The sequence below is a fragment of the Conger conger genome, chromosome 6 (assembly GCF_963514075.1).
Source record: "Conger conger chromosome 6, fConCon1.1, whole genome shotgun sequence".
In the NCBI taxonomy this organism is placed as follows: domain Eukaryota; kingdom Metazoa; phylum Chordata; class Actinopteri; order Anguilliformes; family Congridae; genus Conger; species Conger conger.
The window spans coordinates 35,551,995-35,688,683 of NC_083765.1; the positions used below are offsets into that span (position 1 = coordinate 35,551,995).

At 45.8% G+C, this 136,689-nt stretch overlaps 8 protein-coding genes, 1 long non-coding RNA gene and 1 other non-coding gene across 13 annotated transcripts; 6 read left to right on the top strand and 4 right to left on the bottom strand.

Annotated features, from left to right (window-relative positions):
• Nucleotides 1-8,153: 8,153 nt before the first annotated feature.
• On the top strand, nt 8,154-30,635 carry rspry1 (ring finger and SPRY domain containing 1). Of its 2 annotated transcripts, none has more exons than XM_061244399.1 (15): nt 8,154-8,516; nt 9,393-9,918; nt 12,552-12,604; nt 16,532-16,644; nt 19,190-19,316; nt 21,191-21,249; nt 21,579-21,645; nt 22,713-22,844; nt 23,589-23,704; nt 25,278-25,421; nt 25,822-25,933; nt 26,402-26,504; nt 27,537-27,689; nt 28,737-28,841; nt 29,311-30,635. In XM_061244399.1, the coding sequence occupies exons 2-15, from the start codon at nt 9,557-9,559 to the stop codon at nt 29,405-29,407; spliced, it is 1,743 nt and encodes a 580-aa protein (XP_061100383.1). In that variant the 5' UTR covers nt 8,154-8,516; nt 9,393-9,556; the 3' UTR covers nt 29,408-30,635. The 2 variants fall into 2 exon arrangements, with proteins under 2 accessions (XP_061100383.1, XP_061100382.1); XM_061244398.1 differs by having other exon boundaries at nt 9,405-9,918.
• Nucleotides 30,636-36,635: 6,000 nt separating this feature from the next.
• arl2bp (ADP-ribosylation factor-like 2 binding protein) lies at nt 36,636-43,462 on the top strand. The gene is made up of 7 exons (XM_061244401.1): nt 36,636-36,771; nt 38,472-38,544; nt 38,818-38,879; nt 39,590-39,696; nt 40,464-40,549; nt 41,056-41,152; nt 42,333-43,462. The coding sequence occupies exons 1-7, from the start codon at nt 36,753-36,755 to the stop codon at nt 42,441-42,443; spliced, it is 555 nt and encodes a 184-aa protein (XP_061100385.1). The 5' UTR covers nt 36,636-36,752; the 3' UTR covers nt 42,444-43,462.
• A 2-nt stretch (nt 43,463-43,464) lies between these two features.
• Nucleotides 43,465-52,296, bottom strand: pllp (plasmolipin). Of its 2 annotated transcripts, XM_061244403.1 has the most exons (5): nt 51,514-52,296; nt 47,539-47,712; nt 46,916-47,011; nt 44,679-44,820; nt 43,465-44,454 (listed from the first exon to the last, which is right to left on the bottom strand). In XM_061244403.1, exons 1-4 carry the CDS (start codon nt 51,664-51,666, stop codon nt 44,713-44,715), a joined length of 531 nt encoding a protein of 176 aa, XP_061100387.1. In that variant the 5' UTR covers nt 51,667-52,296; the 3' UTR covers nt 43,465-44,454; nt 44,679-44,712. The 2 variants fall into 2 exon arrangements, with proteins under 2 accessions (XP_061100387.1, XP_061100386.1); XM_061244402.1 differs by having other exon boundaries at nt 43,465-44,820; nt 51,514-52,294.
• Nucleotides 47,214-51,280, top strand: LOC133130121 (uncharacterized). The gene is made up of 2 exons (XR_009708909.1): nt 47,214-47,806; nt 51,073-51,280. It is a non-coding gene; the product is annotated as an uncharacterized LOC133130121 (long non-coding RNA).
• Nucleotides 52,297-55,438: 3,142 nt separating the features above from the next.
• trnal-cag (transfer RNA leucine (anticodon CAG)) lies at nt 55,439-55,521 on the bottom strand. The gene has a single exon. It is a non-coding gene; the product is annotated as a tRNA-Leu (tRNA).
• Nucleotides 55,522-55,760: 239 nt separating this feature from the next.
• tmppe (transmembrane protein with metallophosphoesterase domain) lies at nt 55,761-62,856 on the top strand. The gene is made up of 5 exons (XM_061245990.1): nt 55,761-56,668; nt 56,965-57,075; nt 57,689-57,854; nt 58,044-58,183; nt 60,150-62,856. Exons 1-5 carry the CDS (start codon nt 55,861-55,863, stop codon nt 60,335-60,337), a joined length of 1,413 nt encoding a protein of 470 aa, XP_061101974.1. The 5' UTR covers nt 55,761-55,860; the 3' UTR covers nt 60,338-62,856.
• A 750-nt stretch (nt 62,857-63,606) lies between these two features.
• On the top strand, nt 63,607-75,841 carry tgm2l (transglutaminase 2, like). The gene is made up of 14 exons (XM_061244685.1): nt 63,607-63,726; nt 64,956-65,132; nt 65,656-65,664; nt 66,338-66,562; nt 67,138-67,256; nt 68,720-68,848; nt 70,117-70,294; nt 70,775-70,913; nt 71,527-71,630; nt 72,096-72,338; nt 72,694-72,960; nt 73,303-73,463; nt 73,574-73,710; nt 75,112-75,841. The coding sequence occupies exons 1-14, from the start codon at nt 63,711-63,713 to the stop codon at nt 75,257-75,259; spliced, it is 2,052 nt and encodes a 683-aa protein (XP_061100669.1). The 5' UTR covers nt 63,607-63,710; the 3' UTR covers nt 75,260-75,841.
• Nucleotides 75,842-75,893: 52 nt separating this feature from the next.
• Nucleotides 75,894-76,937, bottom strand: exosc6 (exosome component 6). Its single transcript, XM_061244687.1, has one exon. The coding sequence runs from the start codon at nt 76,830-76,832 to the stop codon at nt 76,008-76,010; it is 825 nt and encodes a 274-aa protein (XP_061100671.1). The 5' UTR covers nt 76,833-76,937; the 3' UTR covers nt 75,894-76,007.
• LOC133130256 (alanine--tRNA ligase, cytoplasmic-like) lies at nt 76,113-102,688 on the top strand. Of its 2 annotated transcripts, none has more exons than XM_061244684.1 (21): nt 76,113-76,262; nt 82,201-82,359; nt 82,944-83,132; nt 83,219-83,364; nt 83,816-84,007; nt 84,761-84,905; nt 85,833-85,978; nt 88,744-88,852; nt 88,938-89,088; nt 89,661-89,785; nt 94,979-95,123; nt 95,952-96,130; nt 96,728-96,841; nt 97,054-97,260; nt 98,038-98,222; nt 98,426-98,534; nt 100,447-100,560; nt 100,761-100,880; nt 100,964-101,050; nt 101,160-101,273; nt 101,571-102,688. In XM_061244684.1, exons 2-21 carry the CDS (start codon nt 82,216-82,218, stop codon nt 101,754-101,756), a joined length of 2,907 nt encoding a protein of 968 aa, XP_061100668.1. In that variant the 5' UTR covers nt 76,113-76,262; nt 82,201-82,215; the 3' UTR covers nt 101,757-102,688. The 2 variants fall into 2 exon arrangements, with proteins under 2 accessions (XP_061100668.1, XP_061100667.1); XM_061244683.1 differs by lacking the exon at nt 76,113-76,262 and adding an exon at nt 78,619-78,770.
• A 1,740-nt stretch (nt 102,689-104,428) lies between these two features.
• Nucleotides 104,429-121,004, bottom strand: st3gal2 (ST3 beta-galactoside alpha-2,3-sialyltransferase 2). Its single transcript, XM_061246356.1, has 6 exons — nt 120,659-121,004; nt 117,222-117,415; nt 111,831-112,010; nt 110,978-111,023; nt 110,424-110,543; nt 104,429-108,944 (listed from the first exon to the last, which is right to left on the bottom strand). Exons 1-6 carry the CDS (start codon nt 120,998-121,000, stop codon nt 108,771-108,773), a joined length of 1,056 nt encoding a protein of 351 aa, XP_061102340.1. The 5' UTR covers nt 121,001-121,004; the 3' UTR covers nt 104,429-108,770.
• Between the last annotated feature and the right edge of the window lie 15,685 nt (nt 121,005-136,689).

The window sequence follows — 136,689 nt, forward strand, 5'->3', positions numbered from 1 at the left end:
TCCAGAGCGCTCTTGACCTCAGACTGGGGCGACGGTTCATCTTTCAGCAGGACAACAACCCTAAAGCACACAGCCAAGATATCAAAGGAGTGGCTTCAGGACAACTCTGTGAATGTCCTTGAGTGGCCCAGCCAGAGCCCAGACTTGAATCCGATTGAACATCTCTGGAGAGATCTGAAAATGGCTGTGCACCGACGTTCCTCATCCAACCTGATGGAGCTTGAGAGGTGCTGCAAAGAGGAATGGGTGAAACTGCCCAAAGATAGGTTGTAGGGGGAAAATTCACAGAATGAAAGATCTCCCTCCTAAAAGCATGATAACCAATCACAAGTCAAAATCAGACTCCGCCTTAGTGAGCAGGCTGGTTCCTCCAAAACTCTCGACGATGTGTGCTAAAAGTTTATCAATATATCTGTATTAAAGTATGATATGTACCCTGTATAGTTTCAAACTGATTAACTGCTAAATTGTGCTAGGATTACACAGTGAGCCCAGCCAGCTGGCAGGGGGGGGGCCCGTCTTGAACTGTGTAGACCAAACTGTCAAGGACACGGGCAGAGCAAGATATGACTATACAGCTGATTTCTCCGGGACTCTCGATGTTTTATGCCAGGAGTGTATCTATTTGACCTAGAACATTAATTATAGCTGAGCTTATGAAAACGCAAGAAACCACAGTGAAAACTGTTGAAATGAGAGCAAATAATGCTACGTACATTTACTCCCTTAGAAGAGAATAATTAATCAAATGTTTAGTATGTCTGTAGATTAGAAAAGTATATTAGAAGTGAATATTAATGAAATGTTTAGTTTGTCTGTATATTTTCAATGATTACTGCTGCTTAGTTCGTCTTATAAAAGCGAAAGATACAGAGTGACGTGTATGGATGACGTGTTAGAGGGAGGGCATCCAGAACTTTCTGAGGTCTGGTAGTTTGCCAAGAGCAGGTGCGGGGTGAAGTGAGGACACGTAGTTGGCAGAATGCCCTGAACTTTGTACAGAGTTGGCAGAGCATAAGGACCGTTGGCAATTTGCCACAATGACGTTGTGGGAGGAGCGTTGGGAGGAGTTACGATAAGAAAAGTGTGGGTGATTTGCCAGAATGAGGTTTGAGGAGGAGTTGTAGGTGGAGTAACTGTGTATAAAATGGGTGTACAAATGCCAGTCGGGGTTCAGTTCTGGAGAGCTGATCCGGCTTTATGCACGTGTGCTAATAAAGTCTGATTTTCCTGAAGATCTTGCTGCCTGGTGTCGTCTTTTCCCTCGCGAAGATGTTTTTCGACAAATTGAAGATTTGGACTCTGTCGTTTCCTAGACACGACATTTGGGGGCTCGTCCGGGATACGAAAGAGAAAGAGAAGCTCCCGGCGACTGGAGACCAGGGCGGAGAGTACTTTTTGATAGGCTGCAGCTGCAGCTTATCAGGGAATGAAAGTATTCAAGGACTCTGATCTCCCCTCCCGGACGCCGGAGGCAACATTCTCTCGTATAACTAACCCGGCAACTAAATTAAGGGGAAAAACGTAGCAAACTTTTCAGGAAAAGTGCGCGAGGTGAACTGTGAGTAAACGGTGTGGGAATTTATTAATTGTGTTGGAAAATGTTTTTTTAGCAGAACTTGTATTAAGTCTAAAAAGTATATTGATACTGCGGACTGAAGTTATATTGTTGCTGCTAACGATTTTAAGTTATGTGATAAGAGGTGCCAGAGACTTGGAAGGAAAGAAACCCAAAAAGGGGATCCTGCAAGCTATATCTAGGTAGTTACCTCAAGGTGTGATGTAAGAGAAAAATTGCTGTGATGTAAGAGAAAATACTGTTACGCTGTGCTGATGCTTCGAAGGCTTGTGCGGATATAACGTTGTATTGAGACAACGGAGGTAAAAATCGTTATTTATGTATGTGTAAGATAAGAAACGCAAAGAGTGAATAAAAGTATTAACGGGAGAAAATACAGGCTCTGGCGGAAAAATAAAGATAAAATATATAATAATATAGATAATAATAGGGAAAATAAAGGTTAAAGACATAATAATATAGATAATAATAGGCGGAAAACAATATAAATAAATAGATAATAATATAAAAGTATTATGGGCAGTATATGAAAATGAAAAAGGGAAAGAAAACGGCAATTGAGATAATAGCGGGGGTGTATCTTAAATGTATACAGGAGATAGAAACTATCTCCGATAAGTGGAAACAAAAAAAGAACTAAGAAAATGGTGGCAAAATGGCCGTTTGATAAGAAAAATATGCGGAGGAGAAGGAGAGCGTAATGGCGGCGGGTAGAAACTGAAGCGAAGAGGCGACTCCGCCTCCGTATGACGTGTGGCCTTGGGAAGGAGGAGTGTGGAGAAGGGGGGTCAAAACAGGTGCAGAGGGACTTAGCTGGGTGATACAGAACTATAATTTTTTTAAAATAAAACAAGAACAGCACAGAAACCCATACGGTTTCGCGATAAGGAGGAGCTCCCCAAAATAGTAGGGCCATTATTAATTAGGGTTGCTGTACCTCGATACATTCCCTGGTCCACTCAGGGCATGCAACATGTAATAACAAATCTCCCTGAGTTACAGAATGGAGTGAGCCACTGGTTCAGGGTGCTGGAGAAGGAGATGAGCGGCCGAATCTTGGCTGTCGGGGGCCTGAAGGCTCTCCTGGGGAAGGTTGTGGGGATGGAAACAATGCTGGATATATTCGAGCAGGCTGGCGTTGTCAGAGCCCAGATGCAAACCTACAGCAGTGGACAGTGGGCCATTTGACAATGTACGTGCTGCGCAGGTGGAGGCTGATAACCGAAAGGGACGCACAAACAGATCCCATAATGCCGTAAAGCCATACGGGAGGGGATGTCACCAGGAGTGGGGTGCCGCCTCGATGAGGTGGTGGGACTGAACACCATGACACACAGGGAGTTTGTGGATCATGTGGCGCATGCTGAAGAGAGACAGCGAAAAGATGGAAAAAAGCTGGAAGATCAAGCAAAAGACATTCAAAGAAAACTACTGTGCAGCTGAAGGAGCTGGAAGCCAAAGAACCAAAGCACCCCCCACACCCGAACCATGGAGCAGCCCGATGGCGCCCCGCCAGCGGTGGTCTACAACTTCTCCGGCATCCCTCACCCAGTGGCCATGCAAGGTAATATACAAGGGGGGGAACTACAAATGGGTGGGAACCAAATGAAGGGAGGGCCAGGGAATGGTGGGCAAACCAATCAGTGGACAGGGCAGCAGAATCAGCGCACTTTTGATGATGCTGGTAGTGGTAGTATTTATGATAGCTGGTATTTATCTGATTCTAATTGGAGTAGATAATCAAAGTAAAAATAAAAGTAAACTTGGTGAACTTAGAGTAGTAACACATAGAACCAGACGCCTTCCTAAAGGTTCTTTGTCTCTTTTTATTTTCTTGCTCATGTGAGCTTGTGGGTGAGGGACGTTGTCCCCGGTATTTGTATTTTGGTTTGTGTTTTTTCCTGAGCTGCGTCTCATGGTTCTTTATTTCCGTGCCTAGTGTTTTTTCTGGGTTGTATGTTGTTATTTTGGTTTTGGTTTTTTAGGGTCACTTTATTCCAGCTTACAGCTGGGAGTGCCAGAAGCACCAACAGTGCCCCAGCGGACCCAGTACGAGAATTGCAAGCCGGCTCACCAGTGGAGGGACGTGCAGACCACATCCACTGGTTGGAAGATCAAGCCAGCTCACCAGTGGAGGGACGTGCAGACCACATCCACTGGTTGGATCCAGGAGCCCACCTGTTACATGGACTATGGCAATTCCTTGTGCTACGAATCAACATGTTAACAAAATTAAAAGAAGTGTGTGATAATTTTAATAGTTGAGTCACTTAGGATAATACATACAGCTGTGATACGGCTATGGCCAATCAAATTACGCGGGATGCACTTGTGCAGAGAGTGTTGGAGGAACCATGGAAACGCCGTTATATTGAGGAGTCTGAGGCAATTGGATGCTGCTATAGCAGCAGGGGATGTGCAGGAACCCAACTTAGTATGGTGCATTGGCCAAGGGAGATATTCGGGGCCATAGGTTTTGACCCCGAAAGGGGGGAATGTAGGGGGAAAATTCACAGAATGAAAGATCTCCCTCCTAAAAGCATGATAACCAATCACAAGTCAAAATCAGACTAGGATTACACAGTGAGCCCAGCCAGCTGGCAGGGGGGGGGCCCGTCTTGAACTGTGTAGACCAAACTGTCAAGGACACGGGCAGAGCAAGATATGACTATACAGCTGATTTCTCCGGGACTCTCGATGTTTTATGCCAGGAGTGTATCTATTTGACCTAGAACATTAATTATAGCTGAGCTTATGAAAACGCAAGAAACCACAGTGAAAACTGTTGAAATGAGAGCAAATAATGCTACGTACATTTACTCCCTTAGAAGAGAATAATTAATCAAATGTTTAGTATGTCTGTAGATTAGAAAAGTATATTAGAAGTGAATATTAATGAAATGTTTAGTTTGTCTGTATATTTTCAATGATTACTGCTGCTTAGTTCGTCTTATAAAAGCGAAAGATACAGAGTGACGTGTATGGATGACGTGTTAGAGGGAGGGCATCCAGAACTTTCTGAGGTCTGGTAGTTTGCCAAGAGCAGGTGCGGGGTGAAGTGAGGACACGTAGTTGGCAGAATGCCCTGAACTTTGTACAGAGTTGGCAGAGCATAAGGACCGTTGGCAATTTGCCACAATGACGTTGTGGGAGGAGCGTTGGGAGGAGTTACGATAAGAAAAGTGTGGGTGATTTGCCAGAATGAGGTTTGAGGAGGAGTTGTAGGTGGAGTAACTGTGTATAAAATGGGTGTACAAATGCCAGTCGGGGTTCAGTTCTGGAGAGCTGATCCGGCTTTATGCACGTGTGCTAATAAAGTCTGATTTTCCTGAAGATCTTGCTGCCTGGTGTCGTCTTTTCCCTCGCGAAGATGTTTTTCGACAAATTGAAGATTTGGACTCTGTCGTTTCCTAGACACGACAAGGTGTGCCAAGCTTGTGGCATCATATTCAAAAAGACTTGAGGCTGTAATTGCTGCCAAAGGTGCATCAACAAAGTATTGAGCAAAGGCTGTGAATACTTATGTACATGTGATTTCTTCCTTTTTTATTTTTAATAAATTAGCAAAAATTAAAAAACTTCTTTCATGTTGTCATTATGGGGTGTTGTGTGTAGAATTTTGAGGGAAAAAAATGAATTTATTCCATTTTGGAATAAGGCTGTAACATAACAAAATGTGGGAAAAGTGAAGCGCTGTGATGCACTGTATATATGGGGTTAAAGGAATCATCAAGATACCTTGGTGCTAGCCCATGATATGCCTTAAAATTTGAATTTTTAAATCAATCCTAAAATGAACAGGAAACCAAGGGAGGGCAGGAAATATCGGCTGTAAGCTGTAACCTATGAAGATTCAGACAGGTGTAAAGGGATTTATAGTAGTCCAATTACAAGGAGATACATATGTGGATTCGTTTTGAGATTCTTTTGAGATTAACTGATTTTAGATATACGCCCAAGATGGAGAAAAGAGACTGTACGGCTGCCTTAACCTGCTTATCCAAGCTGAAATTGTTGTCAAGTAAACACCAAGATGTTTGCAACACAGTGTAACATAAGGTCACAATGTACCAAGTTGCTTTGAAATTTGGGCACTGGCAGTATCCAATAATCAAGATCTCAGATTTGTTAACATTCTGTTGTAACAATTATTTAAATCAAGGAAGCAGGCATGAAGTGCATTTATGTTTATCATTTTGATTATGTGTATCATTTAGATTAAAAAAGAGCTATACTTGCGATCATTTAGATTAAAAGAGAGCTATACTTTTCCCAGCATTAGCAGCTAAAAGCAGATCATTCACCACACTAAGAAGAGCTGTCTATATAATAATTTGTTATATATTATATTTTCTTATCAATCCCTTTCTCTTTTGGATAGGCTACTTCTGAGAAAAATACTCCGTTTACTGGCCAAATCAGAGGTTAAAACTCCAGGTAAGCATACTGCAATTGACCCAAATGTATGTTTCCATTTTAGACAATTGAGGCTTGTATTTTATTTCTCTGTAAATTTCTCTGCTCGCATTATACAGCCAAAGCAAGATTGACAGCAGCAGGGTGCTGTTTTTTCCATTCCCATTGTACTGTCCTATTTATGTGCTACAGGTACTGTAGGGGGGTCCCGATACCTTATGAGTCGGGGCCTTGCATGGCAGCCAATCGCTGTCGGTGTGTGAGTGTGTGTATGAATGGGTGAATGGAGAAGCATCAATTGTACAGCACTTTGGATAAAGGCACTATATAAAGGCACTATATAAATGCCTGCCATTTACCATTTATGATGGAAGATGCTGTTCACAGCTGGCTGTACTTCAACAAGTTTGAAATGGATTGCATCTCTATTATCTCCGCGATTGTAAAATGTTTCTTAATATGCGTACTTTTAACTCAATTCAGACCGACCATTAAAAATGATCTGCTTTATGAATATCACTGTGCTACATAGACTATAGCAGACGATATGCAAAGCATGCATCTTAATATTGTTATGAATGGTTCATATGAGACAAACTACTCTAAATGGACCTCTTTAAGCATATATTGTGCTTTATACTTAAAGAGTCTTGTTGCTATATAGTTGTAGATGAAATCCAGCCAGTGGAGGCATGAAGTCAAGTTTCAACATTTTTCTTTATGGCTTCAAGCTGTCCAATGTCAAAGCATAGAGGGGAGCTTCTGCTCCAACCACTGCAAAATATCAAAGTGTATATTTGAAAGTATAGCACCTAACTCATTCGCATGACTTCCCAGAGCAACTAAAGCTGTCATTACAAGCCTTGGCATTAATTTCATACTTTGTTGATTCTGGCCAAACTTTAGGCTAATTGAGCCATTAGCAAGAGGAGAGGGGCAGGTGGGCTGTAGCTATTGTACTATGAATAAATGACATACACCATCATCCTCATCGAAAATGTGTGACAGCGACAGGAATGCTGCAAGCTGTAGGTGGATATAAAACCAACAATACAACTGATCAAATGCGTATGGTTTTGGAACTGAAGGTTTGGAAAAGTAGCATACCAACCGTATACCCAATATAATTGTAATTTATTAAATACGTCTAAATCTTTTGATCGATAGAACTTATGAATATGAGGTTTTTAGTTGGGTCATTCCCGGGGCAAAGTGACCCTTTTTAACCTTGACCGCTCAGATTTTCCTAATATTTGACACCCATTATGTAACACTGGAAACATGATGACTGGTATACTTTTGAGGGGGAAAACAAACCACCTGTAATAAAATTAGGGGCAAACTGCCCATTTCACTACACTTCTGCTTTCCCAGCAGCCACACCTCCATGCAACCCGTTCCTGTCAAATGGCTGAAGCTAAGCAGGTATGGGCTTGGCTGGTTAGTACTTAAATACGAGACCTCTTGGAAAACTATGTTGCTGCTGGAAGTGGTGTTGGTGGGCCAGTAGGACGGTGATCTTCCCTCAGGTCAAATAAACCCCAGTGTCATTAAACCAAGGTCCTGGCTCACTATGGTCATTAAAGATCCCATGACACTCATTGCAGAATAAGGGATTCCCTGGTGTCCTCCTTCACCACCTTCACTGACCCACCAGTTGGGTGCCACATATTGGTGTGTGAGAGAACCACTATATAAATGCAATTATCTGATCTATCAGCTTTCCAGACCTACATTTTGGCAACCAAAATGGTAAAACAACAGCTTACTGTAATTACAAGGACATGTATGACCCATGCTGTAGAGTCATGTTTTAATACTTTGACTTTCAATCACCCATTGTAATAGTAGGCTATAAGCTGTCCTGTAAAGCAAAAATAATTCAATGTATACACATAAATGTGTATACGTCAGACTGTACATAACAACATTTTGATTTTAAGAAGTAGTTTAAATTAGGCAATTCGCAGTATTTCCTAATTAAGGCAAGGAACCGCGGTCCTGGGTATGGTTGCCAGAAAATGGTGTTCCAAGTAAGAATAATATGACTCATATCATAGTCAGAATACTTAAATATGCGGTTAACAGCGGAATATTATTGTGCATGTAAACGTACTAATTACTGGCAATCGTGCATTAGTTCTTAGGAGGAGCCTAGGAGGAGGTCGCGTAGAACAGCAGTTCCTACTGACGACATCAGCACTCACCGCCTGACTCGGGCCAGGAACAATATCAGTAGGAGCGGTAGTTAGCTTGCTAGAAACCGCTCATGTTGAGTCGGGCTGCGGTTGACGTGCTGGACTTACAGTTGCTATCCATCAAGGATATTGGAGCAAAAGCACAACTTTAACCTGACCACGTCACAAAACTGGAAGGTCGGTTCGAAAACACAAACTAGCTAGCTGTCGTAGCTATCTAGCGTGCTACTTCCCTTTTACGTCCTGCTGGAGAGGCCTGCCTCCTTCGTTCATCACCGCCCTAGAGTAGGAAGCTTTTACCGTGATTCTCAACTGTTTGCTCGGTAAGTGAATGTGGAGACCAGATGGTTATATATCGTAGTGTTTGAGTGAAATCTATTTTGCCAAGAACTAATAGTTTTGAAATGTACATGTATTTTAATCACAAGTTCAACATATTTCAAGGTAGCTAGGCAGCTAACTTGGCTAAATTAATGGGTTGTCTGCTTTAGTTAATCAGCGATAGTCTCGCTAACGAGACAACTAAATGGGTAGCTTGGTATGTGGGTAGCTAACCTACCAAATTAGTTTTCTTGATTTGCTGTATTTACACTAGCATAGTTTCATACGAATTAACTTGCTAGCTAGCTAGTTAAAATAGATGTCTAGTTAACATGAATATGTACCGATAACTAACGTTAACGTTACCTTGTTAATTGACTAATAACTAATGGCCTAATAACGTTAGCTACATTAGTTAACAGTAGCTCCTGAGTTTTGACAACTTGTCAAGTTGCTAGCTAAGTAGCTAACTAACGTTGGTGAGTTAACTTGTTTTTTCTGCAGCTTCATTATTGACTAACGACTTGTTGGCTAATTAGGCTGGAAGTTTATAATAACAGTTCTAACAATTGTTTGCATTTGGAATACGAATATTTTTTATTTTTATGACATCCAAGTAGCTAAGTTAACTAGCGAGTATGAGTGGAGTTGCTAGTTACGAAGTTACCCCTTGAGATTTAAAAAAGCTCATGTTGGCTCATCTAGCTACCTAACTTAACTTATGATTTTGACTTCCCTAATCTAATGTTAACGTTTGTGAACGAGCAAGCTGGGATTTTGAAATTGTGCCATAGAACCAGTGCTCTGCGGTTGAATAGGTGCATCCGATCATGATGCAAATGCTTGCGTTATAATTCAATTTTCTTATACTGACGCAGCCTCTTTTTTAGGTCCTCCTGATGTGTAGCCCAGCAGACGATGCTTGTTGACTCTGCAGCGCCCGCGGTCTGGTCCACTGCTCAGCTGCCGACAGTTAGCAGTTGCACCATGCCCGACTCCGCCTGGATCGTTACGAGACGGTTCCTCAAGTCCTCCAAATGATATGATCGTAGCCGCCTGGATTGCATTCTGTGCCACCAGAAGCCTTGCGCGTGGTCTGCTGCTCACCTTAGAGCAGCTGCACTTGCTACGGTTTTGGGAGCGTGCCACCGCAGCCGGGACCATGGGCAACAGCTGTGTGTGCAGGGAGGACAGCGATGTGGAGGACGGATCGGCGCATCGCGGGCAACTGAGACGCGTTGATCATACGGCCGCGGAGCCACCGGAAACACGCAGTAGCCGACCTCGGGACCCAGTCAGACCGCCGAGGCGCGGCCGTGGACCACACGAACCTCGGAGGAAGAAACAGAACGTAGATGGACTGGTACTGGATACCTTAGCCGTCATTAGGACACTAGTTGACAAGTAAGTGCACATCGAAAAGTCAGGCAAGTCGACCGCCTACTTAATTCACTGAAGTCCCACTCCACAATGAAACGGTAGCATTCATTTGAGTCACACATGACATTAGATATCGGTTTGCAACACGTTAAAAGAAACAAAATGTCACATCGTGAGTGTTTTGGAGTGGAGGTCGCGGAGATGGAAGGCATTTGTATGAACAATGGGAACTGTCAGTTAATTTGTCATTATGAAAAGTTGAGCATTTGGACGCCACTCTGTCACCCTACCAAACACCCAAATTTATAAATGTTCACCACCTGTCACCGTGTATAACAAACCAACATGGTTGCCTATGACATTACGTGGCGTTTTGTAACAGTGTGACTGTCAGCTAGGTTATGTTTTAAGTAATTCAGCACTTTTGTGTCTCAATGGTCCATTGATTAGGTGTAGTATAAGTACATCTGCCGGGTTTGGCTGCAGGTAATTGCATTCTTCGCATTCACACTGGGCCGTTTGTTGCCTGTGGGGTGCTGTTTCGCTGACCATTTCCCTTTGGTGCCGACCAACAAGTTTCCAGCCTAGCTGAAGTCTTTCTTTGCAGTGTGGTGAGCAGAGAGCCACTTCTGCCTTTCCCACTTGCAGCAGTCTATGGGAACTGTAGTTTTGAGGCTTTGTGCTGTGAACCACAGCCAGCCCAGCCAGGTGCACCCAGACAGCACATTTCAGGACTAGGCGTTTCCCTACCAGGGCAGCGACTGTGTGTCAGAGAATGTACTTTTCAGAGGCTCCAGTTATGGTAAAGCCCCTGCTTTGGGGTTATACAGAATGTGATTATTCCTGATTAATCGGGAAATACTTTACCCGATATACTCTACCCCTCCCTGACCCTAGATGTAGAGGGGTTGTACACAGTACAAGGTCACTGATTTAAACCTGTCTGTGCCCGCTCTCCGTGCGCTCCTGAGAGCTGGAATCGGGGTTGCGGAATCGGACCGCAAGGAGAGACTCCCCCGCGTAGCTGACCCTCTGCATTTTTTAACCGGGAGGCCTTTTAGTTATTCATATATTCATCCTTTACTTATTCATCCCTCCCGCGCTGTGCTGTGCTGTAGGCACTGGGCTGGCGCAGTCTAGCAGCCTTCATGTTTTTTTTAAAGGCCCTGAGCTGGACTCTGCCAGGTGTTGCTTCTATCCCTCCTCGTACGTGCACAACACACACCCGTGCTATAGTTTCTCACACACACACATACACGCATACGCTGTAGTCAACTCACTCAATTATTGGAGACACACACACACACACACACACACTAGTGTATTTATCACTCACACCCATACCTTTCCTCCTTCTCTCACAAATTCATCAGGCTTGTTTTCTCATACACACACACGCACGCACGCACGCACACACGCATACATTTGCAAGCTGCTTTATGGGCCCACAAGTGCCCTCGTGGCTCATAAAACGGGTTGCAAATTGCCTCCACTGTGTCAAACCGAGTATGGGCACACAAGCACATTCAGTAGCTCATTCCTGTTGCTTGTACCCTCGTGGACGGTCACATTCTGGAAGCTTCAGCCCGGGGCCTCCTGCGTCAAGACTGAGCGTATCACTAACAATGACGCAACAATGTCTCTCTCTCACATGCGCACGCACACACACACACACACACACACACACACACACACACACGCACACGCATACATGCACACGCACATACACACACACACACACACACACACACACAGGATGGATCATGTCTGTTTACAGAGCCAGCGTGCATTGTCCAGTTCACCCTGTTCTTATGTGGTGTGGTTTGGAGTGAAGCGTTAGGCCAGGTAAAAGCTGCTCTTCCCATGGCATCACTCATCGCAGCTGTGCAGGGGGGCCAGGAAATGGGGCCCCGCACCCCCCATCCCCCCCCTCGCCGCTGTCCTTGTCTAAGCGCTGAAAAATCAATCCCCTGTCCAAGCCCTGCATCACAGCACCTCTGCAATCATTCTCAATGTGAAGCCTCCGATTCGCCCCTGCCCCGCTGTCCACAGCAGAGACTGCGGTCTGCTTTGGCCTCCGGTGAAATGCAGGTCTGATTTACTGTGGATAAGGGGGCAATGACGGGTGGGGGCGGTGGTTAGGGGGCTTTCAGAATAATTAAAAATATACCCGACTCAGTTGGAGTGCAACAGGGTTCCTGTTGTGTTTCTCCCTGATGGGCCGTTGCCCTAAAATGGCGCCCCTTCCCCAGGGAGGCATACGGGCTGTCACCAGGGTCTCGTCAGAACGACTGATGACTGGGCATGACAGGGCTGAGCCATTTTCCATCAATCCCGCAGCGTTTTTCCTGTCTGCGGCTGTCGGACAGCGTTTGAGGGCACCGTGCTGCTTGGAGCCCAAGGCTCAGACGCACGCTCAAGTCCGGTAGCACCAGCTGGGAAACGGCTTCCATAGGCGTGCGACTATCGCATTCTCGTCCATTTTATCATATCATGATGTGTGGGTGTGCTAATAGGGTAGGGCTTTTTCTGTGGAGGGCAGGATATTGTCATTGGTAGCTCCACCAATAGAGAGGCTTGTGAACTTACTAACTCTTACTGGGAAATTATTTAAAATTCAGGTTCTCTCTTTTTTTCTTCTCTCTCTTCCCCCCCAGTGACCAGGAACCACCGTACTCTATGATCACTCTGCACGAGATGGCTGAGACAGGTAATTGGTGCGTCTGTCCTCTGATGTCATTACCGTGTCATCACCGTGTCACGGTGGTAAACTGCCAAAGCAATGTTTTCAGAAAATGTAAGTGAAAGAGACCCTTCAGCTGTCGATGCTCAAACCTGAAGCCTGTGATTTGGACACATTCTGCTTCTGCAACCGAGCAGTTTAGTCAGGAACTAGCAGGATTAAAACATATTTGTTTTGCAGTGAACTGGGAGGTCAGTGTAAGCAAGAGCCTCAAGTGAATGATGTCTTTTAAAGCTAAAACTACTTAATACTTCTGACAAGTTTGGTAAAAATCTGTTTAAAACCACACACACAAATTGGTAGTCTTTGTAAAGACTTGAGATCATTTTGCGCATAATATTATGCGTAGTAATTATGTCTAGATATCACGTCTTTAGATCTGATGAGCAGGTCCTCATAATTTACCCATTTGCACATTGTCATTTGACACATTACGGAACTCTTCCTCTCGCAAAAGAAAATGGGCTGAAATGAAGCGAGCATTGAAACCAGGTGGCCAATTCTGCGGTAACCGACCTAACAACTGCCGTTTGTTTCAGTGGTGAAGTCCAACGCAGCTACATAACAGACTAGCATATGCTTTATAACCCTCAGGAGGAAGTAACTCTCATCGGTGTCTGTTATGTGGCTGTATTGGGCTTCACCGACCCAAACATCCAGCAGTTGTGGAGTCAGTTACCGTGGAATTGTTCAGGCGCTTAATTGAGCGTCCATAAGCCAACCAGCCTCCACTCCGCTCCGCGAGCCAGCATCCGCATCCAGCGAGACCGTTTCATCACAGGAAACAGGCGGACGCAAAGTCCTGCCAGAAAAAAGAGCTTTTTTCCTGTGGACAGCTCCCTGGCCAATTAAAGCATTGTAAAATTCATGTAGGAAAAACACCATGCTAGGCGGGCATGCCATGCCGCGCGTGATATCATTTAAGGTCTACAGGAGGCGGGTTGGAATGCCCTAGTCGCCGAGCCAGTCTGTGATGATCCCAGTCGTACGGATTGGGGTGAAGGAATGCTGTTCATTTTCCTTTTTAATCTTCGCTCTCTGCGAGTCAGCAAATAGATTGTCTTTTAATGTTGTAGTGGAGCCAAAGGCAAATCTTCTATCGATGGCAAATTGAATGTCTGTGGCTGGGCTTGAGTTTTAACCCATTAAGCTGGTGTAAGATCGCAAATATGTGATTAGGATGTTCTCCACTGAACAGTCTGATGCTGACGCTACTGGTAATTGAAAGCGACAGAGTTGTCGAACCCCGGCTTGGACATTCCGGTGGGCTCTTCCCTTGTCTCTTTTGAGCCTGATGAATTCATTACTGTGGGCGGCCGGAGATCAGTGCGCTGCCTGTGGATCAGTTACTGGCGGCAGCTTGATGCGGTCGCGTTGGCTCGCTCAAGGTTGCCACGCCCAGGCTCTCGTTGCCACGCAGTCGTATTCCGTCTGCTGCCCCCCCCCCCCCCAGGGGGGTCAAGTCCTGGCTCCGGAATGTTCCACTCGGCGTCTCCCTCCGGTTGGCTGCGGCAGAGAAGCTGAAAGCCGGTTCTAAATCGGGTGTTCGTGTCTGTGTGTGTGTGTGTGTCTGTGTGTCTGTGTGTCTGCAGAATGAACTTTAATTTCATTTCATTTTAATTAAACATTTTAACACATTATTTTTAAATCCTGAGAAAGAAAGCCTGTGTGAATGTAGGAGGACGTGATTTGACAGGAAGTTACTGGGTACTTCTGCAGCCTGCACGCCTCTCCTTTTCCATCTGTCTCTTTCTCTCTTTTGTCCTTATCTCTCCCTCTCCCTCTCCCTCTCCCTCATTACTGGGTGGAAAGGATCTAGGTAGAGTTGCTTTAGAATAGCGTGTCCTTTATTCTGTATTAGATGCAGCCCATATGTTTGTTGACTCGATTTTCACATTTGCAATTTAAATGGCAGACCTAAACGATGTGCACACAAATGTGAACAAACGCGCACACACACGCATCCTTGCGCGCACATACGAACCACCTCACACATGGTACTGTTGCCAGTTGTCTAGATATTGCAATTGGCTATGGTGAACAATGTTGGTCTTTTACATACTGTAAGTGGCCAGTTTGGGTATTGGGTGGAGGATGTTTCCACTATGTTTCCACTACTGGCGGAATGTAATATTAAGGGCAGTGGGTGATTTGTTAGTGTTATAAGTGTAACTTATAACTCTCATCGGCATTGGGGTTGAAGGGGGTGTTGGGAAGGCCCTGTTGCATGTTGTGTGTGCGATCGCTTGTTCTTTGTGGGGTGTCACAAGGATTCAGTCATTCCCTATCAATATGGCCTTTGTGTCAGGAGTGTGTTTTTCTCAGAATTGCGATTCGCGTGCGCTTCTGACACGGCTGTCACAGGCCAGGCTTTTTAAACGGCACGCAGAATAACGCTCGTGAAAGTTAATCTTTTACAAGATAATGCTAGTTCTCACAGGGCTTCTACTGGTGCGTGCGGCGTTTAGCTTTGTGGCAGAGGGGAGCAGTATTAACGAGCGCGGGCGCGGGGCGCAGACTCTACCCGGCTCGGGCAGCGAAACGTCACTGCTGCGGCCCGATCCACACACAGATAAGGTGCAGACATGGTGGGCCTATCGAATGCAGAACCCGACCTTCTGTGTAATTGGAACATGGGGGGGTAGCCTGAACGGCCGAAAGGAGTCGAGTCAGATTTCCGCAAAATGATGATATTTCGGCAGGTTTGAAGACTGAAGTCTGGGCTTCTACTCCGGGGTTTTAAAAGTCCAGTGTCTGCAAATGACATGACATTACATTATTGGCATCTGGCAGTCGCTCTTATCCAGAGCGATGTACAGTTGATTAGACTAAGCTGGAGACAATCCTCCCCTGGAGCAATGCAGGGTTAAGGGCCTTGCTCAAGGGCCCAACGGCTGTGCTATTCTTACTGTGGCTACACTGAGGATCGAACCACCGACCCTGCCTGTCCCAGTCATTCACCTTAACCACTACGCTACTGGCCACCCTGTAGATTAGTTTTCCTTTTGTGGATTCCCTTCAGTCGACGGCCAATTTAGGAAACCAGGTGCACAGACTTCAGCCACTGGGGGGCTGGAATTAAGCGGTGGAGCTCTGAAACGCGGAGGAGAGGTAGGGGACTGCGCTGCCGTCCGGTCCCTGCTGTGCAGACAGGCTTGGGGATTAATCCTCCCTCTCCACTGTGAGGTCACTTTACCCCTCCCCGCTTTTCTTTTTTCACCCACACTCGGGGTCACCGGGTGGGAGCAGGTGACAGACTTCGCAGGGACACGACTGATCAAAGCAAGGCTTGATCCCGAGATTAGCGCTGGAACTTGTCGGTCTCTTTCCCCTACCAGGTGCACCCCAAATTCAGGAGTACAGCCAGCGCCCGAACACAGCCCCCCCCCCCCCCCCCCCCCCCCCTTACGCCTGCCATTTCTCTCCCTCTCTCGCACTCTCATTCCATCTGTCTTTCTCTCTCAATCTCTCAAATTCTGTCTGTCACAATCTTTCCAACTACCTCTCTGTCTCTGTATTGCTCCCGTTTGAATGTTTTATTGGCAGGAAATAACTTGCATTTGCAAATATTGCCAGTGCATGCAGCAATACATTTGGATGAAAACACAGATGAATAATTGACAAATGCTATAGATAACTGACAGCGACAGCATAATAATATTTTTACATTCGTTACAAACTATGTGAAGACCCACTTCTTCTGAATGCGTCTTGACCAGCCAATCCCCACCCCTTAGCACTGGCTGTTTAATAAATTCAGCTATTGTCATGATACTGTTTGAATCTCTGTGTCATTGTATCGTTTTACCAGTATGTTATGCTTCTTGTTATCCATATTATTCCGTTATCTTCCCCGTAACCTTCTTTCCCCCTCTCTGGCTTTGTCCCCCCCAGACGACGGCTGGTTGGAGGTGGTCCAGTCTCTGATTCGGGTGATCCCGCTGGACGATCCCCTGGGCCCGGCCGTCATCACCCTTCTCCTGGATGAGTGCCCACTGCCCACCAAAGTGAGCTCCCCCAACTACGCTACACAACCACCACCACCGCCGCAAACATTGTTATTACAACAGACACGGGTATTAAACGTGGTATTCCATCAACGTGTATTAGGATAAACTAGGATTGGACAAGAATTTTGGAATCTGTCAGAGAGGCGAGGGAGTTCGAGTTTAGCGATAAAATTTGCCAATAGTTTTTTGCCACTTAACCGGCTACATTAACTGCTTCAAGGGAGTTCATCACAGTTCCGCGCTCGACCGTTTGAGAATGCGACCAGTGTCCAAGCTGGCGCTTGCCTGGTATCGCTGCTGCGATCTGAAGACCACGCCCAGCTGCTTCTGAGATGGACTGGGTCAGGTTTCAGCAGCGATTGTCATCGGGTTTGGCAACATTTGGCCGCCATCATCACTGCTGGCTTAGAGTTAGTCCTGCCCCCATCCTCAGCGGGCGAGCCAGTGAGTCTGAGTCACGCAGACTTCTCCCTGGCTGCAGGCGCAGATCCCCGTTTCCCTTTGCTGTTCCCAGTTATTACAGTGCCTTCATTATCTCCTCTCTCTTAGAGACAAACTCCTGCATGCAGTGCGTCCTGTGGCTTATATAGCTCTTAACAAATCGACCCCTGAAAGTGGTTTTATTTTATTTTTTTGACTCTGACTGCAATCTTTGGGGAGTTTTCTTCCGTATGTTCTTATTCACTCGTTCTTTCATGAGTCGTTCATAAAATGTTTGAACGTCAGTGCCAGTTGGATGTGCGTCACCTCCAGGGTCTCGTTGTCTTTTACACATTCGGTTATTTGGCAGCGACGGTTCATCTGTAAAAATCATTCTAGAAAAATTCATCCTTAAGAGTACCGAGTACCGAAATCCTGATGAAAACGACCACGACCAAAGTCTGTCAAATTTCGGTACCAACTTTCAGTCCTCAGAGTATTAAAAAAAAGAATACATTGAAAATATATGGGTAAATACTTCACTTTCTCCATCTACATCTGCTTGTGCACACAGCGAATTAAATGAGCTAATGCATTCAGTCAGCCCACACGGTACCATCAGAATATAATACCGCAAGTAAAAGGTCTGTCTCCTCTCTTCTGAAGTGGCTGGTGTTAATGCAAAATGTAATGCCTGCAACACAACGGCATCACACTAGTCTGGCTTCACAAATGTTTCTGGCTTGATTATGTGCATAATAATTCATGTAGTCAAATTTTGTGAGGCAGCAGAATTACTTGGTATTCGACAACTGGAAAAACCCTTCTCCACTATCAGTGGCACCCCCAGCTCCGTCTCCAAAAAGCGCATTACCCCCTCTGAAAACAGGTGCTTGTGAGGGCACGTTCATAAACTACTTGATTGTCACGTCACCTTTGCTGCCACAATTGTGATTCTTAGAAACCAATTTTTTTAGAATACAGTTCCTTAGGTAGCCATTTTGTTTTTATGCTTGCATCGTAAATACGCTATAGTCGCCTAGCTATCAGTGGCTAGCTATCTAGCTTAGTGTAGATGCAGGCTTACCCTTTCAGTAGAACTTGTTTAGCAAGAAACAACTTCAAGATCATTTAATACATAATTCCATAGGATTCACATTGTATTTTTATATTATCGAATTTATATTTTTTTAACTGAAAAATTATGAATGATACCCTGCAGAGACTGCTGTTGGTCAGTGGAGTGGAAAAGGAGTTGATTAACTATGCTCTGTGTGGTATCTGTGACTGATGTAGCTCTTATGTGGGGTGTAGCTCTGTTGTGCAGGGTGTATCTCTGACTGTAGCTCTGTTGTACGGGGTGTAGTTCTGACTGATGGAGCTCTGTTGTGTAGGGTGTAGCTCTGACTGTAGCTATGTTGTGCAGGGTGTAGCTCTGACTGATGGAGCTCTGTTGTGTAGGGTGTAGCTCTGACTGTAGCTATGTTGTGCAGGGTGTAGCTCTGACTGATGGAGCTCTGTTGTGTAGGGTGTAGCTCTGACTGTAGCTCTGTTGTGTAAGGTGTATCTCTGACTGTAGCTCTGTTTTGTAGGGTGTAGCTCTGTCTGATGGAGCTCTGTTGTGTAGGGTGTAGCTCTGACTGTAGCTATGTTGTGCAGGGTGTAGCTCTGACTGATGGAGCTCTGTTGTGTAGGGTGTAGCTCTGACTGTAGCTCTTGTTTAGGGTGTAGCTCTGACTAATGGAGCTCTGTTGTGTAGGGTGTAGCTCTGTCTGATGGAGCTCTTGTGTAGGGTGTAGCTCTGACTGATGTAGCTCTGTTGTGCAGGGTGTAGCTCTGACTAGCTCTTGTGTAGGGTGTAGCTCTGACTGTAGCTATGTTGTGCAGGGTGTAGCTCTGACTGATGGAGCTCTGTTGAGTAGGGTGTAGCTCTGACTGTAGCTCTGTTGTGTATGGTGTAGCTCTGACTGTAGCTCTTGTTTAGGGTGTAGCTCTGACTGATGGAGCTCTGTTGTGTAGGGTGTAGCTCTGACTGATGGAGCTCTGTTGTGTAGGGTGTAGCTCTGACTGATGGAGCTCTGTTGTGCAGGGTATATCTCTGACTGTAGCTCTTCCTCCTCAGGACGCTCTGCAGAAGCTGTCGGACATGTTGAGTCTCAGTGCCGTTGTGGCGCGGCAGGACGCCGTCATTCCAGCCAAACACCGCAACACCACGGCCGTGCTGGGCTGCCTGGCCGAGAAGCTGGCTGGTGAGTCCTGTAAACACACACACACGCATTTTCACCTGAAAATACATCCAGCTACAAGCATTCACACAAACACGCACACACCAAACGTCTTGTTCCCATTTGCATGGCAGAACAGTGAAAAATCTTTTTTTTGGTTTGTACTGGTACTGGTGTGTGAGTGTGAGTGTGTGAGAAATATTTTTATTTTATAAATATATTTTTAATATATTTTTTGCCTTGGCACATCATGTACTCTAGCAGGTTCCTGAGGCGTTCGGGTCAAACACTGCATGTTGCCCCAGTTTGGTTTCGCAGTGCCCCTCCCACAGAGGGAGACACGCGCAAAGTCCTTTCTCAAAGACACCACCAGCACTCCTCCATTATGCTGATAGCTGTGCTGAAATGTGCTGAGCTCAGCACCCCAAAGTCCCCATACACTCTGCTCAGAGCTGGCTGGAGGTCAGGGAGGGCATGAGCGTATGAGGTTCAAATAGGACAGTAAAGTCTGCCAGTGCAGATGCAAACAAAAACAAAAAAAAGTGGGTTTCTTTGCATTGCAGCACAGCCACAATGAGCAGTAGGCAAAACAAATACGGTTTGTTATTCAGAAGGGCAGGGAGGAGGACCGGTTTAGAAGGACAGAGATGGAAGTTGGAGGCGCTGTTTGTTTATTTATTTTTCCTAAGCGTCTGTCTTCTCAAACCCGCCCCGCCGCTTTCCAGAGTACTGACATTTAAAACCGAGTCGGGGGCATCGGCTGTCTGATTCTTGGGCTGACTCACCACCTCCCCCGTCCCTTCATTCCGTCACTCTGCCGAAGTCCTGGGTAACCTGCCCTCGGTCTTCAGCTGTCCACAGAAATTCCTCTGAGCTTTTAAACCCTCATTCAGGGCTCTGAGTCTCCCTGGGAGAAGTGATCAGTGTTTTCCCCAGGAGAGACTGTGTTTCAGAGCCAAGACCAGAATTCTTACATTTCTGATTTTGGGCATTTCTCCAGAGCGACTTGGAAAGCTTACAGTGTTACATGCAGTTCATTTATACAACTGGGTAAGATAGCAGTTCAGATTGAGTACCTTTTTATACCCTTCCTCAGGGGTGCAACAGCAGTGCTCTATCTGGGGAATCTATCCTACAGTATCTCAGTTTTCAAGGCCAGTTGTAACTCTGAGGTGAAAGTCCGTAAAATTAATGTTGGTGTTGAAATATGCTTCACCGTTGACCTTGTTAAAGGCGCAGTATACTGAAAAATGACATGAAGCTATGCTTCCACTTACTCGGTGCGATCTATTCGTCCAGAGTTTCATTGAGATTTTCACCAGTTTTCCATTGCTGAAGATCGCTCTGATGCAGTGGACCTCAGGGGGAAGTTTTGTGGCACGCAAATTTACATTAAAAAAACTTCAACAGCAACGACTCCTTCCAGATTTATTGACTGAGTTAGTCACAAATATCCACCTTACCTTGGATGGTTTCATTGGAAACTATGGACATACAACGAAGTACGTTGAATGTGTATATCTATGCAAAAAAATTGCAGTTTATTCAGGTATATCATTATAAGATGTAAGAACATTGTTCAGTATTTTAACAGTTAACATAGGTACTGTTTTGTTACTTGTGTCACGGGTTATACCCATTACCAGTCAACTGCACTTCATATAAAGAACTCACCATTGGCACGGCATGCCCCCTGAAGAATCTCGTTTTCTTTTGCAAAAAATAAATTGGGAGCATAATAGTGACAATTTATTATTATTATTTTTAATGATTGCTCTTCGTTAGTCTGAACCTTGCTAGAGTTTGCCTCCTCCCTCCCTGACCATGGAGCAATGTTTCAAAACAAAAATCTCTGGCCCCGTGTTTGTGACCAGAAGCACCGCTCTCTGCCTCGACAGGTCCAGCGAGCATCGGCCTGCTCAGCCCCGGCACCCTGGAGTACCTGCTGGAGAGCCTGGTGAGTGAGTGCTCAGCAGCAGCTCTGCCCCTGGGTCTGTGGGACACCCTGGAGGCCCCCCCCTTTCACCCCCTGCTCTCACTGACTCTCAAATTCAGTACTGAGTAGTGATAACAATTTGTTACTTAGCTGACGCTTTTACCCAAAGCGACTTTCGGTTGAAAAAAGCAGGGGACAGTCCCCTGCACAAGGGCCTTGCTGAGCTGTGCAGATCTTTTCCGTGGCTTCACCGGGGCTTGAACCAACTACCTTCCGCGTCCCGGTCATGTACCTTAGCCACTAGGCTACAGGCTGCCCCCACAGACTGACCCTTCTCTCTCTGTTCCCAGAGTTCCGAGGCCCACCCCACCGTCATGCTGTTTGCTCTCATCGCTCTGGAGAAGTTCTCGCAGACGAGTAAGTGCACCCGCGCGAGGCCTAGGACAACATTAATCTGTGCATTACTCTTCTGTTCTCCCTCCTCTGTTTCTCTTTCTCTGTGTTTCTCTGCCTCTCCATCTGCAAGGCAAGGGTGTGCGTGAGTGCCCCCTTTGGCTTCATTGTTTGGAGTAGCTGACACTTTCATGGTCTGTCAGAGGAACCCTTGTGGGAAGTGTTGTGCTTGGAAAATGATCCCCGCTTTTGCGGCTTGGGCAGTATGAAAGGGAGCTTGGCTTGTGATGCTTAATGAGGGGTTGCATTGTAGCCCCAATACTTTGCTGAAATTGCATTTTTATTTGTCAAGCTTTTCTCTAACAAGTGTGTGCATTTGTTTTGGCTGTTTTCTTGCTCGCAACACATATACATCGACCAACTTAAATGTAAAATCTACAGTACAGTCGGCGCTCCATCTATTTTCAACCAAGTCTGCCTTAAGTGCTGAAAGGGGAATGTGAAAACGGTGATGGGAGGAGAGAATGGGAACGGAACTGCCGCACAGGAGAACAAACGAGGCTTTGATTCTTGAGTGCTCAGTGTCGGTCAGTGCCGGTTCTGTGTGAGAATATGAATAGAAGTATCCATTAAACTGGAGCTAATATTCAGTGAGTCATTTGTATGGTCTGCGTTGATTACAGTGGAGCGCTCTGTGCTGCGCTAGTGGCTCTGCTGAGAGCTCTGGGCGTGACTGAGCTGGGCTTAATGGAGCCGTAATGCGCTGTGCCGCAAACATTGCATTCAGCTCTGTGAGGTTGGCCTCGCTGCCTTCATAACGAGAGCTCAGATACCTTGAGTGCTTAGAATTACAGGGTTCGGTGCAAAGTGTTGTTATTCAAAAGGTCCATCTTGTCATTTATTGACACAATTTGAAGGCCAGGACTGTGTAAATTCTTAAGCGTCGGTTGAATCACAGAATATATTTTAAATGCGATTTCAAATGTCTGTTCATTTACACAAGAGTGACATTGTAGAAAGCAGTCTCGCACCCAGTCTCGCAACATTTAGGAATGCAGATGAGTAATTCAGGTGTTCTGTGTTCATCTCAGGTGAGAACAAGCTGACGGTGTCACATTCCTGCATCAGTGATCGGCTAGCTGTCCTGGAGTCCTGGGCCAGCCACTCCCAGTACCTTAAACGTCAGGTTGGGTTCTGTTCCCAATGGAGCCTGGACAACCTCTGTGAGTCTTTCACTCTCTGTGTGTGTGTGTGTGTGTGTGTGTGTGTGTGTGTGTGTGTGTGTGTGTGTGTGTGTGTGTGTGTGTGTGTGTGTGTGTGTGTGTGTGTGTGTGTGTGTGTGTGTGTGTGTGTGTGTGTGTGTGTGTGTGTATGTACACGCGCCTGCGTGTGTGTATCTGCGTGTGCGTGTGTGTGTATGTGCCTTTGTGTGTGTGCGCGTGTTTATTTTGGGGATGATGAAATCTCATACCCGAATGATGTCTGCAGGCAGGTGATTGGGGTTTGAGGGGTGTTGAGAGAGTTGTAGAGTAGTGAGGCGATTAAGGGATTTGACACCCCAGTGAGGATGCAGGGAATGAGAAGCATAGAATATGCCCCCCGACACACACACCCTTCACAAAGTCAGACACAAATGACACGCAACTCTACAACAGCAACAGGAATTTAAGCCAAGTATTTATTTTTAAAAAACAGTTGGGTGCTTGTGTGAACTGTACAATCCTCAAACAATGGTTCTCATCTCCCTCACAACATCGTGTAGCACATGAAGCTTAACCCTTAACACCCCATCTTGTGTGCTTTTGTTACATTTTGTGACATTGTAATGTTTTTGGGAGTTCTTCTTAATCTTGTAACAGCAGTTTTAGCCGATCTTTGACCATCCCAGGCGGTGTTTTTTTGTAATAAATGTTTTTTTTTTTTTGTTTTTTTTTTTTACTGTTGTGGTCTCCTCTCTGTCTCTGCAGTCTTAAAGGAGGGGCGGCAGTTCACCTATGAGAAGGTGAACCTGAGCAACATCAACGCCATGCTGAACAGCAACGACGTGAGCGAGTACCTGAAGATCTCTCCCAGCGGGCTGGAAGTGAGTGCGCCCGCCACCCGGGCAGGACCTCTTCTGGAATCCTCCGGAGTAGTCGGATTAACAAGAAAATAAGGAAAACCTCAAATAAATACATGGGGGAGAACCTAAAGTACATAAGCCGCAAAAGGCAAATAAATAGCCGTAGCAAAAAGGCTTAACTGCACTGCTGTATGCGTGCTTACACCCCGACACGCTTCGAGACCGCATTATCTTTTTCGTAAGAATTGGCCACTGGCCATTGCCTTTTGTTTCTGAACATTCACTCCTGCTAATGATATGGCAAATAGTGCCAGCAATAGTTGAATTGCATGATTATATGGGGAACCCTAGTCTTCCGACTGGAGACATTTATGGTCTGAAAATCAGGATTTCCGGGAACAGTCACATCCTCGCTCCTCCTCTCTCTTCCTCCTCTTCTCTTCCCACCTCCACCTCTCTACCACCTCCACCCCACTGTCTGACTCAGCGGCCCTGCCCCCACTCTGATGATACAGACCGTCTGACTCAGTGTGGATTCATTCCTCTGTGTGATCAGCATAGCATGGGAAGCAGCTATGCTTTGTTTGGAGGCTTTATGGCTCTCCATTTTCAGGCTACTTCAAGCAGATATGATTTTACCAGAGGCGGGTCCTGAACCGGAACCAACCCTCTTGTGCAGGTCGGGTTAAAGTTTGGGGTCTCGGTTCCAGGACTCGACCTGACTCCGTTGTGTAAATGGAACTTCATGCAAACATTTAGGGGGTTTTGGGTTTGGAAATGATGTAATAGTCTGGGATGAATCAGTGGATGGTGGAAGGCTTGTACAGTAGCCGATACCATGGTAACATTGGTGTTTCTGTTTCATCACACTGGTTATGTGGTAGTCAGTCTTGGTTAAGCAATCACTTTTCAGAATCAGATTTATTCAAGTGTATGCCTGCCCTGAACAAACAGTATTTCTTCAGCATTCATCTGAAGCTAATGGCGTATTCACTTTATTTACGCCAGTGATTTATGCAAGTATTTCTTTAATACAACATTTGTTAGAATTCACATACTTTAGCATGGTAATATTTTCAAAGAATGCACAAGAGAACCGCCGTATTGACGCAAGGAAGAGTTCGGTTTTGGAGCCTTTTTAACCGTTCCCTGCTTGTGCATTCTGTGTTCTGTCATCGTGAACAGACCTGTTGATTGCCCTCTTGGGTTTGTAATTACCACTTACTAATAGTTACCATGTAATTTACTTATTATATATTAGGTAATCACACAAAGTGGCCCTTGAAATAAAGTGTGTCCGCTGTGGTAATGTGTTTGCGTACAGTTCTGTGCTTGCTGTTGGAACTGGATGAAAAGGGCAATTGAAATATTTTCACTTTTTTGAGAGGACAATTAAATTAGCAAACACTGCTGCGCATCCTACAATACACATTTCTAACTGAAATGTGCATATCAATGCAGAAGAATGTTTTGGAAAATGTGGCAAATGGTACAATTATTAAATGGACGATTGTACGCAAACTGCACCGCAAACTTAACCGGTACCGAAGGTGTTGAAATGTCCTGGGGATAACCCGTACCTGTAACCCACCAGGCGCGCTGCGATGCCTCCTCTTTCGAGAGCGTGCGCTGCACCTTCTGTGTGGACTCGGGAGTGTGGTACTACGAGGTCACCGTCATCACCTCTGGGGTCATGCAGATCGGCTGGGCCACCAGGGACAGCAAGTTCCTCAACCACGTACGTCCCCCGTGTGTGTGTCTGTGTCCTTGTAAGCTTGCGTGTGTCCGTTTGTGTCTGTTTGGGTGTCTCCGCCTTTGTGTGACACATTCTCAGAGTGATGCATGCTCTTGCGTTTTTGTGTGTGAGTTGGAGTTGTGAGAGACGTACAATATTTATGTGCGTGATTGAGAGGCAGGATGTGTAATATCCGTTGTTGTGTGAGACGGAGAGATTTTGAGATATTTCTGATGATATGCTTTTGAGTGACAGAGAGAAAGTGTACTGGCTGTGTGATTGTGAGGTAGAGATATGATGATGCGTTATCTGCTTCAGGAGGGTTACGGTATTGGGGATGATGAATTCTCCTGCGTGTATGTGATTGTGAGGTAGAGATATGATGATGCGTTATCTGCTTCAGGAGGGTTACGGTATTGGGGATGATGAATTCTCCTGCGCGTACGACGGCTGCAGGCAGCTGATCTGGTACAACGCACGCAGTAAACCACACTCCCACCCCTGCTGGAAGGAGGGTGAGTGCAACCCCAAACTACATCCCCCTTGCATATCACACCCAGGATAAGTGGTTCCATCTCACAGTCATGTAAGGTCCTTTGCAAGCATTTGACTTGGAGGTCTGGCCAAGCAGGTTTTTTTGAACATTACACTGCCTTAATTTCCCTGTCACAGACTATGACATGTGTGTTCATGTTGGATTGAATCATTTTGCGCCAGAGTCCTCCAACCCTGTTCCTGCAGATCTACCATCCTGTAGATTTTCAAGTCGACCCTAATTTGCCACAGATTCTACTAAGTAGCAAGTCAACAAGATCTCTAGCTGTTGAATGAGGTGTGCTTTGTTAAAGTTGGAGTGAAAACCTACAGGATCGTAGATCTCCAGGAACAGGGTTGAGCAGCCCCATTTTATAAACGGTTCTGGTGGAGTTTCCCTTGAAGTGGGTCCGTTAGCTGTGTGATGTGAGCTGTTCCCCCTTGTGCAGGTGATGCCATTGGCTTCCTGCTGGACCTGAGTAAGAAACAGATGATCTTCTACCTAAACGGGCATCAGCTGCCTCCTGAAAAGCAGGTCTTCTCCTCCACCACGTGAGTGCACCCTGCTCACACACTACAGACATCTTTTATTTATTTTCCCCCCTCTCTAGCGTTGTCACTCTTAACTCCTCTTTCCCTGTCAATGTTGGTTGGCCAGTAGGTGTCTGAATTCTCTCTGGACCTAATAGAAAATCCAGTGCCGGGGGCACTGCTGTAGAGCAGGGATACTCTTATTGAGAAAGGGCTGGTGTGGGTGCAGCCTTTTGTTCCAACCCAGCACCGGATTCTATTGATAAACCATTAAGTCTTTGCTTCAGACCTTGATTAGTAGAATCTAAATTAGTAGGCCCTTTCTGGATAAGATTGAGGAACCCTGCTATAGAGGATGCTGTCCTTCAGGCAAGACATTAAGCTGGGCTCACTGTGGTCATTAACCCATAACCCCAAGCACTTGGAAACACCATTTCTCCCTGGTTTGCACTACTCTTAAATTAAACCTTATAGATATGTGATGACATGCAACTTATACCTTGGTTATGCCATTATTTGGGGTACAAGGGTACATGTATACCACCAAGATCCAAGTATCAAACCTTAGGGAATTATTCATGGTATATACCCAATGGGCATAAAACTGGAGTAGTGATGCTAACCTTGGTGTCCTGGTCAAATTCCCACAACATCTGGAAACCTAATTTCCCTGTACATTTGATTGGCTAAATACTTCCTTGCACTGCAGGAGAAGCAAGTTAAATAAGGGTTAGATGCACTGAAAATCCCATCCTCTCTGTTCCAGTCTCTCTTCCTGTTTCTTTGTTCGTTCCCTTTCTCTCCCACACTTTCTTTTGTTCCGTCTCCTCCTTTGTGTTTCCAGCCTCTGTCTCTTCCCACCCTCTCCTTCTGCAGAACACTTTAAGGAAAATTGGTCCTAAATATGTGGGCAGACATTGCTGTAGATTTATAACCATAAATCTATGAGAACGCCTGTTCTCATACATTATTTAGGACCGATTATCGTACACTTGTAAACATCCATCCTGCACTGATTCATGAACAGGTTTATTTCCCCTGTCTCGCGCCCAGGTCTGGCTTCTTTGCAGCAGCAAGCTTCATGTCCTATCAGCAGTGCGAGTTTAACTTCGGGGCAACCCCCTTCCGACATCCGCCCCCCGTCAAGTTCAGCACCTTCAACGACTTCGCCTCGCTGGCGCCCGACGAGAAGATCATCCTGCCCAGGTGAAGCATTGCCCCTCCCCTTCCCTGGGCCCTGACCAATCGGCCGTTGCCTGGGATCAAAGCGCTCGACGAATATACAGATTGCATCGCTCCACTTCTGAAATGGTTTGAGAGTTTTTAGTCGCGTTAAAAGGTGTGCAGTCGCTCTCGCACTCTCCGTTGTTAACTGAAATACAGAAACCCCACAGGCCCATCTTTCACCAAACTGACATCACAACAAAAGGGTGACTGGCTGGGTTCTTCTCACAGTGGGGAAATTTCTCTGGGTTACAAAGCACTGTCCCGGGCCAGATAGCCATATATTACAGGCGTTTAGCATGCTCTTATCCAGAGCGATGTACGACGAAGTGCATATCCATAACCAGGGACAATGCACTGAAAACCCTTGAGGGAAGTACAGTTACAAGTGCTAGGAGTGACCACATGGAGGAAAAACTTGAACCCTTTAGAATAACATGATGAGAAAAAACCCACCAAGTAGCAGGAATAAAACCGTTTTGGCAAATACGACACTAGCAATAATAAAACAAGTGTACATAAGTGAGATAATTACAATAGACAGCATACATACAGGGAGGTAGGGAGAGGGGATTATGTGCTCCACTCAAAGAATAGCTGGCATAGAATAGTTCCCACAATAGAACCGGGTCTATAGCATTTCTTTCGAAGGTTATAAATATAGCTGATGAGTCATGAAGATGATTGCACCAATGAAGTCATTAAGAGCAGATGTTGGCCCTTGAAGAACTGGAGTTCACCACCCCTGGGGTAAACCATCAAAGGCTTTAATTGGGGTCCTCCCCTTAAGTTGTGATTTTCATATCGTAATAACTGCTAACTAATGACACATTCAAACGCATGCATAAAATGGAGCCTCTATGTAAATGATGGGTTGAATGGCCTGTTCATTATGTGTTCTTTTGTTTAGACTTAAGTCCAGCATTATTGCAGTGCTGGGTGCTCTATGCTCAGTGGATAATGGGTGGGCATGGTCTTGCTCTATCGATGTGCTGCTGTCTGAAGCTCTGCCCCTCTGGTGTGTCTTAGGCACCGGCGCCTGGCTCTGCTGAAGCAGGTCAGCATCAGAGACAATTGCTGCACCCTCTGCTGCGACCAGATGGCCGACACGGAGCTGCGACCCTGCGGACACGGGTACGAGCTGGGGGAGCGCTCACTGGGCTGGGCCTCTCTGGGGCCCTGCCGGTGTACAGGGGGATAGGTTTGCCCTTTCTTGTTGAGATTTTGGTTTGCTCGTTTTCTGATGCTGTAGCATGAAAAGACCCTGGTGTTCAGGTTCCTGTGTGTGTGTGTGTGTGTGTGTGTGTCTGTCCGTCTCTTTCTTCTCTCTTTCCTTCTTTCCTTCCTCCTCTGCTTCCTTTTCCTGTGTATCACACTGACTGTGCTGAACTGTCGCCCATGTGTGCGTCTCTCATATAGTCTTAGGGGTTTGACTGGGGCCTGGAAGGTTGGTGGTTCAAGCCCTGGTGTAGCCACAGCAAGACCAGTGCAGCTGGGATTGACTGGATTGGCCCCTGCGTAGTCTGATCGACTGTAATTCGCTTTGGATAAAAGAATCCGCTAAATGACTAATCTAATCTCTGTCCCCCTTGTTCTCCGGCAGTGGGATGTGCATGCAGTGTGCCTTACAGCTGGAGACCTGCCCGCTGTGTCGTCAGGACATCCAGAGTCGCATCAGACTCATCTCGCACGTGTCCTGACACCCGCGTCGCCCAGCCAATCAGGGGGCGAGGATAAGGACAAGGACAAGCCCCCCCCCCCCACTGCAACTGTCACTGCTTGGACCCTGGACCCAGACGCATACCACCGAGAGTACAGCTGAGAGATGGAAGGAAGGACCGATTTTATTTCTCCCTCTGAACACCCTTGCGACACGCCTCCCTAAGCACAGGTTTGGGAAGAAGAGCACCCGTCCGGTTGGCAAAGGCCAGAAGTATTCCAAAGAGTGAAGGGTTTGAGAACCTTCTCCTAGTGAAGAGTTGGAGAAACTTCTCCAAGTGAAGGGGAGGAGAAACTTCCTTCTACACAGTCACATACCCTGCCCCTTTCCCCAACCGCTACTCTCTCCAAATTGTTCTGCACACCCTCTGGTTCAGTCTGTGGGTTTTTGTTTTTTTTAATCAAATATTTTATTCCAGCAGTTGAAAGTGGAACAGTAACAAAGACCGTTCTCTTGCATCAGTCAAAGATCCTGCAAGGTAGTGCTAGTGCTAGTCTTTAAATCTAAGGGACACGCCGCCCCCAAATCTGTTGCCTTCTTTCTCTCATTCCCCTCCTGCAGTCTGTGGTTTTGGAGTCATTCCTCGACTTTCTGCTAAACGCTTTGGGTAAAGGACAAGTGTGTACAGATCAACATGAGATTGCCTAATTGTGTGGAAGGAATGATTGAAACCGATGTTTAGTAAAAAAAGAAAATAAAAAATAAGCTTGAATTTAATTAGAAAAAAAGAAGAAATAAATTCAATGTTGCACAGCAGAGATTGTGGGAATATTTTGATACCAAGAGTGATGGAAATGACATCATCCCTTGGACAACATTCCATGGATATCCCCCAGAAGAAATTCCTGAGCCCTCCACTCCTGCCCTCCCTAATGCAGCACTGTCCACAATGGGGACTGTACTTGAAGCAGCAGTCAGGTCATCAACTGGCCTTATTTTGGGATCCCGAACCTCCAAGATCACTCCCAATCACTGCAAACCAATTACTGCATAAAATCACTAATCTCGGCAGACCAAACCATTGAGATCTTCTGAAACGGGTGTCTGTGTTCAGTCAAGTTTAGTCTCTTTATTTTATTTTATTTTTTCCCTTCATGAGAATATGCTGGTCTGTTATTTTTTTAATTAGCTGTAATTCACCCCTGTTGTAGTTTTCTGTCAAGACGGTCGTTTTATTTACAGACAATAAATATGGGTTCCCAAAGTTAGGTTGTGTGGTCACATTCATCTTCATTTATTTTCTTTTAATATATTTTATTTTTATAACCATCTTGGGTTGACAACAGGACCACATTTCCCCTCAGGCTGAGTTTGTGCACAGGTCATGCATTGAGAAATCTGATTGGGTAACTGAACTGATATAATGTACAGTTTTTATTGTGTCCAGAGTTCCAAAGATCATTGAATATTATTTTAAGAATGAGCTTGAACCTATTATTTCTGGACTGTGATATTTGTAAGAAGTGGTGTGATAAAGGGTACTTTGGGAATTGCAAGATTATTTATTGGTGGAATCAAGTGTAGTTTGTGGAATGTTGTCCAAGTCCTTCTCTGGCACAGTTACTTGGAGACTGGATTCTAACTATTAGGTTTTTTTAATTCTTTTATTTCTTGAATCGCCATTATAATAACTTTTGATTAAAGCTGTTTTATTGTGCAAATTTCCTGATTTTTTGTTCTGAGTACTGGACCTGAAAAAACAAAATCAATGTCTGGTTCTTCGGTGTGAATTGCAAACCATTATGCCCAAAATATTGGTGCTGTTCTAGGGTCAGTGTTTGGGTACAGGTTCTACCTGCCCCTTCCCTTATATTCTAAACAATTATTTCTATGACATTAAGCCTATTTTATTCTATTGGCATTTAAATGGGGGGTATTGTTTTATTCTAAAATCAATTCCTTTTCAGCTCTCCACAGGAAGATTTTGTTTAGGTATTTTGGATACTGTGTTTTCTACCTGATTAACACGGTACTTAAATTTTTAACCAATCAGTGGTGTGAACATTTAGACCAGGGCTGTCCAACCCTGTTCCTGGCAATCAACCCTCCTGTCTGTTTTCACTCCAACCCTAATAAAGTACACCTCATTCAACAGCCAGAGATCTCATTGAGCTACTACTTACTAGAAACAGGCATGCCAAATTAGGGTTGGAGTGAAAACCTTCAGGGTGGTAGATCTCCAGGAACAGGGTTAGACAGCCCTGATTTAGACTGTCCAGTGTCAGCACGCTGAAATGTGCCAGCAGCTTGTCAGATTGATGAAATATCTGCTGCCTAGAAGTTGGCAGTGGATGTTGCTAGGCGTGTAACTGTAATTGCTGACCACTGTTTTTGACTGACGGCGTTGTCTGACCTTGCAGTTATGGAATGCTTCCAGGCCTCTTCTGCTTGTTTTGCTTTGAAGGCTGCCTTAATGGAGGGAGGATATCTGTAGTGCTGATTTAAGATGAGGTTTCCCCTGTCCCGTATCCTATTCTGTCCATAATGAGCTTTAGGGTGACACTGATCCTAGATTAGCACTCATACTTTGATGGTTTGTGAATATAGGCCCTGTGCAGACGGTGAAGGCTGGGTCACCCCCACAGACTCCTGAGTTGGTACCTCGAGAGTGCCATTAACCTAAATGTGTTGAATGTGTTGAATATAGACAATGATTTATCCCCAATTTGTATTCAATATTTCTTTGTGTTATTAGCTACTACTGGTTGCTCTTCTAAACGTGACATAATTTATGTTGTTGGACGAGCAACATACACTTTCACTACTTTGTTTGTGCTTCATGGTTATTCAAGGTTCAGCCATGTTTTGAGGATGCAACATTTTTAGCACTGGAGTGAGGTCATGTGGAAAGTGGTGCTCTCATTTGAGCGTGATGGTATGTCTTGGGATCCTGGGCGATTGCGTGTCTTTGTCACGAGTCGAAACTGAAACGCTGCTGATGCAGGCGAGTGTGTTGAGGGGGTGTTTGGTGTGACGGGGATTGTTCCTTCCTGCTCCTGACTCTGGTCTGTATCATTTCATTCCTTGTGAGTTGTCGTATGCCAGTGGTTTAGTGAGGCCAGGAATCGCCTGCAGGTTGGACATTTCAGGTTCTGTTGTGGATGGGGTGCATCTCTGGCAAAACCTTTCCTTTGTGTATCTGCTTGAAGTAGATGGTGGTTATTAAAAGTACAAAGTAAAGCTAAAATTTATTTTGGACAGACAATATAATCTGAAAGTAACTAAGTTGAAAAAATATTCCAAAAAATAAATGTATTCTATAGTTCCCAAATGGTTAGTGCAGAGTGCAATTATTACATGATGTTTGAGGAGCAGAAATGTTCAAAGGAAGAGTTTTCAGGGATGTCATTTCAGGGTAAAAAGCAGCTGCATATTAACCTCCTTACAACTACTATTTAAATATTTGTATAACTTCCAATCAAGTTTTAGTTACTTTCTGGAATTGGTTTTCAAATATTGCTGAAGTAAACTGTGAGCACTTTATTAGGTAGACCTGTACACCAGCTTGTTAATGCAAATATTTAATCAACCAATCTTGTGGAAGCAACTAAATGTCAGAATGGGGAAGAAATGTGATCTAAGTGACTGACTGAAATGGAATGATTGTTGGTGCCAGACAGGTTGGTTTGAGTATCTCAGAAACTGCTGATCTCCTGGGATTTTCACACACTACAGTTTGTAGAGAATGCTATGAAAATTCAAAAATACATCCAGTGTGCAGAAGTTCTGTGGGCAAAAAGGTGTTCATGCGAGAGGTCCGAGGAAAAGGGCCAGACTGGTTGAAGGTGACAGAAACAAACTTCCAAGTGGATAGGCTACAGCAGCAGAAGACCAATAAGTCTAAATAAGTAAAAGTGCTCCGTGAGTGTATACCACTTGTAAATTATTTTTGATTCGGTTAAATAATTTTATCCCTGTTCTGATGAAGGGAAGCAACACAATGACAATAAGCTGTTCAGCTTCACAACAAAGGATTTGTGTGGCTATTGATTTTGCCACCATTAGCGTTCTTTGATTTTATTACCTAAGCACGATTACACATAATTGTTTCTGGAAAGCTCTCTATAAACACTGTCATTTCATTCTTTCTGGTCCAAGGGGTGTGCCTAAACTCTAGGAGCAATTCTCTCTTCAATAGCTATCGAAAAAAGATAGCAATACGGTCTCATGGATTTGTGAAATGAAATTGGCCAATACCCACACGATTTTACCATTATCTCAAGCTGTACTGTCATTGAACAGAGGTGCACAGTACACTTGTCTGAATTTTAAGGCTGGAAGTTTAGGTGAAAACCACTTTTTGGCATTCAGAAGATGCTATTATCCAGAGATACTGACATAGCTTACGTTGATTATACATCCATTTAGTTTGTCTATTGCCTCCACTTGTTTATCAAAACTGAGAACTTGATTTCATACTCAATTCATACCTCCAATGCGCATTACTTGCCAAAAATGAACAAATAATTATATCCAATTAAAGCTGTTTATCTGGCAAAGATAATTTCTGTGCCAGTTCTATTCATGTCTCTCATGATGTAGAAGCTTGAGTGCTGCTGAACTATATACATTTTCCAGTGATTTTCTTTAGCACCTCATTGGGTGTTTCTTGCAACATGGAAGTTTCCTCATCTGAACTTGGAATTAAACAAAACCTTCACTTTTCCCATTCCTTAATCAAAGAATCCCCCAGAAAACAAGAGGAAACAAATTATGTTTGGACCAACAATCTATTAAAATTAACATTATTGGGAATGTCAAAATGTAAGCTAATAACTTGGCTATAGACACAGATTATCCTGGTCTCTTCCAAGTTTCTTTAAAACTACAGTTTGAAGTATTGCTGTGCCCGGCTAACTGGTAGACTAGAGATTAAAGACCTACTGTGTGTTGTAGCCTGTCCAGAGGCCTCCTCAGTCATTTTATTCTGTCCATTCGTTTCATCCTTCTGTCCGATTCTCCCCTCTTCCTCTTTTTTCTCTTCTTTTGTTCTCACTATCATTGACCAAAACCTATTTTTTGGCTTTAGTTTTCCTAGTGCCGTCTTCTCTAACTCTACTCTCAAGGATTTTGTATCTTCCTCTAAGGCCTCCATTGACACCGATGATGGGAGGGTCCTTGCTTTCACCGTTTCCCCCTCCAGATCGATGTCTTCCCATTTCACCTGCTTCTTCGTCATCTCCAACTCCTCCCTGAGTCCCAGAATCTCCGCCTCCAGGTTCAGCCTCTCTTTCTCAGAATGCTTAAGCTCATTCTCCAAATGTATCCTTTCTGCCTTCCACTGTTCTCGTTCTCTCTGCCCCTCCTCGTCCCTGTCCACTTTCTCCTTCTCCCATAACTTTCTCTCTATAAACATTTCATCCTTCATGCTCTTTGTCTCTCTCTTCTGCATTTCCCTGAGTTCGCTTATTTCTTCCTCCACAAGCTCTCTCTCCTTCTCCCATTCCTTCCTCTCCATATCCCTCCGATTCTCCTGGTGCTCCCTCTCCCTCTCAAAGTACTCCCTCTCCGCCCCGCACTTGTCCCTGCACCTCCTCACCTCCCCCTGCATGCTTTCTCTCTCCACCGACATCTTCCTCTGCAGCTTCCTCCTCTCCTCCTTAAGCCCCTGCTCTTTCTCCACAAACTCCTGCTCCCTCCTCATCTCTCGCTCTGCACACGCTCTGTCCAGGGCCACAGCTCTTTCCATTTTCTTGCACTGCCTCTCAAACTCTTTCTGCGTCTCTCCTTCCAGAGTCTTCCCCACTTTCTCCAGCAGGCCCTTCACGCTGTTCCAAGCCTCGCTCAGTTCTTCCTTCTCCTTCATCCTCTCCTTTTTTGTCCTCAGCCACTTCTCCGCAGTCACTCTCACCTGCTCACATTGCTCTCGCTCTGTTTTAATTTTGTCCTCACTCGTCACTTTGTTAACTTTTCTCTGCCTCTCTCTAGAAAAGATATACAGAGCTGAACACTGGAAAGCATTTGCTGTTTATATAATAGTCTGTTGCTGATGAATACCCCATTGGTACTCATGATGCAGATTATTGTGATGAACTGAGGTTTCAAGGTATCATTGGCAACAGCACATACAAATTCATCATTAATCTAAGGATATTACTTTCGAGAAAATGTATTTGTATTTCAACTATGAACGCTGTAGCTGTGTGCCGAAAGAAAATGACGGGCCAATTTGTATTGTACACAAAACCCGGATTGAATATAACCGCATAATACAGCGGTTGGCAGCAGGGCTGAGAGGTCCTGCTCAGGATTCCCTCTGGGCGCGCCACATTACTTGAAAAACGCATCCTTTTTTACTCCATTCACCCCCTCCCCACATACTGCCAGTAGGAGAAGGAGACGAGTAAAGTAAAGGAGACGAGTAAAGTAGAGGATGCATTTTTTCGGATATTGGGATGCACTCGTCGTCTCTCTCTGTCACACACTGCATTATACACTATACATACATGTAACCAAAGTGGATTATTTTTCTGATGGAGTCCATTCGTGTTGAGGCCTACTTATTGGCCCTGTCTTGTCTGAAGAAAGTTCCCACGCTTTCGACAGTACGCCGGTCGTAGTAACACCTTGTTTTATGTTTCACCTTCATTGTGACGCCATTATAAATGACTGCTGTTTCGTCGCACTTTGAATCGTAGACCGCAGTCAAAAGATAAACATTCCATAAATATCGATGTTCCCACCAGCAAATTAATCCCCGTTCATGACAGCAAGCCAATCTGTGTAATGAACAACTAATGTCATTAAGCGAGGCCGTATTTAACCAAGATGGAAAAACTCCCATATGTTTATTAAATATTACGCAAATCTGTAGGGGAAAATTCACAGAACAAAAGATCTCCCTCCTAAAAGCATGATAAACAATCACAAGTCAAAATCACACTCCACCTTAGTGAGCAGGCTGGTTCCTCCAAAGCTCTCGACGATGTGTGCTTATTGGGCCGGAGATGTTAACAGACCCCGTGTTTGCGTAATATTTAATAAACATATGGGAGTTTTTCATCTTGGTTAAATAATTAGGGGGAGGATTTTACTGGTATATGTTTTTTTTTTTTTTTACTTAAAATGTGTCAACAAAAGTCGACATTCAAAGAAATACAGGAAATTATTCATATATATATATGAATGACCAGTAATTGTTTATAAACCAGAATAATCATAATAATAAATCTTCATAAATTAGCAATCCTGACGAGAGCGGAACTAAAGTCATTTCGAAAGAGTATTCATGACGGACTGTATTATGATTGGGGCGCGTGTTGCTGTTGCTGTGGAACCGATTGTATGAAGAGAGATAGCCTAACGTAAAAGACAACTAAACGAGGATGGCTATGAGACAAGGGAGTAAGAAAATTTTTTTCTGATTTAGTAACCTATATTCAAAAATAGTGATATGTATTATCATGAAAAATATTTTCTCTTTTTCTGTTATAATTAAACCGGGTTGCGTTTTTAAAAACAGCCTGTTAGCTAGCTTGAGTATTTGACTAGCAAGCACGCTAGCTTTATATGTTTGGCATTGATACATTTCGTATGCTTTGATATTTGCCGTTAGGTCTTGTAAAACAGAATTACAGAAACGCAACGTTAGCTAGTTGGGCTTGGCTGATGGCATGACGTTAAATTAGGCACATATTGACTGGCCAATATCAATCGTTGATGCGATTCATTCCGTTGATGCCACTGTCATGTCAAATGCGCTAACGACGTACAATTTCAGTCGGTCAACGTTACTTTTAATGAAATAAACTGTGAGTTAACATTAACTACGTGTCTTTAACGCGAGTTAACATTGTATGCTAGCACTAAAGTTAGCTGACCGCAAACAGTGTGAGCTAACTCACAGTTTACTTTGTTAAGAGTAACGGTAATCTACTAAAATTGTAGCTACGTTAGCGCAGTTGATATAATCGTGGGCTATACGCGTCAACGATTCATTTGCAGTCGGTATGCTGATCAATAAGACCATAGTGACGGCTGTTGTCGCGTGCTTTCCCATGCCCAGAGAGTATCACCGTGGGCTAAGCGGCTAATACTAACACTCTAACTACCAGAATTCTATAACTAGTAGAATGCCCATAGCGGTCATTTTGACCGTTCATACATTATTTCCGTATAATTTCAATAGTGAATATAAAATCTAAGAATAAATGGATCTGTAATGTTAAGGATGGGTAATAACAAACACCAGGACACGACATTTAAATTCTAATGAATTTTAAATTGTATTCGTTAATCGCCAACCACAGAACATGCTATTGCAAATACAGACAAATTACTTTCTTCCTTGGCTCTTAGGATAGAATAACTTCACCAGTATGCATTTCAGTACATAGTAAAAACCTGAAACACTAGCAAACACTGAAATGATACACTGTCTATGATGCTTGCGGTCAATATTACCTTTATGGCCATTCAAGGTAGAAATACTCTTGTGTTTTGTAATTTGAATAAGATAATGTTAGAATAAAATATATACACTTAGGGAACATCAGGGCCCTATAGTTACATGGGTTTCATTTCGGGTTTACATTGCAAAATTCAAAAACGGCCAAAATGACCGCCTTAGTAGTTCTAGTGTAACACTAGCGTTGCTCGGCCAAACCTGGGCTCCGTTTCTGAAGCTCATTTCCAGGTCTTGTTGAGAGACGTTGCTCACTAGCGCCAATGCGGTTAGCTCCAGTATAGGTGTCAGTATTTTTTTCCAACAGGAAAATGTATTCGCAATAAGAATTTTCTTCATTTAATATCTCGCCATGTGCGGATTTGTTAAGTTATTCTGCTATTAGGACAATATATTACAATAATTACATAATGTCGGAGAAGGACTTCCGGTTCACCTACTGCTCTGTTTCTGGCTCCAATTTACAGCATGGGTCTGAACTGCAATGTCAAAACGCTTTTCACGACCATGGAAAGTCAGTGGGTGACTTGGTGACACTTGGTCTTATGGTCGCTGCTAGCTTGTCTGTTACCTGGAAACAGTATGTGCTGGGGTGTGTTTTTGTGAAGCAGTGTTCATTTTCCCCCCGTCTTTCTGTCAGATGTGTTGTTAGATGCCGGAGAGAACGCAGTTGAGATGGAAGACTTGGACGAGGAAGACTTTGCTGTGTCGAAGTGAGTGTGTTTTTTCATATTCCCCGTCATTAGAATCTATTCCAATCTATTTGTGTGATTCACAAGCAATACAATTTACTCAAAGCACCTCTTATGTGAAGCACATATACTCATTCACTGTATTTGAGTGATGTCATTGCTTTAAAGGTTTGAACTGGCCTTGAGCCTTTGTTCTCTGAGGTTTGTTGGTGCTGAACGCGTACCTGTATTACGATCATTGCCATCATTATAATAATGCCCTTTGTCACAGATCAGCGTCTTTCCTCTTTCTAGCTCATCGGACGCAGACGCAGCCTTTGACACAGTCATTGGAAATATCGAGGACATCATCATGGGTGAGAGAACGTCTGCATCAGTATACATGGACGGCCACTGAAAAACATGCAGGATACTGCCAGTGGGATTGTGGGTACAGGAAGTGCGGGCAGTGGGAGCGGGAGCCCTGTGCTGTGCAGTATGCAAGAGCTGTGCGCTGTACAGGAAATGAGTACTGTGGGCATAGGAGGTGTATTAACCTTTTCACTAAATGTGAAGTATCTAAACAAGGGATAATAATAAGATCATGATGTCTTTGAGCTTCACCAATCACAAAGTGTTGTGGCAGAAACCAGTAGGACACGTACAACAGTGGTTGGATACTTTCTTGCTATACCTCCAGTATCACTGATAGTATGTATGGGATCTAGCCAAAAAGTGCCCATCAGTCACTGCCATTCTCAGCATTGTTTCTTAACAACAAATAACAGGAGAAGCTTGTGTCTTGATTTCTACGAGTAAGGTGATATCTCAACTGCTTACTCCCTATTGTTACCCCATGGTAGATGTGGTAAAATAGGGATGGGACATTGGTGTCATCGCCATAGATTTCTCAATGGTTACCACTTAGAAATTAAGTGCTGAGTAACAACAAAAGCCAGCACACCCTGCAGCTCTCCAGGACCAGGAGTGAGGATGACTGATCCAGGGTTAGGGCTGTACAGGAGATGGGATACTGTGAGGGGGCTTCAGTGAGGAGCACACTGACATTCTCGCCTGTGCTCCTCAGAGGAACGGTTTCAGCACCTGCAGCAAGGCTTCATGGAAAAATACTACCTGGAGTTTGAGGACTCGGAGGAGAACAAGCTCAGCTACATGTCCATCTTCCAGGAATATGTGAGTGACGCACACAGACATGGACACGCATGGATTAAATTTATGTACCCACAGAGCAAATTCAAACTTGCATCGCTTACACCCACAGGGCGGTCAGTAAGAGCTGTATTTTCTATGGGGTTCCCCGATATCGATACAAATCCCCCCAAATTAAAGCAGACAGTCTGCACAGTAACCTTATTCATTGTTTCATTTCAAATCCAATGTGCTGGACTACAGAGCCAATAAACACTGTCTACATACTCGCAGACTGCACTGTGTTTTGAGTGTATTTCACAAAGTACACATACATGTACCAAAAAAAAAACTCTAGAGACTGTTGTGCATGGGATTCCCAGGAAATCAGCAATTTCTGAGATACTCAAACTACCCTGTCTGAATAACATGTTAATAACATGGTCACTGAGTGTATACAGTGAGCACCATAATTCATTGTTATTTTGTTATTTTGGTTCTCTACTATAGCACTTCGAGTTATTTTCATCCATATCGGATGAGCCTTTAGTAATTCTAGAATCTTATGTACATAGCCCCCCCCCTCCATTTTCAGGTTCTAAGCAGTTCATCCAACATGGATGAAAATACCCTCAAATTAAAGCTGACAAGACTACACTTCAACCTCATTATCATTGTTTCCTTTCAAACTCAAAGTGCTAGAGTACAGAATCAAAACTACAGAATATGTCACTGGCCAATTAATTATGGTGCTCACTGTATGTAACTTACAGTATATGTACATCACACTCACACAGAATTCCTCTCTTCAGATTGAACTGCTGGAGAAAGACATTGAGCAGCAGCTGACAGATAGAATCCCTGGATTTAGCATGAACTCCTTCATTCATTCTCTCCAGTGAGTATAACGACAAACCATCATCTAACGCCACACGGCTGTTTCGACCACTGCTCCACACTGCTGTTGCTCTGACCACTGCTCCACACTGCTGTTGCTCTGACCGCTGCTCCACACTGCTGTTGCTCTGACCGCTGCTCCACACTGCTGCTCTGACCACTGCTCCACACTGCTGCTCTGACCACTGCTCCACACTGCTGCTCTGACCACTGCTCCACACTGCTGCTCTGACCACTGCTCCCCACTGCTGCTCTGACCACTGCTCCACTCTGCTGCTCTGATCACCGCTCCACAATGCTGCTCTGTCGCACTGCTTCTGTGAATACCGTTACACACTCCTACCCATTTTCACATTTTGCTTATGTCACTCCCAGCTGTTTGTTTTAATGGCACTAGGTGGCAGCACATAGCTTCCGGAACAGTTTGCGCTTGTGTGTGAACCTGAAGAGACTGTGATATGCGAGGAACGATTTTTCTCACTGCCTGTCTCTTTCTGTCTGTTCCAGGCAGCACAAAGACGAAGTCTCTGGAGACATCTTCGACATGTTGCTCACTTTTACTGACTTCCTGGCCTTTAAAGAAATGTTTCTGGATTACAGAGCCGTGAGTCAGGCTTTCTATCTTTGTCTGATTGGTGCCACACTGTGGTGTTGTGCTCCGTGATACAATCATCAATAACTTAGAATACACTTTGTAGTCTCTTAACTTAAGTCAGAGCTCTATGCTAACATTTTTTCCCCAAGTACTTCCAAGTTGAAAAATTGAGGAGCACAGTTATACATCCCAATTGAGTAATTATTTTATGCTCCTTAATTATTTTAGCACGCATCAGTTTTCAGGAGAAAATGCTCCTAAAATGAGAGCACTGTAGAGCCTTGTAGGAGCCCACCTTTAAGCATACACCCCAGTGTTCTTTATTTTTTAAATTCTAGAGCCATTACGATAGTTTACATTATTGTCCGTGTGTGGAGCTATTTTCTGAAAAGCTTGTACTGTAAGGTCCTGTGGTGGTACTTGGAGAGTTGTAGGAGGCACTCGACCTGGCGGTCCTCAGTGTAGGTGAAACAAGAGGATCCTAAACCAAAGCGTGGGTGCTGCTAGCATTCGTTATCAATGGCTTTCTGATTTGAGCCGGTCTCATGAGTTTGAAGTGTCTCTCAGCTGCAGTATGAGTTTGAAGTGTCTCTCTGCTGCAGTATGAGTTTGAAGTGTCTCTCAGCTGCAGTATAAGTTTGAAGTGTCTCTCCGCTGCAGTATGAGTTTGAAGTGTCTCTCAGCTGCAGTATGAGTTTGAAGTGACTCTCCGCTGCAGTATGAGTTTGAAGTGACTCTCCGCTGCAGTATGAGTTTGAAGTGTCTCTCCGCTGCAGTATGAGTTTGAAGTGTCTCTCAGCTGCAGTATGAGTTTGAAGTGACTCTGCGCTGCAGTATGAGTTTGAAGTGTCTCTCCGCTGCAGTATGAGTTTGAAGTGTCTCTCAGCTGCAGTATGAGTTTGAAGTGTCTCTCCGCTGCAGTATGAGTTTGAAGTGTCTCAGCTGCAGTATGAGTTTGAAGTGTCTCTCAGCTGCAGTATGAGTTTGAAGTGACTCTCAGCTGCAGTATGAGTTTGAAGTGACTCTCCGCTGCAGTATGAGTTTGAAGTGACTCTCAGCTGCAGTATGAGTTTGAAGTGTCTCTCAGCTGCAATATGAGTTTGAAGTGTCTCTCCGCTGCAGTATGAGTTTGAAGTGACTCTCCGCTGTCTCTGTCTCATTGTTTCCCTTTCTGCTCTTCTGTCTGCAGGAACGGGAAGGAAGGGGGCTGGACCTCAGCGCCGGATTGGTTGTTAAGTCTTTGAACTCCTCCCCTTCTCCGCCCTTCACCAACACGTGCACAGCGTCCCAGCTTCAGTGACCCCTCGAAGACAACATACAGGGGACAGACACTCAACACACACATGCAAACAAGCATGCATTAATTCACACACACACACACACACACACACACACACACACACACACACACACACACACACACACACACACACACACACAGGCATGCATACATTCACTCACACACACACTCACTCACACACACGCACACACGCAGGCATGCTCACCCACCCACACAAAGGACTAACAATGAACACTAACTACTTTCCCTGTATTTAAATTGTATTCACCAGATTACCTTGTTTTAGCTGCAGCCACTCTCGCTGCAGAACCTTCATTTGTATATATTGGACGTTCTTGATCCGTTGAAGGCAGATGTGGTTACCCCACATGAGATTACACTGTTCTTAAACGTGTTAACTTGAGCCCCAGTGTTGGCCTGTGTTTGGCCTGGGTGAATGTTTCAGTATCGTATGGGAAGTGTAGTCTCATTTAAAACACACTGAAGGAAGAACTCACATTGTCAGTGTTTTGTACCAATTTTTAACTGGGATGTATTTCATGCTTAAATCATTTTTTGCGTCCATTTATGCTGCAAGCCCTCGTTACATAGAGGAGGTTCAGGGATCCCTAACTGGAAGTTCCTGTGAAGGAGCTGGAGGGAACGGATACCCGTCGTCTTTTCAAGAGAGCCTGAAGTCTGCCTTGCTCTCTTGAAATTTATACAGTTGTGTCATGACTGGGGGGGATAGCATCACTTTTGCACAGTTGTTCTTTCAGTGGTGGAAGATATTTATTTTTTTAATTCACATCCGCTTCTGCATTGTCCCATCCTTAGGCGCTGTACTGTATACGATGGGACTCTTAACGCCTGGGTTTTGTAGGCCAGGCACTTTCACTGGAATCTACATCATTTGTGGTTTTTCCAATTTTATAAATATTGCTGTATTTAATTTTCAGGGCGTTTGACATAGGCTTGCTTTGTTTTCTGCCAGTGTCTTCTGTAAATATGGATTCATTTGGAATAAAGAGTCAAACGAGTCTTCATCACACTGTCATTTATAAATAATACAGACTTCAAGGTCAATGCTAGCAACAGTGCTGTACACGAGTCTGATTACAATCTTTGCTTTGAAAATTAGTCGTACAAAAACATTTCCTTTTCTCACATATACAGCGAACATATTCACACATAGCTGTGGACAGGCTTCAAATATGTGTGGCTGTGTAGTGTGCATAGTTTGTGAGTGTCTGTTTGACAGAGTGGCTGTGTAGTGTATGCATAGTTTGTGAGTGTCTGTTTGACAGAGTGGCTGTGTAGTGTATGCATAGTTTGTGAGTGTCTGTTTGACAGAGTGGCTGTGTAGTGTATGCATAGTTTGTGAGTGTCTGTTTGACAGAGTGGCTGTGTAGTGTATGCATAGTTTGTGAGTGTCTGTTTGACAGAGTGGCTGTGTAGTGTATGCATAGTTTGTGAGTGTCTGTTTGAGAGAGTGGCTGTGTGTGTGTCTCTGTGTGTGTGTGTCTGACTATGTCTGTTGCAGAAAGTCCAGGGGTTGGAAATTAAAAGTCCTGCTATGTGTTCCTTCGACCATGAACTCAGCCAGCTAATTACTTAAACCTCCTGGCTGAAGATTGTGCGAATGAGCAAATCCAGGTGATTGGAACAAAATACTGGGGAGGACTCTCTGAACCTGGAGTTTCCACCTGTGGTGTGCTGACTGCTGAGGAAACACCACTCTACTGTATGAGGGTGGTGGGGCTCACAGTTCAGGCTTGTGTACCTGCACTGACCTGCATAGAGCTGGTGTTACAGAGCTGGTCAAACCATATTGAGTATAGAGCTCATCTGAATCGGTCAGCTACCAGCTGTTTCAAAACCTAGCTTCAGCCGTTTTGTTTTTTTTTCAGCTGGGGAGCCTTCTCTGTCGCCATGCCACCATGGTTACATCAACTTTTTCAACAAGGGTCTTTTCTTTACCGCCACGTAGTGTCTGAGGATATCAGGGCAGACTGGGGGAGGTGAGCGAGGGTGTGCCTGTAGCATAGTGGTTAAGCTAAATGACTGGGAGACACAAGGTCGGTGGTTCTAATCCCAGTGTAGCCACAATAACATCCGCAGAGCTGTTGGGCCCTTGAGCAAGGCCCTTAACCCTGCATTGCTCCAGGGGAGGATTGTCTCCTGCTTAGTCTAATCAACTGTATGTCGCTCTGGATAAGAGCGTCTGCTAAATGCCAATAATGTAATGTAATGTAATGTGTTGGGGAGGGGGGTTGCCTGTCCGGGGTGTTTACGCTGGAACAGTGCTGCCGGCCGCGTTGCCCCCGTCTCCCCTCCAGGATAAGAAGGAGAGGGAGGTGCTGGCGGCATACGTCAGGGTCACCACAATGGCAAAGAACTGGAGAGAGAGAGAAAGATCAGTCTGCCTGTCACACACTAAACACTGCAGTAGATCCCAATTCAGCGATAGAGTCTGCTGGATTTTGTTTTCACCTTAAATACCACAAACCGTTCGAACTCATGTACCCAGGTGACATAAGTTACTGTAACAGTAATCAAATGGTTTAATATGTCAGCTAAGTGCCGACCAACAACAAAAGCCAGCCAATCCTGCCTGTCTTTAGGACCCAGATTGAGGACCCCGGGGCAGTCTCAGGTCACCTGTATTCCTCATGAACAGTGTAAAAGAGGCCAATTGCCTCCCACTGTTGCAAGCTCCTGGTCATTGTTGGTTGAAGACATAACCTAGTTTTGAACTGATTAGCTTGCAGCTGTAGTGAACATTACAGTCAAGTTTCATTTAAAACTTCCGGCGAGCCTGTTTCAACCAGTACACCCCCCCCCCCTTCCAGTTCAATTAAATTATTTTACTGTGCGGGTTTACATCTGCATTTCCCAGAAACACTACGGTGCAATATCTGTCATGTACATGACAGAAGCAGCAGTGTTATTCACAGTCTGACCCAGTGAGTAATTAAACAAATTAAGTGATTTAATAAAGTAAGTAGAGAATGGAGACAGAGTCAGAACAACTGATCATGAATCAGCAAGTTGTGCCACGCCTTGAAGGTCACATGACCCAACATGATGTAATGTGTAGGCTGAGTTTGAAACCGCATACTACCATACTACTCCTGAATTCTCAGGCTGATTTTCATTTAAACATAGTATGAGTAGTATGCCAAGCGTGTGATTTCTGACCCAGCCATATCCCTAGTCATTTGGGTCATGTGTCTTGAAAAGGGTGGATACAGACTGTTCCCTCCCGCTACTCATGTTGTTGAGGCAGGAGTGCTTACAGGGCAGGTTTTATAGACCCCTGACATCCTGCGAGAGTGAAACAAGGGGTTACTTTTTAACACGCTTAAGTGCTTATCTCTTGTATAACAAAGACACTGAAAAGAAATGGCCTGGGAGGGAGAGTGTAAGTGGGAACAGGTGTGTCGCCCAATCCCCCGGCCCCCCAGAGCAGGTCCAACCCGTGCACGTTGAGAAGGCTCCGGAAGTCTCTGTACGACTGAGCTCATGATCTTTCTTGCAGCGCTACAGTGGCATTAGCATAATGTTTGATGTTTTCATTCCAGAGATTGGCAGGAGTGAGAGAAAATGAAATCTCCACGTGTTTGCAACAGGACTTGACGCTCCATAAACCCGGAGTCAAGCTATCCTTTCTCATTTGAGCATATCGAATGTGTCAGGGTTATAGCCTGTATCCAGACACAGATCTGACCAGTAGAGACTGCTGCCACCCCCAACTTAAAGCACGGATAAAAACGGTTGTAAAGTGGGGCTCATTGCAGGCAATGGTATAAGGTCCCAGGCTGTTAAATAAAGAAGATAAGCTCTGTCAGATATGCAGTGATGAATCTGGTTCTTGCGCAACACTCCGTTGTTCTGTGAAAGCGGGGTGTGGGGAGGTCAGGTGATACTGAGTAAATAGGCTCTGGACTCTGACCACGGATGTGAGCAAAGGGTTGTATTCTTGAACATGCCACAGAATCCACCTTGTAATCCACATGCAGTGCCAGGAGGGATAGATTTATGGTTGGTTTTATGTACCTGAATGTTTTGTGTGTGTAAAATAAAGGAAAGTGACTGATACAGCTGTGTGTGGTCTTGGTGCAGTGCAGTCATGAAAAGATGGTGGCTTACTGCAGACCTGTGACTGCCCAGTGCAATTATTCCCTAGCCATTCAGCCAGCTTTGAGCTCCTCCACCCTTGTCTATTGTGGAAACGGGCAGGGAGGAGGGGATGGGATTAGCTTTCTGGGAGAAGTTTTGTGAACACCAATATGGGCGCAGGAACCATGTTCTTGGTCGTCAAATTGAAGCAGTCATGTGTCGTCGTTTTTTTTAGCTGCTAGTGGGGCGGTATTGGTGTCTATTATGGAATTCCAAAAACTCCTTCAGTACAGATCCCAAAGACTGGTTACCCTTGCTGGTGTGCCACAAGACCAGCAGGACTTTACGTGTGGTGGCACCCCTGTACTCACCGCTGCTGCCGCCTGGTGGTCATTGAACACCGATGCGGCGTTGGCAATGAAAGCTGTGAGGTAGAGGATGGTCGCTGACGCGTTGAAGACCAGCAGCTGTCAGAGTGAAATGAGACCGAGAGTTACGGGTTATGATTCTGCACTGAAATAAGCATTCCTTTTAAACCTGTCATGCTGGATGAACATTTCAATATACTACATTTAAATTCCTGTCTGTATTAATGGAGTTTGTCATTACGCATTTGTTATTATGCCTTATTATGCATTCACGCGTACAGTATTGCCCTGTGTTCAGACTTTTATGCCACACTGTCATGGATACAAAATTATTGGCAATCATTGGTCTGGAGGCAATGCAACCAAACCAGATGTGTACCTTGGTGAGCTTGCCTGCTTTGGTGAGACAGGCATTTCAGATGGAACAAGCACACATTTACACATTACATATGTTGGCAAAATACATTAGTGTGTTTGCTTCTGAGAAGACTGGTTCATTTCTTTTCTTTTTTTATGTGTGGTTACAGTACATACACCAACTTCCTGCTCATCCTTTTGTGTGTCTGTGTCTGTGTCTGTGTGAGTGTCTGTGTGTCTGTGAAAGAGAACAAGAGAGAGCTAATTACCGCCAAAGGCCAGGGCAGAAAGTTCAACTTGCTCCGACCCCCAAAGAACAGCAAGCAGAAGAGGAAGATGGTGAGAAGCCATAAGATGACGCTGACGAACATCACCCAGCCGTAGGCCGGGATGTTGGAGTAGCCGCTAGCTGCAATCAGGGCCCACACCAGCAGCCCCAGGACCTGGGGAACAACACCCAGAGTCAGGAACAACCGTGCCCCGTGTAGCACAGAACCAGGAGGAGCCTGAATCCTCCTCCAGTCATATTAACCCAAGGTGAGATACTAACAGAACCAGAACTGCTCAGGACCAGGCAGAACCTGATACCTACAGACATACAGTTATATACACAGCAATTTGCTAACAGGTTTACATATATGGTATACAGTTTGAAAGTGTTAAAATTCACGGTTCTATCTGTACCTATTTTAAGGTGCCATTGCTTGAGCATCAACCATTAATTATTTTGGACCTCAATGAATATATTGGCATAAAATATGTCATTATTGTTATTATTGTACTTATTTTTTACAATCTACTGGACGTGTTTCTGTCTGAGGAGAGTGCAAGGAGAGGCAGGGGGGGCGACAAGCGGGGGAAATGCAAACACTTTTTTTCAGGGTAAAAAGTCTATATATAATTGTATAATTTAGTAAGCGAAATACAGTATTTTACACTTCATAAGACCCTATTTAGTTTCCAAATGTCCTTTTTGGAAAACTGTGAAACTTACTGGGGACTTATTGTGAAATCAGGTCTCACTGCAGGAAGTGCATCACGGTGATGACATCACTCTTAGCCCGTTAAGGTGTGACATCACAAACATGTGATTAGAATGTTCTCATACTGATGTAACAGTCATAAAGGTAATTGAAAGCAGTACATTTCTAGAACACTGACAGGCTTCCCTGCTGAAAATAATATCTCAAGCTAGGTTTTGAAACAGTTGGTAGCTGGCCTGGCTGACCAGTCCAGACCAGGTCCATACTCAACATTGTTTGACCAGCTCAAGCTGTGTATTGAAGCAGCTGGTAGCTGGTAATTTCAAGATGGTCATAGCTGGATTTTACAGCTGGGTTAACATTAAAATCATGAGGTAATCTGGCTGATGTCTCTTGCAGTACTCTTCAGTCCTCACCTCCCATTTCTCCCAAAACCTGGAGCTGCCCCAGCATTCAGGAGAACAGAACCAGTTCAACCCCTCTTCCTTCCCACGCTTGTTGCCAAGAATTTAGCGAAGTTATGATTTCAGAAATTCTGATATTTACTGGCTCTTCTTGTATTTCAAGGAAACTTCTCACATGAATCAGGAAGCATTTTTTCAGTGAGTTGCTATTGCATAAAATAGCTTGCCCGCTCATGTACTAAATGCAGGGAGGGGTGCCACAATGCTCAATGCTCTCTTGGCCACAGGTGGGAGAGCCTGTTCCAGGAGGGCGGTGTCTGTTTCATTAACCCCATGATTTTCATAATGTGTCATTCGAGCTACATTTATTGATGATGAACTTGTGAATGACAGCTGAAGACTGTTATGTTGTCCCAATATGAGTACCAGTGTTTGATATGCAATTAAATGATTAAGAACAGAAAGTTGCCAAACCAGAAATGGGTCTCTCCCGGGGTTCTTCACCCCAGTTGTTAATAGTAAGCAACAAGTCTGGATAGGCTACAAAAAACCTCAAACTGGTCTATAGAATGGGGGTCTATAGATAGGCTTATCTGAGGAGGTTCTCAGTGTAAGAAAGAGTTCTTATCTCTTGACGGCTGTCCCTGATTTGAGAGTGTCAAACAATCGTGTTCCACAGTGAAAGAGGTACACGCCTTAACTGACCGGCCTGTGTGTGCATAGCAGGTGTGTCAGAGAACCACAGTGTCTGCTGCTTTTCATTGTGTTTCAGTACCCAAGTCATTCATTTGAGTCACTGATTAGCTAAAAAGTCGACACTCCCTACTTCCAAGGTTTACATTGGCTGCTGATTGAAAAGGAACCATAAACACCTGCAGACACTGTAGCCCTGTAGCACCACTGCTGTATAGGGTGGGGCTAAAATTACAAGTTTAAAATTGTACAAGTATTAAACTTTCACAAGGGCCTAAACTGAAATTGACCATATGTGCTTAGCTCACTGAACACCAAAGTCAAAATGATGCAAAGTAGTGATGGGATCTATTATTTATCAGAGGGATTGTGTTCCATGGTTACCACTCCAAGAATGACACCTGACTCCCCTTGCAGTTTTGCCCATTTAGCCCAACACGTCCACAGCAGGACAGCGAGTGAAGAGGAATTCTGGGTAAATGCAAGACAATCCGCTTCTAATTTGACCAGTACAGCCTAAACCAATAAAACATTTTTTTCCAGCACAGTGAACACAAAGACACACATACATGTGTTACGTGACCAATACAACAAAGTCACCCCCACCTCTCCTCTCCAAAGCCATGTGGATTTTTCTCCACTGTTTGTCCACGTACAGAATTCAAACAGTACACTCTCTCATTTGCAAGTAGTGACTGAGTCAAAGTCCTCTGCAGCCACAGAAACCGAATAAAATAACTTTGCTCTGAACTCTCCCCCACACCCCTTTGTTCGCTCTGGATAAGAGCGTCTGCCAAATGCCATTAATGTTCAGAAGTACAATGTCTTTGATTTTTCACAAGAACTTCCTGCATTTACGCAGTTACTTCCTGAATTTTTTTTATATAAAATGATATAATAGCTTCACAAGAATAACTTCCAGAGTAATGCTGCTGTCAGGGACTGGATGAGGCAGTGAAATCTTTTCCCATGGCACCTCATACAATGGACAAGCAGCAGCAGAAAAAAAAAAAAGACTACTTTTTATGCCAATGGCTTTCATTGTCCTGTTCTCTCTTTATTGCATGGGGACATTTGGTAACCAAATACCTGACCCAGAAGAGTTTAATCAGGGAAATGTGTTCCCACGGATGTCCCTGGTTCTGTGTATTATAGATATGAACAATGATTCATGTAAGAAAGGCCCTGTGCTGCCTGGCTATGCTGGAGACTGATCCGTTTTAGGGGTGGTCACCGAAGCTGAAAGAGGTGCTTCAAAATGCCTGAGCCACCACCCCTCCTCCCCCCGCACCCCCGAGACTCAGGGCTGTCTCTCGCCTGCATTATTAACAGCTCTTTTTGTTCGGGCAGGTGTGTTCACCCGGGCGGGGAGATCAGCTTCTCTGCCCGTCCCATTTGTTAAGACACCGTCGGTGAATGTTTGGAGGTTAAGGCCCAGGGCGTTAGACGTAAACAAGCTGACCTTCCCAGGAAATTAGCACCACTGTAGAAAGACAGGGGCGTGGGGGAGAGTTCAGAGCAGGGGCGCAGGGCGTGTGCGGGAGTATTTTGGACCACGTCCCAGAGGGAATTGTGGTGCGGCAGTTTCATCCTTGCGTCTAGTGATGGCGTAAAACATTTTGATTTAAATTGTTAGCTCAGTATTCCACATCGAATGAACTAACCATGACTTGTAGCGCTATACACAGGGGAGACAGAATGAATATACCTCCTCTTTTTCCAGCTGAACAGGACATGTGGTGACAGCACACCAGGCACAGACACACCTGAGAGAGTCAAGAGTAGCACGGCGAGTTTCCTTCATTTCTGAAATGTGTTCTGTGAAGGCTGCACCCAGACAGCCCCCAGACATCAAATTTAAGGAGGCCCAACGACTGCTAATGGTTGTATAAGAAATATTTTTTTCAATAAAACCTATATGAGCATGCAAACATTTTTTCATGCTGATTCCTGTCTTTATACACCTACAGTATCTCCTCTTTCCCAAAGGGAACACCCCAGTCATCAGAGAGGGGACCCAGTGGGGCTGTCTCTCCAAAATGCAGGCAAACACACGGCTGGAAAGAGGACAGAGAGAGAGGGAGAGAGGAGGAGAAAGAGAGGGCAGAGAGAAAGAGTAGGGGGAGAGACAGGAGAAAAGGATGTGGACAGTTTCTCCACTCACAATCTCCACCAGCATCAGGCCGGCCGGGATGGTCCGGAGGAAGTCGAGGTCCGTGGAGACGTACTGGGACACGGTGGTCTGGAAGCGGTTCCCCACGCCCTGGGACGGGGGGGAGCTCGTCTCCGTGCTCACCTTGGCCGGAAAGTCCGCCATAGCTCCAGGCTATGTCTCAGAAAGCGGAAAAAAGCAATAAAAAGGAAATCCCAAAAAAAGTGCGGTGTCGTTCCTCCAGCTGGCTCAAACTCAAGTAAGAGTGTTGAGGAGAAGGGCAGAGACAGGCGAATGAGCTGTGCTGTGGTTCCAGGAAGCTGGCAGCCACTGAAGCGCTGTCACCTCCCCGGCTCCTCTTTCCAGTTTGACAGGTGTCTCCCGGTAGTTCCTTATAACAGTCTCTCTCTCTCTCCCTTTCTCTTTTCCCTTCCTCTCGTTCTCTCTCTGTCTCGTAAACACACCTACACCACGCTGACACATCACATGCTTTTATATGGACTGGGCGTTTCAGCGTGCTCACCTGTTAAATATTAACACGGTGAGAGGTCAGCTGGTCTACGTGCTGTCTGAATGCGGGGCCCTCTGTGAAGCTCCTCGTTCACCCGGGTCACGGGACCACCGCTCAGGTGGGTGAGGAACCTCATCGGCCTTCCTGCATGAATTAAAACCCCCTTAATTAAAACCATTAGATTCTTGATTAGGATGACATCAGTCTGAGAGATCGTGCAGCAACAATTTCGCAACAATTCCACCTCCTGACCTCACAACCCAAATATTGACACTCAGAAAGTAAGAGAGTGTGACAGTGTAAGGCAGGGGTTTCCAATCTTATCCAGAAAGGGCCGGTGTGTGTGCAGGTTGTTGTTTTAGCACTGGACTAAGACAGCTAATTCTACTCATCAAGGTCTTGATTAAAGACCACAATTAGTTCATTAGTATAATCAGGTGTGTTACTGCTGGATTAAAACAAAAACCTGCACCCACGCCGGCCCTTTTAGGATAAGATTGGCACCACTGGTGTAAGGCAACAAAAGCTATAGTAGACAACAGAATTCCTACTCAATTAGCTTTTAAGTTTTATTGTCAAAAAGGTTACATTTTATATTATTTGGATTTAACAGGATTTAATATGAAAGTGATTAATTAACATCTATAAATAGTTCATATTTTCAGTGAGCTACAATTCACATGTGGAATATTTTTTCAATGAAAAAAAAAAAGTAAGAAAATGAAATGCTCTTAAAGTCCCTTACATACTCAAGATGGAACACAAGCATAAAATCCAAGCACAGTTACAGTACCAAGTCATTTCAAATAATTTAATAAAAATATTAAAAAACCCAGATTATATGCTCAAAACTTACAAAACATCATCTCAATATGTAAAAAATTACCACCACAGCACTAATGTTTACTTCATTTTATGGCACCTTTGCCGAAATAGAAATAGAAATAATACCTACAAACGGCTTATTAATTTCATTCAATAAAAAAGTTGTCATGCTTGGCTCATATGTTTGGTGTCAAATTAAGCCATCAATAACCATGATGATCATTAAATCCAGACTTAAGTGTCTCGCTGTGGTAATAATTCCCTTTGAAACTGAATGCAGCAGAGAGTGAAGAATCAAGAATTGTGATCCACCAAAGACAGACTGCCCATTCGTGCTTAGCCTTAGTCGGGTAGGCTATGTCAGAGTTAGAGTTGAGATGGAGTGCAAGTCCTAGCTCCTGATATATCGCAATGTTGATCTGCTTTTTCTGCCACCAAGACACTCCAGGAATGTATATGTAGACGTCATGTGAACGCAGTTTAAAGGCTCATTCTTCATGCCAAGGGGAAGGACTCACACTCGGTTATAAAACATTACAGACGGCCGCCTCAATTTTCGGAGTATTTTAATGTCTTAGTGTAGCCTATTTAACATAGGCCTATTGGGTTTTAAAACGAAGTAGGCTAGTCGGTTTTAATATGCATTCATAATCATAATTCATAATGTTGGCACACAATTGGAGTGTTCAACACTCATTTCAACATTATTCAAGGACAGTAATTGACACATGCATAGGTGGGGGCGACATTGGCTCAGGTAGTAAGAGCAGTCACCTGGCAATCAGAGGGTTGATCCCGCCCTGGGGTGTGTCGAAGTGTCCCTGAGCAAGACACCTAATCCCTAAATGCTCCTGATGAGCTGGTTGGTGCCTTGCATGGCAGCCAATCGCTGTTGGTGTATGAATGGGTGAATGAGAAACATCAATCGTACAGCGTTATATAAATTCCAACCATTTGCAATTTAGGCCCACATGTGTTGGGGATTACTGATTTTCCACCATTAAAACATAGACTGTATAATAATGTATAAAACCTGTGCTGGGAAACTATCAAAATAATATAAATCTGTCTTTGTTTGAAGGCTATGAACTCGGCAGTATTTTCACCTTGGAAACATTATAAAACAAACATGCTCAGTCATTACTATGATAGACTGGCCATCCGTGTCTGTGTTCACTTCAACCCAATACCTTGCTTCTTTATAACTTGTTATTCTACAGTGCTGAGCTGGGTTTGAGAGAGCTAGTCTTGGTGGCTAACCAGTAAGCGGCCAGTGTTGGGTAACATTAGGTAGCTGCCATGTGTGGCGCCCCGTGGGGAGAGAGAGGCAGAGAGAGCAAGAGTAGTTCCTCAACGGGCAGTTTAATGAGGTTCTGGTGTGCCTTCAGGGCACTTTTACAACGTCCCAAACAAAAACTTCCTTTCTCACAAAAACGGAAAAAAAAGTCACCGGCCAAAAAATTAGGTTTCCCGGTCCGTCGGCGGTTCTGGGGGGTCCGTGCCGGCCGCGCCTTTTGGTAGGGCCTCCGAAGACCCGCTTCCACCGTGGTGTCGTTAGTTGCTTTCCCGTGGCTGTTTCCTCCTCACTGGGCTTCGCCTCCGTTTCCCTCCGTACTCAGCCCCGCTCTGTGGTTGCGCCTCGCCTTTTGTACGGCTCCGCTCTCTCTCGGAGTCGGTCCGGCTGCGCCTGTCCAATGGGAAGGGTTAATTGTCTCTTCCTCACATTCCCCACGCGTCTTTCCCCGTGTCGCTGGCCATGGTTCTGACTCTCCTCGCCGGCTCTCGCTCCGGTGCGGCTCTGTTAGATACGACCTGGGGAAATACACGTGGTTAATCACTTTTCCTAGCAGAAGCCGCCGGCGCACGGGCCGTTCCACACCAGTGGTGTACCGATTTCCGATCGGGCCACCACACATGTTTTAAGCTAATTCAATTCAGTTTTGTTGTAAGTCAGCTGGATGGCCATGTTAGCTGGGTCCCACTGCACAGTACTACTGCTTATATTTTCGAGAGATTCTACCGTCTTATTTCCTCTCCTGGGCAGGGAGCTCATGCCAAAATTCAAAAGACTCCTGAACTTTCAGAAGACTTGAGATGTGTGATGAAAATGAAAGTGACTTGATGTGTTTGTGAGAATGTGTGCAACGCCTCCTTCCAGGCAAACCCACCAAGCTAAAGCTGTTCAATAACTTTGCTGCAAATGACAGCAAAGTGGGAGTTTTTGCCATCTGAAATGTCAGTCCAGCATTTTAATAGAGCTATACTTGCAAGTGACTGCTTGACTGGTATGAATGAGCTTGAATATTTATCAAGGGTGGCAATATTTCTGGAGCCCACTGTCACGAGATGTTTTACTAATCATATTAGACCACAGTTTTCTTTGCTCATAGCTATCACATGGTTGTCTGCAATACTGTGTTAGCTACAAAGCTACTAATAGCTAGCCAGAATTATCATGGGGCGCAGGTGTGGTTGAGAATGGGGGTGTAGACATTTTTGTAACAGAGGGAAGAAATCCTGCCTTTAAACAAAGTAAAAGTAGAGGTCTTGTACCCAAGGACCTACAAATGCTTTTGAATCAAAAAGTCAAAAAGAATGCGTTGTCAGAAGTGGGATTCGAACCCACGCCTCCAGAGGAGACTACGACCTGAACGTAGCGCCTTAGACCGCTCGGCCATCCTGACCACGTGAGCATCATACCTATAATTAAAAATAGAGGCTTGAAATATTTATTATGTCATGCAAATTAGTGTAATTTCTAAAAATGTACGCCAATCAACCGTCAAATTGTATGTATCTTTATTATTTTCCTGGCCTGCCATGCTAGCTTGCGCATGCCTGTAGACGCGAAATGCTTATGCAAGGTTGTCATACGGTCATCTTCTTGAACCCTTGCATGCGGAAGTAAATGAGCATAGTTTGAAAGGGTAAACCACTCCAGAGTGGCTGGCGGATAGGACGCGAAGAAGACGTCAAAGTGGATTTAGCATTGAGCTGTTTTGTCACATTGCTGGTTATTTTCCATGCAAAATGACTTTAATCTGATCTTTGTCCTTTCACCTGCTGGGAAGTGCCACAGCACACGCCGGAAAATGTTCCGCCTGGGGAGGTTGTCCATGGAAATGAAACTGGTCATCGCTACTGGGGTCGTGTTTTTCTCTATGCTGATATCCCGAACTCTCTTGTCCGATGCATTGGACATTGTCACGCGAGCCAAATTGTTCCGGGTGCAGTTTCTGCTGCTGATCAACTCTATCCTGCTCATCGGCTCGCTGTACATTTGGAAAAGGACTGTATCGGCGTTTACCAACTCCATATGTATATCTTATCGGGTAGCACAATGTTGGAGACTACTCGTGCTGCTGTTTCTCTTATTCGCCCACTCCAGCCACCTGGCTATGTTTTACCTGATTGCAGAAGAACCGCACTGGTTGGCGCTGGTCAGCTACAGCTGTTTGGGTGCATACTTCATTCTCGTGTTCTTGCTGTTTGCTTTCCGGTGTGCAGTATATTGCCATAAACTGGTGACGCGAAACCCGTCGACAACGAAGACCGAACTCCCGACAGGTGCGGTCACTGCTGCTGCCCAGTCCGCCTCTGGCCGCATCCAAACGATACTGGCTGTCCTGTTGACTGTGCTACTCACCGCCTTAAGTCTTAGGAACGCGTCGCTGCCTCCGGAGATCGTCCGTGTTGAGATCCCCGTGGAAAAACTCCCCCACTCACTCGATTACCTTAAGATAATTCTCTTGTCGGACATCCACCTGGGTCCCACCGTAGGCCGGTCCAGGCTCGAGCTGGTAGTATCCATGGTGAACAACGTTGATCCAGGTACCAATCAAAATCGACCGTGCCATGACTTGCTTAATTTGCCTACTGTGGCATGATGGTGACAAGCTCTAACATTCTACAAATGTCCATTTCTGTTCAGGTAGATCACGTTTTTCCACAGTCCTAGCATGTCAATATTCTTGTAGCAGTGGGAAATGTATTTTACAAGAATCGGGAACAAGGAACCTGAATTTCACTGGCTCTAATTGTTTTAATTATTTAAGCTCACATCATGAACACTGATCTGTGTGGCGCTCATTGCACGTTGGTGACTGATTTGATGTGTCTGTCACCAGACGTGGTGGTCATCGCAGGTGACCTTGTCGACTCCCAGGTGTCTCGGCTACTGACGGTGTCGGAGCCGCTGCGGCACATGAAGTCACGCCTGGGCTCCTACTTTGTCACAGGTGCAAACGCCTCAATACTACAGCCTGTTCCTCTTCTCCTTCCCTCAAATAACCCTTTTTTCAGAGGTGAAAAATCCAGATTCAGAATGTAAAAGCCCTCTTCAGTATGTTGTTTCAGTCACCCGTATTTGCTAGCTAGCACAATTCTTCTGCTTTTTTTCTTCATTTCCAGTCCTGTGTTACATTTACCTTTAAGCGATTATATTGGTCTTATCCAAAGTAATTTATAAAGAAAGGAATCGAGACGATACCAGGTTAACGGCATCAAACCCCATAGTACACTACATGAACCTAGAATCAGGGGCGGGGCCAGGGGTGGCACTGGCCCCCCCTGGAATCTGATTGGCCACCCCTGGTGCCCCCCCTACCAGAACCGGAATATGATAGGCCATTGTACGCAGCAAACAATATATATGGTAAGCCTTGATGGCTGGCCCCCCTCCTCTGGGTCTGTGCCCCAGCCTGGCCCCCCCATTCAAAATGTTCTAGACACGCCCCTGCCTAGAATATTTCAGTAAGTTGCACAGTATGTGCAAGGGGATGATTGGGGATTTCTTGAGGGAAGTTTTTGCAATGATATTCTCTTCCTCCTTCAATGCATGCTCGATTTCAGGTAACCATGACTACTACACTGCGGATGTGGAGAGATGGTTTTCCCACCTGCGCTCCCTCAGCATCCAGCCGCTGCACAACGGGAATGCCCGGATCTTCCGGAAAGAGGGAAAGGAAGACTGGATCTGTTTGGCAGGAGTGGACGACCTGGAGGCTAGAATGCTACGGTGAGTGCAGCTCCCATGAGCCAGTGAATGGTACTGCCACTCAACACTCGATCAGTTGAAGTAGTTGATTACACAGTTACAGTACCTGACCTGATTTCAAATTTTTGTTACTATGGTGATGAGGCTGTTCTCCTATTGGGATGGCAGGGCAGGATGTCCTGTGCCTCATTGTGACCTATCCCGTCGTAGGTATCCAGGACATGGGATGGATGTGAAAAAGGCTCTGACAGGTTGTGATCCGGACTTACCCATCATCCTCCTGGCCCACCAGCCACATGCCGCCCAACAAGCCCTGGAGGAGAGGCCGGACATTGACCTTGTGCTCTCCGGTAGGTCACACTACACTTACATTACATTCATATTTAATTTATCAGACGTTCACATCCAGAGAGTCTTGCACAATATACCTTTTTTAACCGACATTGTCCATTTATACAGCTGTATATTGAAGTAATTCAGGTACCTTACTCTTGGGTGCAACAGCCATGCACCAACTTGAGTTGAGTTATGAAAAATGTTTTTTCATTTTGTGATGTTTTCATGTAGTGACTGTCAGGAATAGGGGACAAACAGCAGTGTTTCCCCCTGACTTTTTAGGCGGGGTACAAAGTTCTGAGCATTCCTTGAAAATTCAAAGATAAGTATGGGTTCTTTGCAGGGCAAAACAGGTTTTAGCACCATGAACAGTAAAAAATAAATAAATAAATGTACAAAACTGGCAGTCTTTGGAAACATTTGAAAAAATTAAGACATTAAGTATATACACAGTACAGCCTTTAAGTACTTGGACAGTGGTGTGATTTCTGTTCTTTTGGCTCTGTGCTGAAGCACACTGGTTTTGAAAAACTATGAACATGCAGTTAAAGTGCAAGCTGTCACTTTTATTATGAGGCTACTTCCATCCACGTTCGGTGATCCATGTAGCAATTGCATCTCCTTTTACATGAAGTCCCTCCATTTTAGGGAAGCAAAAGTAATTGGACAGTTTGCTTCACAGCTCTTTCTGAATAGTCAAATGCATTCAATAATTTTCTTAATGCAGGCATAAGAATGCTTTCAGTATCTAGTCTTGATTCTAGACTTTTGATTGCTTTTGGAGTCTGTTCTTGGCATTTGTCAACCTGAGTACCAAAGTTCTGCTAAAGACGTCAAGGAAGCCATTATGAGGCACCACAAGCAATAAGAGTGAATGCAGTGTTCCGGGTAAACCATAGCATGATCTTAAAGGCAGCCCAGCACCTGGAGCCGAGTTGACCTCTGAACTTTAGAATCTTGTTGCGAGGCTCCCGTGAATTAGCCGAGGAGTTGCCGTGACGGACAGTGTTGTCACTCTGCCGGGGCGGAAGTCAGTTTCTCAGGGAGGTGTGAAGGCCCGGGTGGTCACTGCGCTCTTTGTGGCCGTACGACGGGGGGTACGCCCAATTCCGGAAACCTGACCTGCGAGGCATTCCTCCTCTCCACGTCACCGGCTGGCCTTCCGGAGCCCCGGCCCGTCTCGCGAGGCGGCGGGGCCGCTCATCTGCTGAACGTCAGCTGGGTGTCAGCTGGGATGAGCGCCTCGCCAAATATGTAACGGTAGCTTGCTAATCCAGCGAGTTATCACGGGTCTTCAGAGCTTATTGCTCTGCGCTCCTTAGAGGAATACTCGCAGTCCTCGGTTTCCTTTTTTAGAACAGCGGTGAATGAAGCAGCCATGCCGCACGCAGTGCAGAGAAACAGCCTGATGCGTGCTGCCACCCTCGCTCTATGTGACAACTAAGAATCTATCCATCATCTCATATACTTGTGTCTTCCATTTCAGGTCCTATCTTTAGAAGTGTACATTAGAGCTAGTGGACCATATGAATTGAGCCTTTTCAAGTCACTACACGACACATTATCAGGTCTCCTGGGACAGAATAGTGGGCATTCCGCTCCAGGTTGAAGGAGTTCTGTGGTCATGCAGATTTGTGTTTTAAGGCTCACAAGTAAAAATGTGTAGGTGTAATGTCTAAAGCTTAAATAATTAACTCTTTTTGGCTTTGTGGGCTGTCAATCTCACATAGGTCTGTGCTTTATTGTGCGCGGCCACTGGTGGATAACCTCATAATTGTGAGTTTTGACACAACACAAGACACAACACAAGACACACTAATCTGCGTGTCTATGTAACTTGTTCATCCGTGCTAGCTTGACCTGGGTCGGTGGTAATGGACCCGGATATATTCAGGCTTTGACCTGTTTAAAGAATGAATGAGGTACGGGCGTGTTTATATGACGTCTGTCTGTGTCTCTCCCTCTCCCCTCTGTCCTCAGGACACACCCACGCGGGACAGATGTTCCCCTTGTCCATCTTCACGTACCTGGTGAACCCGTTCTTCCGCGGGCTGTACCGGGTCGGGCACAGCCAGGTGTACGTCACATCTGGCACCGTCTACTACGGCTTTCCCATGAGGCTCGGCAGCAGGGCTGAGATCACTGAGATCCTGCTCAGGGCTCCCTGAGAGGGGAGGATACTTTTCACCTCCTCTTTTCCCTTGCTCCTTGCACCTCCCATCGGGCAAGGCAGAAAAGATGGCAAGAACAGGAGGTGAAGACGAGGGGATGGAGAAAATGTGAATAAGGCAAATGGAATGTCCTCGCTCGCTCAGATGTGAGTTTGAAGCCATGCCATACAGGTGTGGCAGATGCGTTGATCATTTATACATCATGCTTTCTGAAAAATTACTTTTGCAAAGAATGTGCTCGTTTTCTTGCTCAAGAAATCTTCGGGTGCGTCCTTGCTCCTGGCATCTATCTCATAGAAAGAACATGTAGCGAATTGGAATTTCCTTAAAGATGGTGGACTGTGCTTAGGCAAGGATCAAGGAGAAAGGAAGTGAAAGATAAGTGATTGGAATGAGGCATCGGTCTCTCACTCACTCTCACTCAGTGACAGACAAACACACACTACACATTGTTTGCCATTGTTATGGAGCAGTTCTGCAAAAAATGACATTAAGGTATGTTTCTATCCAGATAGTCTCGTTGAGATCTTTTAGAAAAACTCAAATTTCTAAATCTAGTGCCACGGTTACTCACAAACATCCACAGAGCTTAATATTTTACACAGTTTCATCACAAACTACTTTCTACGAAGTACGCCAACTGTGTATATCTACGCAAAGTCTCAACCAAAGCATGCCAGCATTCCAGGTCGCAGTTTCAACGTTGTTTTAAAACCATATCTTCATTTTATCGTCAATTTCTGGTTGAACTGCCCCTTTAATTCCTTTCCAATTATGAATTGAAAAGTACTCATTGAACATTGATGATTTTTTACTTGCTTAATTTAAAGAAATGTTTTATGTTAGGAATTGACTGAATTGAAGTGGAATGGACTCCAGGTGTCTCACGCATACATACACACAAACACAAATTAAGTGCCACTGATACTTTGGACACCATTGTTAACACGCCTGTACCCCTAGACGGTTAGGACTGTTGTCTATAATAAGTTGTGCAATTAATCAGCCTGTTGCTTGCAAACAAGTATAAGAGAGCTTTCAGTATCTAGTCTTGATTCAAGACTTTTGATTGCCTTTGGAGTCTTTTATTGTGTTTGTCAGCATGAGGACATGAGGAGTTGTACCAATGACAGTCAAGGAAGCCATTATGAGGCACGACATGTGAAATGTTGCAAGCTGAAACTTCCTGTTTGTACTGCTAAATTTATGCACTATGGAATCCAGTCAACCGAAGCCAGAGTGCAACAGCCTGCCTGAGATAACCGTCAGCCACCCAGAAAAATTAACCACTGAACTCCCAAGAAGACATGTCATGCCACTGATATTAGTCCTTGTCTTCACCTGCAGCAATATCATTCTCGATGAAGAACAGGAATGATAATAACTGTGTGATGAGAAGTGTGGGCTAACCTTATTCGGCAGAAAATGGAGCACAGCATTACATTGGTACCAAAATGTATGGATACTTTTTTGTTTGACTTTATTCAGACGGAGAAAGAGTGGATAAGAGCCAGGGAAGGGATCAAAGCTCGAAGTGTCATGGCTGATGATTGGTCGGCTTCCCTTTCTGTTTTCTGCTGATTAAGGTGTCATCACGACTGTCTTACCTCTATTAGCCCTGATGAGGAACAGGCAGTGTGGGTCTGTGTCAAACCGTTCATACAGACACCGTTCCAGTCCCTGCCCCTTTAGGGTGACATCACACCACTTCATCCTGGGTGGGGATGTCGTGGGTGAGGACCTGCCCCCATTTTGTGGTTTCTTTTACAGATTATTTGGAGTTTGAATCATGGTCGTGGGTTAGCAGTGGAAAAAGGGAATGTTCTGTTGGCAGTTCCGAATACAGTAGTTCTTCCATTTCAGCTGTTGGCATGGGTCCAATTATTTTGATTACATGGCAGTTTTCATTGAAGCTGTAGGTTCAGGTTTTGTCTTCTTAATCATTTTATATAATGAAGGTTTTTTGCAGTCGTTTTGAATTCATTTTGAATTCAATTCCTTATGTTGTTTCACCTCCCAGCACATCTTTAGTTTTTTGGCCAGTACTTTTAGGTTACCACGAGTAACTGCGAACCACATGACAAGAGTACAAGGTTGGACATCCCTCCCACTTGTTTTTGACCTCTGACCTCACCTCATCTTGGCTGTGGTTCCAGACCGTTATTTGCATATCCACTTGTATGTTTGCTATATGTGATGCATTGATTTAAACACTTTAAACATTCACAGAAAGCTTAATTGCACTGCCGTTGCTAATTCTAAGGGCTGTGTCTGCCCTTTTTTGTTGTTGTTTTAAAACCTGTGGAATCAATATGTTTGTTTTGTAAAATTTGACTGTTTTTAAAAATGTCTGTTGTTTGAATAGAACCTTTATCCCTTTACTAGTTTGGGAACAGGAAAGTGTGCTAGACAATCTTCTGTTAGAACAAAATATATTATGTTTGAATTTAACTGAATGCCAAATGGAAACCTACCACGCACTGAATTATATGCAAATACAATTTTCAATACTCTTACATTTTCTTGGCTCAAGAGGTGTTTTGTATCCCCCACCCCCCAGACACACACACGCACGCATGCGCACACACACACAGAGACACATACACACACACACATCTGCGTGCTGGCCACAGGAGGCCTTGGACTGATTGGGGCTTTTCAGAGCTTTTTCCAGTGCAATCTGCTGCATCACTGTACCACAGAATACACAGAAAGGGCCAAACTGTCATAGATGGCAAGTGGTATGAAAGTTAGAGCTGCCAGCGCACTGCAACTGCTCCTCTGCTTTCACTCACTCACCGCTCTGTAAACTCAAACACATTCATGCACCATCATTCGTTCTTTTAGGCCTCCCCTATTGAAAGATAATGAAATCCATGTTAAGTGTTTGCGATTCCAAGCATGATGACGGTCTATTACTGGAATACCGGAGGACTAAGATGGTCACCTCCCCCTACCCCCCTGTCACACCCAAACACACGCCCCCGACTGACAAAGAGCCCAATGTCTGACCTAGGATCAGAGGGGTTCCCATACACTTCTCACACGGCCTAAAGCAAACACTCAACCTCACTTCCTGTCAGTTATTTAAAGAAATGTACGTAACTAATGGAGTTGTTGGGGTTGTTCCAGGACGAGCCAGTGCTCTGAACTTGCCAAAATCTGTGTGTGTGTGTGTGTGTGTGTGTGGTGAGTAAGGGGCTGACGAGTGGGGTAAGGGGCGGGTGGTGGGTTCCTCAGCAATATAAATGAAAGGTTCAAATGGACTTCAGTGGGAGAGTGAGAGAGAGCGAAGGAGAAGACGCAGTCGAGAAAGGAGAGAGACATCATTACACACCTTACTCACACGGACCCACACCGGAGTGGCGGAATGACAGATCACAGCGGTAAGTGACAGAAGTCGCCTCTCTTCGTGACCCTGGCCTGTGTTTACTCAGTTGCAGTTACCTGCTGTCAATATTGCACATCAGTATTATTCCTGTAAATTGAGATATGAAGTTTTCCATTGCACATTGACTGTCATTATGAGAATGGCAAGCATTATTTTGTATCTTCATCACTTGAAAGGTGTAGATCTTGCGTGTGTTTAGAAATGACATTACATTAACTTATGGGTTTATATTTTAATGGTACACATTGTCCCTGTGCAAAGTCCTGTAGGCAGTAAGACTCCACTACTGTGTGTAACCAGGATTGGTAATAATGGTGTCATATGGCCTGTCCTTGGGGCTAGAGTGGTTCCAGCTGTGCTTCGCTGTCTGTAATTGGTCCTGACTGTTTAAAGTGTAGTCAAGCTAAAGCAGTTAAATGCTCTCGAGTCAAGCAGAAAATGCTGACATCAGTGAAATGCTGACATCTTGAGACTTGGTGACGGGGGAATAGGGGTTTTGGCATTCAACCCTGCTGAAATGCCAGAGATATGTGTAAAATATGCAGAAGCTGATTGCGAAGAATCTCACAAAACAAACAGTGTCTCACCATTTTGTGCTGTACTTTTGTGGACAACTGATCCTTGCTAAAACAATATTTTCAGATTCCAGTTGCCCATAGAAAGGTGAAGATATTTTTCTTTTACATAATTTCTGTTGAAAAAGGACCAATTCAATTTCACTTAAATTCCTTTGGATGGAATGTGATACTCTAATTTTCGATAATTAGCATGAAGCAGTTTCAGTTGTTGTGACAAAACCTAAGGCCCTAAGGCCCTTTCAAATTAATTAATATTCTGGCACTTCCACAGGGTAGATTATTTTAGTTGAGTATGTGCTCTCCTGAACTGTTAGGAGAGGAGAATCCAGTACTTTTGACGTACAACTGGGCATTCCAAAAATTTGGAGAAGATAACAATTATACTACTACTACTACTACTACTACTACTACTACTACTACTACTAATAATAGTAATAATATGATTTGGTATGAAGGCAATTAGGTTTTTATAACCCTAGACTTGAACCGGTTGTGTCCTGGTGCATCTTCTTTCTTTGAAATAAAACAAACACAAATGGATTCCTTGTTAGGTGCTGAGCTGATAAAGGTGAACGTGACTGAAATCTAAAAGTACGCCCAAACAAATGCTGACGTTTCAACCACACTGCTCTTCTCCCTGGGGCAGGGGTGTTCAGTGGGGTGGACCTGCAGTGCTGGATGAACAACCGGGCACACCGGACTGAGGAGATGGACAGGGAGAGGCTGCTGGTCCGCAGGGGACAGCCCTTTTCCCTGGTGCTGCAGTGCAGCGGTGCCCCACCCCAACCCCCGAGGCACAGGATCGCCCTCGTCCTGCACCTGGGTGAGAGGACCCACAGCTCCACTCATTGGTCAAACGATGTCATCATCAGGGCAAAGAGAAACGAAATGATGGCCTCATACAAGCACCACTCGTACAAAGAAAAAAAATATTTTAAATCGCTTGTACGAGCAATTTAACTTAGATTAAACAACAGGGCTCATGTCTATTTGAGAAGGACGCTGCCATGGTGCGCGTGTGTGGCTCCACACTCTCAGCCTGCGTGGGGAATTCCAAAACCTGCCCAGCAACCAAGTGCTGGCTTCCATATTGCGTGATATGTGACGCATCATCACACGCTTCATACGTCACACACTGTTTCATAATGCTGACTACAAGAATGTCATCCTGGTTCAGTTCACTGTCCAGGTCCCTCACATGTAATGTCATAGTGCTTACACACGTACTAAACAGCACTGAAGAACTCGAAGTACTGGAGTGTTTGCATTCATAGACAGGTGACAGATAGATTGCTTTACGATGGTGAAAACTGATGCCTATCTCACTCAAACTGAATCCGCTCAAGGCAAAAGATGTACACTAATGTTATGGACAGCATTCTTTACACACCTTCATGTGCCACATGGTTATGGGCAGTGAATGACAGGCCTCATTTGCTATGAGGAAAAAAGTGATTTTTTGTGTCATTTCTGACGACAATCAAAATGCCTGTCGCGTAAGAAGGAAAGCCCTGAGGGTTTTTACATTGAACTACCCTGTAAGTTCAGCACCTAATTTTCCAGATGTGAATCTTTTTTCTAATTTGTCTGTCTTATGAGCAAATTAAATGTTGCGTATTTGGGAATGTGCTAGGCAGAAAAACATGTATTCAGTGCATTGAACATTCAACATCCATTCATTGTTACTTTTATGTCATCCTGTGTGTTTGCGCGCACTCTCTCTCTCCCTCTCTCTCTTTCTCTCTCTCTCTCTCACTCCCTCTCTTGCCCTCTCTCTCTCTCTCACTCTCTCTCTCTCTCTCTCTCCCCCCCCCTCTCTCTCTTTCTCTCTCTCTCTCTCACTCCCTCCCTCTCTTGCCCTCTCTCTCTCTCTCTCTCGCTCTCTCTCTCTCTCTCTCTCTCTCTCTCTCCCCCCCCCCCTCTCTCTCTCTCTCTCTCTCTCTCGCTCTCTCTCTCTCTCTCTCTCTCTCTCTCCCCCCCCCCCTCTCTCTCTCTCTCTCTCTCTCTCTCCCCCTCTCTCTCTCTCAGGCAAGGTGGTTGTGAAGGTGTCGGACTCGCAGGCCGGGGGCCGGAGCCAGTGGTGGTTCAGCCAGCAGAGGGCGCAGAGCGAGCTGCTCCTGACGGTGCACAGCCCAGCGGACGCACACGTGGGGCTCTACAGCATGACCGTGGTGCTGCTGTCCCCCGACGGCCAGCTCCAGGAAAAGACTCCCGTTGGACAGTTCTACCTGCTCTTCAACCCCTGGTGCAAAAGTGAGAGTGACACACTCGTACACATACACTCAAACACATGAAAAAGAACATGTATACTGATACACACGAACAAACACATACACATGCAAACACACATATTCACACACGCACACATAACCTACATACACATCCTCAAACAAATTCATACACATGAAAAAACACAAGCTCACCAGTACACAAGCAAAAACACAATTTCTGACATGAGATGTAGTGGCAAGAGAAACGGATCATTTACAGCACACAGGTCTGTTACCCCACACTCTCTCCCATCACAGGGCAGGCTGGGCATTGCCTTGTGCCCTCCCCACCCACCCTACGAGCCTATCTTGTTTCTTTAAATGCCCTGTTGACCCCGTGGGAATGATCTGCCCCTTGAGTACAATGCTCCAATCAAAGCAGAGAAAGAAGCTCTTTGGGACATCAGCGTCCTGGAAATAATGTACCTGCTCTGTTTCCAGGGACAGGCCGTGTTTATCACCAGTGTGGCGCCCGGTGGTGCGTCTCCCTCTGTGGCTCCCCATCTCCCTGTAATACCTCCCTCCTTTTACCACCCTGTTGCTTATCTGCCCCCCCAGGTGACCCTGTGTACCTCCCTGATGAGGAACAGCTGCGGGAGTACATTCTGAATGAAAATGGCGTGCTGTATCAAGGGTCCTGGGACCATATCCGCACTCTGCCCTGGAACTTTGGACAGGTAACGTACCTGGCTCTGCGAATGCCGCACCCTGACAGACAGGGGCTGCATTAACTCCACACTACCTCACCTATTTCACCATTAACCAGGGTCAAATCTGTAATTGTTTTTAATTCAAATATTTTACTACGCTTTACTAAGTTGGAACCTAGTTGTCCGGCCTGTTGGAACCTATGAAATACTCTCAAGTGCAAACTCCACCTTCTGGTCGGCTCAGTTGCACCAGGCAAAATCAGTAGAGCAAAGAAAAACATTTGAATCCAAAACAATTACGTATTTGACCCAGGTTGGACATGAACAAACCCTTACATAAATCAAACATTTGCGTGCTTGGTGAGTTTTTGGCTCTATGAGTGTGCAGTACAAGGAGCTTGTTTTTGGCTGGGGATTTATTTCCCCCCATATTCTAATGCAGAGGACAGTGAAATTGAAAGACTGTTTAAAAGCGGGGACAGGACAGAAAGCAGGGGTAGAACATGGAGGAGGGAAGGAGAAAAGGAGTAAGCCCTGGGAATGGGCAGTCTGTGAGAGTTCTGGCAGCTCGGTGGCAGGTTGGCCACACTGACAGCTCAGTGACAGAGCTTAGCCTGCAGCAGGCCTGGTCAGTATCCAGCTGGTGGATGTAAGGCATTTTCGTACAGGGGGTGTGAGATTATCCAGTACACAAACAAGCGCTGCTTTCCCACCCTGTGAGACCGGTAGCTCAGCAGAGCTGGTTTTGCACTAACCTCAGGAGAAGGGTAGGGGAAACAAGTGAAAATGAGCAATACCTGCCTTTGCCATGGGCACATACATTTGTATGCCTGTCATTAGAAAACATAAAATGGTTTTGTATTGGATATTGTACATGCATTTGATTATGAGATACCTGATCGTTTTTGGTTGGGTGAATATACAGCGTCATATATTAGGGATATGATAATTTGCAGTGCTTTTTCTGTAGGTAAAACATGTATGGGATGACATGTAATCTGTAGTATATTTCATCCAGGAAGTATTAAACACATCATCCTTGATATTGGACATTTAAAGTATACAGTTGGTGTACTTTGTATAGCATATATATAAACTAGTATTACATGTTTGGTGCATGATTACATGAGTGTAGTGTATGGTAGAGAATGCATAAAGTGAAACATATTTGGGATAGGAAATATACAATGTACAGTATTCAGTATCATATACAAGTATAGTATTATTACATATTATATATAATTATAGCATAGGATATATAAAGTACAGTATATATATATATATATATATATATATATATATATATATATATTTATATACATATATATACATATTCGGTAGAGGATATATAATGTGTGGTGTAATCGGTATAGGATGTAAAACATTTTTTAGTATCTACATTACTTCTCAGATAACAGAGCAGGCTGAACTGCCCGTCTCTATTGTTCTGTTCTGTTCAATGACACAAATACATTTATTTTCCCCGGTAGTTTGAAAAGGGCGTGGTGGATATCTGTTTCGAGATCCTAGACAACTCTCCGGCAGCGCTGAAGAACCCGGAGACAGACCAGGCCAACCGCAATGACCCGGTTTACGTGAGCAGGACCATGACAGCGATGGTGAGTCTGTCGGACAGCATTGGTGGTAATGGGAGGCATGGGAGGCCGACAGTCACTCAAACATAAATCTCAAATAATACCGAGAAATGTGTCATTGCGGTCACAGTGAGCCCCTGCCAACTGAACCCAACTAGCTAAGCAAACCATATGAAGCAACTGTCCCGAGTACTTCAAAAGTACCTCAAAAAAAGTTCTGATAATATGAGATGAAGGTTGTGCAGTACATAGTATGCCTTTGGAGTATACATTTATTATAACCATACTAATAGATATTGTAGTTCATATAAAATATATAATTGAAGTATTATTATTATTTTTTAAAAGAAGAATTCCTGTAAAAAAAAGAGAGAGATGTGTTCACATCTGTGTCAGTGACTTTACTGGAATTTTCACCGTCTAGTGGTAAAATCTGAAACTCGGCATTGAGTCAGTGAGGGGCTCTTCTGTGTGTACAGCTGCATCACTCATTCTGTCTAGACTCAAGGTTTGATATCAATAATTTTCTGTTGTATCTGAACTAGCCTAAACCACATACAGTTAAGGACTGTTTGATCTGAACTAGCCTAAACGACATGCAGTTAAGGACTGTTTGATCTAAACTAGCCTAAACCACATATGGTTAAGGACTGTTTGATCTAAACTAGCCTAAACCACATACGGTTAAGGACTGTTTGATCTAAACCAGCCTAAACCACATACGGTTAAGGACTGTTTGATCTAAACCAGCCTAAACCACATACGGTTAAGGACTGTTTGATCTAAACTAGCCTAAACCACATACGGTTAAGGACTGTTTGATCTAAACTAGCCTAAACCACATACGGTTAAGGACTGTTTGATCTAAACTAGCCTAAACCACATACGGTTAAGGACTGTTTGATCTAAACTAGCCTAAACCACATACGGTTAAGGACTGTTTGATCTAAACTAGCCTAAACCACATACGGTTAAGGACTGTTTGATCTAAACTAGCCTAAACCACATACGGTTAAGGACTGTTTGATCTAAACCAGCCTAAACCACATACGGTTAAGGACTGTTTGATCTAAACTAGCCTAAACCACATACGGTTAAGGACTGTTTGATCTAAACTAGCCTAAACCACATACGGTTAAGGACTGTTTGATCTAAACCAGCCTAAACCACATACGGTTAAGGACTGTTTGATCTAAACCAGCCTAAACCACATACGGTTAAGGACTGTTTGATCTAAACTAGCCTAAACGACATGCGGTTCACCCACCCTGCTATGTGTGCCCCTCGCATAGGTGAACTCCAACGATGACCGGGGTGTGGTCTCGGGCCGCTGGGACGGGGAGTACTCAGACGGGGTGTCGCCCACGCGGTGGACGGGCAGCGTGCCCATCCTGCACCGCTGGAGCGAGGGCGGGGCCCAGAGCGTGCGCTACGGCCAGTGCTGGGTGTTCTCCGGGGTGGTGTGCACAGGTGAGAGCGCACAGGACACCCGACTGAACCACGGTCTGTACAGGTGAGATGAGTGACAGGACATGCCCTCAGGAGTGTGGTTTGCACAGGTGTTGGGAGCAGGGGCTAAACTCTCAACTGAAACAGGGTCTGTACAGGTGAGATGAGTATGTGGGCATGCCCTCAGGAGTGCGGTTTGCACAGGTGTTGGGAGCAGGGGCTAAACTCTCAACTGAAACAGGGTCTGTACAGGTGAGATGAGTGTGTGGGCATGCCCTCAGGAGTGTGGTTTGCACAGGTGTTGGTGTTTGCTAAACTCTCAAATTAACTGCGCCAGAATTTGTAAACATGAGCAAGGCACCTAAAAACACACATTGTGTGAATAGTCCAGAAAGACACAGATACTGAAGGTGTGTACAGTATCTGGATAAATATAATTTACTCAAGAGATTGACCATGGACACCCTATGGTGACTAAAACGCTTTATGCCCTTCCCACAGTCCTTCGCTGTCTGGGCATCCCCACCCGCTGCATTACCAACTATTCCTCAGCCCACGACACAGATGCAAACCTCGCCATCGACTGCTGGTTCAACGAGGACCTGGAGAACGTGTCCACAGGCAGGAGGGACACGGTCTGGTGAGCTCCTGGGGCCTTGTGTCTGTTCCCCGAGACACTTCCTGCCTCTCTGTCTTTCCGCATTCTTCACTAAGAACTGTGAGGAGTTTGCCTGAAGATGTATGCTTTAGCCACATCACTCGCAGCCTCAGGAACATTGTGCCCTGATGCATGGACATCACCAGAATTGAAGCACTGGCCCAAAGTCGCATAATGCACTTTTGTTATAGTCTTTTCTCCTCACCTGTAAGAAAGTGATTAACTAAACTTCCTCCTTGCTTTCTTTACCCATCTCCTGTCCAGCACCTCTCTAATTTTTCTGATAGAGTATATGACCTAGCCTCCTTCCTGTAGTTTTTCTCCTCTCTTTCCCATCCTGCAGAAATATACAGTACATCTCACCCCTGTCCTCTGTGATAGCAGCTATAGCTTGAGAGAAAAAGCATATTTGATCCTGTACTACACAAGAGCTCGGTCTCGACAGCAACATGTCCCTATCCTGTTTTTGTCCTGTGTGTAGTTGTACTAGTCTCCTAATCACTTTTGGTCTGCATATCAGCATATACATTTGTCATCTGCATATCTGTTTATACAAACCTGACTTCCTGTTTATTGTGACTGGTGGTGTGTGCAGGAACTACCACTGCTGGGTGGAGTCGTGGATGGATCGCGAGGACTTGCCTAAGGGTTATGATGGGTGGCAAGTGCTGGACCCCACGCCCCAGGAGAGAAGCGATGGTGAGATCCAAGCCCCACTTGTACTTATATTTTACAGTTCTATGACCCAGACCAAGTTGACATCTTGATATGAAATACTGCCTAAACTGCTTATGGTTATTAAAAGAATGGACAGTTACATCTTCTCATGAATCAAAATCCTGGGTAGACATTGCTCTAGATGGGAGCACCTCCTAAATGAATGTAATATATTGTCAATGTAATTGGAGGAATCTCAAATTCATGGAATTCAATGGAATGCCTGACCAAAATGCTGGCCAAAATTTGCAAGAACCAATCAGATTACAGGAATCCTATCTAACAGGCCATAACTTCTTTTCCCAGACACTCAAGAGAGAGATTGTGCAATTGTCAAGACTAGTATACTATCACTGCAGGGTAGTGTTGTGTTTTGTCCATCAATTCATCTCCCCTTCCATTTGTCTATCCTCCAATCCTCTCCCTTCCCCCCTTCCCCAATCTCAGGGGTGTACTGCTGCGGGCCCTGCCCAGTGCGGGCCATAAAGGAGGGGGAGGTGGGGATGAAGTACGACGCCACGTTTGTGTTCTCCGAGGTGAACGCTGACCTGACCAACTGGATTGTGCACCCAGACGGTCAGCACTCCCGAGTCTCTGTCAATCAGAAGACCATCGGCCGCAACATCAGCACGAAGAGCATATATGGAGAGCAGAGAGAGGACATCACCGACCACTACAAATACCCAGAGGGTACAGCAACACACACGCGCACACACAGACACACACATATACACAAACGCAAAAAACGAATACGTACACTCATGCATGCACACACAGACACGAACGCATGCGCCCATACACACACACAAACAAACACACAGGATATCTGAGAATATCTGCAGTGCAGACATACAGTAATAATTTTTCAAGCATTTCACCAGCCTGTATAAGGAATAATTAAGAATGAATCTTACTGTAAGTGAAGATCTGATTGCAGATCTGAACATGATCTCCACCACACAAACCAAGCCCCTGCCCAAGCTAAGGTGTAGAACACAATCAGGAACCTTTCGTCCTTTACACCAAACCCCCACCTCCTCTCCAGGTTCGCAGAAAGAGCGGGAGGTATACCAGAAGGCGGGGCGCCGGGTGGCGCAGCTGAACGGGGCGGGGCAGCAGCTGGAGCTGTCCATCAGGCACGCCCAGGCAGTCTACGGCACGGACTTCGACGTCATCGTGGAGGTGCAGAACACGGGCGACAAGGACACGCCTGCCCGCCTCACCATCAGCTCCAACGCCGTCACCTACAACAGCCTCCACCTGGGCGAGTGCCAGAGAAAGAGCGCCAGCCTCACGGTGCCCGCGCAGAAGGGTGAGCGCCACGCTAAGCCCTGCCGCAAGCGTAGCACAGCACAGAGCCACACTTTAATGACAAGCCGAAACGGAAGTGATATGACTTCCACACGAGTGAAACGGATCTTTCTGGGGGAGTTTTTGAAGGGCGGGGAAGCACTTCACCTTTTAGGTCAATAAATTGCTAAAGATACATTGCTATTGTGTTTTGAAGTATGTCTTTCAACGTTTTGACTACCATGAGATGAACATAATCATGACTTTCAGGTAGAAAACTGACATAAGTCTTATTGAGTAAACTAATGAGGCTCATCTCCTGTTTGCTGTTGGTCCTCCCCTTTTCCCATTATTCCCCATCCAGCTCTCAAGGAGGTGCTACGGCTGCGCTATGACCACTATGGCTCGTGTGTGTCTGAGCATCACCTGATCAGGGTCACTGCCCTGCTGCTGGCAGACAACCACCATGACATCATCCTGCAGGAGGTCAACATCCCTCTGAGCATGCCCCAGCTTGTGGTGAAGGTAGGGTCGGCTCCAAACCCCACCAGCAAGTGAGCTGGGTATAATGAGGTTATAATGAGTTTGCTGACATGAAAAGCTGTCTATATTATGGCCTGTGCTTCTTGTTTCAGGTCCTGGGGGACGCAATTGTGTTTCGCAAGGTGACCGCCCACATTACATTCACCAATCCACTGCCGGTGTCCCTTCGCAGGGGCGTGTTCACTGTGGAAGGGGCGGGTCTCACCAGAGCAAAGGAAATCCTAGCACCGTACGTATTCTGTGTTGTGACAATAAGCCTGGCCTCGGATTATTTTAAAACATTGGTCCTGGACAAATTTTGGGGTGCCTTCACAGCATTGTGTATGAGAGAGGCTCAGTCTGACTGCATGTGTAGTTGTTGAATGTGTGTTGTTGTGAATGAGAGCCTGCTTGCTTGACATCTCCTGATTTACCAATCATGTGCTGCACATGAGAATTCCTCACCTAGAATTGGGAATATACTATCCCCCTCTACGGAATTACTACAGAAGCTGCTCTGGAGAAACATCTGGTAAATACCAGTAAAGAAAGTAATGACACCTCATAGGGAATTCTGTGTGACTGCACTGATATAGTACAGAGAACTCAGGGTACAGCTGTAGTGCAGAAAATGCCTTGCTCCTCTTTGAGGTTCACCTCTCCTCCACATGGGCCAAGCACCACCACACAGAGCCAGCCAATCCAAATACGGCTCCATTTCTGTCCTTTCCTTTCCTTTCAACCCTATCCAGCACCAACAGCCAACAATTACCACACAAATCCTTCCAATCCAAAAATGTGATGTGAAAATTGATCCCTGTGGTCTTCTTGGAACATAAATGATATTTCAGGAAGATGGGGACTGGGAAGGATTTAATTTTCCTGAGTGGTAATTTGCGATACGTTTTTGGCATTTCCATACGACTACAGCAATTATTGAAATGGTGAAATATTTGGGCCCAGTGTGTAATAAAATCTTGGACTCTCGCACTGGTCCAAAAGGACCCTCTCTCTGCACTGAATTTACCAGTCCTCAGTTCCACTACTGAACGACGGAAAAATCTAAACAAAATTATAAACAGTAGTGCACCCCCAAGGATACGGTCAATGCAAATGATGGGCCCTCTAATATACTACTAGCAGTATATTGCCAACTTTAACACTGATATTTGAATGGCTGCCATTGTCTGCAAAATGTAACTCTCCCACATTACCTTCATTGTCTGCTTTGGATTCTCATCATTCTCACTGCAGAACAAGCCTACACATCTACAGTCTTGGAGAGCCAGTGTGTATGTTGGCTTTTAGTCCAACCAATAATTCTGACATAATATTCTCACTGTATGCACCGGAGCTTATACTATCCAGTTTTCCACAGTTCACAGAAATCTGTTTAAAAGGTCAGCTAATATGTCTAATTGATAATTGGATGAACAGTTCGGCCCTCATTATTCACCCCTGCCCTAGAAGAACTCCTCTTCAGAGTATGTGCGGATGAAAGGGAGCTTTTAGAAACCTGGACTATAGCCCGCATAAATCCAAGTAGTCGGTACAATTTAAGCAATCAACTTCTCTGTGCAGTCACCTACGACCACCCATTTTGGAGTGTGCATGAAGCATTGCACTTCAAAAACTATTCGTTTTTCCACAGAGGGGACATTTCACCTGGTCAGGAGGTCATGGTTAAGATCACCTTCAGGCCCACCCGCCCAGGCCCCCGGAAGCTTCTAGTGGACTTTGATGCAGACCGGCTGAGGGATGTCAAGGGCGTAGCCACTGTGATTGTCCGGAAGAAGTGAACGGAGAAAGACCTGATGCCACAAGGAGCCCAAACTGAAACGTGTTCATTATAAACTGCGTATTTTTTATATCTACATATACATATACATATATTTTACATCTACATTGTATATTGCAAATCATAACCAGACTTGAGTAATGTTCTGTTGCTGCCATGGTGATTCTCCATTTCTCATAAATGGGTGTTGTAGGTCCATATTTGTCCTCACCAAGTTGGAACAGATTTAGCATTGAATTAGTCAATTAGTCATAGATTTGTATGTTTAATGGTCTGTGAATTTGAACCACTGATTTCTTTTCATGAAAATGTATGGTGCAATGTACTGGAGTTGTTGAGCTTGATGGACCCAGATGACTAACTTACACTTTAGAGCATCTCCTTTGCCTTCTTTAAAACTAAGTATTAAACCCCTGTTGCATATTTACTACTGCTGTTGAATGAATTAAATGGGGGAAAAATGTTATTACCAAGCAGTAATCCAACACATTGTGTGAACACCCAAGTAAGATTATTTGTTCAACTTTTTAACACTAAATCTGTTGCATTTTGTTTACTGTATTTATAAATAAAAAGTCTTCGTTTAAAAGGCTGCACTCTCTTCCTCTGTACTCCATACAAATGACAATTAAAAGTTTGTAATGTCCATGTATGTATTTATTAACAAAAGTATTTTAAATATATACATGAAATGTGAAGCATTTAATTGATATAAAAAAGCGCAACAAAGTAAGTCCAAAATAAGCCTGTCAGTTCTCAGGTGGTGGTGCCTTTCTCCGCACGGACTTGATCAAGGCTTGCTGGACAACTGGGTACAACTTGTGACATCCCTCAATACAGACGCGCACCGCTTCAACCAGCGTGTCCTCTCTCATTTCCCCGTCGGACTGCAAGCCTGACACCTGGTTGAGAGTGGGCAACAGCGCCACTGTTACGCTACCCAGGTTTTCCCCGTCGCTGGCGACCCAGCAGCCGCTCTCCTCTGAACAAGTAGGGTCGATGAGGTAGGTGTCTCCGTCCTGTCGGAGCGAACAACCTAGCACCAGGTCGTACATCTCAATACCGGCGTCAGCAAGCGCCATGGAAGCACAGGTAACAGCGTGGGCAAGAACCGAGCCGTCGTTTTCCAGGATCATCACGTTGACTTCTATCTGCGAGCGCGGGTACTTGTGCAAGCACACCCCCGGCCGCAGGCCCTCCAACAAGGCATGAGACAGATCCTTCTCCTCACTCCCCTGGATCCACGCGCCTCTCTTCTGACACGAGAACGGCGCTAATCTGAAGTCACATACCAGCCGTCCAGAATTCATATCCGTCTCGTCCTTTCTCTCGGTTTCCTTGGGGCCGTATACTGAGCACATTAGTTTCGTGTTCCCTGCTTCTATGTACGCAGATCCCTTAGCTTGGCTGACTAGACCGCATCTTGCGAATACCGGCCGTACGTCCGTCTGCCCTTGCTGTCGACCATCCCCTCGACTTTCCTTCGGAACTATTTTCTTAGCGCTTTCGGGGATAAAAAGTAAAGGAGATTGTGATTCTTCCGGGCCCCGCACTCGTTTTGTATCAACCGGCATGATTAAAAGCTAACGCAAGGAGCTAAAGCATGCAACCGATCTACAAAGATGGAGCGAGGTACGTGACGTCAGTGCCCTACTGGGTTGATGGAAGGTGAAGTCCGTTATGACTCCAACTCCCAAAAGCCTCCACGTGAAACTTATTTTTGAGTTATTTTTTGGACTCTGCAAAAGTGCGCTTTACCGCCACCCAGCGTTAGTTCTACCCTCGGCTTTTTTATTTTTTAGAAAAGGGACAAGAGCGAAATGTTGGTTTGTTTCTGCTCGGATTCTTATAACCTTATACAGTGTTGAGCCGATTAATTGGAAAATCGAATTTTGCATTGATGAAAAGTTACGTTCTCATTAACAAGGCATTTATGTATGCAGAACTGCTGCTCACTAGATTTTTTTTTAGTTTTTTTTGCACAATTCTTTTCAAAGGGCTATAGTCCAGGTTTCAGACTAGTATGCGTGAAAATCCCAGGAGATCAGCAGTTTCTGAGATACTCATACCACCCTGTCTGCCACCACCAATCATTCCATGGTCAGAGTCACTTAGATCATATTTTTCCCCATTCTGGTTGATGTGAACATTAACTGAAGCTCCTGACCCATATCTACATGTTGTATGCATTGCATTGCTGCCACACAATTGGCTGATTAGATAATCGCATGAATAAGTAGGTGTACTAAAGTGAAAATGTTCCTAATAAAGTGCTCAGTGAGTGTATGTACACTCACAATTCTGCTCACAATCTACTTGTTTCAATCTAACCCCCCCCCCCCCCCGAAACCCATAGTTGTCAAACTGATTGGCACCCCTAACAATTGTTGTAAATAAAATCCACCAAAGTGAATTTTGCAATACAATTTTACTTAATTTTGTTAATCTCAATCTAAAGGAACTATATTGTATCATTCCATCACTTCCTGTTTCACTGGAGTATAAGCATGCTAAATCCCTTCCTCATCTATCAGCATGGAAAAAACGAAAGAACTGTAAATTCAGAAGAGATAGATTGTAATTTACCATCACAAGTCTGGTAATGGGGACAAAATAAATACATAAATACATTAAAGCACTGTAAGGGCAATAATAAAACATGCAAAACAAATGGAATGGTTGCAAAATTGCCAGGAATAGGACGTGCAAAGAAGAGCACATTTGGATATCATTCACACACACAAAACCAGGGATATCAATCAGTTCTGCATGGAGAAATGGCCAAAAATACCCCCAAATGTGCTCTCCAACCTTTATAGGAGAAGACTCATGGCTGTATTAAACCAGTTTTTCTAGGGAAAAAGAATTTGGTTGAATCCATTGAATAATTAAAAAACACACTTTGCACATGTTGGAAAATAAAGTTTATTTCAATAATGGCTATTATCTTTTAGTATTTTTTGTGCGTATTTATCAAGGGTGTCAATGATTCCGGAGCCCACTGTATGGTGTTTGCTGGAATTGGTAGCTAGTCAATGCTACATATTTGTTTAAAATGAGCTTTTATATCTCAGATATTCCCTTGTGCGTAATATTAGAATGAAATCATACAAAACGTAACGTACCCTACAGACATGACCATAAAATATTGTAAACGTGGACAACACAGATCGGATTTCACTTTAGCACCATATCTCATTTGCTTCATTGCTTTTACGTCATAAAATGTAGTCCTCAACCTCATGGTCGCGCGAACAGCTTGTTGCTTTTTCATTGCATCAGCCACGGCCACGAACCACCGGGTCCGCGCGACCTTCCTCAGGTCGCCTTGCTGACGGTGAATTGACAGAAAATCCAACCAATAGAAACTGAGCAGCTCCCTACTGTGGCGCGTATAAGCCAATGGGATATTTTCGTCGGTGAACTTATTGCTTTGCAGTGTCGGTGTGGTTTTGCCCGCGTGAGTAGACTGAGCACGGTGTGAGAGAAAACGGATACGTCTTCCGATAAACGTGAGTACTGGAGGAAAGAAAAAACAAATATTAAGCTGTCATACGCATTCACAAGGGTTGTACATGTAGCTGTTGTCTGCATTTTTCTATTGCTTACAAATTAGCCGCATCAGCAGTCCATTTGCTTCTGAATCTAAACCGGTTTGAGGAAATGCGATTCAATGGTGTGCGTCATCTTTCTGCTGCAGGCGGTCTCAATAAGCCCGTGAATGAAAATGTACTTTGATTGTTGCCTAGCGTCATCATATTTAGAAATGAATACGCGTGCTCCTTTCATTTTTAGTTGGTTACATTATTCATTAATTTTGTTCTCCGGTTTGTATCATAATGCTCGCTGGCAACGAGGCCATTCAGTTGACAGCTCCTAAGTTATACGCAAGTAAGACCTTAAGTTAGCCACAATTGCTAAACACAGATCGCTCAGTAATATGGAGAGAAGCAGCCGTCTGCTTAACTGGATTACATGCGGTTGCGCGAACAGGTGTTGGCCTGTCAAAGTGGTCTGTCAAAGTGTCATTTACTCTGTATTGATAATGTTAATTGGCTAGTTCTACTAGGGTCAGTTCTTTTGAACGAACAATGATAGCGACAGCGTCATAGTCTATTCGTAGCTAGTTCAGTTACAATAGCTAACAATCGAACAGTCGCATTATGTTCTTTCATAAAAAACCACGCGATCTGTCACGTATTACTAGATTTCAGTGGTTCATAAAGAGGTAATGTTATCTTGTGCGTTATCTCAGAGTGTGGGTCAAGTCCCTTGCAAGTACGCTGGTTAGATAATTGCTATGCCCGTGGATACATTCCAGCACTGCATCACGGCTGGTACAATCAGATACACCGAAATAGCGAGCCGCTGTATTCACCCGGAACCACGCACCCGGCTGGTAACGTTAACTACATCAATAATATACTAGCTAGGTGCCTTGTTTGCTGACCTGACTGCCACTTCCCGTAGCCTCTGAAAATATTCCAAATAGCCATGTTCCGTTGTCACTTCTTGAAAAGTGTAGTATAAATTGGTATTTGCTGCTTGGGGGTGTGTTGGCATGATCCCTTTGTGCAAGAGAGGAAGCTCTTTTTTACATTTATGTATCTCTATGTGTACAATGAATGACCATCCTAGGTCTTAATCCTAGTGTGGCTAATAAAATCAAATGACCATGTTTATTAAAATGGCTTTACAATGGTTTACAAAGATAGAATTAAAAAAGTTCTTATTGCTATTTTGGGATTTTGGAAAAACTGGTGGCTTGGAACCTATCATTTGGGACTTTAGCATCTAATGTTGCTGAGATAGACCCTGGAGTTGCTCCTAATTAGCTAGACTGTTGACTTGTGGGCATTATTTTGTATGCTGACTGTGATTTTCCACCACGGTTGGGGCTTTGATTGTGTGCTGTCTGGTTAGCTTAATTTGAGATGTTGCTTCCTCTGGTGTAAAGGCAGTCACTATGGTGCAGGTGGGGTTGTCAGGACCGGGACCAGGGCTGTTTACTGGCCTCCGCTCCCTCTCCTAGATGTATTTCCGACAGCTGTTAAACTTCCCGGATCTCTTCAGGGATTTAGTCGGTCTCTGGGGTAAAAAATGGAGAGGGGGGTGGGAAAGTTGAGGTTGCAAAAATGTGAAGCGCATTTTGCAACTTGCAAGGTATCGTGTAGTAAACATTCACTGGTACCTCCCCCAACTTGGATCACCTCCATGAAAGGGTGCGTTATCCTCTTTGAACCGCATAATTGCAGGTGTCAGCAGGTCATGGCCACCTCCTCATCCTTCCCTTGCTGTCTTCTCTTGAGGGAGGCATTTCCCAACCTACATTTGTGACACAAAACAAGCAAACTTAACAGGTTCTCTACAAGGGAGGATAGACGATGAACAAATCAAAATGGAACTGAATCGCCCTGGCAACCTATTGCTCTAGCGCAAGTATTTTCTCTTTTTGTCTGATAACCTTGGAATGTTAATGGATTCATAACAATCACCCAAGCTTTTTTTTTTTTGATAATAAAAACACACCAGCCAGTCTTATAGACTATGATTTTTTTTTTAACCTCTCTCAAAAACACAAAAGAGAACCAAACATGTAGTTTTTTTTTGTCAAAAAACATGTAGTTAAATTGTCGGTCCTTAATCCCTCATCCCATTCCTCTACGTGCACTCATGAATTATTCCTGAACCACCCAAACTTTATACCCTTGCTGGGAGGTTCCATAATTTGGAACCAAACCCCGCTTGGCGTGGCCTCCATATCTCATCCTGCCATTTTGGGGATTCCAGTAACCCAGTCCTGGTCTAAGCAGCACCTGCTTCTGCTGTGTATCCTATTCATTATGTAGTTGTTAAAGGTTTTGCTGAGTCACTGGGGACTTGGCTACCTTCTGGTTCAATGTGGATGGTTGTATCCAGAGGTGGAACCATTTTAAAAAGCTGTTGGAAGGACTGGCAGTTGAGTTTGTTGCAGGATGGAACTCTATGAAAAGTCAATGGTAAAAGGCTTTACTTTTGCCTGAATGGATGAAGGCTCTGTATCATCAGCAAATGATCGACATGCAGCTTTTTATATTTCGGTTTCGCTGCTCTATTTAATAGGGAGCAGTACACCGGCAGTTCCTGAAACATCCGCTTTACCTCCCTATTGGATGGGTATTAAAAGGATCGACTACTTCTCATGTGGAATTGTCTGGTTTGTATACAAGTGAGATATTCTTGCTGTTCAGGGGTCTACACTAGGAGCATGTGCTCCAATGCTGAAAGATGTAGGAGCACATGTATGGATCGCAATTAGTAGATGTTCCGCTGAAATGATTTTCTCATTTAGCGATTACCATTTTTCAGGAGCAGGTGCTTCTAGAATGGGTGCATTGTGGAGCCATGTTATTCAAGAGTGGCGTTGGGGCTGCTGCTTGGCTCGTCCTGTTGTGACACTGTTCTGCTGCGTGGGTGGGGCTCTTTCCCATCGCTGATTCTTCACCTCCTATCTCCTTGCTCTTTGCCTGACCCAGAAATCAATTGAGGTTTGCCATCTTTAAGGAAATTCCAATTAAATGTTCCTTCTCAGAGCTTGAAGTTGGGAGGTTCCCAAACTTTTCTTGAGCAGGGAAACATGAGATGGTCCTTTTGCATAAGTATTTTTCAGAAATGCGTGAAGTACAAATGATCGACCTGGATCCACCTATGTCCATCCGTCATGCATGGGCCACATCTTCAACTGACGTGGCATCAAAATGACGTCTTTACCCACTTTTCTTGCCTCTCCCGATGGGTGAGGTTAGGAGCAAGAAAAGGAGCAGGAGTGTGGGCTGAAGAAATGATGGTCTTTGGAATTTCTTAACCATTTTTCCCCCACAGTCAATGTTTCAATTGAGCCAGTCAATTTGGAAAACCTCATTCTAAAATGTGTCTGTGTGTGTGTTTGTTCGTACCATCTAGGCAGCAGCTCCTGAAATGGACTCCTCCCTGACTGCCGTTCAGATCCGTGAGAAGTTCATCGACTTCTTCCGGCGCCATGAGCATCAGTACGTCCACTCGTCCGCCACCATTCCCATGGACGACCCCACCCTGCTCTTCGCCAACGCCGGCATGAACCAGGTACGCCGTGACGCCACCAACCGTCATCTCAGTTACGGCCCAGTCGACTAGAAAGTCGTACTGCTGTGAGTTCGCATTGGTGTATAGAGCTCATTAGCATGGAGCGATTGGTGTAAATGGAAACATGAAATCCAGAAATGGCCTGCCAGGAATGGAGTTGCCCTCCCCTAACCCCAAACATGATGGTTCAGTCTCCTGTCAGTGTCTGGCCGATTGTTTGATCCGTAGACTGCATCTGAAAACCCATACTAGCCTACTCATACTAAATTTCAGCCTGATTTTCATTCATGATTACATTAGATCAAACACAAGTACAAGTGCGAACAGGACCTGAGAGGACAGTACAGTTCCGAGTCCTAGTGTAACCATACAGATATAATCGGAACCCTTGAAGAATACATCAACTTCCAAACTAGCATACCACAGTTGGCAGCTAGAATACCCTAGGTATAGTAGTACTGGTGTAGTTGTAGTACAACAATACAATAGCTAAAAATGAAACGAGTAGTATGCAGTACTCTGGTACTCTGCTATCCTCATACTCATACTTTTTACATTCATCCATCCACCCCACCCCACCACAGTTTAAGCCCATCTTCCTGAACACCATCGACCCCTCCCACCCCATGGCCCGCCTTCGCCGCGCAGCGAACACGCAGAAGTGCATCCGTGCCGGCGGCAAGCACAACGACCTGGACGACGTGGGCAAGGACGTCTACCACCACACCTTCTTTGAGATGCTGGGGTCCTGGTCCTTTGGGGACTACTTTAAGGTGAGCCTGAATTCACATCACTCTCTGTGTCGTTTCTCTAGCCTGTATGTGCATTGTTGCTCATTTCTTGTTTCCCCTCCTTGCAGCAACTGGCCTGTGAGATGGCTCTGGAGCTTCTCACTAAAGAGTTTGGGATCCCCATCGAGCGCCTGTACGTCACCTACTTTGGGGGACACGAGGAGGCCGGCCTGGAGCCAGACCTGGAGTGCAAGCAGATCTGGCTGGATCTGGGGTGAGTGGAACCAGGACTCACTTGGAATGATTGTTGGTGCCAGACAAGGTGGTTTTGAGTATCTGAGAAATGGCTGATCTCCTGGTATTCTCACACACAACAGTCTCTAGAGTTTGCAGGGGATGGTGCGAAAAACAAAACGCATCCAGTGAGCAGCTGTTTTGAGGGAAGAAATGCCATGTTAATGAGAGAGGTCAGTGGAGAAGGGCTAGACTGGTCAAAGCTGACAGGAAGGTGACCGTAACACAAATAACCACACATTACAACCGTGGTATGACTATCTCTGAGCACACAACTCGTCAAACCTGATAAGTGAATAGGCTACAGCAGCAGAAGACTTAAGTCTAAAGAATATCTTGAATAAATACCTAATAAAGTGCTCGCTGAGGGTATATGTTGTTGTAACTGGCCGTTTTTGGTGCGTTTCCGTCTCTGCCTGCCCGTTCCTCAGGATGGACGAGGCCCGCATCCTGCCCGGCAGCATGAAGGATAATTTCTGGGAGATGGGCGACACGGGCCCCTGCGGCCCCTGCAGTGAGATGCACTTCGACCGCATCGGGGGCCGGGACGCCTCCCACCTGGTCAACATGGACGACCCCAACGTGCTGGAGATCTGGAACCTGGTCTTCATCCAGTTCAACAGGTCCGCACCTTGTATGCATGCGTGTGCACACGCGCTTGCACATTGGCAATAATATATATATGATATGAATAATGTGTGAGCATACACACACTTGTACACTGGCAGCTTCCACATAGTGTGTTGTAACACAGGGTGTCAGTATGTAGTGGCATCATATGTGGTTTGTGGTGCTACATGGCATTTAGGAATGTAGTTGTAGCCATTAGTGCAGGTCTGAGTATTCGTGATATGCTCAAGATGAAGAGCAACTCCACCGTCTCCCTCCTGAGCACTATTCTTACAGGGCATTTGAAGGAGGACAGCTCTACTGATCTGTTTAACAGAGTCATAAACACTCACGACTGCCCTCAAAATGTCTTGTTCAAAGCTGAAGAGCTGACGGAGAGATTACCACACACACACACACACACTTTCACTCTCTCTCACACGCTCCCTCTCTCTCTCTTTCTCACACACACACACACACACACACACACGCACACTCACTCACTCACTCACACGCACTCACTTTCTCTCTCTCTCTCACACAAACACTCACTCACTCACACACGCACTCACTTTCTCTCTCTCTCTCTCTCTCTCTCTCTCTCTCTCTCACACAAACACTCACTCACTCACACACGCACTCACTTTCTCTCTCTCTCTCTCTCTCTCTCTCTCTCACTCTCACACACTCACACACACTCTCTCACACACACACACACACACACACTCACACTCTATCTCCAGACCCTAACGCGATCACCCCCCCAGGGAGTCGGAGACGGTGCTGAAGCCTCTCCCCAAGAAGAGCATTGACACGGGCATGGGGCTGGAGCGCCTGGTCTCTATCCTGCAGAACAAGATGTCCAACTACGACACCGACCTCTTCGTCCCCTACTTCGAGGCCATCCAGAAGGCAAGGCCCTCGCACACACTCATCAAAATCATTTTCCTCATTCTGATCTCCAAACCCTGAACGGCTCTAATCCCAGGATCCATTCTGCCTCCCCTGCTGAAAGCCATTGCAGCTTGCTGAAGCACAGTTGATGCATGTCCTTATGGCGTACCCGAGCCCTCTGTTTGGTCGAGGCGTTTAGGGTATGGAAATGAGCATTCCCTGATTCAGTCAGGGAAGAAAACCTCCCTGCAGGCTTGTGTGCAGCCCCTCTCCATCTGTCTTTCTGCCTGCCAGTCTCCCTCCTGCCTCTCTGCCGAGGCGCCTGGTTAGCTCTGTTCGTAAAGGTCTGATTGACTGGCTCTCTGCAAAACTGTGCAGTCTGCAGGGTTGTCAGTAATGGTTCGTTCTCTCTCTTGAGACGGCTGGTTAGCTCTGTTCGTAAAGGTCTGATTAACTAGCTCTCTGTGTAACATAGTGCAGTCTGGAGACTGGTTAGCTCTGTTCGTAGGTCTGATTAACTAGCTCTCTGTGTAACACTGCAGTCTGCAGAGTTGACTTTAGTGGCTCGTTCTCTGTTGAGACGGCTGGTTAGCTCTTTTATTAACGGTCTGATTGACTGCCTTCTCTGTGTGACACTTTGCAGTCTTAGTCTTCCATCATCGTCAGTGTTTTCATCTTTTTTAGGAAAGATTTCAGTCTCAATATAAGACGAAAGACTTAAAGACTTAATAAAAGACTTTTTTTTTTTTTTTGCATTGTTGTTCATGGAGTAAATTGCACCAATCTGCTGCCTATTTTGTAATAATAACCTCCACAGTAACCCCAAGATGAGCTCTCATCCCAACGGTAACACAAATTTGGAGTGACTGGTTGACTGTTTTTGAGTGTGGTGGTGTGTGTGTGTTGGCGTGTGTAACTGATGTTTCGGTCTGTTCTTGGCTCTAGGGTACAGGCGCCAGGCCGTATACAGGGAAGGTTGGTGCTGAGGATTCTGATGGGATTGACATGGCTTACCGTGTGCTGGCAGACCACGCCCGCACCATCACCATCGCCCTCTCGGACGGCGGGCGACCCGACAACACAGGCAGAGGGTGAGCACTGTCTCAGAGCTGTTCCCTGTGTGTGTCTCAGAGCTGTTCCCTGTGTGTGTGCATGTGTGTGTCTCAGGGCTGTTACCTGTGTGTGTGTGTGTCTCAGGTCTGTTACCTGTGCGTGTGTGTGTGTGTGTGTGTGTGTGTCTCAGGGCTGTTACCTGTGTGTGTGTGTGTGTGTGTGTGTGTGTGTGTGTGTGTGTGTGTGTCTGTGTCTCAGGTCTGTTACCTGTGCGTGTGTGTGTGTGTCTCAGGGCTGTTACCTGTGTGTGTGCATGTGTGTGTCTCAGGGCTGTTACCTGTGTGTGTGTGTGTGTGTGTGTGTATGCGCACCTGTCTCAGGGCTGTTACCTGTGTGTGTGTGTGTGTGTGTGTGTCTCAGGGCTGTTACCTGTGTGTGTCTGTGTGTGTCTGTGTGTCTGTGTGTGTGTGTGTGTGTGTGCGCGTGTGTGTGTGTGTCTCAGGGCTGTTACCTGTGTGTGTGTGTGTCTCAGGGCTGTTACGTGTGTGTGTGTGTGTGTGTGTGTGTGTCTCAGGGCTGTTACCTGTGTGTGTGTGTGTGTGTGTGTGTGTGTGTGTGTGTGTACGCGCACCTGTCTCAGGGCTGTTACCTGTGTGTGTGTGTGTGTGTGTCTCAGGGCTGTTACCTGTGTGTGTCTGTGTGTGTGTGTGTGTGCGCGTGTGTGTGTGTGTGTCTCAGGGCTGTTGTGTGTGTGTGTGTGTGTGTGTGTGTGTGTGTGTGTCTCAGGGCTGTTACCTGTGTGTGTGTCTCAGGGCTGTTACCTGTGTGTGTGTGTGTGTGTGTGTGTGTGTGTGTGTGTGTGTGTGTGTGTGTGTGTGTGTGTGTGTGTGTGTGTGTGTGTGTGTGTGTGTGTGTGTGTGTGTGTGTGTGTGTGTGTGTCTCAGGTCTGTTACCTGTGCGTGTGTGTGTGTGTCTCAGGGCTGTTACCTGTGTGTGTGTGTGTGTCTCAGGGCTGTTACCTGTGTGTGTGCATGTGTGTGTGTCTCAGGGCTGTTACCTGTGTGTGTGTGTGTGTGTGTGTGTGTACGCGCACCTGTCTCAGGGCTGTTACCTGTGTGTGTGTGTGTGTGTGTGTGTGTGTGTGTCTCAGGTCTGTTACATGTGCGTGTGTGTGTGTGTCTCTCAGGGCTGTTACCTGTGTGTGTGTGTGTGTGTGTGTGTGTGTGTGTGTGTCTCAGGGCTGTTACCTGTGTGTGTGTCTCAGGGCTGTTACCTGTGTGTGTGTGTGTGTGTGTGTGTGTGTCTCAGGTCTGTTACATGTGCGTGTGTGTGTGTGTCTCTCAGGGCTGTTACCTGTGTGTGTGTGTGTGTGTGTGTGTGTGTGTGTGTGTCTCAGGGCTGTTACCTGTGTGTGTGTCTCAGGGCTGTTACCTGTGTGTGTGTCTCAGGGCTGTTACCTGTGTGTGTGTGTGTCTCAGGTCTGTTACCTGTGCGTGTGTGTGTGTGTCTCAGGGCTGTTACGTGTGTGTGTGTGTGTGTGTGTGTGTGTGTGTGTGTCTCAGGGCTGTTACCTGTGTGTGTGTCTCAGGGCTGTTACCTGTGTGTGTGTGTGTGTCAGTGCTGTTACCTGTGTGTGTGTGTGTGTGTGTGTGTGTGTGTGTGTGTGTGTGTGTGTGTGTGTGTGTGTGTGTGTGTGTGTGTGTGTGTGTGTGTGTGTGTGTGTGTGTGTGTGCGCGCTTGTCTCAGTGCTGTTACCTCCGAGGCCGAGCACCATTCTATTCCCTCACATGTGCCACTGTGTAACGGAAATAGTAGCCTGTGTCACCTGCTTGCAGTCAGGGGAGAGACGTGGCTTCTGGGAAACCATTGATACCGCAGTGAGCATTGATTCAGAAATGCATCATTGCTCACTTTGCAAATCCTGGAAAAAATTGGTTTGGCACATTCTACAGACTGAGCAATTACAGTTTTGGAATAGGATTTTGGTGCCTGTGTGTTTATGAAAAAGCTAAGATGTTGGTGCCTGTGTGTGTGAGTGTGAAAATGCTCTACAATTTTGGTGTGTGTGTGTTCACTGCTCTAAGGTTTCAGTGCATGTGCGTGTGTGTATGTGTGTGTGTTCACTGCTCTTAGGTTTCAGTGCGTGTGTGTGTGTGTGTAAATGCTAAGGTGTCTGTGTGTGTGTGTGTGTGTGTGTGTGTGTGTAAATGCTAAGGTGTCGGTGTGTGTGTGTGTGTGTGTGTGTGTGTAAATGCTAAGGTGTCGGTGTGTGTGTGTGTGTGTGTAAATGCTAAGATGTCGGTGTGTGTGTGTGTGTAAATGCTAAGGTGTCGGTGTGTGTGTGTGTGTGTGTGTGTGTGTGTGTGTGTGTGTAAATGCTAAGATGTCGGTGTGTGTGTGTGTGTGTGTGTGTGTAAATGCTAAGATGTCGGTGTGTCTGTGTGTGTGTAAATGCTAAGATGTCTGTGTGTCTGTGTGTGTGTGAAAATGCTAAGGTGTGTGTGTGTGTGTGTGTGTGTGTGTGTAAATGCTAAGGTGTCGGTGTGTGTGTGTGTGTGTGTGTGTGTGTGTGTGTGTGTGTGTAAATGCTAAGGTGTCGGTGTGTGTGTGTGTGTGTGTGTAAATGCTAAGATGTCGGTGTGTCTGTGTGTGTGTAAATGCTAAGATGTCTGTGTGTCTGTGTGTGTGTGAAAATGCTAAGGTGTGTGTGTGTGTGTGTGTGTGTGTGTAAATGCTAAGGTGTCGGTGTGTGTGTGTGTGTGTGTGTAAATGCTAAGGTGTCGGTGTGTGTGTGCGCTCACAGGTACGTGCTGAGGAGGATCCTGCGCCGTGCGGTCAGGTACTCTCACGAGAAGCTGGGAGCTCAGAGAGGCTTCTTCGCCACGCTGGTGGACGTGGTGGTGGAGTCCCTGGTGAGGACCATTTCTCACTCTCCTCTTTCCCTGAATAAACTCGCCTCCTCTCCTTCCCCTCACCTCCTGCGCCTCCCTCCCTCAGGGCTCTGCTTTCCCTGAGCTCAGGAAGGACCCCGACATGGTGAAAGACATCATCAACGAGGAGGAGGCGCAGTTCCTCAAGACGCTCACCAGGGGGCGCCGCATCCTGGACAGGAAGATCCAGAGCCTGGCAGGCAGCACGACCATCCCAGGTGGGGCTTGGCAGGGGGGTGCTTTAGGAAAGCTTGCTGCATGTCTTTACATGGGGCAGAACCCTACCCCGCAGGTGAGCGTTTCAGAGGTCTGACTGAAATCCACCAACAACAGGGGTTTCTTTTGAAAGCAGCGCCTGTCTCTTTTCTCACACACACAATTTTATTTTTCTCTGAACTGGTGGAATCTGGGTTTAAATCCTGTCCCTGTCAATCACAAAATCTCTCTCTCCTGCCCCTCCCTCCCTCTTTCTCTCTCCCACTGTGAACTGACAGCCTGCAGCTGATTCTCCAAAAAACTGTATCCAAATCCGCTTTTCTTTCATTTGACATCGCCAAACTTTTGACAACACTTTCAAACAATTGTTAAATAAATAACTTGTATAAGTCGAGACTTAGAATAACCCTAACTTTTGCAAACAAATCCTTTAAAGTGTCATTTTCTGATAAATGAAATAATTAAACTTTGATGCTGCAGTTGTAAACATGCTGACGCCCCTGTCACAGAAGTGAGGCTCTGTTTGATGCTGCAGTTGTAAACATGCTGACGCCCTTCTCTCTCTGTTGTCCAGGGGACACTGCCTGGCTGCTGTACGACACCTATGGTTTCCCCCTGGACCTGACTGCACTCATCGCTGAGGAGAGGGGTTTGGGAGTGGACATTGAGGGCTTCGAGGAGGAGAAGAAAGCCGCCCAGGTGAGGACGGCCAACATTACATCACTCGACACCTACAGTTAGGTCCGGAAATATTTGGATAGTGACACAATTTTCATAATTTTGGCCCTGTAATCTACCACAATGGATTTGAAATGAAATAATCGAGATGCAATTGAAGTAGACTTTCAGTTTTAATTTGAGGGTATTTACATCAAAATTGGAGGAAGGGTTTAGGAATTGCAGCAATTTTCATACATAGTCCCCTCATTTCAAGGGAACTAAAGTAATTGGACAATTGACTCAAAAGCTGTTTCATGAGCAGGTGTGGGCTATTCCCTTGTTATTTCATCATCAATTAAGCAGGTAAAAGGTCTGGAGTTGAGTTCAGGTGTGGCATTTTCATTTGGAAGCTGTTGCTGTGAATCCACAACATGCGGTCAAAGGAGCTCTCAATGCAAGTGAAACCATGGCCATGGCCATCACACACAGGCACCAAAAAGAAAAAATCCATCAGAGAGATAGCAGAAACATCAGGAGTGGCCAAATCAACAGTTTGGTACATTCTGAGAAAAAAGGAACGCACTGGTGAACTCGGCAACACAAAAAGGCCCGGACGTCCACGGAAGACAACAGCGGTTGATGATCGTAGGATCCTTTCCATGGTAAAGAAGAACCCTTTCACAACATCTAGTGAAGTGAAGAAGACTCTCCAGGAAGTAGGCGTATCATTATCCAAGTCTACTATAAAGAGAAGACTTCACGAGAGCAAATACAGAGGGTTCACCACAAGGTGCAAACCATTCATAAGCCACAAGAATAGAAAGGCCAGATTAGAGTTTGCCAGAACACATCTAAAAAAGCCAGCCCAGTTCTGGAACAGCATTGGACAGATGAAACTAAGATCAACCTGTACCAGAATGATGGGAAGAGAAAAGTATGGAGAAGGCTTGGAACGGCTCATGATCCGAAGCACACCACATCATCTGTAAAACATGGTGGAGGCAGTGTGATGGCATGGGCATGCATAGCTTCCAATGGCACTGGGTCACTAGTGTTTATTGATGATATGACAGAAGACGGAAGCAGCCGCATGAATTCTGAAGTCTATAGGAACATTCTGTCTGCTCACATTCAGCCAAATTCAGCAAAGTTGATTGGACGGCGCTTCACAGTACAGATGGACAATGACCCAAAACATACTGCGAAAGCAACCCAGGAGTTTTTCAAGGTAAAGAAGTGGAATATTCTACAATGGCCGAGTCAATCACCTGATCTCAATCCGATTGAGCATGCATTCCACTTGCTTAAGACAAAACTTAAGGCAGAAAGACCTGCAAACAAACAACAACTGAAGACCGCTGCAGTCAAGGCCTGGCAAAGCATCACAAAGGAGGAAACCCAACGTTTGGTGATGTCCATGGGTTCCAGACTTCAGGCAGTCATCGCCTGCAAAGGATTCTCAACAAAGTATTAAGAATGAACATTTTATTTATGATTATATTCATTTGTCCAATTACCTTAGGTCCCTTGAAATGAGGGGACTATGTATGAAAATTGTTGCAATTCCTAAACCCTTCCTTCCATTTTGATGTAAATACCCTCAAATTAAAGCTGAAAGTCTGCACTTCAATTGCATCTCGATTATTTAATTTCAAATCCATTGTGGTAGCGTACAGGGCCAAAATTATGAAAATTGTGTCACTGTCCAAATATTTTCGGACCTAACTGTATGTCACTGCTTAAAATCTCATGTCTATTACTTTTTTGCCAAATAAGACGCAGCTATTGCCAGTGAGGCAAGTTACACTCATTTCAAACGTTGCCAATGGGGTAAGAATATTTCCCTTTGTCGATCAAACGGTGACTTAAAATATTTTTCTCAAGTAGAGAAATGAATGTTCTGCTTGACCGTTTGGTAGAGCATATCATATGTTTTCCATGGCTCTTTACTTGGCGAGGACATTAAAGGGTTACAAGATGCAGTGTACACCTCCTTATACCCAGGGGTGGAAACTCCAGGTTCAGAAAGTAAAAGTCCCCATCCTCCCCGTCCCCCCAATTACCTGGATTTGCTAATTGGCATAATTATTCAGCCAGGAGGTATAGTGTTGGTGAAATCGGCTGAACTGTCACTCTCCAGATTCCACAGTCTGGGTCATCCTCCGAGACGGGAGGGAAGGTTGGCGGTGAGAGCAGAGCTGGAGAGGGAGGGAGAGAAGGAGAGAGGGAGAGAGAGGGAGAGAAGGAGAGAGGTGGAGAGGGAGGGAGAGAGGTGGAGAGGGAGGGAGAGAGGTGGAGAGGGAGGGAGAGAAGGAGAGAGGTGGAGAGGGAGGGAGAGAAGGAGAGAGGTGGAGAGGGAGGGAGAGGGAGAGAAGGTGAGAGGTAGAGAGGGAGGGAGGTGTAGAGGTGTAGAGGGAGTGAGGGAGGGAGAGAAGGAGAGAGGTGGAGAGGGAGGGAAGGAGAGAGGGAGGGAGGGAGGTGTAGAGGGAGTGAGGGAGTGAGGGAGAGGTGTGGAGGTGTAGAGGGAGTGAGGGAGTGAGAGAAGGAGAGAGGTGGAGAGGGAGGGAGGGAGGGAGAGAGGAAGGGAGAGAAGGAGAGAGGGAGGGAGATGGAGCACGAGCGGGACGTGTCGAGAGAGGAGGGGCCGGAGGGAGCCTGCCGTCACACGTCCGTGTTTCAGGGTCCGGTGGCCTCTCTGCGGAAGGCCCCGGGGGATTGTGGGGTGGAACTGCGGAGCCAGCAGACGGTGGAAATGGCCTGACTCTGGCACGGTCGATGGAGCGGATAGCTCTGGTCTCGTTTTGCCCTGGAGACCCGAGGGACTGAGCTGTGCTCAATCGCTCTTCCCCAGCTCCCTTTAATTAAGTATCCGCTCTTCTGTGGGAGCCACACTGCCTCTCATATAAAAGGTGCCTTCTATCGAGAGAGCGCTCTACTTGGATGAGTGAAATATACAAACCTCTTTCTGCATCCTCCGTTTGCTTCTTACATATTCACATAAGGTGCAGTCCTTGTTAAGAACAGAAACACAAAGATTGAGCACTGTCACTTTTTTGCACACTTTGTTGTCGATTTCATTGAAATCAAAACCGATTTACAAGGGTGGGACAGTTTTGCCATTCTTTTCTCTTATTTCAGTGTTCAATGATTGAGTTTCCACATTTATTTTGGGAGGGAAATCTTAGACTTCAGAGACATGGCTCTTCCTTATTTCCTTTATTATTACTGGGCACCTAATATTCAGAGAATTATTGTTATTAGTGTGGTCACCTTCCATGAAGCATTGTGTGGTCAGCATCAAAGTTGAATTATCTTGTCTTCTCTAAATTACCCCCCCCCCCTTTTTTTTAATGAGTTGTGTGTGGGTTCTGTGCACTAAGGCAGAGACTGTTCTGTTGTGTGCTCTCCCTGTAGTTGTAATGCGGAAAGCAATTCAATATATTGGTCCTTTGGACTAGTGTGTAGTTATCTCTGCAGTTTGCACCTTGGTTTCATAATAAACTACTAAAACAAAACAAAAAGAAACCCCACAATGTACACATGGGTATCTGCTAAACAATATTAGAAAATATATTTTCATTTTATGTCTGGACCTTTTTCGTTAAATCATTTGTTCGGTCTCTTTTCATAGTCTCTGTTGGGCCCTAGTCTAGCCGTATTTCTCCATTAACTGCAGTGACTTTAAATTGTACAGACAGCCTTACACTCCAGAAGGTAAAAAATTATTCAGGTTGTGGAGTCCTCTGTTGGAGTTTAAGGGGTCGTCAAATGCCTAGTATACTGTATGTATGTCTTTTAAAGAGCCACTGCAGTCCAGGTACATTTAGATTTCACCACAAGATGGTATAAAATGTCTACACATGTTCTGGAGGCAGGGACGTATCTGGAGAAACACTCCGACACACGCACTCAAACACGCCCCGCCTCTGGTGTGTGCGCGTTCCCCGTCACGCCGTGTCTCTGCCCTCGCCTGCACTCCGACACACGCACTCAAACACGCCCCGCCTCTGGTGTGTGCGCGTTCCCCGTCACGCCGTGTCTCTGCCCTCGCCTGCACTCCGACACACACACTCAAACACGCCCCGCCTCTGGTGTGTGCGCGTTCCCCGTCACGCCGTGTCTCTGCCCTCGCCTGCACTCCGACACACACACTCAAACACGCCCCGCCTCTGGTGTGTGCGCGTTCCCCGTCACGCCGTGTCTCTGCCCTCGCCTGCACTCTGACACACGCACTCAAACACGCCCCGCCTCTGGTGTGTGCGCGTTCCCCGTCACGCCGTGTCTCTGCCCTCGCCTGCACTCCGACACACACACTCAAACACGCCCCGCCTCTGGTGTGTGCGCGTTCCCCGTCACGCCGTGTCTCTGCCCTCGCCTGCACTCCGACACACGCACTCAAACACGCCCCGCCTCTGGTGTGTGCGCGTTCCCCGTCACGCTGTGTCTCTGCCCTCGCCTGCACTCCGACACACACACTCAAACACACCCCGCCTCTGGTGTGTGCGCGTTCCCCGTCACGCCGTGTCTCTGCCCTCGCCTGCACTCCGACACACGCACTCAAACACGCCCCGCCTCTGGTGTGTGCGCGTTCCCCGTCACGCTGTGTCTCTGCCCTCGCCTGCACTCCGACACACACACTCAAACACGCCCCGCCTCTGGTGTGTGCGCGTTCCCCGTCACGCCGTGTCTCTGCCCTCGCCTGCACTCCGACACACGCACTCAAACACGCCCCGCCTCTGGTGTGTGCGCGTTCCCCGTCACGCCGTGTCTCTGCCCTCGCCTGCACTCCGACACACACACTCAAACACGCCCCGCCTCTGGTGTGTGCGCGTTCCCCGTCACGCCGTGTCTCTGCCCTCGCCTGCACTCCGACACACGCACTCAAACACGCCCCGCCTCTGGTGTGTGCGCGTTCCCCGTCACGCTGTGTCTCTGCCCTCGCCTGGCAGGCTGACGAGGCGTGTCCGTCCTGTAATGGATATCCTCTTCAAGCTTAACTTGGACGGCGGGCCACCGAACAGGCACGCTGCTGATCAGTTAATGTTCATTAAAGCGTGGCGCGCCAAAGCAGCGCTGCGTCCAGGAGACAAATGAAACGCGGGTTTCAGAAGAACGGGCCGGTTGACCTCTCGCGTTTACAGCTCTCTTCTGCACCCTGGCCGGGCTCAGACTGTTTCGGCGCGCCCTCATGTTGTGCGTTCGGCCCCTCATGTTGTGCGTTTGGCCCCTCAGCTGCGCTCCCAGGGGAAGGGCTCCGGGGAGGAAGACCACATCATGCTGGACATCTACTCCATCGAGGAGCTGCGCAACAAGGGCGTTTCCACCACCGACGACCAGCCCAAGTACCGCTACACCGCCGAGAACAACGGCGGCTACGGTGAGGTCAGGGGTCACAGGTCAGAGCGGGGGGCAGGGCTGATGGCTTCGGTTCATTCAACGGCACGGACCTCACCTAATGGATCTGTCACACAGCTACACCCACGCCCTGTCTCACGTGCTCTCTAACACTGTCACACAGTCAATAGTGCTATTATGTGTGTGTCTGTATTTGGGGGTCTCCATGCCCGAGTTTTGCATTTGTGTGTGTTTATACCGATGGGCGGCCTGTAGCGTAGTGGTTGAGGTAAATGACTGGGACACACTCGGTTGGTGGTTCGATCCCCGGTGTAGTCACAATAAGGTCCACACAGCCGTTGGCCCTTGAGCAAGGCCCTTAACCCTGCATTGCTCCAGGGGAGGATTGTCTCCTGCTTAGTCTAATCAACTGTACGTCGCTCTGGATAAGCGCGTCTGCAAAAATGGCAATAATGTAATGTAATGTTATATATTGAGTGTGTGCAGTGTGTGCAGTGTGCAGCGTTTGTAGCATGTTTTTGTGTATAGTGTGTAGCGTGTGTACAGAATTTTTGTGTGTGTTTGTGTATTGTGTGTTTGTGGGTACAGAATTTCTGTGTGTGTGGTGTTTGATGTGGCGTATAATGTGTGTGCATGCATACTGAGGTATTTGTTGGGTCCGTTTGTGTGGTGTTTGGTCTAGTGGTGTTTTGTGAATTGTGTAATGTGTGTGTGTGTGTGTTTGTGTGTGCAAGATTTGTCTGTGTGCGTGTGTGTGTGGTGTTCTGTGTATTGTGTAATGTATGTGTGTGTGGTGTTCTGTGTATTGTGTAACGTGTGTGTGTGAGATGGGTCTGTGTGTGTGTTCCAGTGTTTGAGCCGGCCGTGGGGACAGTCCTGCGTCTGAGGAGAGAGCGTGCCTTTGTGGACGAGGTGACTACGGGTCAGGAGTGCGGGGTTCTGCTGGACCAGACCTCCTTCTACGCCGAGCAGGGCGGTCAGACCTACGACGAGGGCTACATGCTCCGGGAGCACGACTCCGCAGAGGACGTAAGCGCCTCGGGCCACCAGGGGGCAGCACCGTGCGCTGTGTGTTCACATCAGACGGATTCATCTGAGCGCTAATCATAATCCTCCCCGGTGTTATTATCATCAGTGTCTCACTGATTGTGCCTCTTAGATTTAATTGTACAAAACGAGCTGTGCATTATCTCTCACACACGCCCCAAATCAGGTTTAATCTCCCGCTCTGCACACTCTTACCGTTTCTCCATCCTTCCGTCTTCTCCATCTCTCCCTTCACTTCTCCTCCCTCTCTCTTTTAATCCTCATTCTCAACTTGCTTTTCTTCCCTTTCCCTCGCCACTTCTGCTTCCCTCCCTCTCTCCTCCTCTCCGTGTTCTCCTCCTTCTCCCTCCATCCATTTCTCCCCTCTCCCCCTCTCCTTCTGTCATTCCCTCACTCTCAACTTCCTTGCCCTTCCATCTCTTCCATGTGTCCTCCTCTATTCATCCCTCTCTCTCTCTCTCTCTCTCTCTCTCTCTCTCTCTGTCTCTGTCTCTGTCTCTGTCTCTCCCTCCCTCCCTCCCCCTCTCTCCCTCCCTCCCTCCCCCTCTCTCTCCCCCTCTCTCTCTCTCTCTCGAGCAGAAGATGGAGTTCACGGTGAAGAACACTCAGGTTCGGGGCGGGTACGTGCTGCACATGGGGACGGTGTACGGGACGCTGAAGGTTGGAGACCGCGTCACTCTGCACATCGACGAGGTAGGCCCCGGCCCCGCCCTGAGGCTCGTCTGCTTTACAGTCAATTCAGCAACTCTCACTCTTTCTCCCTCCTGCACTCCCCCACCTGCTCTCCTTTTCCCCTGCTTCACCCTCATCCCCCTCTCTCTCTCTCTTTCTCCTCCTTCTCCATTGCTGTCACTATCACTGTATGTCTCTTTACATCCCTCTCCCTCTCCCGCTCTGTCGGCCAGGCTCGGCGCAGGCCCATCATGTCGAACCACACAGCCACTCACATCCTGAACTTCGCCCTGCGGGGGGTGCTGGGCGAGGCGGACCAGCGGGGGTCCCTGGTGGCGGCCGACCGGCTGCGCTTCGACTTCACCGCCAAGGGCGCGCTGAGCACGGGGGACGTACGCCGCACGGAGGAGATCGCCTGCGCCATGATCCGCGACGCTAAGGTCAGGGGTCAGGGGTCAGAGGGGTGGGCGGGGACGCTCGTTTCTGCAGAGCGCCTGACCTAATGGGCATTTTCTCAAAGCCGCGGAGGGCTAGGTTACAGGCTTTATATAAATGAAAGTTATTTTCAGATAGGCTGCATCTCTGTGTTGTCCGTGACCTCCATGAACCTGAGTCACTCTCTCCTGTTGTCAGAGATTTAACGGTGTTCTTTCATCTCTCCCCCCTTCTCCCACTCTCACTCTCTCCCTCTCTCTGTCTGCTGTCTGTTTTTCTCTTTCTCCCACTCTCACTCTCACTCTCTCTGTCTGCTGTCTGTTTCTCGCTTTCTCCCACACAAATGTTCCACCTCCACGCTCTGTCTCAACGTCTCTCTCGCTCTGACTGTATTTGTCACTGTCTACCGACCTCTTTTTTTTTTTCTCTCTCTCTCTCTCTCTCTCTCTCTCTCTCTCTCTCTCCCTGTCCTTCTCCCTCTCCCTGCTCCCTCTCTTCTTCTCCCCATCTCTCATCCCCCTTCCTCTTGCTCTCCCCTCCTCTCTCTCTCCCTCCCTCTCCCTCTTCCCCCCCCTCTCTCTCCCCCCTCTCTCTCTCCCTCCCTCTCCCTCTCTCCCCCCCCTCTCTCTCTCTCTCCCTCCCTCTCTCTCTCTCTCTCCCTCCCTCTCCCTCTCCCCCCCCTCTCTCTCCCTCCCTCTCCCTCTTCCCCCCCCCCTCTCTCTCTCCCTCCCTCTCCCTCTCCCTCTTCCCCCCCCTCTCTCTCCCTCCCTCTCCCTCTCTAGCCGGTGTATGCGATGGACGCCCCTCTGGCAGCTGCAAAGGCGATCCAGGGTCTGCGCGCGGTGTTTGACGAGACGTATCCAGACCCGGTGCGCGTGGTGTCCATCGGGCTGCCCGTCCCTGACCTGCTGGCCGACCCCAGCAGCCCCGCCGGCTCGCTCACCTCCATCGAGTTCTGCGGGGGAACGTGAGTCCGCCCAGACCCATCCGGCACAGACTGGTCCAAAGTTCCCGGGGTGGGGGGTAGGGAAAGGAATTGAGGGGTGGAAGAGAGAGGGCATAGGCATAGGCATAGGGAAAGGGGGTTTGTTATCATATTAGAGAGCGAGGAAGAGATGGCGTGACCTTTGACCCTTCTTTTTTTTTTTTTTTTTTTTTTTTTTGCTCCAGCCACCTGCGGAACTCCGCCCATGCGGCTCCCTTCGTCATCGTCTCCGAGGAGGCCATCGCCAAGGGCATCCGGCGCATCGTCGCGGTAACGGGGCCCGAGGCACAGAAGGTGAACGGGGGCGGGGCGCTCACAGTAGTTTTGTAAGACCAGAAATCGGTGGAGATACAATCGCATATGCAATCAGTGACTCTGCTTTGAGGCAGGCATTGCATTTGGCTGTGGAGAACAAAGGCAGAATTGATTTGTTCTCACAAGTTGGTGATTGACACTTTGTTGTTGCTCCGCAGTTATGCGGTTTAATAACACCGTCTACCATCACTAATAAAATATACTGTCAATAAGTCCGCTGATGTTGCTGTGTGTCCGTCATCCAGGGAAACAGTTTTATTTTCCCCCTATCTGTCATCTGTTTGAATTGGGTGAGGTTCTTATTCCAGTCTTATTAAAATGCTTTTTCATTTTGAGTGTTTTTCACAATACTGGAGATTCAGCGTGTGTCCTCCCCCCTTTGATTTATTTCTTTAATGTAAAAATAAATGTCTTCGCCTCTGCTGCGGATCTGGAGCAGAATCCGTAGGCTATAATCCTGCTGAATGGCATTGTGTCTCCTTCTGTAGACTGTGGAAAAACAAACATTTATTTTTCAAGTGCTGTCATCTTCAGGATGTCTTGATTTTAGAAGAGCTCTTTACATGTGCCAAAAATGAACAGCTTGAGTGCGAGGGGTGTGCAATGCATTGAAAGCAGATGTTTCCTGAGTGAACCTTTTGAAGAGTAGGCCGGTATTCATGCAGGCAGCCTCTGGAGGTGGAAACTCAATGTACGTGTGACTGGGGGGATTGCGTGAGGTGACCACAAACTGCCCGAATGCCTCTATACCAGCCAAAGTACAGCTGGCAGGTCTTCACAACTTCTGTAAGAATATAAAATATCCTTCATTGCGCACGAAAACTGGCTGGAGTTATCAAAAACATGTACACAAAGACCGAACTGTTATATACAAATAAAAAAGTCCAGAAAGTGAACTTGGTGTCTGGCAAGTGTCCAATGAACCAAATGCATAATAGTTCCTAATTCTAAAAACGCGCTAACTCTGAGAAACATCGATAGAATGTCCGTTGTTCACTGGAGGTATTATCATTGAAGTTTCGCTGTTGCATACTTCTACAAAAGTACTTGTACATAGAAATGCTATTATCTGTGTTTCCTATAGGCGCTCTGGAACACCGTGAGCTCACGTAGAAGCTCCTCTGACCTGTAACCATAACTTACTGAACTTTTCAGGATAAAAAATATATGTTTAGTAAGCAAAATGCAGTATTTTGCACCTCATAAGACCCATAATATTGATCAGTTATTATAATTATAGTATAATATAACTATAATATAGTTATATTATAGTTTCTATGTGTCCTGTTGGAGTCTACAAACCTTTTGGAAAACTGCCTTGACATAGCTTAGAAAAAACAATTCAGAATGGTCAAATTTGTGTTGTGTTGTGTTGTGGCTCCATTGAGTTTATAACCGAATCGGCCACAGCCACAATAATATGTATCCATTCAGTCTATTCTCAGTGAGACTGAAAGCTTCCACTTTTACTGTGTTTGGGCTTCTGTAACTTTTTGTTTGTAATATTTAGAGTAATTCTGACTCTTGCAAAACAAACCCCAAGTGGGGTTTCAGAAGACACCAGGACTATGCATGTAGGCAAAAGAGTTCAGGAATAGTAACCATTTTATTTTGGGTATGTTATTTTCAAGCTTGTGTCAAGGAAAGGGTGATACAGCTTACTTTTTTTTACTTTACCTTTTCCATAAAACAGTCCATTTTTTTTCCCCCACAGCTGCTTTCTGAAACGAGGTTAAGCATCTTACTGAAGGCTACAACAGCAGTGCCCCACCAGGGGATCCAACCTGCAACCTCTAAATTAGCTCTGTTCCTGAACCTTTGGACTGCACTGCCGACCCCTTTCTCAACACGCATCACTCAAACTCCCCTCCCTGTGTCGGTTCTCTTACAGGCCCAGAGAAAAGCAGACGCTCTCAGACAGTCTCTCTCCGCTCTCGGGGAGAAGGTGAAGGCACAGACTGCCCCCAACAAGGACGTGCAGAGGGAGATCGCCGACATGACTGAGGTGAACCTACTGAAAAATGGACTGTGACTGTGACTGTGACTGTGTGTATGTGTGTATGTGTGTATGTGTGTGTGTGTGTGTGTGTGTGTGTGTGTGTGTGTGTGTGTGTGTGTGTGTGGCATGTTATGTGGCGTTTGGACATCTCACAGTTGTGTTCACCTTTCACCTATGTCCTGTGTGTGTGTGCTCTCTCTCTGCAGACCCTGGGCACGGCAGTGATCTCTCAGTGGCAGAAGGACGAGATGAGGGACTCCCTGAAGGGGCTGAAGAAGACCATGGACGACCTGGACCGCGCCTGCAAGGCGGACGTGCAGAAGCGGGTGAGCCCTGCCTCTCTGCGCCCAGCGGACCCGGCTCTGCGTGCCTCTATCTTCATATCAACCTCGCTCTTTCCCTCCGCCAGGTATTGGAGAAGACAAAGGAAATGATTGACAGCAACCCCAACCAGCCCCTGGTCGTCATGGAGATGGAGAGCGGAGCCTCCGCTAAGGTAACCCTTTCCTTGCCTCCTGTATGTGTGATGCGTCTCTCCTCTGCAGCATTGGTCTCTCCCATCGGATGTGTGTGTGTGCACTCTGAGCCCCTCCGTCTCTCCCCAGGCTCTAAACGAGTCTCTGAAGCTGCTGAAGACACACTCCCCGCAGACTGCTGCCATGCTGTTCACTGTGGACAACGAGGCGGGCAAGATCATCTGCCTGTGCCAGGTGCCCCAGGTACGCTCTGGCCAGCCTCGTGTGTGTGTTGTGTAGTGCGTGGTTTACCTTGTAATGTTCTGTATCTACTCGGCTACGTTTTATATTTCCGCATGTGCAAATGAGGCATGCTTGTCTGTGGATTTTTCCAGCAATTATTCAATATGGTGTTCCATCATATGACAAACTGACAATTTGTCGAGCCAAAGCAAGCGCATTGCAAATATAGAGGGACCTTAATCCAATAACAAAAATTAGTACAATTCTTAAGAGCTTAATAAACATTAATTCCTGTATCCCTTTCCCTGCGCCTTTCAGGAAGTGGCCAATCAGGGCCTGAAGGCCAGCGATTGGGTGCAGGAGGTGTGCCCCCTGCTGGATGGAAAGGGAGGGGGCAAGGACATGTCCGCCCAGGCCACAGGCAGGAACACGCAATGCATAGAGGAGGCGCTGCAGCTGGCCAACGACTTCGCTCACCTCAAACTGGGCAACCTGGACAACTAGCATATCAGACGGGAGAGTAGGGTGGGGGTCATTTTGGGTGGGGTGGTGAGGTGAGGTGATGGGAAACTACAGTGAGTGTCCTCCAAAACATACCCTGGGGTGTGCTGGCTCCACAGACATTCCACACAGCGAGCTGTAAAAGCTGATTCACACATCGTCTGGTAGGAAATGAAAGCACAGTGCCACCTCTCTGTGTGGAGGGGGACTGCAATTGCATGTACCGGTAACCTTTCTTTTCCTCGACTAGTCATCCCATCATCCATCCAGCTCATGCGCACACCTGTTGCCTCTCCCACATTTTGGGGTGGGGCGGATATTTTCTAGTCTTAACCGAGTAATCATTGGCGGGTGGGAGGTGGGGGGAAATAGAGGGAGTGTTGTTTCAGGGGACAGACCAGCCCACTAGATAATAGCCATGCAGTGCTTGTCACCTGATTCTTCCTCCCACTTTTCTATACTTACGTTTTTGTTCTTGCGATGTCACTTCCTGCGGGATGATTAAGCAAAATGTACCCCACCTCCCCCATTTAAAACTGACACACTTGCACTGAAAGAACGGGTAACATCCAACTGGCCTCTGTTGGCTACTGAACTGTGCTATAGGGAAGTCCAAAGCACACAGCGGTTAGCAGTGGCACAGTGAGCTAACCACTACCCTGAAGCATTTAATAAGGAATGACCGCGGGGAGCTATGCTAGTCTGTTCATTAGCCTGAGCGCAGGGATACGAGCCATCTCATGTTTGTGTGTTGTGTGGAATGGGGGGAAAAAACGGTAATAAGTCAGGAGGTAGAGGGGCCGCTGAGGATTGCTGTCCGTGCCGTGCGTGTGGAGTGAGACTTATTTTCACCTACTGATCGTAGTCTAATGTGGTGACCTGTTATTGTAGGCCCGTGTCTGCATCCCTCAATAAACACGAGTCCATGCAACCGATTCCTTCAGTTGTGTTTTGTGTGTCTGTGTGTCTGTCTGTGTGTGTGTGTGCGTTACAGTGCAGTTTGGCAGACATTCTTGCCCACAGTGAATTACGTAAGCGAAGCAAATCAGTATTACCCTCAGGAATACAAAACTGTAATGTCACCAGGAAGGCACAAATGCCCACATATTACCAGTAACTAAGTTAGGTTCATAAGTTAACAATTTGTATTGCGACTAAAGAAAGTAATGCTGGATGGATAACCTCTCTACGCAGCTATAACTAACATTATACAAAAACATGGGTTACCTGAAGGGGTTCAGGGAGCCGTGATGCGATCTGGAGAGGCGAGTCTTCAGTACGTTGGTGTTTGTACAGTATGTTCTGCCGTGGGTGGGTGTGTGTGGGTGTGGGTGTGTGTGTGTGTGGTGTGTGTGTGAGCACATGCATATGTATGCACGTGTTAGGTCAGACCAGGGCAAGGCGACCCATGCTATGCCTGGTGACTCATGCTGTAGCGAGCGGCTAATTGGCCCAGGGTCGCAGCCCACCCGAGCGCCTCCATTCCGCCATTAATCATCCTCGGTTCCATTATTTTCCCCCTGACTGGTGCTGTCACTGAGACCAGGAGGAAATGACCTTGCTGAAAACCACAGATGGAGTCTCTGTCAATCATACTGACCATCGTGCGTCTGGACCTGTCCTGAGCTGGTGGCTAACGCAATACCCTCAAACCCATTTACTACTTAAAGCAGTACATCTCCATTTTGCACACTTACGTCGCTGTACACTTATTTGTAGGCCTGTGTTCTGACTACTGTTGCTACCAATGACTGCATCATCCCTGCTCCTTACCTGAACTGGGTAAGTCTGTGTTTTCACACATCTCTGGGTCTATGTCCGATCGATGGCCAACTGTGGAACCGGTGTGTGTTCAAGAACCAAAACCTTTTGCACCGTTTCATGGGTTCATTTTGAACGCCATGTTCATTAAGTCTGGGCCCTGTTCCACAAATTACTGAGTTGGCTGGATAACTGAACAAAATAAAACCTGCACCAGCAGTCCATGTTCCAGATTCGGGAGGGTTCCAGGTTTTACTCAGTTCAGTTATCAGCAAACTTGGTAATCCTGCTTTGTGAAACGGGTACCTGGGGTGCCCAATCATGTGCTATGGAGGGCAAAAGTATGCAGGTTTTCATTCCAACCTGTCACTACACCAGCTGATGTCACTAATTAACGCACCTTCAAGCACGCAGGAGGGAAATAATAATGGAGATCAGCTGGTGTAACGATTGGCCGGAAAACCTGCATACCTTCCAGGGCACGATCGGGCATTCCTGCTCTAAACGGTTAGCAGCAATCAAGGTTTTGCCCGGAAGCCCTGTTCACTCTAAACGCTTTGCAGCAATCTTGGAGATGTATTATTCTGTTCTGTGGGCACGCCAGAGGTGTAACCAGAAGCAGAGCGCGGTGTAATTAAAAATTGACGACACAGGATACAAGCGGGATCCATATCAGCAGCCGTAGTAAAAGCTCTCTCCACCTGGCCCTGCGCCCAGCGCATCTTCCGTGAGGCGAGAAGCAAGTTAGACAACCGTCTGCAGTCCACCCTACGGGTCACGAGTGAAATGACCGATGATGGCAATGTACCTTTGTGTGTGTGTGTGTGTGTGTGTGTGTGTGTGTGTGTGTGTGTGTGTGCGCGAGAGAGAGAAATGACAGCGAATGAATACAAATGCCTCGGGTAACATCTCCGTCCTTTCAACATCACGTTTATTTTTTTTTACAATAGCATAAGATAAAAACAGTCCTTTGTCGCACACATAAATTGTGGTTATAAAAGGAAAGGACAGCTCAAATAATAATCATAACACTGATGACAGTCCTACGAGCAGTAAATGCTGAGAGTATGTACAGTGTGGCGTTGGTAAATAAGTGGCCGACTGATGTGATGGACAGCCTTTGGGACGGGGGGGAGGGGGGCGCATCGCAAGAACCCCCATATCTGCCCCCTCGTCTCCCAACCACACTTACATTATACCCTTAAAAATTCTTAGATTTTAAGAAACCTCTCAGAAGCTTCCGGAATGAGTCAGAGACTCCAAGTCATGGCAGAAAGCTTTAATAAAAACGCAGACGCTTTACCCACCAGCAGGTGGCGGTGTTTCCACCAGGTTCTATTGAGAGGCTCAGAGATGGCTAGCGGTGTTGTGGGCTGGTGGCGAACAGGCAGGTGAGTGGGACCGCAGGGCTTGTTGCGATTCACTGATATTTCAATCAGACGGACAGTGGCATTTGCTGAGCCCAGTGCAGCAACCAATCCATGCGCTGTTTTGGATGTCGCATTGGAAGGGAAGGGAAACCGGTCACCATGGGAGAAGACGGGAGTTTGGGATGATAATCATTTGAATCCTGAAAGCCAGTAGAGCCTATGAGCTTCCTAAGAGTGAGCCTATGAGCCAATCAAGGCACCACTTTTGCGAGAATGTGGTTAAAAACCTCCAGTGGTTTGGAAGGGCATTAATATGAGCCACAACATATGTTTAAAGTAAACAGGGCCCAGAATCAACAACTGGAGCAATATAATGACTGGCCATAACACTCTTTGGTGAAATATTGCACATCAATTTTGTTCTCTTGTCACATATAAAAAATTGTAAGGGTGGCAGAACAGCTGTTATTGATATAAACTAAAGAAAGCACCTCGGGTGAAAGGATATGCACCCATAAACACATACTTAATATTTAGGTGCAATTATCAGAGATATCTGTATCACAACTCAAATAAAGGGGGCAGGTAAGCTGCAAATGCAAATGTAACAATACGAGGCCATGATATAACAATGTCAGGCCATCATGTAACAATGTCAGGTGATGTAACAATGTCAGGCCGTCATGTAACAATGCCAGGTGATGTAACAATGTCAGGCCGTCATGTAACAATGCCAGGTGATGTAACAATGTCAGGTGATGTAACAATGTCAGGCCATCGTGTAACAATGCCAGGTGATGTAACAATGTCAGGCCATCGTGTAACAATGCCAAGTGATGTAACAATGTCAGGCAATCATGTAACAATGCCAGGTGATGTAACAATGCCAGACCATCATATAACAATGCCAGGTGATTTAGCAATGGCAGGTAATGTAACAATAGCAGACCATCACCGTAAATAACATTCTGATCTTTATTGATCTACCTGGTAAAATAAAGGTTAAATGAAAAAATGAGGAAACAAAGGCAAGTATCTATTTTTCCCAGGAAAAAGAGAGAGAGAGAACTGTGAACAAAAGGTGGGGGGATGGTCTGATCTAAAGTGCCCAGTAACAGAGAGCTGAAGCACTTTCTCTCTGTTTTCAGCACCTTTCTGTTTCAGAGGCTTAGAAGAGGGAGCTGAGCGACCACAGTAAGTACAGTGTGAAAAGGTGATTCTAAATCGCGGTTTAAAAAAGGCACGGCATCGTCATGGCAACCCACTCAGGGAAATAACAGGAAGAGAAGCATCGTGTTGAGGGAATGGGATAGGGATGGCGAACGTGGGGGAATCTCAAAGGAGGTGAGACCAGGTGGGCGGGGGGGAAGGAGGGTGCAGGAGTGGGTAAGATTGAGAGGGGGGGGAATGTTCCTCCCCCCTTCTTCCCATGGGGAGACGCAGCAGCAGCCAGACGTGGAACTGGGGCCGTTCCGTAAGGGGTGATAATGACGAAAACTCTCCTGTACGTGTGTGTATATGTGTGTATGTGCTGACTGGATCCCACACTGAAGACCAGGTTGGAAAGTTAAGATGGAGCAAGCAGCCTAGTTTTATATAGTGTTTGACTGCTTGACCTCCCCTTTCCCCTTTCCCTGGGCCTTGTTTGATATATATCAATCATTAACATACACATGCATTATACATTCTGATAAACCGCAACATTGGAGAGCACTCCCTAGTGGCGGGACAATGCAGGGAGGTGTGAGTGTGTGAGGGAGAGAGCAAGAGAGAGTGCTATGGAGCACACTGTGAACAGATAACTACCCAGCAGGGAAAAGGCACTAGAGTGTGCTTGTGTGTGAACTATATGTGTGCCTGTGTGTACAACCTACAGACAACATGCATTTCTGTGTTCTTGGGATCTACCTGAAACTCAAACTTGCAGAAAGACAAAGCAATGTGTGTGTCGCAGAAAGTCTCTCTCTCACACACCCACACACAGGCAGACACCTGATTTCATACAATCATACTCATGAAAAAAACTAAAAAAAACTGTAAGCTATTTCTTTTTAGCTTTAACTTTTCTTCCTTTAAAAAAAAGATATTCAGATGTTGTCACGGAAACACTGCACAAACAGAAATCACGTGGACCGGGCGAACTCCGATAAAGAAAGAAGCAGGGGGGGCGGTCGGGGGAGTTGAAGCCTTCTGGTTACCGCTCTGTGTGGCGGCGGAATCGACTGGCTCTGACAGACATCGGTCTGGTTTCCATGGCAGCGCGACATGAGGGAAGAAATGTCGAGGCAGAAAATCGATGACGGACTGATGTTCTGCTCGGCGTTCCTCTGCAGCGCACAAGCGCGAGTGGCACGGGCGAGTCCGTTGTCTGCGGCTGGTGTGATTCCTTCATTTGAAGAGACAGCGGCTCCACTGGCCGAGCTGTCATTCGATAAAGATATCGCCGGTGATACGGTTCAGGGAACGGACGAGGTGGAAAGCCGAATGCTTTCCATATGGGGAATTTGCGTTGTGACACAATTCTATGTTGTTGTATCTTCTGCCTTTTGGCGGACAGAGGTGGTCGCAGGGCACCTCTGGAACATATACGGTCACATCAAGTGATCTTAAACTGTACAGTGTGTGTTTATGTTTGAGTGCATGTATATATGAAGGCCAATCACAACAAGCAGCAACCTCCTGCTTCCTCTTAATACGTATATGTTTATGTCAGCTGCTGTCTCTAAAGAAGTGTCTCTGCTATGTGCCTGTGTACGTGTTGCTGTGTGTATCCGTGCATCAGGTACCGTCACTGCAGTAGTGTCTCTATGTGTCCGTGACATTGTTGACAAGCTTCTGTGTTCTGTTGCCCAGCCTCGAATATGTGCCTGCGCTGATGCTGAAGACATGTCTGCACCTGTGTAGACTGAGCGCCGCAGTTAAACTACCTCCACGATATTCTATTCTGCCAATTATAAGTCAGAAAGCTTGAACCTATCAGAGATCATAGCCAATCAGAGAGCGATGTCCTTGTCTCTACGGAGGCAGCTGGGCGACGCAGTGCGGCCCGCCTCCTCCTGCACACCCAATCAGCAGGTCCGTCAGTCACGTGACCTCTGAGAGCACAATAAGAGGACCGGAACGTGAGGGCTTCAAATCGAACCCAAATAAAACAAACGAACAAAAGCAAAAAAACATAAAACAAAAACAAACACTGATGGTGCAGCCTTAACATGACTTATGGCTCGGCCCAAAGTTAACTTTACCATTTATAAAACACAAACAGAAATTTAATTAATGGTAAACGTAAAGTCCTTTAGTCAAAAGAGCATGTAAACTTCACTCTCCGGCTCCCCCTAGTGACCACCTTTGCTATATGGAGGGGGGTCCTGGAGTCAAAGTCCCCACCTCCCTTGCCAGTCAAGTGAATGGGGGAGTTCCCAGAGTCTGTCTGTATTCCCACAGTAAATTGGTTGAAAAGGAACCATACTTGGCAACCCTCGACCAACCCTTTGATTGACAGAGCGCAGTGCGGTCCGTTCTCCGAGAAACACTTTCCTGACACAGAGGGGAGGGCTGTTTGCCCGCAGGGGGCAATACTGGGGCACCAGTGAAAATCCTGAACTCTGCAGCAGGAGGTAGAACATCCCAAATCTGCTCCCATGTTGAAGCTAAAAGTGATAAGCGGTTTGAAGAGTATTTCAGTAGGTAGATAATGGCCCCAAGCACTGATCCCGGATCAGTCTCAAAACCGTTGTTTGGAATGTCTGCAGGGTTATGATCAGAGTTTACTGGTTTAATACTTTAGGCCCACAATTCATCCAGAGTACATGTGCACGAACATGCAAGCAGAGAGCCTAGTGGCTGATGGGTAGTGTAGTTTTCTTTTCCTGCTGTTCCACCCGCCTCACTTCCCAGGGAACACAGTGATCTTGCCAGCCTTGGCCAGAGAGTCTATGATTTGGGCCTCAAAGTCAGCATCGTGGACCCCTGTCTTACGGAACTCTCCGGAATACCGGTTCTGCTCCCAATAGTGGTGCCAATTCCCTCGGCTGTCAGCCCCAAAGCCAAATACATTCACCTGCAAAGACAGTAAGAGAAAAATACATTCATCTGTACAGTCAGAATCGGACACATTCATGTCCATAGAGACCAACATTACCCACCAAACATTTTGACGTTTGGTAGACCTCTAATATAATCAATAATGGAGGTCAATATTACGTTGATTAGTTGGGCAGAAATGAAAGTTTTTGGCTTTGGTAATTTGATGTGTACAAAACAGTGATCTATTATAGGTAGAAAGGTGGTCGTGTCATGACTCAATGTCAATCAGCTTCGTAGCCGCAATGTAAGTCAACAGATTGTTTGGGTGGGTAGCCAGTGCCTACAGATAGAAGTATGTTTAGAATACGGTCATCTGTGCAGAAGAAGGGGCTTGTTTGTTTTTTCAGCATCAGTGCTGTATACTGTAGATGCAGTGCGGTTACACATACATTACATTACATTATTACATTACATGGCACTTATCCAGAGCGATGTACAACAAAGTGCAAATCAAAAACAAGAACAAGTGCAAAGAGGACCTGTGAGGACAGTACAGTTCTGAGTCCTAGTGTAACCATACAGATATAATCGGAACCCTTGAAGAATACATCAACTTCCAAACTAGCATACCACAGTTGGCAGCTAGAATACAACAATACAACAGCCAATAAAAAACAACAATACCCATACAAGTAACAATGTCTATACAATCTATACATAAGTGCCATTACAGTCTAAGGCTAATCATGGTGGTGAGTTGGGGAGGGAACATACAATGATTATGATGCAGGAACCTAATCCTGTTCACCGAATCCATCACATTTGTTTCTACATGCCATAAAGAACGGTGAATATCTAAACATTGCACAAATGCACTGCACTGATACCTAAATATATACGTACATTTGCAGATAGGCAAATGATATTACATTGCTCTGTGAACGTATTGGAGAGCATGTGTGATTGTGCCCATATGAGAAAATATGTGATGGTACATGTGTATGTCTGTGCATGTGTATGTCTGTGCATGTGTGCACGTGTCAGACCTGGATTCACTGCATATTTGAAATACTTAACTATAGACATTAATCCAATTTTATACTTAATTAATGATTTTCTCATTTTCTGCCCAATTTATAATCATATTCCCATCAGTGCTTCAACCTCTTCCACCGACTGAGGAGAAAGCAGACTTTCATGTGCTGTCCTCTGAAGTTTGCAGGTCAGGCTCACACAGACATGAGTCAGAGGAGTACATTTCATGTGCGGTTCACCCAATGCCCTAGAACGGTGCCTTGGCAGGGTGAGCCAGCAGCCCCGTTGATCCAATTTCCAATGTATGTGGGTTTATGTGTATGTGTATGTGTGAGTGTGTGTATGAATGGGTGAATGAGAATGAAAATGAGAAGCATCAATTGTACAGCGCTTTTGGATACAGGGCGTTGTATATATGGTGTTATATGAGCATCCTTTGTGTTCGGTGACATGGGGTGAAAGTACACGCTCGCCTCACCTCGTCGCACACGTGCAGAGCGAAGAACAGCACCAGCATGCCTGTGGAGGGGTAGCGGCCGTGGTGCCGGGTCCAGCGGTCATGGATGTACTTAAAGAAAGCCGGGTTGTAGATCTGGACCTGGAGGGACAGAGGGAGGGACGTGACCTCGGCCAGTCATGGCTCTGCGTACGGGAGAGGACCCTAATCTGATACAGCTCTGATACTGGGGAGGGGGAGGGAGTAACCTGAACCAATCACAGCTCTGATATTGGAGAGGGAGCCACTGCCACAACAGTGGTATGCAGAAGAGCATCTCTGAACCAATTAACCTGAACCAATCACAGCTCTGATAAGGGGGGACGACAATAAATTAAAACCATTCAGAGCTCTGAGATTGGAGGAGAGCAGACATCTGGACCAATCGGCGCTTTGAGACTGGGGGTAGGCAGGGCTAGGTTGTGACCTTCACCAATAACAATCCTGAGGTACATTGACAAGTAAATGCTGACACCAATTGCCTGCTAAAGACCTGGCCACTGGCACGGATTCGGTGAACAGAGACAGAACAGTACCTTGTCTTTATCGACGCGCAGGAACTGCTTTACTGGAGCATAGGTACTGGAGAGAGGAAGAGAGGGAGAGAGAGGGGAGGGAAGATAAAGAGTAGGAGGGAGAGAGAGAGAGAAAGGCTACTGTAATTAAAGTAGAACTGAACAAGCATTATCATTTTGACAGGAGATGAACTATAACTTAGTAATGCAATGGACATTCGTTCTCGCACTCCCTTTCATAGACAGGACAATGCTGTGGTGAAAGGGCCTCCATCCTGAATGTTCAACTCAGGAACATGGCGTACATTCAGGACACTCAGTGAGCACTTTATTAGGCTGACCTGTACACCAGCTCGTTAATGCGAACATCTAATCAGCCAATGATCTAATCAGCCAATCATGCAGCAACTCATAAAAGCATGCAGACAGTCAAGAGGTTCAGTTATTTCTCGGACCAACATAATAATGGGGAAGAAATGTGAACAAAGTGACTATGCCCATGTCCAGATGTGGTGGTTTGAGTATCTCAGAAACAGCAGATTTCCTGGGATTTTCACACATAACAGTCTCTCGAGTTTACAGAGAATAATGGGAAAAACAAAAGAAGTCGAATTCTGAGGGTGAAAATGCCTTGTCAATGACAGAGGTCAGAGGAGAAGGGCCAGACTGGTTCAAGCTGAAAGCAAGGTAAATAACCACACGCCACAACACTGGTATGCAGAAGAGCATCTCTGACAACACATGTCAAACCTCTTAAGTGGATGGACTACAGCAGTAGACGACCAATAAAAATAAGTCTATTAAATACCCAATTTAGAGTACATGTGTATGCACGTAGGTGTGCGGGGGTCTGGTAGACTCTCTCTGCACTCACAAGCGTATCTGGCCGGTGGACAGTGCGCTGGTGATCCACAGAAGATCCAGGGTTTTGAAGGGCACCAGGACGAAGCTGACGTTGGCCGCCAGGTTCTTGGCGCTCTCGGGGTACATGAAGTGGTGCGTGGTGTGGCTCCCTGCGTCCTCCTCATAGCCCACCGTGGGAGCCAGGTTGATCCTGACGGACAGACAGACAGACAGAGGGGCCGAAGCCCATCAGACCAGGCGGGGGGCCCTTGCGGATGGACAGAAGGGGAAGGCGAACGGACGCATGGCGGACGAAAGCGCTCTCAGGCGGAATGTAATGAACTCGGCCCACGCAGGTGGTGCTGCACGCAGCGGAGCTGCTGCTACGCCTGCAACTCAGACGGGCTTCATTACAGCCGCTTATCCAGCCGCCCACACACAGCAGCTCATTAAGGGAGCGGAGGATGCAGTCTGAACAGACACGCACTCACACACTCACACACACGCACACACGCACTCAAACACACACACACACACTCACTCACACACACATACACAAACACACACAGCAGCTCATTAAGGGAGCAGAGGATGCAGTCTGAACAGACACGCACTCACACACACACACACACACACACACACACGCACACACGCACTCACACACACACACTCACTCACACACACATACACAAACACACACAGCAGCTCATTAAGGGAGCGGAGGATGCACACACACAGGCACAGATACACACCCACACACACACACACACACACACACAAACACACACACACACACACACAAACACAAAAAGACATACATACATACAGACACACACACACACACACACACACACACAAATACATACATACAGTGGTGTGAAAAAGTGTTCCTTCCTGATTTCTTATTTTTTTGCATGTTTGTCACACTTAAATGTTTCAGATCACCAAACAAATTTAAATATTAGTCAAAGACAACACAAGTAAACATAAAATGCAGTTTTTAAATGAAGGTTTTTATTATTAAGGGAGAAAAAAAATCCAAACCTACATGGCCCTGTGTGAAAAAGTGATTGCCCCCTAAACCTAATAACTGGTTGGGCCACCCGTAGCAGCAACAACTGCAATCAAGCGTTTGCGATAACTTGCAATGAGTCTCTTACAGCGTTGTGGAGGAATTTTGGCCCACTCATCTTTGCAGAATTGTTGTAATTCAGCCACATTGGAGGGTTCGAGCATGAACCGCCTTTTTAAGGTCATGCCACAGCATCTCAATAGGATTCAGGTCAGGACTTTGACTAGGCCACTCCAGAGTCTTCATTTTGTTTTTCTTCAGCCATTCAGAGGTGGACTTGCTGGTGTGTTTTGGATCATTGTCCTGCTGCAGAACCCAAGTTCGTTTCAGCTTGAGGTCACGAACAGATGGCCGGACATTCTCCTTCAGGATTTTTTGGTAGACAGCAGAATTCATGGTTCCATTTATCACAGCAAGTCTTCCAGGTCCTGAAGCAGCAAAACAGCCCCAGACCATCACACTACCACCACCATATTTTACTGTTGGTATGATGTTCTTTTTCTGAAATGTGGTGTTACTTTTACGCCAGATGTAATGGGACACACACCTTCCAAAAAGTTCAACTTTTGTCTCGTCAGACCACAGAGTATTTTCCCAAAAGTCTTGGGGATCATCAAGATGTTCTCTGGCAAAATTGAGACGAGCCTTAATGTTCTTTTTGCTCAGCAGTGGTTTTTGTCTTGGAACATGCAGGCCATTTTTGCCCAGTCTCTTTCTTATGGTGGAGTCATGAACACTGACCTTAACTGAGGCAAGTGAGGCCTGCAGTTCTTTGGATGTTGTTGTGGGGTCTTTTGTGACCTCTTGGATGAGTTGTCACTGCGCTCTTGGGGTAATTTTGGTCGGCTTCCACTCCTGGGAAGGTTCACCACTGTTCCATGTTTTCGCCATTTGTGGATAATGGCTCTCACTGTGGTTCGCTGGAGTCCCAAAGCTTTAGAAATGGCTTTATAACCTTTTCCAGACTGATAGATCTCAATTACTTTCTTTCTCATTTGTTCCTGAATTTCTTTTTGAGGATCATTTGGTCTTCTTCACTTTGTCAGGCAGGTCCTATTTAAGTGATTTCTTGATTGAGAACAGGTGTGGCAGTAATCAGGCCTGGGTGTGGCTAGAGAAATTGAACTCAGGTTTGATAAAGCACAGTTAAGTTATGTTTTAACAGGGGGGGCAATCACTTTTTCACACAGGGCCATGTAGGTTTGGAATTTTTTTCTCCCTTAATAATAAAAATCTTCATTTAAAAACTGCATTTTGTGTTTACTTGTGTTGTCTTTGACTAATATTTAAATTTGTTTGATGATCTGAAACATTTAAGCGTGACAAACATGCAAAAAAATAAGAAATCAGGAAGGGGGCAAACACTTTTTCACACCTCTGTATACAGACATACGCAACTGAACAATCAGAAATAGCAGAGCTGTTCAACTGTTCAATTACTTTCGGTTCCCTAAAATGGAGGGGCTATGTATAAAAAAGGGAAGTGAGTCCTACACGGATCGCTTGATATAGATGTAAAATGGTAAAATGGCAGGCATTTATATAGCACCTTTATCCAAAGCGCTGTACAATTGATGCTTCTCCATTCACCCATTCATACACACAATGATGGCGATTGGCTGCCATGCAAGGCCCGACCAGCTCGTCAGGAGCAGGGTTAGATGTCTTTCTCAGGGACACCTCGACACAGCCCGGGCGGGGGATCGAACCGGCAACCCTCCGACTGCCAGACGACTGCTCTTACTGCCTGAACCCTGTCGCCCCCAAAAGATGTAAATACCCTCAAACTAGTCTGCAAGACAGTCTGCACTTCAACCTCACAGCCATTGCTTCATTTCAAACTCAAATGGAGTACAGCATACAGAACAAATACTTATGGGCTGCACTGTATATGCATATGCGGCAGCAGGTGTGGGAAGCTGCAGGGGTGGCAGACTGCAGGGTTTAGTGCTGTCCTTCATTGTTCTGTTCGAGGGCATTATCACAATAATCTACTTTAAGAGCTGAGTGTTTCTGTTCTTTATCTTCTTAAGACACAAAGCTGGGGCATGTAAGCCACAGGGAGGGCAATTCTCCCTGGGACGTAGCGGGAGGTCACATGACCAGGGAAAGGAGGGGATGGGGTCTTAGTCATACAGCATCACCTGCCCCTTTCTCCCTCACGTAAAGAATTCAGACTTTGTGATTTGCCATTGGGAAAGATTTCGCTCACACTCTCACTTTGTCTCTGTCCGTCTTTCTCTCTCTTTCACATGGGCGTTGACACTCCGCTCTCACGAGACATTTTCACTTGAAAGGGTGATTCTGTTTTCCACACACACAGACACCGACACTCACACCCACCCGAAACAAAAGCCCCCTTTACCCCCTTCCCGCATCACACAAAGGCCTGTCTGTCACGTCTCAGCCCCTCCCTCTGTACAAAGAGGGCTAAGATGACCGCCTGTCACACGGCAAAATGAGACAGATGAATCTATAAAAACATGCAGCGCGGGAGCAGGCAGAGATATTTACAGTGGGATCAAGGCTGGGACTGCATGATCAATCACACACACCTGTCACACATAAAAATTCTGTCTGTCTTCCTCATTTTCATTGTCTCATATTTTCTCTCCCCCCCCCCCCCCCCCAAACAAAAAGGCGCACTCAGTCCGAGTGCTTGGTTATTGCCCTTGGTCTTGTCGGGACAACAAAACGACCCAGAGCCAATCGCACACACACACGGCAGCACAAGGCTGCCAGAGTGAGAGGAGGAGAGGAGGAGAGAGAAAGAAAAACAGAGACGGAGACAGAGAGAGATGGTGCCCGTTAGGAGCGCATGAAACGAGTGAGAAGATTAATTGAAAATGTTAGCGAGAGTGGCAGACGAGAGACACACTCCGAGAACAGTGTCATCTCAATCCTCTATCCCTCTCCCCCTTTCTGTCGCTCTCTTTCTGTCTCCGCCTTTCTCTCTGTAATTCTCTACATACAGGTATCTGTTTCAGTTCAGCTCAGTGGTTTTATTTGTCACTGGAGTTGCCAAAGCTCAATTATACTTTCAACAAACCTCATGAAACTGATGAAAAAGGACACAGTTCAAATAGTAAAATTGTTCAAATTAATAATATTTTAAACAAGAAATATGATAAAACTCCCAAATAATGTTTGTGCTAAGTTTATACATGTCACTAACTGTCACATTGTTGCAGCAAGGCACAGTATATTCTTTCCAAAAGCAAAAGGGTAATATTTGAACAGCCTGCAGTGCGAGGAATTCTAAATGGATCTAGGATCTAGTAACTGAAATAAATGTCTTCATCTCTGTAATAAACAAAGTGCTTGAGGCAGAAACACTTTGGCAAAATGTGAAACAAAACAAAAAAATCATATCTTTTTTGTCAGTTGTGAAACTGCAAAGATGTATTTCTTTTTTATTCCTCTGCTTGTGTCAAATGAGTACTAACACTGACTTACTGGTTCTCACACTTTCACCAGACACTTTCCTTTGAAGGGGTGATCCACTGCTGTTTCCCATTTGCACATGCAGGCAAAGTACAACCGACAAAAGCCGAAATGTTGTACTCTCTGCACCTTCTTCTCCACTCCACCACTCTTCCACTTACATAACCTGACTGCTTTTAGATTAGCTATATTAGTCAGAATTAGTAATATATTTTTAAAAGTGTTTTTTAAATGTTTTTGTCAGACAGACTGTCTCAATTATAATAACTTATATAAATAATTTACTAATTTCAAGACACTTCCTGGTTATATAAGGTCTAAAGATGAGGATAAAAACCACTCCAGCTACACTTGGAATTGAACTGAAAAAAATCCTTCATTGTTCAAACCAGCGCCTTTCAGCATGTACCCTTCGACAGGGTTTTGTGGTACATGCCAAAATGTGTTGCTTTTAACAAAAAAGGGATTACTTTCTTCTGGTCAACTCAAAGTAAATCTTTAAAGTAGAGGTGTTAGTTAAGTGAGGAAGCCACCCTGCTGGAAAAAAAACCAGCTCAAGCTATGTTTTGAAACAACTAGTAGCTGGTTGACCAGTTCAGACCAGCTCCCAACTCAACATGGTTTAGCTGGTTGACCAGTTCAGACCAGCTCCCAACTCAACATGGTTTAGCTGGTTGACCAGTTCAGACCAGCTCCAAGCTAGACATGGTTTGACCAGCTAAAGCAATGTTTTGAAACAGTCAACTGGCTACCAGCTCAGACCAGCTAATGACCAGCTTGACCAGCTCAGTTTTCAAGCTGGTCAAGCTTGCAGAGCTGGATTTTACAGCAGGGCACAGAGCTCTCCATATTTAAATAAAGGTTAAATAAATAGAAAGAAATGAAAGGATTTGGCCCCTCTCTCACCTCATGATGAAGTTGTGTCCGTCGATCAGCCTCCCGTACCCCGCCCCCCGCAGGTTGCCCGAGTTCCCCACCACTGCGCACCGCTGGCAGCGGGCGGGGTCCCAGGACCCGTAGGGGGAGTGTCCTGGAATGACCTGGAAGAGGCGGGTCAGCACCTGCTGTATGCTGTGGGGCTTGAACTGCGGCTGCAGCATCTGTAGGGGGCCAGAGAGAGAGAAATCCCACATCATCAGCCCCAGACGGCCACAGGAATGGGTGAAGGTCTGGTGGGAAATGCTGGGTCAGAAAGGTAGAGTCCTCTCCAGTGTTCTGTTTCACTTGTACTTGCGCATTAGCACAATTCTTCAGCCTAGAGGATTAATAAAGCTGGCTGAGTTCATGAGTAACACTTGGACTTTCAATCCATAAAATGTTGGGGGTTTTTTTTGTTGCAAAAAGCAAATTAGCTACCTCTCAAATAAATCTACCTTGAACTTCAACGTGGCATAGACTGTTTTGCAGGTGATGACAGAAAGTAAACCCATACCAATGCATGTATAGTCTAGATTTAATTTAATGGCTCAAAAAACAGAGCTGACAAAAAAATCATTAAAAATCTCTGCCTTTCGCCATCAGATTAAATCTAGACTATTCTACAAAGGCATCAGTGTTTGCTTTCTATCATCAAATGCATTTTGACCCAGCACTGTAAAAAAAAATGCTTTCATTGTTTTCATTTTGAGTTGAGCATGCCTACTCCCCCATGCTACTCAGGTGGAACAAAAGGTACAATTTACTCCATACACTTTCCCACAAAATATGAGACAGGTGCTGAATGCAGCAGAAAGTCCAGGGGTCAGAAAGTAAAAGTCCTGTGTTTCTTCCACCCATGAACTCAGCCAGCTGATTTTACTAATTAGTTCTACCACCCGGCTGAAGAATTAAGCTAATTAGCAAATCCAGGTGATTGGAACAAAATACTGGGGAGGACTTTTATTTTCACCTGAAAATGAGGGATGAGCAGGAGACATTTTGTTTACCCTCCAGTGCAATTAATAAAGAAAAGCACCAGATCCAAATGACGTTTCCATTCATCGCACAATCTCATCAGTCTGACAAAGAGCCACACAACGGCCAACAACGTCACTTATATCCAGTGCTAATAAATGAACTGCCCTGGGGAGAAGACAAGACGTGTCCCACTCATCCTTCATGTTTAGGCTACTGCTGAGTTTGGCGACTGTCAGAGATGTTTGTGTGCGGCTTATTACTTTCTTTGATGGCACAGAGATGTGAGCCACACGGGGAAAAGAGCTGAGCAGCCTGGATTACGTATGAACTGCAGCCGCACAGATACACGTTTCAAATGCGTGCTCTTAATGCTCTGCCTGTCTCTGGAAAGGGACGAAATCGGGAGAGGTTAGAGAGGGAGATAAACACAGGCGAGACAGTGACGTGGACAGATGGAAGTGATTGAGTCTGATCCGCTACAGAAATACGCCTGAGCATCGCTCCTGGTCTCTCCTAAGATCCTACGCTGTGCTTCCACCGGAACATCCTGTTCCGACCCCCTGCACCCGCCTCCCCACCACCCCACCCCCCACCCCAATGTTCATGGCCGGCGCCCCAGCCTGGCTCCAGCACCTGGCACAGCCCACAAGCAGCCGACACATGTTCCCTGCCACGTCTGCCAGACTGGGCTCTCCATTTCTGCAGCACTCACCTCCAATGCACTGAATGCACTGAACTGCCTTACTGCATAACACAGTGAATATAACTGCTGTACCACATAACACACTGAGTATAACTGCCTTACTGCATAACACACTGAATATAACTGCCTTACCGCATAACACACTGAATATAACTGCCTTACCACATAACACACTGAATATAACTGCCTTACCACATAACACTGTGAAAATAACTGCCTTACCACATAACACAGTGAATATAATGCCTTACCACATAACACAGTGAATATAACTGCCTTACCGCATAACACAGTGAATATAACTGCCTTACCACATAACACACTGAATATAACTGCCTTACCACATAACACAGTGAATATAACTGCCTTACCGCATAACACAGTGAATATAACTGCCTTACCACATAACACACTGAATATAACTGCCTTACCACATAACACAGTGAATATAACTGCCTTACCACATAACACAGTGAATATTATGCCTTACCGCATAACACACTGAATATAACTGCCTTACCACATAACACAGTGAATATAATGCCTTACTGCATAACACAGTGAATATAACTGCTTTACCACATAACACAGTGAATATAACTGCCTTACCGCATAACACAGTGAATATAACTGCCTTACCACATAACACACTGAATATAACTGCCTTACCACATAACACACTGAATATAATGCACTACCGCATAACACAGTGAATATAACTGCCCTACCTCATAACACAGTGAATATAACTGCCCTACCTCATAACACAGTGAATATAACCGTCTTATGCCATAAAATAGAGAATATGCACACTTATTCCGTACTTTAGTGAATATAACTGCTTGCCCATTATCACAATGATTATGATACCTAACCCTGAGTTTGGGGCAATTCAATTCAGTCAATTCAGAAAATGAATTGAAATTCAATTTGTGCACTGAAAAATATAGTATTCTTTGATGATCTTTAAATCCGAATGAATTTCCTGGAATTGAATCCTGCGGCCTGAAATAAATATTCGGACAGTACATGGGATTATATTCCAATATATCTGCAATAATACCTGATTTACCTGCTTTACTCTAAATATGCCCCGTCTGGTACTGTAATATTATGAATTTGTTTTTGACTTGAGTTCTACGCTTGTGGAATTACTATGCATAACTGCTCCCCCGACCACTTCTTATCTTTTGCTAGAATTCTCCTTCCCTGCTTCTCTACTTCTCCTGTTCCCCGCTTCACTTGATTTCAGTCCAAGTCCTGTTCCCTTTCCCATGGATTTCATTTGCACAATGAGGCCTAACTTCTCTCCACAGGATTCTCTCCAGCTGATTTCATTTCTGAGGAATTCCTCAACATTTCTTTTAAGCAGGCACACCCTTTCCTTGGCAGACTGGCACGTACTATCATACTCCATCTTACAGAGACCAGGGATCTTGGCACAGACCAGAGATCTTAGTATAAACAGAAGGCTGGATACATGACAAAGAGAGAGAGAGAACAAAAGAGAGATAGATGCAGAAAAAGAGTTAGTGAGAGACAGAAAAAGAGGGAAGGAGATTACAAAAGAAGATCCAGAGGTCAAGCAAGGAGGAGATCTGCATCTAATACATCATTGTTTTGGATTCAAATACTTTTCTATGCTTTACTGAGCATATCTGGTTAAATGAAATTGCACCAGGCAAAGAGAAGAGGAAAGAAGAGGTCCTGTAGAGGTGTTGGGTGTCCGGGGCAGCTCACTTACCACCCACCAGTAGTACACATCGGAGGGCAGTTGGATGTTGTCCCGGGTCCAGACAGGCGATATGTCAGGATCGTAGTTCTCGTCGAACCACTCCGAGACACCGGGGTCTCCCACACAGTGCTGGCAGGCGCAGGTTTTGGGCTGGGCACCCCCTTGTGGACCGAGCCGGTGGGTGCCGGCGTAGCTAGGCACCAGCTTGACCCTCCGGGACTCCTCCCAGCTGGGGGGATCCAGGTATGGCAACCCGGTGCCCCCCCGGAGGGAGAGGGAGAAGAGCAGGGAGGTGAGGAAGAGCAGGGCCAGGGACCCCAGCAGCACCCAGACGCGCAGGGAGCAGCGCATGGCTGGTCCCCCCGCCCCGCCCGCGGCCACGCCCGGTCCCCACAGCCTCGGAGCCCGCCCCACGCTGCCCCACCCCCACTCACGATGATGCTGCGTGATGGCTGGGGTCAGGCCCCCCCAGTCCCATCTGCCCCCCCCCCCCGCCTGCCGCCACCCCCCCCGCGCTGCTCTGGCCTGCGTTCAGCCTCCCAGCGTCCGCTCCCAACGCAGAAGGAAAAGGGGCCGAGTCCGCACCTCGATCTTCGACCGCCCCTCTCGCCCCTGCCTCACACAGCCAGCAGAGGGCAGCGTTTCCGTCCTCCTAACACGCAGAGGCACGAACGCACCGTCCTTAGTGTGACCCCCCCCCAAGCCTAGCTATCACGGCCCTGTTCCTGCAGGCATGTTGGCTGTATGTCCATCAGTCTGTTGGTCTGTATCTCTCCCTTGTCCTGTCCTGTCTGTGTGGTGGACCTCCGGCTCAGCAGATGAGTAGTCTGGAAGGGTTCAGGCAGAAAGTCATTGGTTCCATGATGGCCACCACCTCCGCCCCCTTTTCCTGTGCTCCGTTCTCTCCGAACTTCTACACAGCGCTGGCGATTAGGTGGAGCCGCTGAAAACGGGCCAGAACAGATACCCAGGGGTGGAGCAGAAGTGTATGTGCCCAGTCCATGACCGTTCCAAAGGGACGCAAGGCCCCGACTTGGGTTTGCAGTCCCACTCCGTGCCACCAGGGTCGATCGACCAGCCGGACTGGAGTCAAGGGGCTGTTACGGTGGGCCAGCGGAGCCAAAACCCGCTGGTCTGCCTCGTCCCCAGGCCACAGCGCTGGGTGAAGAGAGGGAAGAAGAAGAACAAGGAGAGTGGTTAGATAAACGGTAAATGGTTGCCATTTATATAACGCCTTTATCCAAAGCTCTCTACAATGGATGCTTCTCATTCACCCATTCATACACTATGATGATGAAGGTCAGCCTTCAGGGGAGGGCACGCAGTGTGTGTGTGTGTGTGTGTGTCTGTATATGTGTGTGTGTGTGTGTGTGTGTGTTGTAGTACTGCTGAGATTAACTGAATTCTGCATCCTTTGGGAGGACGATGGGGAAGGTAGGGGGTTATACTCTGCCCTGACCTGCTAATCGTCTCATCTAATCTTTCAACCATCAATCATGCCCAACATCCCACTATGTGCCTACTATCACTCTCTTCCACTTTTCTCTCTCTCTCTCCCTCCCTCAACAGCCCATAACTTCCTCCACCCCCTTCCTCCAACAGATCCATTCCCGTGTCACTCTGCCAGTCCATCCTTCTCGTCTGTCTGGTTAGGAAGTGTGCAGCTCTCTATCTGCACAGGCAGACAGACAGATGGCCCGACTGGGTCTCCCTCCTGAGACTCCACTGTGCCCCAAACTCTCACCACTAGGGAAGGACCAAAGTTGTGGGGGCATAGAATAAGGGGAGGGAGGGAGGGAGACAGAGATAGTCGATAATAATCTGTGTCTGTAATGGAATGGGTGGAAGCACAATTACGCCGGGCTCGAAAACACTACCAGTGGTGTTTTTTTAAGGACGTGACAGGGGGTGGGTGGTTTTTCGCCCTCCAGTGATTACGCAGGGTATTGTGTGTGTGTGTGTGTGTCTGTGTGTGAGAGAAGCAGCATCGCTCCTGCAGTGAGCCCAGGCCTTTTTGGCTGACTGCCCTCTCCGCTCAGACTCTCATCTTTCCTCATTCGATTCCAGCACTTCACGGAAAAAAACGTGCTCCGGCTCGATAAATGCTATTCATGAATTCAGCCCGGCGACTGGTGCGCAGACCCCTTCAATGTTCTCCGAGGGACTGCGAGGAGATGCCTGCCGGGAGGTCAGATAGCCCTGGCCTCGTTTACCGGGTGGCCGTCAGGCCTGTGGTGTTAAGTGCGCCTGGTGACAACCGCGCATTATACAGAGATAAGCACTCCATGCTCCGGGCCACCCATGAATACTGAGAGGACCGACCGTTGCGTTTTGTCCTCTTGTCCCGAGGGTTCTGACTGGACGTGTAAATCGTCATTAATTCGATTGGTCAGGCTTTTACGCATTCATTATCTCAGCAACCCTGACGTCAGAACTCAGTCCCAGAGGTACGTTCCATCTTAGCACTCTTTACATCAAGTCTGTTTTGACAGAATCACGCAAGCTGTGTGTTTCTTTTACTCAATTATGTCATCATTTATTCAGTGTGCCTTCAGTTATTTTATTTTTGTTTATTGCATTAGCAACATTGTTTTACCTAGAACATTAAAATCAGTAAAGGACATGTTTACATTTGTGTGCATCTGCGTATAAGTATGTGTCCTGTCTGGTGTGTGCAAGTGTGTATGAGTGTGTGTCCTGTCTGGTGTATGTGCTGCAGACAGCTTGTGTCTTTAGGGAGTGCTGTGGCTTCAGAGTTGCTGAGCATGGTTTGTGTGTGCTTCTATGAATGTATAATTGGAGGTGTGGTTCCAGAATGGGTGTAGAATGGATTTATAACACTGTCATCTCCACCATTTTGGCTGTAGTTTATAGGCTGTAGATTATTCAGAAGGTATTTTGTAACACGGCAAAATTATTTTTATTTTTTTTGGCCTACCTCTGCCCCTTGTCATTTGTTGAATGGGTATTGGATATTATCCTTAAACCACACAGGCTAATTGACAGGTCTATTTTCCTGCTGTCAAACCTGAGGCCACCAAGCCACCAGACAAGCAAAGATCTGTCCCAACAAGGTGTTCCCATGGCAACTGGGAGTGTCCAGACCAGAGCTATCAGAAACATACGGCCCACCGCCCCACTTGCCCTGACTAACCCCTTCCATCTGCACTCAATCCTCCCCCCCCTTCCATCTGCACTCATTCCCTCCACCCTGGCACCCCCCCCCCCATTCAATTAATGACTTAATTTATCGTCAAGGCAACCAACCCCACCTACCGCTAGGGAGCATCTGAATAATTTTAAAATGAATTTTGATTATGCTGGTAATTATCTGTGTGTGTGTGGCCATTTGCAAAGATTCTTACATGTAAGAATGTGCAACATTACCACGTGTGGTCAATGAGAATGACATAGCTGTTTTGTATTTGACTGCTTCATATGGTGATTGACAGCACATGGTAATGCCACCAGCAAAGGGGTTCAAGAATCCTCACTCTCGGTCTAATAATCTAGCCAGCTACCTACCCAGCTATCTATCAATATCTATGCCCTGTATCTACAACCCCCCCCCCCCCACCCCCAACATTATCCCTGGCTCAAATTCCCACAAGTGACTCATATGCAACCTCTTTTATTACATTTAATGATATTATTACACAATACTAAAGTGTGTTCCATGTTGCTGATATAGGAAATCCACACGCCATATGCTAGGAAGAGAAGGGAGGACGGATAAAAGGAGAAGTGTTTCCCCATCCCTTCAGCAAATGGATTTCTCCTCCTCTCTGCTCCGTTCCCTCTCGCTCTCTGCCTCTTTCTTTTTTCCCTCCTTTCGCCGTTCAACGCCGAGCCCCTGGGTCTCCAGGAAGAGGTCGCACCGTTCTCCAAAAAGGAGAGCAGAAACAATGGGGCTTCGGGGTTTGCCAATATCCTGCTGGCTGGAATCTATATTTCACTGCTCACTTTCACCCAACAAACACAGCGAGGGCACCGTCTCTGCCTGCCCAAAGCACACACCTAGGTTTGTATACGCTGTCGCCCGTTGAATTATTAATCCCGTTCTGTTGTGAGGCTTTGATTGCGGCACTGCAGACCGCGGTCGGAGAAAAGACCCGCTTTGATGTGCTCAAGAGGCAGTGATTGTGAGTGCTGTGGTGTCCGAGGGGGTCAGTGCGCAGACAACAGCTTTGGCTGCAAGAACAATGGGAAGCAGATCCCTCCACACGGATAATCTGGATCAGCTCTGGACAAACACAATGGCCTCACGTGGACGACAGCCCACACCACATGTGCAAGTGTGTGCGTGTGCACTGTGTATGAGCGTGTGTGTGTGTGTGTACATGTGTGCAGTGTGTGTGTGTCTGTGCACTGTGTACAAGCATGTGTGTGTGTGTACATGTGTGCAGGGTTTGTGTGTCTGTCTGTGCACTGTGTACGTGTGTGTGCAGGATGTGTGTGTCTGTGTGTGCCTGTGCACTGTGTGTGCACTGTGTGTGTCTGTGCACTGTGTATGTGCGTGTGTGTGAATGTGTGCAAGTGTGTGCGTGTGCACTGTGTACGAGCGTGTGTGTGTGTGTGTGTACATGTGTGCAGGGTTTGTGTGTCTGTCTGTGCACTGTGTATGTGCGTGTGTGGATGTGTGTGCAGGATGTGTGCGTCTGTGTGTGCCTGTGCAGTGTGTGTGTGTCTGTGCACTGTGTGTGCACTGTGTGTGTCTGTGCACTGTGTATGTGCGTGTGTGTGAATGTGTGTGCAGGGTGTGTGTCTGTGTGTGTCTGCAGTGTGTGTGAGTCTGTGCACAGTGTGTGTGTGCATGTAAAAGCATATGCACATATACGACTGTAAGATAACACTGCTCAAATTCCTTGTCAGCTTGCACATGCGTGTAGTGCAGACACCTGTATGTGTAAACAGCTAACAGACACTTGTAGGCAGGCGCTTTATGCACGCGCACATACACGCACAACCCACACATACACACACGCACACACACACAAGCACAGTCAGATATGGAAAGCATGTTTACCATCAATCTCTTTTCCATCTCCCTTTCATTCCTCCCTCACCTCTCCTTCAGTCTCTCCCCTCTCTGTTTAGCCTATCCGTCAGCCCCTCCCCCCACTTCTCACTCTCATTCATCCTTCTTCTTTCATCCCCCTTTCCATTTCCTCCTGGCTTTCTTTGTTTCTTCTCTTCCTTTCCTCATTCTTACTTTCTTTTTGTCCCGTCTGCTCCGTTTCCTCGACTTCCCCTCAGCCGCTTTCTCCCGTTCAGCTCTCGAGCCAAAGCATTCAGTCTATCCTCTACCCCCTTGTTCTTTATTGCCCCCTCTCTTGTTTTCCTTCTGTGTGCCTCCTGAGAGCACCTCCTCTTATCCCTCACACTCAGCTGCAGACTGGAGGTATGTGGACAGATTACAGTTACAGGGCTCTCATATTTTGCCAAAAAACCAGTTGGCAGTGGAGCACCCTTCTTTTTGTTATCTTTTTCCCCATACAACACATTAGCTTCATAAAGTGCTGAAACGTACATAGACACAACATACAGCAATGCCGTTGTTTGAGACTGCAGCTTTAGATCTGGAAAATATACAGTACACAGCAGAATATCGCACAGTATCAGTAGTTAGAAGTTAGAACCATGTAATTCGAAGCTTTAAGGCAACATTTTCCATTTCTGCTTTTCACATCTGGCAAATATATTCGGCGATGACGATCGATGTGTTCAAACTGGCTGCAGATCCTTGGCCTGGTCAAAATGTGCTAAACATTACTTTTTCCATTACTCCCCCCTCATCCCCCATAAACAACACCCACTGCCAGGCCTACATGAGCCAAGCAATAATGGCAGAGTCCAGATGTGTGCAAAATGCATTGTCAGCACATGTGGGTAAAACAAGTAGGATCGTAAATGTTTGAACTCTTAAAATGGAGGTATATTGAACACTCCTGCAGATTCCTGACATTTTTTAACAAAACTTCTTACTAATCAATGTGAAATCATGTGAAACTAGATTTTTATTCATTTATCTTTTATTTATTCATGAGATTCCCACTGAGATCAAAAACTCTGGGCCAAGAGGGAGTTTTATACTGAGGAACATTTATTTCCTGGGAAATGTACTGGTGTGTTAAAAGCCTGTCAATTCAATTCAAATAAGATGTATTAGCACGGCCCAATCAATATTCGTATTTATACAACCAATTACATTACATAAACAATAAATAACAATGTATAATAATGAGAGATATAATTAGAAAAAAAGTCCATTTTAAAACAATATGGTTCTAGGTACCTTACCATCCCCCTTGGTGGTAGGCAGCAATATAATGGATCACTCTCTCCCTCCTTATCTCCCTCACCCTTATTTCTCTTTCTTTATCTCTCTCCCCTCCCTCATAGCTTTCCCTTTCTCTCTCTCTATCTCTCTCCCTCTCTTTCGGTTTGTGAATGGGACAGGGTGTGCTCCTATTTGGTCCCCCTTTCGTTCTCTCCCTCTCTCGCTCTCTTTCTCTCCCTTCTTGAGTTAGCGATTGGGAGACCACATGCTTCTATCTTGGGCCTTTCTAGGACAGGTTGAGATAAGCCAGACACACTTTCTCTGCTGCAGACCGAGAATGTAGAACGCCACCCAGCTCGGGAACCACTCAAAACCTCCTGACACATGGCAGTCTCTCTCTCTCTCTCTCTCTCTCCCTCTCTCTTTTTCTCTCTCCCTCTCTCTTTCTCTCACACACACAGGCCACAAATGCACTGCACCCTTCACAAGTCAACCCACAAAACAGTTAACCTAAATTCTTCTAAACTAAAATGGGTAGTAGTTTTTTGGTGTTGGCTGTACATATTGTCCAGATAAAGTAAAATGTGCATTAAACTGTTTGTCTTCATTTTGAAGGAAATTTCCTTGATTTTTAAGGCAACCTTAATAATACTGTCAGCACAGTAGTCAGTGCTGTTACTGAGACTGGAGGGTGAAAATGAGAAAGATGTGAAGTGAAGCTCATTCTCTCAGACCCAAGACAGCGCTGTGGAATGCACATCAATCCAGCTGAAAGGTCGGCAGCATCTCAGTCTCACACTGTGGCCAAACAGTAGGACCTGAAGCAAACCTATACGCTCCAAAGTACAGCCTATTAAATGTCATACCAATGATAACAGTGATGCAGGTACCTTCATAACGTGACCGAAAGGCTTCAATAAGGAAGAAAACAGAAGACCGCTCTGCTATTAAAGCAGGACTGCAGGACACAGAATCTACGGTAGGATTCAGAAACGCTGGCTATGCTCACAGAGAGAAGACTCCCCTCAATAGAATGCCCCATGGCTCCTTTCCCATGCCCACCTAAGCACTCCTACCTTATGTAAAATAATAGATTGTAGATTAGATAATAGATTCAGGTTATTATTGCATTTTTTCTGGTTTTTATGGCTTATTATGGATGTTTGCCATCTGTATTCACAACTTGTATTGGGCTAACTAATATGTTTTCAGATCAACATATTTGACTTACATTTAGGGTTTGAGAGATGCTGCATCTCTATTTGCTATCCGGGGAATCTTGTTATCCAGACCTGGCAGTGTTTCTGGCTGTGCTCAGGGGGATGTTCTCTTGCATTGTAAATGGCTATGTATACGAGAGGCTGCTAGATGAATGAAATGTAATGCAATAACTCTACCTGCAAATGGGATCAAGGTCAGAAGTGCTTATGTTGTTTCCCGCAATGAGGAAAACAGAAGCCGACTCGACTGGCAGAGGAAGCGGTCTTTTCAGGCCTCGTAGGTCTCTTTCATGTCTGTTAAGAGACCGGTGGCAGGCCACAGGTGCGGCCGCTGACCTCAACAAACCTGGAGGCAGCCACGATAACCTACACTGTCAAGTCCTGAAAGGAGGCACAAAGACACACCAAAATGGCGTAATTACTTTACTTTAAAGAACGCAATATCCCTATTGCCCATTTAACTGCTTATGTTGGAATGCTAAATCATTTGCTTGCTCCTCCTTCTACCCACCAAGGAGAGCCCCCATGGACCTGTCAAAAACACACTGCCCACCAAGGAGAGCAACCATTGGCCTCTCAAACACACACAGCCCACCAAAGAGAGCACCCATTGGCCTGTCAAACACACACATCCCACCAAGGAGAGCACCCATTGGCCTGTCAAACACACACATCCCACCAAGGAGAGCACCCATTGGCCTCTCAAACACACACATCACACCTCAAACACACACATCCCACCCATTGGCCTTTGCTTGTATAGACAGACTGCATTCACCCGCTTCACCAGGGGATTCACAGTTCTATAACGATGCAAGACATACCTTGCAAACGGAAAACTTTATTGCTAATAAATGACACTTTTGCAGACGCTGGTTTCACACCTACACCAGCCTTCCATCCTTTTTCCAGACTGTTAACTACTCAATTTGTTGACGTGAATGTGGCGTGGGTGTGTGAAAAAAGTGAGTGTACACCTGTGTATGTGAGAGACAGTTTATCTGTGCATGAGTTGTACAGACATGAGAAGGAAAGCCATTTTACCAGACATCAGAGGGTAGGTTACTTTGGTTGCCTGCAGTCTACTCTTTGAATAAAGTGACACATGCACAGAAAAACCTGCATTACCAAGGAGAAACCAATGGCTACACGTACCCACACAGTGACGCACAGTGGTGTGTATGCACGGTAACCACCAGATCATAAGCATTGCTGCAAAGCGCTAAAGCTCTGATAAGACCTTTCTTTGCTCGCAATTAGAAAAATGAATTTTAGACTGCAGTTTTTTCCCATCCTGCGCATTCATCCATTTTGTTTCTGCACCCACAGCCAGGTGTTCTTTGTTTTTTCATTTCGAAATGCCCAATTTGTGTATCCTGAGAGTGAGGAAGGGGAGGGGGGTAGAGTTGGAGTAATCCTAACCACCTCAAAGACCAAAATATCCTCCCTTTGAAAAGGCACATGCATACAGACACACACACACACATACACACACACACAGTAAGCTGCATGTTATGTTCAGTGCTCCTCTCAACACAACCAGCAGAGTGAACTCTTAGAAATGTTTTCCCTGATCATGCTGTTTTATCTAAACAGGGTGTCTTCCTTTAGGGAATACTTAACCACACTCTTACATCTATAACATGGCACGGCCAATCACAGCACAACCTGGGCACACAAACACACATACACCCATGTGTACACACACACACCCATGCGCACACACACAGGCACAGGCACAGGCACACGCACACACACACACACACACCCATGCGCGCACACAGGCACATGCACACACACACCCATGCGCACACACACAGGCAAAGGCACACGCACACACACACACACACCCATGCGCGCACACAGGCACACGCACACACACACACACACACACCCATGCGCGCACACAGGCACAGGCACACACACACACACACCCATGCGCACACACAGGCACACACACACACCCATCCACACACACACACACACACACACACAGGCACACACACACACACACAGGCACACACACACACACACACACACCCATGCGCACACACACAGGCACACACACACACACACACACACACACACACACACACAGGCACGCACGCACGCACACACACACACACACACACTCATAAAGTGGGTACTAGTCTTCCCTCTCATGCTGTGGGCTGTGGGAAGGGGTGGGGGGTGCATGGTTGACCCGAGTATCTGCTGATAGAAAAAGACAAGGACTAAAAATTGAGAAAGAAGAAAGAAGGGGAGAGGGGAGATGGCGTTACTGTGGCAATGCAGCGTCGCTGCTGGCTGTCATGGGGACACATCAGAAAAAAAAACTTGAGCAGAGAGAGGGAGAGGGAGAGAGAGGGAGTGAGGGAGAGAGGCAGAGAGAGGGAGAGATGGAGAGAGGGAGAGAGGGAGAGAGGGAGAGAGGGAGAGGAGTGTCAGACACGCTGTGGACTGTGGAGTTATCACCTTCCACCTCCTCGGCAGTAATCTCAGCCTAAACACCGTCTCAGTGACTGGGCTGATCTGATCTGATCTCACCTCCGGCAGTTTAAACCGTTTAAAGAGCTTCAGGCAAAGGCCACTGGCACAAAGCTCCCAGGAAAGAGCAGGAATTTGGTTAAATCCCCGTTTGCCCTCCCTGAAATACCATGCCTCCATTTTGTTCTATACGGGGGTTAACTGGACTCAGAAAGACCAGCAACACCCTGCGCATGCATGCACTGTAGGTTTTTTTGAAGCAATCATTCCTTATTTAATGTACTGCTCTCTCAAGAGTAGCACTTCTTATGGTTTACCACATCAAATTAAAATGTTAAAAACGAAGTTAGGTGACGTTAGCTAGCTAACATTAGCTGTGAGGATGTTACGAGACAAATAAGTAGATGATACATGTTTTAAATTTTATTTTAATACATTTTAATTTGATGATTTGATGATCATCCTGCACCACCGTTTAAAATATTGATTAGCAATATTTAGCCTGAATTCTCCTTTTTTAGTCAGCGGCAATAGCTCATTTTTATCATACCTTCCCTTTTTTAACAGTGTTCAGGAAATAATTTTTTTATTACAGGGCATGCTACTTGATTTACAATATAAACTGTAATAATATAGCAACACATTGTCAACAAACAAGAATTCAGGTAATACAACAGGCTGAATCAGCGGTGCATGAATCACATTGTGTGAAAAAGGTTTTTTCAAAAAACAATCTCTGGATAATCCAGAAGCCGATTAAAGGAAATGTTCCCTAGACAACAATCGCTGCCACTGTATCCTGGAACTTAAGACCACAGTGCATGAAATAGCTCATGTATTAACTTAGCCATCGGGGGGGGAAGTACCCTTTCAAAGCACAAGGACAAAAAAAAAATACTTGGAAGGTTCGATTGAATTTAAAAATGTTAAGTCTTAAGGCATGCAAAATTTTAAACAGAATCCATAATATAATTTTTGTTTCGAAACTTCAAAGACATTATTTCATTATCTCGGGTCATATGGTGATTCTATATTGCCATGTCCTTCCACATGAGCCAAACCAACAACAGAAATACACGAGTCAACGCTGCAGCTTGTGTGTTTGTGTGCACATGAAAGAGAGAGGGAAGGAGAGACAACTATACAATATATAACTAAATAATATACAGTATACTCATTCGGAGAGAGAACCGTATAATATCAAACTATATAATAACTATAATATACAGTATACTCATTATGAGAGAGAACTATATAATATACAGTATACTCATTAAGAGAGAACTATATAATATACAGTATACTCATTAAGAGAGAACTATATAATATTAAACTATATAATAACTATAATATGCAGTATACTCATTAAGAGAGAGAACTATATAATATACAGTATACTCATTCAGAGAGAGAACTATATAATATACAGTACACTCATTAAAAGAGAGAACTATATAATATGCAGTATACTCATTAAGAGAGAGAACTATATAATATTAAACTATATAATAACTATAATATGCAGTATACTTATTAAGAGAGAGAACTATATAATATACAGTATACTCATTAAGAGAGAACTATATTATATAAAACTATATAATAACTATAATATGCAGTATACGCATTAATAGAGAGAACTATATAATATAAAACTATATAATAAATATAATATATTATATATATATATATTATATATATATACAGTGTATGCATTTGCGTGTGTGTATAGTTACAGTCAGCAGGCTTTAAATGGCCTTCTCTTGTAAGCTGCACAGCAGGTAGACACAAACAGGACAAATGCCAGCACAAATTAGACACACACAAACATACTACTATGCTTGCCTTTATAGCTTTCCAAAGAATTTATGATCATGTTACCATAGTGACATTTGAATGAATAAACTTCCATCTAACTGATGGCAAGAATCCCAGTGGGCTGGTCCCTGCAGTTCCGTCATGAGCTCCAGCCAATGGAAGCCCACGGTCAATCAGAGACCACTTTCTTACCTATAATCCCCATATGTGGCCTGGGGGTTTGGCCTCTTATGTACCTCCATAGGTATCATAAACACCCATGAATGTGAGCACCTTTACTGCAGCATTTAGGGCCACTGGAATATATTTCAAATATTTGGAAATTTTTGGAAAAAGTGATAAATATATTTAAAAACTGTTCAAACAAAAATGTATGTCCATAATGTGAAAGTATCAATAATTTTTTATCTGTATTGTGAAGCGTTGCAAAATCTTTCCCGACCTTGACAGCACATCTCATTTCAATATATTTCAGTGTATTCTCACCCTGTTGGGTTGGGTGCACTGTTACAGTTAAAACAAAGCACTGTGTGCCATTCTGCACGGTGCCTGACGTACTGTATTGATATATTACAGTGTATTATCGCTCTGTTAGGGTTGGGTGCACTGTCACAGTAAAACAGAGCAGCATGTACCGTTCTGCACGGTGCGGACTGTGCCTGATGCTGTACACCAATGCTCCTGGGGTTTGGGGAATTGGGGACAGCGTTCTCACTGAAGCGCCCTCCACTCAGGGCGGGGCCAACCTCTGGTGTTTCGGCCCCCTCCAAAACATCACGGGCGGGACGCCCTCGCCCCTCGAAGCAAGCAGACGTGCTCCAGAGGCGCTTACGAGCTGTGTGTGAGCAGGAAGCAGCCATGGACACTAGACCAGCACAAAAAGGACCGGAATTCGTTCCTACTTCCCCAGGTGTGTGGGCAGCAGTTCATCATTGCTGTCACACCCCATGCCTTAATTTGTTTTCCTGGTTCCAGTTTCTTTGTATTTTCTGAGTTCTGTTTCATGTTTTGAGTTTGCCCTGTCCCTGACCACACCCCCCCCTCACACCTGATATGTGCTTCCTCCTGTTTCATTCCACTCACCTGATCCTTATTGCCTCCCCATTTGTCTTGTATTTAGACCTGCCTGTTTCTTTGTTCTGTGACAGATTGTCTTGCTCCTTGCCTTTGTGCTCGTGTCTTGTGTTTGTCTTCCCTGTGCCTGTATTCCTGTCCCGCTTCCTAGCCTGCTCCTAGCTCTGTCATCCTGTTCCTGTCCCTTCACCCAGCCCATGCTCCTCTGTCCTGTTCCTGTCCCTTCACCCAGCCCATGGTCCTCTGTCCTGTTCCACTCCCCTTCATCCAGCCCATGGTCCTCTGTCCTGCTCCACTCCCCTTCACTCAGCCCATGGTCCTCTGTCCTGCTCCACTCCCCTTCACCCAGCCCATGGTCCTCCACCCTTCTCCTCTTCTAAGCCCAATCTCCATTCCTGCCTTTCTCCTCAGACTGTGTTTGACTTTGTCTCGCCTGCTCGCCAGTGCCCTGTCTGCCCTGATTCTGACCTTTGCCTGTCCCTTCGCAACAAACTGCTTAACCTGTATTCTTCCTGTTTGCTGGCTTCTGTACCTGGACTGTCCGACCTTGTTTATAAAGATCCATTTTCTCTCAGTTGTGAGTCTGAGTTCCAGACACTCTGTTCCTGACACATTGGTCCCTCTGAACTCAGAGCGCAATTTATTTCCCATTTATTCCAGGGTATATAGTGTATTTCCTCATTATAATCGCAGGTATAATACATGGCCCCATCATATTTCTTCAGGATATTTTGTACGTATACCCACAATTTCCTGTGGCTATGGGTAGGATATATAAAAACAATTAAAATATGGTTTGTTGGCATAACCAAAAATGCTTTGTATTACCAAAATAATAACTAGTACAAAATAGAATTAATCAGTAACAATAGCAACTATATTGCAACTCAATGTCCCTCGGGCAACAGCATAGCATCACACACTGGGTGGAGAGGTACAGTGTATATTTATTTATCCACCATTTCCCTGCTTTATATATCATAGAGTGGTGCCATAACTGTGGGTTGTGAGTGATAAACAAAAATGTATCAACGACCTGCATGAAATACATTTTCCTTTGATATTCACACCAGACAAACTAAAGTCTGCATTTGTTGGTACTTGTTTAAGCATGCATGCAGTTGCATTAATACAATTACATATATGAACATACATTAGGCTACATTTGAATAAAGTCAAAGAAATATAGGCACTCACTCGGTAGGCTATAGGCTCATAAAATTTGAGTACCAATGGTACAGTATATTTCCAGTTTGTCCCTACTTTGGACGAACATACAGTATCTCTTTTGGGAACAGTAGCACACATTCCCCTTCATTGGAGTTCTGCTTGGAAGGGCTGCACGAGACCGTATATACACTTACCAGCACTTTATTAGGTAGTCTTTAGACTTATTTTTTTACTTATTGGGTCTTCTTGCTGCTGTAGCCTATCCACTTAAGAGGTTTGACGCGCTGTGTGTTCAGAGATGCTCTTCTGCATACCACTGCTGTAATGTGTGGTTGTTAGGGTTACTGTCACCTTCCTGTCAGGTTTGACCCAGTCTGGCCATTCTCCTCTGACCTCTCTCATTACCTGCTGCTCACTGAATTTTTTGTTGTTTTTGGCAGCATTCTTTGCAAACTCTAAAGACTCATGTGTTTGAAAATCCCGGGAAATTAGCAGTTTCTGAGATAATCAAACCACCAAGAATCATTCCACATTTAAAGTCACTTAGATCACATTTTTTCCCCATTCAGATGGTTGATGTGAACATTAACTGAAGCTTCTGACCTGTATCTACATAAAAATAATAAAGTGCTTGGTGAGTGTACATCATAATGGAGATATGAACATGCCAGATAAACACATCACAAAAGACTGCTTGAACTGTGATGAATAGTATTTATGTAAATTGGTGTTCTGCTAAATTGATTGGCTGTTTTCAATAAAAGCATGTTGGAAATAATGGACTTTTTTTTATTTGGTGGGCATATGCTATTCCCCCAAAGCAGAAAGACATTAGAACTGTGCACAATTAAATATTTATCACAAATCATATCGTCATCGCAATATTCAGCAACGCTACGGCATATCGCATATTTCCCTCAGCCCTACCGCTTGGCCAACATGGTTACTCATGTAGTTGGAATGACCAAACTGCCAAATCAACATCCAGTTCCGTCAGTGGCCTGCAGACAAACAGTTTTAGTCTCTCCATCCTCTACCTCACCCCCCCCCCATCGCTTCTCTCCTCTTGCCTCTTTCATATGAACAGCGCTCTCTCTCTCTCTCTCTCTCTCTCTCTCTCTCTCTCTCTCTCTCTCTCTCTCTCTCTCTCTCTCTCTCTCTCTCTCTCCTCTCTCTCTCTCTCTCTCTCTCCTCTCTCTCCTCTCTCTCTCTCTCTCTCTCTCTCTCTCTCTCTCTCTCTCTCTCTCTCTCTCTCTCTCTCTCTCTCTCTCTCCAGGACCCAGGGTCAGGGCAAGCGGCCAGGGTCCACTGCAGACAGCCCTCATATGTGAGACCAGAGAGAGGCTAAGAGGAAACCCAGGGCAACAGGGCACTGGGAGGCGCAGTGTCAGCACTGTCCCCCTGACAGTTAACCCCTCACTCACTCCTCAGGAACAGGACACAGCATGCTTCTGGAGGTTAGGGGGGGGGGGTGTATTATTGTGTATATGTGAGAGAGATTACAGGCTGTAGCTTGCGACTCACACTTTTACTGTGCATGTGTGTGTGTGTAAATGCATGAATTTCACCCTGGACAATGAAAAAACCTACACACATGCATGCACTTTGTGGGCCCAGAAACTGTCAGTACCAAACATTAAATTGTGAAATTATGAAAAGACTGGCTGCACTGTTGCCAGTGACAACCATTTCATAAAGGGAAAAACAATTGTGTTATTTGTGCGATGGCTGTTAAATAATGAGTTTGTTCCATTATTTTACATGACAGATCCTATTTATTTTTTGTGAAGCAGTGTTTCTGAGAAGAAATGGTCTCAGTCCTCATCTTCCAGCTGTTTGGAAACAGGTAGTGGGTTCACCCGTGCTGGAGGTCAAGATTGTTTGTCTTAAAGTCTTAAAGTGTAGAATTTTCAAATTAAAGAAATTCAGGCGTTTCATATTGATCCAACACTAATAGTTGTTTAGAAAACTGATATTCTTGTTTTCCTTGT

Coding starts and splice junctions, on each gene's coding strand:
- pllp (XM_061244403.1), bottom strand. CDS start 51,666: ATGGCGGACTTTCCGGCCAAGGTGAGCACGGAGACGAGCTCCCCCCCG. Junction 47,012..47,538: donor TTCTGCCCTGGCCTTTGGCG/GTAATTAGCTCT, acceptor TCACTCTGACAG/CTGCTGGTCTTCAACGCGTC. Junction 44,821..46,915: donor ACCACCAGGCGGCAGCAGCG/GTGAGTACAGGG, acceptor CTCTCTCTCCAG/TTCTTTGCCATTGTGGTGAC.
- tgm2l (XM_061244685.1), top strand. Junction 67,257..68,719: donor TGCCCTGGAACTTTGGACAG/GTAACGTACCTG, acceptor TTTCCCCGGTAG/TTTGAAAAGGGCGTGGTGGA. Junction 72,339..72,693: donor CCACTACAAATACCCAGAGG/GTACAGCAACAC, acceptor CCTCCTCTCCAG/GTTCGCAGAAAGAGCGGGAG.
- rspry1 (XM_061244399.1), top strand. CDS start 9,557: ATGATCGTAGCCGCCTGGATTGCATTCTGTGCCACCAGAAGCCTTGCG. Junction 16,645..19,189: donor AGTGCCCACTGCCCACCAAA/GTGAGCTCCCCC, acceptor CTTCCTCCTCAG/GACGCTCTGCAGAAGCTGTC. Junction 19,317..21,190: donor CCTGGCCGAGAAGCTGGCTG/GTGAGTCCTGTA, acceptor CTGCCTCGACAG/GTCCAGCGAGCATCGGCCTG.
- exosc6 (XM_061244687.1), bottom strand. CDS start 76,832: ATGCCGGTTGATACAAAACGAGTGCGGGGCCCGGAAGAATCACAATCT.
- st3gal2 (XM_061246356.1), bottom strand. CDS start 121,000: ATGCGCTGCTCCCTGCGCGTCTGGGTGCTGCTGGGGTCCCTGGCCCTG. Junction 117,416..120,658: donor ATGTGTACTACTGGTGGGTG/GTAAGTGAGCTG, acceptor GGCCCCCTACAG/ATGCTGCAGCCGCAGTTCAA. Junction 108,945..110,423: donor CTCTGCACGTGTGCGACGAG/GTGAGGCGAGCG, acceptor CTGTCTTTGCAG/GTGAATGTATTTGGCTTTGG.
- tmppe (XM_061245990.1), top strand. CDS start 55,861: ATGCAAAATGACTTTAATCTGATCTTTGTCCTTTCACCTGCTGGGAAG. Junction 57,855..58,043: donor CTGGAGGCTAGAATGCTACG/GTGAGTGCAGCT, acceptor ATCCCGTCGTAG/GTATCCAGGACATGGGATGG. Junction 58,184..60,149: donor CATTGACCTTGTGCTCTCCG/GTAGGTCACACT, acceptor CTCTGTCCTCAG/GACACACCCACGCGGGACAG.
- LOC133130256 (XM_061244684.1), top strand. CDS start 82,216: ATGGACTCCTCCCTGACTGCCGTTCAGATCCGTGAGAAGTTCATCGAC. Junction 88,853..88,937: donor ACGTGGTGGTGGAGTCCCTG/GTGAGGACCATT, acceptor TCCCTCCCTCAG/GGCTCTGCTTTCCCTGAGCT. Junction 97,261..98,037: donor CCATGATCCGCGACGCTAAG/GTCAGGGGTCAG, acceptor CTCCCTCTCTAG/CCGGTGTATGCGATGGACGC.
- arl2bp (XM_061244401.1), top strand. Junction 38,545..38,817: donor GAAGACTTTGCTGTGTCGAA/GTGAGTGTGTTT, acceptor TCCTCTTTCTAG/CTCATCGGACGCAGACGCAG. Junction 41,153..42,332: donor TGTTTCTGGATTACAGAGCC/GTGAGTCAGGCT, acceptor TTCTGTCTGCAG/GAACGGGAAGGAAGGGGGCT.